The 121,896-nt window shown below is 39.3% G+C and overlaps 1 protein-coding gene across 4 annotated transcripts; it reads left to right on the top strand.

Moving 5' to 3' along the window:
- The first annotated feature begins 6,035 nt into the window (after window positions 1–6,035).
- Window positions 6,036–90,990, top strand: SLC39A8 (solute carrier family 39 member 8). 4 transcript variants are annotated; one of them, XM_063705449.1, is made up of 9 exons: window positions 6,036–6,222; window positions 6,726–7,123; window positions 36,497–36,659; window positions 44,719–44,888; window positions 47,208–47,330; window positions 48,157–48,321; window positions 84,585–84,792; window positions 84,991–85,175; window positions 89,463–90,990. In XM_063705449.1, exons 2-9 carry the CDS (start codon window positions 6,905–6,907, stop codon window positions 89,610–89,612), a joined length of 1,383 nt encoding a protein of 460 aa, XP_063561519.1. In that variant the 5' UTR covers window positions 6,036–6,222; window positions 6,726–6,904; the 3' UTR covers window positions 89,613–90,990. The 4 variants fall into 4 exon arrangements, with proteins under 4 accessions (XP_063561519.1, XP_004040250.1, XP_055241390.1 ...); XM_004040202.3 differs by having other exon boundaries at window positions 6,652–7,123; XM_031010432.3 differs by having other exon boundaries at window positions 6,073–6,424; window positions 6,652–7,123.
- The last annotated feature ends 30,906 nt before the right edge of the window (window positions 90,991–121,896 follow it).

Below are 121,896 nucleotides of genomic sequence, written 5' to 3'. Positions count from 1 at the left end.
TTAAGGTATAAAGTAGTCTTTGTCCTGAGATATTCTTGGTTGTTCTTGTCCATTTCCCATTGGCCCTTTGCTAGGCCTATTACACGGGTCATGTTACCCTACCATTCCAGCATATATTAACACCTGCATTCTGCTTTACAGTTGATAAAGAGATTTCACATACTTTATCACATCTGATTTTCACAATTATTCAGTGAGGTAAATTGAGCAGGTATTATTTTAATCCCCATTTTAGAGATTAGGAATTAAGTTAAGAGGGGCGTTGCAGAAATCTGATTCCTACCTCTACTGTCTCTGGTATGGATGGCTGAATAGACATAGATGGTCCGGATAGAATCATTATCTTGGTCTTATTTGAGCATTTTAGGTATGGCTTATTTGTAATAATGAGGACTAAATATTGATACTGATAATACAGGATAAAGAGGTTTAAATTCACTAAAGAGATTTTGTTGTTGTTGCCTCACATGATCATAAGGAATCTTTGGGGACATCATTAGACAAAGACTTGGAACTTTGAGACTTTTCCTGATTCTGCCAGATGCTGCCTTTCTATTCCCGATTCTCCAATTCCAAGAAACCCCTTGCAGTTCTCTTTATTCTCTCAGGCCTCTCAGGGCATTTTATTTTGCATTTTCTTGTCTTGGAATGTTCTTCTATTTTTTTTTTTTGTCTTTCTGTCAAACTTCTACTTATCCTTAAAGCTCAGGGTTTACCTACTCTGTAAACTATTTGCTGACTATCATCTGCAGACATTAGTGCTCCTATCTATCTCCACCGCAACATTTAAAAGTCTTCATTACAGCAACCATCTTTCACTTTCCTCCAACCTGTAACTACAAGCTACTTAAGAGTAAAATAAGGAGTATCTTTTCATTCTTGTATTCCAGACACAATGGACTGTGATGCAAACACTAAAAATATGTATTAGTGAGTAAATTAATTTCACTGAAAATTATACTTTTTGTAAAATTTTAGATTTAATTTTAATGTAATTTGTTGCAGGAACTTTCTCCTTTCCTCATTAGTATTCAATGTTTAAATTTTAAAATTATGAGGTACTTACAGAAAAGTGGCCAGCACAGTAAAAACACTTTTATTCCTTCTGATCCATTTTAGAGTAAGTTGCTAACCTCATGTTATCCTGGAATAATGTAACATGCATTTCTGCATTTTTGGATCATTCCCTTGCTTTCAAGCACAAGGTGATATTACAGGTTCATCCTGTTCTTTGTCTGTCTGCTTCTGGAATCAGCCCTTTTTCTAAGGGGCTCTGGTTCTGTTTAGTAGAGGATAGTAATATTTAGAAGCCAAGCTCAGTGCCCTAGTTATGCTCTTTGCTATTAGTGTCATTGTTCTCAGACCCTGTCAGTGGACAGAGCTGGTAATTATTCATAACTCTCTCTCTCTCTCTCTCTCTCTCTCTCTCTCTCTCTCTCTATATATATATATATATATATATGTTTCTACACTGCAAACCATGAATTGATACTGATCTCTCCAATTCCAACCTAAGACCAGAGGGTTCGGTCATTCTAGTTTTCTCCCTCTCCATATTTGCAACTCCCTTCTGTGATAATGAGAAAACTGGCTATTATAATCTAATATATTTACTTATTTAATGAATCCCCTTATGTATAACTAATGTATTTCTGCTGCCATCCTCTTCCCCACTGGTTCCTTCCTTATCCTCTTTGGGTTCTGACACACCGTCCCAGGCTGCCATCCTCACTGCACAGACTCCGATACCTCATGCTACTGCTCTTCAGGGTCACCTTCCTCCCCCTTGCCCATCTCTGACATTCTGTTATGACCACCTCAGGCCTGACTGCCTTCATCACCTTCTCAGGCTCTGACTCTCCACACTGGCTGACTCTTTCTCTCTCCCCTAGATCCATGGATGCTTCCTAGCTGTGCTCAGTCTCTGGCACCCAACACCTGGCCACTACTTTTGTGGGCACCCTACTCTTCCAGCTTGGGCTCTGACAGATCATGCTGGGAAGGATGCTCTGCTGATCATACTTGGGTCTGATAGTCAGTGCTTGTGCACACACATACACCCTTATCCCATTAATGATGCAGCTCTGATTTCCCATGTCTCTTCCCAAATCTGGACACCTCCAGGACCCTACTTGGGCTCTTACTGTCCACGCTATGTTCTCTCCTACTTAGATATCCTTTTTTTCTTGTTCAAGCTCCAACACCCCTCTTTGGGCCACTATGGCTCCCCTCCACACAGACACTGCTATACTCCACCTAAGGACTTCCAGGCTGGATGGTAAGGAAGAGAAGGGAAGAAGAAGAGAAGGGGGTGTGTCATCTTTTAGATTTCCTTATTAGTCCTTCCACAGAGAAAATGCATGCATGAAAATGTTTAGAAGAGGCCAGTTTGCTTTATATTTGCGATAGTCACAAAAGATCTGAACTGAGAAAAAACTGAAATCATTAGAGAAAGTAAGATTTGAAGTTAACTGTCCTTTCACTTGGGGAAGTGAAGTCTTATTTCTTTTTTAGGTGTTTCATGTTTTGTTCTGATAAGTGACTTCCAAATTAGACACTTAGAAATAAAAAGGCTGGAATGGAGACTTGATATTCTTCTGTCCCAATTATCTTGTTTTACAGATGAGGGAATTCATCCTGGTGAGGTCAAATGAGTTTCCCAGGTTTCCCAAGTGCCTGAGTCAGAAACGTGACATTTTTCAACATCCTGGCCAGTGTACTTAGCATGCTACCCTCATTATCATTTAAAAGTATTCGACCTTTAAGGCAAATTTCTAAGAAAAATATATTTTATACATTATACATTATATTTTAAATTGGAAGTGTTTTTCTTTTGTAATAATATTACTTATAGAATTTGGACCCTAAAATTTATCTGGCTGGGTGCAGTGGCACAGGCCTGTAATCCCAGCTGTTGAGGAGGCTGAGGTGGGAGGATCACTCGAGCCCAGGAGTTCTGGGATGTAGTGGGCTGTACCAATCACTAAGTTTGGCATCAATATGATGACCTTCAGGTGTGGGGTGGTGATGACTGGGGACCACCAGGTTGTCTGAGGAGGTGTGAACTGGCTCAGGTCTGAATGGAGTAGGTCAAAACTCCGTGGTGGTCAATAGTTGGATTGTGCCTGTGAATAGCCACTGCATCCTAGCTTGAGCAACATAGTGAGATCCTGCCTCTTAAAAAATAAATAAATAAGTAAATGAAACATTATTTGGTTATGAGTTGATTTGAAATGCTTGGGACCAGAAGTGTTTCAAATTTGGATTATTAAAGATTTCTGAATATTTACATATATATAAAATGAGATATTTTGGGGATGTGACCCAAGTCTAAACACAAAATTCATTTATGTTTCATATACACCCTATAAACATAGGCTGAAAGTAATTCTATATAGTATTTCCAATAATTTTGTGCACCTGTCAAATGAGGTCAGGTGTAGAATTTTCCATTGGTGTCATTTCAGCACTCAAAAAGTTTCATATTTTGCAGTATTTTGGATTTGGAATTTTTGAATTAGAGATGCCTAACCTGCAGTTCTTTGGTGATTATAGTTTATTAGACTGGATGATCTAGAAATTAGCCTCACCTATTTGGTAGTTAGTAACCTGAAATTTTCTGAACACTTTCTCTTAATTGCATTATGTTAACTGGGCTTAGTAAAGTTGGCATGCAGGTTGGTCATTTATTTTACTGTTTCTTATTTTGTGGAGTTGATGGGCTGGCAAAATGTATGTGCATAGACATGAATGACTGATAAATAGATAAATTATATATTCTAAAAATCCCACAATGTAAGATTTGTATTTGTATTTTTATTATTTCCTTTTTTGAGGCAGAGTCTCACTCTGTCACCCAGGTTGGAGTGCAGTGTCCTGATCTTGGCTCACTGCAACGTCTGTCTCCTAGGTTCAAGCGATTTTCTTGCCTCAGCCTCCCGAGTAGCAAGGATCACAAGCGCGTGCCACCATGCCTGGCTAATTTTTGTACTTTTAGTAGACACAGGCTTTTTTACATGTTGGCCAGGTTGGTCTGAACTCCTGATCTCAAGCTATCTGCCCACCTTATTCTCCCAAAGTGCTGAGATTACAGGCGTGAGCTACAGTGCCCAGCCAAGATTTGTATTTTTAAAAACCTTTTATATTTGTTAAAATCTAACACTTTATGGACAAATTTAGTTTTAGAAAAGCTGGAAATAAACAACTTGCTGGGTATAGATTAGCCATTTAGAGCATTCATTAATTTCCAAAAATCATTTTGCATCACGGGGGTCCAAAGGAAAAATAGGCAACAAACTATATTTTAAAATCCAATGAAAGGCTTGAAGAGTCCCATGAGCTGAGTGATTTAAGAGCACAACTGTGATATTAACTTACTTCTGGCCCTTAGGTGAAATATTTGCCCTTTTAGCATCAACATAATTCTGTAAATTATTATTAACAAATATGTAGATTTTATAATTGGAAAGAGCACAGTATTAAGATTATTTAGTTCATCTCCCTTCAGGCATGAATCCTCCTACCACCTACTAAAGGCGGTCACCCAGGATCTGTTGATTTGAATCACTTTTGATCATGGAGAAATCACTATCTTCCAAGGCAGCCATGCCTTACAATTCCACAGAAACCTTCCTCTGGGTGACTTTGCCCCATGACTGCTGCCTTCTGTCCTCTGAAGTTAGATATAATATAGTTAAACCTTCTTCCATATGACAATCCTTCAGCGTCGTCTGCCTAGATCCTTAGCCTCTGGGAATGTTCTCTACCTGTCTCTTTCTTCTGCAGTTATGTCTTTAGGTTCCTCTTCTAAGATTTTTTCCCTTTCCCCATCTTTTCCCCTTTGTCTAGACTTAATGTCTCTTTAAAATGTGCTATTTTAGGAGGCTGTGCATTCTCCTGATGAAAGGCAAGAACGGCATCTTGAATTCTTTTTATTGTCCTTAGTCACGTGAATGCAAAATGTCTGAGACAGGTCTCAGTCAATTTAGAAAGTTTATTTTGGCAAGGTTAAGGATGTGCCCCTGACACAGCCTCAGGAAGTCCTGAGACATGTGCCCAAGGTGGTCGGGGGTACAGTTTGCTTTTATATATTTTAGAGAGACATGAGACATCAATCAATATGAGTAAGATGTACATTGGTTCAGTCCAGTAAGGTGAGACAGCTGGAAGTGGGGGCTTCCAGGTTAGAAGTATAATAGACAAGAGACAAAAGGTTGCATTCTTTTGAGGCCATTATCAGCCTTCCACTCAATAAACAGTTTAGTCTGGCCCAGTGAATCTGCATTTTTTGCATAAACGATGGAGAAGAGAAAGCAATCAGATATGCATTTGTCTCAGGTGAGCCTCAGAGGGATGAATTTGAATAGAAGGGCAGGCAGGTTTGCCCTAAGCTGGTCCCTTCTTGATGTTTCCCTTTAGCTTGGTGATTTTGAAGTCTCAAGATTTATTTTCCTTTCACAGCCATCTAACAGTGAAGCATGGTTTCACTTTACACTTGAACCACTATATCCACCAGATACAAACTTTGCCTCAAACACCACACTCACTTTACACAAACCTGTTGACATCACACCTAAGTCAGCTTTTCTTGAGCCCCCATATGAACAAATAAACATTCCTCTGATCTGCGGATATCCCGCCAGGAAGGGCCGGCTTGGGCAGTGCTGGCTCAGCTAGCCCGCCACCGCTACCATTGGATTTCCTCTTTCTCCTCTGATTTTAAGAAGTGAGAAAAAAAAGCAATTCCTGTTAATTATGTAGACAATGCAAGGGTCTCCAGGCTCCATTTCAGGAAGTTGGTTTCATCAAGGTCACGAAAAGGTGCATGCGTCCCCGAGACCAGAGAGGAGTTAGGGACCCCGACACGGAGGTGGCATCAGGTAACCCTCAGGGGTGAGGGTGGGGAAGAGGGCATGGCTGATGCTGGGAATGAGCAGCGCCCGCGGAGGGAAGGCCGGCGGTCCTGCGCCCCGGCGTGGACGCGCGCGGGAGTTCAGGCTGGGGAAATGGGTCACCACGTGCTACGGAGGCGGGGACAGGGCCCTCCTCCCCTTATTTGTAAAGAGCGCCGGAGCGGATCGCGGAGTTTCACCGCGGACCTGTCAGAGATACAGAGGTTGTGGGGGCGGGAGACAGAAAGAGAGAGAGATCCAGAGACCGAGTCTTACGTTGACACGCAGAGAGAAAGACGCAGAGACAGACAGAAACAAACAGATAGGAGAGGTGAGAGGCCAGCGAGTGCTTCCGATTAACTTGCCAAGCTCAGAGAAGATACGGGGAGAGGGAGGGTCCCCTTTAAACGCGCAATCCCCAGGACTCCGGAAGAGCCCTTTTCTGCAGCTCCTTGGGGACTGCACGTCTCACTTCTAAGTTTGCGGCGGAGAGAATGAAGCAGAAAGACAGGAAGAGGAGGTGGAGTTCTACAGTTAGTGTGGTTTTAGTTTTTCCTAAGAAGTGGCGTGGTTTGGGGCTTTATATCCGGGAGGAGCATATGTACGCAAATCCTGGGGCGTTTGCAAACCCGGATCCGGGGCGTCTGGCCCCATGCCCGGCCGGGCGTTTGAGGGCTACTGCCACGCAGCGTTTCTGGAGCCGGCCGGCTGGTGCCCTGGTGGCCTTTATCTCTGTCCCCCTTTGTCCTCTTTATCTCAGGCTCTCCAGGAGGCCGGGGGGCCCACTCCGCCTATCGCTCCCCTCAGCTACGCTGCCACTTCAATGCCCCGCAGGTCGCGAGCTGCTGTTCTTTCGAAGGCGTCGGAGAACCAGGGGCGTCCCGCGCCACCTCTGACTCGGAGCAGCACCGAGCACTGACGCTCCCGCCCTTGGGCACGGACGCCAGTGCGCCCGCGCGCGTCCCTCTGCGCGGCAGCCAGTCGCGGGCCCTCAAGGGGAAGCCCAGGCCAGGATGGCCCCGGGTCGGGCGGTGGCCGGGCTCCTGTTGCTGGCGGCCGCCGGCCTCGGAGGAGTGGCGGAGGGGCCAGGGCTCGCCTTCAGCGAGGATGTGCTGAGCGTGTTCGGCGCGAATCTGAGCCTGTCGGCGGCGCAGCTCCAGCACTTGCTGGAGCAGATGGGAGCCGCCTCCCGCGTGGGCGTCCCGGAGCCTGGCCAGCTGCACTTCAACCAGGTAAGGCCGCCAGGTCCGGGCAGCCCTCCGTACTGTGGGTGTCCCTAGACTTCACTTTGTATATGAGCCGTTTTTATTTGGGAAAAGTGCAGGAGAAAGAATCTTGTTATATTTCTCAAGTAGAAGGCGGTATCTGGTGACACTTGCTTTTCACTAGACGAGGCTGAAGGATTAAAAGGCTAACGTTGTTAAGGGATTTGGCAGCCAGAAACTGCAGTTTTACGCCTGATGAACTGAGAGGTCCGACTCTGGTGATTGTAACATTTTATAGAAAACTTTATGAAGTAGTTGAGGGTGTGACGCCACTTTAACAGATGCTTTTTAGATAGGAATGAGTTACTTAAATCTTGCCAGAAAGATAACGGCTCGCACACTTCCTACAAGGTTAGCAAGGAAGATTATCGCATGCCACCCTGGTTAACAGTTGCCCGGTGCGTAACCAGTGCTATTTGAAAACGAGATATAATGTAGTTCTGGCTCCTGTGTACATTACATGAGGCATTCGGGCTGAAACAGGGGCGGCCTTGAGACTAAGATTCTAATTTGGTCATCCAGATGGTGGTAGACTAGGCTTATATTGTTAGTTCCTTGTCATATGTCAGGTCAAATATTTGATTCTAGTATTTATCCAAAATGATTAAAAAACATTTTTCAGTAATAAACAGGGTACTACTAGGCATTTGGCAATACCTTAGGTTTAAGAACAAGCTTCAAACTACGTAGGAGCAGTTAAACATCATACCTCTTTGTAAACATAAAATCAAATTATTCCTAATTATTTCTATAATAAATACTCTGTGATTGGGTAGTTCTTAAAATTGTTAAGTAGACAAAGTGTAGTTTCTGCATCCTTCCAAAACTGCTCTCCGTCTTTTAAAACTCAGTTAACTCAGTGCTTTGACTTGTTTTCCTTTACTCCTGTCCCACTGACAACTGATATTGGAGGGTAGAATACGGTATTTTCCATATTGTTTGTCATTTTTGGACGATGTTAGTTTGTTACAAGAAGTTTTTGGGGTCCAAGATGTTTGGGAAATGCTGCATATTATACTCTGCTCTTGGAAATTTGGCGTTTCCTAATGAATATGACTTTAGATTACAGTTAGGGAAACTGTAATCAAATAAATTCCATGTTAATAACATTATACGTAGATTGATCTTCTTTTTGTTAGAAATATCTTGCCACAATTAAAGTATATGGCTCTTAAGAAAAGTAGAACTTTCTGATGCCATGGCATGTTAGAGGTGGTCTCTCTTTGACCTAGAAGGGTTTTGTGGTCCCCTTATGCATGTTTTTAGTAAATTGTCTATAGTTCCAGTTCTGGGCATGGTATTTTATCTGGGGTAATATCTGAGAAATGATGTGTTGGAAAAATGGAAATGCCCACAAATTATGCTAATATTTAAGAAAATAAAGTGTTTGCTGGGCCAGTTGCATTCTTTTCTTATCAAATAGGGGAAACAGCTGAGCTGACTCCAGTATTTCCAGGTAGGTATGGTCACGTGCTTGGAAAGAAGTTTAGAGGATTGACTTGAAGCTGCATATCTGTAGCCCACACATTGTTTTGACTTGCATGACCTCCTTATCTTGCAGTGTCTGGAGGTGTTGATGAATTTTAAAGGGGCAAAAGACCTCCCCACATCACCTTTGCAAAGACATTGGAAAACATGCCTAAATTATTTAGGAAAATTGGTTAAGTGTACCAGTAATACGATTCTCTGTTTATTAGCAGGTAGGATGTCTCAATAGGTAAAATTATATGTATCTTGACACCTGTTTTCTCATTCTCATGTTTGCATATTTAACTGCCCTCATTATGGCCTCTGTGGGCATCAAAAAGAGACAGGAAGAAGCCCATAATTACCTTGGAAAGAAAAGGAAGCCAAGGAAAATTTACCACTTAATAAGCCTAACAAACATCTCTTTGATGTTCTTGCTTTTTTTTTGAGACTGAGTTTTACTCTTGTTGCTCAGGCTGGAGTGCAATGGCACGATCTCAGTTCACCACAACCTCCCCCTCCGGGTTCAAGCAATTCTCCTGCCTCAGCCTTCCAGGTAGCTGGGATTACAGGCGTGTGCCACCACACCAGGCTAATTTGTATTTTTAGTAGAGATGAGGTTTCTCCCTGTTGGTCAGTCTGGTCTCAAACTCCCGACCTCAGGTGATCCGCCGGCCTCGGTCTCCCAAAGTGCTGGGATTACAGGCATGAGCCACGGTACCCTGCCTGATGTTCTAAAAAGTCCTAATGATGATAATAATCATTGGTTAAACGATGACAAATGAAATACCAATCCAAAAGAATCCATTGATTTGCTGGTAAGTGATGGACTTGAGCCCACAACATTCATGTATGCTCCAGTGTGAAACCACCCAATTCTGGAGTAAAATTTTAGGGTCATTAACGCTTACATACCCTAAGGAATACAACTTCAGTTTCCTCACAGGGTGGAATAAACAATGCACATGTCCATTGTGAGACACTGGTTTTTGGCTTTGAAAAAGGCTAAGAAGATAAAATTTGTTTCAAGGTCCAGGAATTTATTGAATCTTCTACAAGACTTAGTTTTCAAATAACATTGTTCTTTTGGTTGAGGGCTGTGATATTTATTAGGTCAGCTTTTCTCAGGTAATAGACTAATGAACTCTGGAGATTTGTTAGACAATTTTGGAAGGTTTTCTAAATATTTTTCTTCGTATCCTTAAGTAAGGACTACTAAATTAGCTTGTTGCTTTGGGATATCAAAGAGGTCAGAGTTCAAACTGTAGACAGTAGAACAATTGAGCCAATAGTTTTGCTTCTTATAGCTACTGACAGTGCAAAGAGTTAGGTAGAAGCAGTGACCAAAACAACAAAGAAGAGGGAGCCCTTTTAGCCAAATAGGTCTCTGGGGCCCTCATTTCTGGATAAAGGTCTGATCTATTGATGGGAGTTCCTAGAATACACAGGGAAGCCCCAAATATCTGGATACCGCTGGGTTATTAATCTAGGACATTTAAGAATGGCCTCAGTGCTGCCTTTTGTTTGTTCAGCTGTTCGTTTCTCATTCTTCAAATGTTCCTTTTCCTCATTTCCTCTTTCAAACACTGTATTTTCAAGTTCTTATGTGTAGATAGTGGTTAAACAGCCTGATAAAAGGAAGATCCTATTTTCTAAATTATCACACTGAGCTGCTGGAAATGCCTCCATTCAGTTTCTTCTTCTGATATATATTTTTTGATATATATCTTGCAGCCCATCTCCTGTATTGCACATAGTTTTTTTCTTCTCACATTTCTACTGGTAGCCAAGTTCTGTTTTTAACCTTTTTCAGTTCGTATTCAGTCTTCTCAAAGCAACACTCTTTCAAAAAGCCTCCATGAACTGTCTCTCAGCTGGCAAACTCTAAATCTTGAGCCTAGCATTTAAGGCCTGATCCTCCTGTGTCAACCTACCTCTCCAGACCTAGCACCCACTATACTAAACTACTCACTGCTCTATGGATTCCCATAAGCTTTTGCTCAACCACTTCTTAACTCATTATCTTCCTTGGACCTTTCCTGCCTTTGACTGAAATGTTCTTCTTTTCCTTGAATTGCCCTGTGAAAATCTACTCTCTTAAGCCCAGTTAAACTTCACCATAAAACCTTTCTGGGGTATCACAGCCAGCACTGATTTACTGATTTCTCTATTTTCTGAATTCCTGAAATATTTTTTACCATGCTGATGTCACTTCTATTCATGTGTTCAACAGACATTTTAAATGACTGCTGCAGTCTAATTTGAATGGTTATTTAAAAATACAAATCTGATCGTATCATTCATCCTGTTAAACAATTCAGTGACTTTTAGATAAACTACGAACACTTAGAGTGGCTTCAAAGTCCTTTTCTGATTTGGTCCCTGTATGTTTCTTAAACCGTATCCTTTGTCACAGTTCCAATCTTAATGGACCATTTACACTGCCTGGTTCTCTAGAAATACCTGATTATGCTCTGGTATCAGTTTAGAAATTACTTCTTCTGAGAAGCCTTTCTTGATCTTCTCAAGAGTGTAGTCGAAGTCCCTTCAATGCAATCCTGTATTTCTTGGTGCTTGTGCAATTATAACATATTATATATTGCAATTATAACATGTAAATTATTTTATATGTATTACAGTTTTCTGCTTATGTGGCTATAACCCCTGCTGCCTCCCTCTACGCTCCAAAAGATTTTTAACAAGTTGAAGGGCATGGTCTGACTCCTCCCTCTAGAGACTAGTGTAGTGCCTGGTTTATAACATGTATTCATTGTAATTTTTTTGAATAGATGGGTGAAGATGGTTTAAGATGAGTTCGATAATTTGAGTCCTCACATGACTTTACAGTCTATTGGAGGAGATATGACATATGCACATATAATTATAATGCACGATACAGTGATATGCCTGATTAAGGAACTAACCCATTTATGCCTGAGGTTGCAATTTTTTGAATTTTTGCAATCAGACCTTGGCAATGACCTTGAGCAGTGGGATATAAATAACTCCCACATGCTTAGTGTTTCAATAATGGAACACTAGGAATAAATGTGTTTAAAAACCAAAGTGAGATAAGACCTGTGTTTTCAGAACATTAATCTGACATGAGAGTGTGGAATGTATTGGAGTGGGTCAAGGTGGGAACTAAGGAGCCATCTGCAGTGGATTTCATGAGATGTAAGGACCACTTGAATTTGGAGAAACTCAGAAGGTAATATAAAGGCTCTGCCTTCAGAGACTTCAAGAAGAACAGGCATGGCTGAAGAGTATGCAAAAGGCCCCAAAGATAAGCCTTTTCTATTTCAATATTTTCCCTGTAATCGTTATTTATTTAAGTATTGCTAGATCTCTTCCTTCATTATCTTCTGGCCCTGTGATGCCAGAAGGAGAAAGAATAACTCTGGGCTCATATTAATGGATGGCCAGGCTAGTGGTATGTAGCAAAAAGGAGTGTATGCATGTGTGTGGATACTGCAAACATGTTTTTTGCATTGCCTGTTGTCATCTACTGCACTTTTTCCTGGGGTGGGGGTAATGATGGGTTAGATGAGGGTGTTTCTGGGAAGCACTGACTATGGACAGAAGAGATAAAGAACATTTGTTCTTTTTTTTTTCCCCCCCTTTATGTGCTGAGAAATGGTGGGGGTAAACCTTCTAGGAATGCCTTCTAACCTGCTTGTTCAGGTGAGAAACTGGAAGGGCAGGACAGAGGGTGAGGTTACCTGGGTCTCTTGTTAAGAATCCTCCAAGACAATGGCCCCATTCTGATCTATTAGATCACTCTCACATAAGTTGATTGTGTACAGTGTGTTGATTGTATTTCAAGGCTTTGGGAAAATGAGGGACATTCGTAATTCATTTGACTGTGATGTCAAGAGCTTAGTTTGCCTTGATGCCAGGTGTGATTGGGATCCATTAGGAAAATGCTTTTCATTCCTTTCATATCTAACTCCCAAAATCACATCTTTACCCACTATTCTAGGAGTCATATGAACTCTTTTATATGTAATATAATAATTATAGCTAGGATTTATTAATCTTTTACTGTGTGGCATTACTCCCTTAACCAATTTATTTGTATTATCACATTTCATACTCATACCAACTCTATGATAAAGGTCCCATTATTATCTTCATTTTATGTGTAAGAAAAATGTGGCACAGAGAGGTTAAGTAACTGGACCAACGTCACGAAGTAAGTGGTAGAACCTCAGGCAGTCTTACACACTATGCTATAGTGCATTTTTTGAATTACAATCTAGAAAACCATACTTTCTCTAGCTAGAGCAACCATGACCTTAGATTTTGAACTACAGGGAGAAGTTACTAGTCATCGACTACCTATCTGGTTACATTGCTTAGTCACATTAAGGAAATGGTACTAGGGCTGTGGAGGCTATGATGATGATGACTTGTCTTTGTCCTCAGAGACCTTATAATTAAGAAATAAGATGGAGGCTGGGCGCGGTGGCTAACGCCTGTAATCCCAGCACTTTGGGAGGCTGAGGGGGGCAGATCACAAGGTCAGGAGATCGAGACCATCCTGGTTAACATGGTGAAACCCCATCTCTACTAAAAATACAAAAAATTAGCCGGGAGTGGTGGTGGGTGCCTGTAGTCCCAGCTACTCAGGAGGCTGAGGCAGGAGAATGGCGTGAACCCGGGAGGCAGAGCTTGCAGTGAGCCGAGATGGCGCCACTGCACTCCAGCCTGGGTGACAAAGTAAGACTCCGTCTCAAAAAAAAAAAAAAAAAAGAAATAAGATGGAAACTGTGAAAAGTGACTATGGAAGGCAAAGCTGTAGTAATCACGAAAGCAGACATTGTAAAACATATCACAAGGCCATATATGATTGTCACATGGATACTAGAAAACATCTGCTACTAGTTTAGAAAGGTGAGGGATTTTTTGGGGTTGGAAATGCCTCATGGAAAAGTTATAACTCAGTCAATTTGGCTTATCTGGTTTGGTTTTTAAAAAATTTATTGATTGAACTCTTGCTTATACCAAATGTGATGAATTTTCATGTGAATTACATGAATTCTTTTTTAGAGGATGAAATTTTCTTTTATTGTTTCATATGTAATGAATTTTTTTAAGGGACTATATTTTGAGCAACAATAGTACTTTCTTCTATGGATAGACTTCAGGCATGTCTAGTATGAAACATTTCAGTTCATTTCTCACTTTTATGCTAGAAGTTTTCGGCCAATGAATCCACTGTCTCTTCTGGCAGTTTAGAATGGAAATCTTCCCTTATGATGCCTCTGAAGCAATTGCATTCTTAACTGCACAACACTGGAGAAAGTGGTTTGTGCATAGGTGTTGGGGAGTGAGTTGAAGCAAGGAGGGAAGAGTAGGTGAGCCGAGCCAAGTACTTCAACAGAATCACTGACTCTTAACTATAGGTAAGACAGTGCTGCTAGGAGGCAGTTTGAGCTTTCTCACACAGTTATCAGGTGAACTTTCCATAATTGGGATAGATCTTTCTCTCTAGGGATGTTCCCTAGGGATGTTCTCTCATCTGGGTGGGAGATTTGCAGCTGTTATTCTTTCCATGATTTATTCTTATCTTGGGATATATTGAGGGGCAGGGACTTAGTTTTCTGCTTTCTAGTCATAAAAACCCATTACTTTTCAACCATAATAATTGTTTAAAGGTGTTTTCTTTAAATTTAATATACTTTTGATTCTTTTTTTTTTTTTGAGAAAAGTGAATTCCTTTTGGTGGTAGTAGGGATTGGGGGAGAAAAATAGGAATATAAATAGAAATGGAAAATAAGGCCTGAAGTTGAGAAGGATCAGTGATCCTCAGGAAAAGAAAAGCAACATCTAATGAAGGCAATTTAATGTGGCTGGTAATGGGTTTGCAAGTTACTTGTATTCCAAGTGGTGTTTCCTCAAGGGATGTACACATTACTAAGTGCAAACAGCTAGTATTAGGGTCATTTACAATGCAATTTATTTTAAAAAAAGAATGTTACTAAACTCTAGGCTATCTAAAAAACTATGTAATTTTCAGAATTTTCCCATTTCCGACTTTATATAACAGTAGATTCCTGTTTGTAATCAAAACTAATTAATTTATTCTCAAATTATTCTCAATTGTCTGTTTCAGTAGCCTTGAGATTTATTTTATAAAGAAATGAACCTTTCATCGAATTACCTTTGTGTTGATAGGATTTGGGAGCATAGAAAACATTCAGAATGGAGCCTTGTTTAACTTGGCTTCCGTCTCTTTCTAAAGATACTCTGTTGTTTTTCCTGGCCTGAAGTTTAAGGAGAATAAAAACAAAAATCTGTTGAGTCTAGATTAAAGGTGAACCTGAAATGTAGCATTATGCCCTCCAAGGCCAAATATTTAACACCTTGACTTTTTTTCTTTAAATAACTAATTGAATAGCTAGAGAAAAAAATCAAGTGAGCATTGATAATGCCTCTAAGTCTTTAGTTCTTTGAACCTAATTAAAAAATAATCCATAATTGTAACCAATTTATTTGGTGAGCTTCTTAGACCTCTAACTATCTTAGAGAATACAGCATAATGGTTTACAATCTGGCTTCTGGAGTCAGGCAAGCTTGCGCTGAAATTCTAATTCTCTTGTTTACCACCTGGGAAATCACAGCCAAGTGACTTACCCTCTTTTTGTGATCCTTAGTTTTCACATCCGTAAATTGAGAAAAAAAGAGCCTTACTCATAGGACAGTTTTTTGGACTAGAAAATAAGAACAATATTAACATTTATTGAGCATTTAACATATTTCAGGCACTTATATATTCAGTATGTTATACGTGCCAACTCAATAAAGATATAAGACTTTTTTCCATTACCTATATTGCTTCCAATAATACGTAATACAAAAGACAATTTATGTAAAATACTTAGCATTGGGCCTGGCTCAAATTATGTGCTCAATACATAGTTATTATCATCATAATACTATGTTACTCGATATAGCTACATTATCCTTAACAAAATTGTCTTCCATTGATGATCTGAACACCCAAGCGTCTGTCAACTAAAAGAAGAAAGCACAGCCATGAAAAGACAGCAAGAATTAATGAAAAAAAAGATCAGTGAGAAATAAGTCAGTCCAGTGCCTTTGATTTCAGTCTTGGTTTCCATGGTGACTCACCTTCAGAAAGGCTTTTACAGTTTACCTCCACTTCCCTTTCACCAAACACTGGTAGTAAATTCTTGAAAATGTAAACCTTAGGAGTAGAGACTAATAAAATAATTTGAGTACTTCAATGTGCATTGAAATTATTACCTCCCTTCCAGAGGACTTCTGATGCTACATTTAGAAGTTGGCTTTATTTTATTATTTTTGCCCCAGATTGGCATCACCACTGAAATGTGAATGTTTGGGGAACCATATAATACTTCCAGAAATGGATAGAATTGCGGTTTTAAATTGAGATCTACTTCTAAATCTGTATGGACCTCTATATGGGTTTTGCAAGCTGAAGAATCCAGGACCCTCTGCATTTAGCTGAACCCTGTTGGATAGAAAACAGATAAGAGAATGAGCATTATTTTAGTCTAACTGGAAGAAGTGAGAGATGTATCTCTTCAGCGACAGGGAAACAGAAAGTTAGCCCGAACTTCAGCGAACAGTAAAATCAGTACACCGATTCTGAGCTTGGCAAAAGTTCCTGCTTTATATAAATATTCATCATATGTTCTATAAAACATGCAGTCCCTTATGTTAAGAGATGCATGCTATGATGGTACCAGGTAATAGAGTTTGAATGTTAAATCATAATGCTCTACAGTTTTCTTCAGGAGCAGAGTTCCCCAGAACGTAAGTATATTATTCGCTTACTTCACCTACACATTAGCATGAACAGCTAGACACTGGCTCTGTCTGTAGTCTTGGGATGAACACCGTTTAAGTAAATGTTGTGGGTAGGGCCTTTACTGTGGCAGAGGAAACAGGTCCTGTCCTAGTAAGAATATTTACTAACAATTATGGAGCACTTCTGGTGTTCCAGGCATCCTGCTCAGTTCTTCTTTATACACCATTCTGTTAAACCTCCTGATCCCATGGAGTAAACACTCTTGTTATTCCCTTGAGGAAACTCAACCTTAGGTAGGTTAAGTAACTCACTTTAAATCAGATGACTCATATTGGCAGAGCACATATTCCATTCCAGGGTGACTGGATTCTATAACCGATGCACTTTCCACTGTTGCCTCTCGTGCTGAAGAGTATCATCCCACAGAAGGACTTATTTTCCAAAAAGCCAAGTGCCTCTTGTGTCATCCAAGTGCCTGAATGTCAAGGTAGAACTAATGCCATTTTCTTGAAGCCACTGGGAACTGTACAATCATTTATTTGAAGCTGGAATATGTTCTCTGCTGATGTTCCCCTCTTGTTTGAGTGAAAAGAGGGAAAAAATGTCTTTTCTTCCCCTTGTTAAAGTTGTACTTGCAATAATCAGGGCCGGCCCTAAAACTCATTATTACTTCCTCTACAAACTAGTTTTTAACCTTGCAAAGTCATTTCCTGACAATTAACATTTGATACTCGAAACAATATTGTGAGAAAATTGGGACATATCAGTTCCCCCAGAAACTGAGATATGAATAAGTCATTTGGTAAGAGTTAGACAAAGTCCCCAGATTTTTCTGGGAGACCAGACATTCCAATTTTGAATCCTCAGTTCTTTTTCCTTGGGCTAACTTTAATCAGATGCTGTATTAGCAAGGCCACTGTGCTCTGACTAACCTGAATATTCCATGATCTTTGTGTTTCATTTACTGTGTATAACTGGACCATAGGAAGGTGCGAATGCCTGTTCTGTTTTCTCACCTCTCAGTCACTTTTCAAACAATTGGTTCTGGCTTTTTTCTGTCCCCACCACTTCCCTGAAATTTATACCAAGTCACATGGAACCACCTTATTGTTAGGTTCAGTGGGTGCTTCTCAGGCCTCACCACTCTGATAATTTTGTTGGTGTTGATTACATCCTACCTGAAACACATTCTTTCCTTGCTTGCAGCTGTTTGTACCATGTTTTTCTTACTTCTCTGGCTGCTTCTTTTCAATTTTGATTTCCTTTGCTCATTCTTTAAATATTAGTGCTCCTCAGGTTTCCATCTCGAGCCTGTTTTATTTTGATGTCACACACTCTTTCTGTATATCTTCAAGGACTCATATGGCTGTGATTATCTATCTGTAGATGCTTTCTACATGAGTTGGCTTACTTCAGATTTCTCTCTTGAGATTCAGCCTTGCGCACCCAGCTGACAATTGATGTCTAACTCTTTTCTTTTCCCCAACTCAACAGGTCTAAACCTGTCTCAAACAAAACTCATCAACTCCATCTCTTTCTCCATCAAAACCTTTTGGTATTCCTGTTTTGCCCATCTTAGTGATAGGTATTACTATCTGCTCACTGAACTAAGCTGTGAAACTGGATGTTAATATTGACTCCTCACTTTTTCTTTCTCCTTCCCATATCAAATGCACATAAGTCTTGTCATAATAACTTATAAATATCTCTCAGTTAATCTCTTGAAGCTCCAACATCCTCTTTGTGTAATGGGGAAAATTGTACCTACCTTATGGGATTGTAGTAGAGATGAAATCAGATAATATGTCTAGCCACTCTGTCTTTTGCCTGGCATGCTGTAAGTATTCAATACACATACACTCTGTTACTGCTGCCGCCCTCTGCATCCAGTCTTGCCTCACATATCTCTTTCCTCTACATTTCTTCCAGTCTTGAATACATATATATATATATATACACATTTTATTATTTTATTAGACTTCAAGTTCTGGGATACATGTGCAGAACATGCAGGTTTGTTACATAGGTATACGCGTGACATGGTGGTTTACTGCACCCATCAGCCATCATCTACATTAGGTATTTCTCCTAATGCTATCCCTCCCCTAGTCCCCCAGCCCCTGACAGACCCCAGTGTGTGATGTTCCCCTCCCTGTGCCCATGTGTTCTCATTGTTCAATTCCCACTTATGAGTGAGAACATGCGGTGTTTGGTTTTCTGTTGCTGTGTTAGTTTGCTGAGGATGATGGTTTCCAGCTTAATCCATGTCTCTAAAAAGGACATGAACTCATCCTTTTTTTATGGCTGCATGGTATTCCATGGTGTATATGTGCCACATTTTCTTTATCCAGTCCATCATTGATGGGCATTTGGGTTGGTTCCAAGTCTTTGCTACTGTGAAAGTGCTGCAATAAACATATGTGTTCATGTATCTTTAAAGTAGAGTGATTTATAATCCTTTGGGTATATACCCAGTAATGGGACTGCAAACCATCAATTGGTGTTTCTGGTTCTAGATCCTTGAGGAATTGCCACACTGTCTTTCCCAATGGTTGAACTAATTTATACTCCCACCAACAGTGTAAAAGCTTTCCCATTTCTCCACATCCTCTCCAGCATCTGTTGTTCCCTGACCTTTTACTGATCTCCATTCTAACTGGCATGAGATGGTATATCAGTGTGGTTTTGATTTGCATTTCTCTAACAATCAGTGGATGATGAGCTTTTTTTCATATGTTTCTTGGCCAAATAAATGTCTTCTTTTGAAAAGCGTTCGTATCCTTTGCCCAGTTTTTGGTGGGGTTGTTTGTTTTTGTTCTTGTAAATTTGTTTAAATTCCTTATAGATTCTGGATATTAGCCCTTTGTCAGATGGATAGATTACGAAATTTTCACCCATTCTGTAGGTTGCCTATTCACTTTGATGACAGCTTCTTTTGCTGTGCAGAAGCTCTTTAGTTTAATTAGATCCCATTTGTCAATTTTGGCTTTTGTTACCATTGCTTTTGGTGTTTTAGTCATGAAGTCTTTGCCCATGTCTATGTCCTGAATGGTATTGCCTAGGTTTTCTTCTAGGGTTTTTATGGTGTTAGGTCTTATGTTCAAATCTTCAATTTATTTTCAGTTAATTTTTGTATAAGGTGTAAGGAAGGGATCCAGTTTCAGTTTTCTACATGGGGCTAGTCAGTTTTCCCAACACCATTTATTAAATAGGAAATTCTTTCCCCATTGCTTGTTTTTGTGAGGTTTGTCAAAGATCAGATGGTTGTAGATGTCTGGCATTATTTCTGAGGCCTCTGTTCTGTTCCATTGGTCTATATATCTGTTGTGGTACCAGTACTATGCTGTTTTTGTTACTGTAGCCTTGTACTATAGTTTGAAGTCAGGTAGTGTGATGCCTCCAGCTTTGTTCTTTTTCCTTAGTTTTGTCTTGGCTTTACGGGCTCTTGTTTGGTTCCATATGAAATTTAAAGTAGTTTTTTCCAATTCTGTGAAGAAAGTAAATGGCAGCTTGATGGGGATAGCATTGAATCTATAAATTACATTGGGCAGTATGGCCGTTTTCATGATATTGATTCTTCCTATCCATGAGCATGGAATGTTTTTCATTTGTTTGTGTCCTCTCTTATTTTGTTGAGCAGTGGTTTGCAGTTCTCCTAGAAGAGGTCCTTCACATCCCTTTTAAGCTGTATTCCTAGGTATTTTATTCTCTTTGTAGCAATTGTGAATGGGAGTTCACTCACGATTTGGCTCTCATCTGTTATTGGTGTATAGGAATGCTTGTGATTTTAGCACATCAATTCTGTATCCTGAGACTGCTGAGTTGCTTATCAGCTTAAGGAGATTTTGGGCTGAGACGATGGGGTTTTCTAAATACACAATCATGTCATCTGCAAACGAGACAATTTGACTGCTTCTTTTCCTGTTTGAATACCCTTCATTTCTTTCTCTTGCCTGATTGCCCTGGCCAGAACTTCCAGTACTATGTTGAATAGGAGTGGTAATAGAGGGCATCCTTGTCTTGTGCTGGTTTTCAAAGGGACTGCTTCCAGCTTTTGCCCATTCAGTATGATATTGGCTGTGGGCTTGTCATAAAAAGCTCTTATTATTTTGAGATACATCCCATCAATATGTAGTTTATGGAGCGTTTTTAGCATGAAGTGGTGTTGAATCTTATCAAAAGCCTTTTCTGCATCTATTGAGATAATTTTGTGGTTTTTGTCATTGGTTCTGTTTATGTGATGGATTACGTTTATTGATTTGCGTATGTTGAACCAGCATTGCATTCCAGGGATGAAACTGACTTGATCATGATGGATAAGCTTTTTGATGTGCTGCTGGAATTGGTTTGCCAGTATTTTATTGAGGAATTTTGCATCCATGTTCATCAGGGATATTGACCTGAAATTTTCTTTTTCTGTTATGTCTTTGCCAGGTTTTGGTATCAGGATGATGCTGACCTCGTAAAATGAGTTAGGGAAGAGTCTCTCTTTTTCTACTATTTGGGATAGTATCAGAAGGAATGGTACCAGCTCCTCTGTATCCGTGAATACCGATACAGAGCTGTGAATCCATCTAGTCCTGGACTTTTTTTGATTGGTAGGCTATTAATTACTGCCTCCATTTCAGAACTTGTTATTGGTCTATTCAGGGATTAAACTTCTTCCTGGTTTAGTCCTGGGAGGGTGTATGTGTCCAGGAATTTACCTATTTCTTCTTTATTTTCAAGTTTATTTGCGTTGAGGTGTTTATAGTATTCTGTGATGGTAGTTTGAATTTCTGTGGGATAAGTGGTAATTTCCCCTTTATCATTTTTAATGTGTCCTTTTGATTCTTCTCTCTTTTCTTCTTTATTTGTCTAGCTAACAATCTATCTATTTTGTTAATCTTTTCAAAAAAACCAGCTCCTGGATTCAAAGATTTTTTGAAGGGTTTTTTGTGCCTCTGTCTCCTTCAGTTCTGCTCTGATCTTAGTTATTTCTTGTCTTCTGCTAGCTTTTGAATTTGTTTGCTCTTGCTTCTCTAGTTCTTTTAATTGTGATGTTATGGTGTTGATTTTAGATCTTTTTCGCTTTCTCCTGTGGATACTTAATGCTATAAATTTCCTTCTAAACACTGCTTTAGCTGTGTCCCAGAGATTCTGGTATGTTGTGTCTTTGTTCTTAAAGAAATTACTTATTTCTGCGTTAATTTCGTTATTACCCAGTAATCAGTCAGGAGCAGGTTGTTCAGTTTCCATGCAGTTGTGTGGTTTTGAGTGAGTATCTTAATCCTGAGTTCTAATTTGATTGCACTGAGCTGGGAGAGACAGTTTGTTATGATTACCATTCTTTTGCATTTACTGAGAGTGTTTTACTTCCAATTATGTGGTCAATTTTAGAATAAGTGCGATGTGGTGCTGAGAAGAATGTATATTCTGTTGATTTGGGGTGGAGAGTTCTGTAAATGTCTATTAACTCAGCTTGGTCCAGAGCTGAGTTCACAGACTTGAATCTTTTTTTTTTTTTTTTTTGAGACAGATTCTCGCTCTCTCCCCCAGGCTGGATTGCAGTGGCACTATCTCAGCTCACTGCAACCTCCATCTTCCAGGTTCAAGCAATTCTCCTGTCTCAGCTTCCCAAATAGCTGGGACTACAGGCGCCCACCACCATGCCCAGCTAATTTTTGTATTTTTAGTAGAGACAGGGTTTCACCATATTGGTCAGGCTGGTCTTGAACTCTTGACATCAGGTGATCCGCCTGCCGTGGCCTCCCAAAGTGCTGAGAATACAGGCATGAGCCACTGTGCCCAGCCAACTTGAATCTTTAATATGCAAATCTGAGCATGTCATTATCCTCACATGACTTCCCATTATTGTGAAAATAAACTCTAAATTATTTGCCTGGTATTTACGGCAGAAGCATCTGCCCCCACTCCCATATTTCTCCAGCCTTATTTCTACTTTTTCCTTCACATTTCACCTTCAGTGCTGCTTTCTCCAGGAAGGCTTTGACAGTCCCGTTACTTCAGAGTTGGCTAATACCTCTGTCTTCTCCAAATTCATGGAGCCTACCTCCACACTTACCAGACTATGCTACAGTTATATATGTCTTTTTTTTTTTTTTGATATTCAGTCTCTCTCTGTCACCCAAGCTGGAGTGCAGTGATGCAGTCTTGGCTCACTGCAAGCTCCGCCTCCCGGGTTCACACCATTCTCCTGCCTCAGCCTCCCAAGTAGCTGGGACTACAGGCGCCCACCACCACGCCCAGCTAATTTTTTTGTATTTTTTTAGTAGAGACGGGGTTTCACCGTGTTAACCAGGATGGTCTCGATCTCCTGACCTCGTGATCCTCCCACCTTGGTCTCCCAAAGTGCTGGGATTACAGGCGTGAGCCACCGTGCCTGGCCCCTGCAGTTATATATGTCTTAATATGGACTCTGCAATAATCTGTATGGTCCATGAGGCAAAGGACTGGGTTTACCTGGAAAGCCTCCGCTATGCCCATAACTAGCATAATGTCTGACATTTAGGCGATATTCAAGAAATATTTGTTGAATGAATGAAATACTTGATAAATAACTTCAACCTTTTTAACTGATAAATTTTTAAATGATTAATTTTAAACCAACATAACCTTCTAAATTAATATTCCTTTCCCTCCTCATCATCCTCTAAAAGGACACATGAACTCTCTATTCTGCTGGTTTAAGCAGATGATCTAGACATCAACCTAGATGCATCATTTAATTTAATTTAAGGTAAACCAGCAATTCCATTTTTTGTTGCCGACAATGAATTAAAAAAAAAAAGTAACAGAGAGATAAGGCCTGAGAAGCACCCATTGTATTTAGCAATAGGGAGGTTCCAGTGACCTTGTATAGAATAATTTCAAGGAAGTGGTGGGAATAGAAGCCAGACCACAATGGGTTGAGGAATGACTGAGAGGTGAGGAAATGGAATAGGTATTCATGCATTTCCATGGGTCCAATTACACACATAAAAAACCTAAAAGTAATAGTACATTAAAATTTAACCCATGGGTCATCTAAATAGAAGGAAATAAAGTTTTTATTACTTTTAGTTTATGAACTTTCCAGGAATTTTTTTCTTCTCATTTAGCCTGGGATTTTCTCTGTAGCCCGTTACTATATTCTTTACGGCAACTTAGAAACACTGATATCAGGATTAGTTTATTTGTAGCATCAGGGCCACATTAAACTGATTCTAGGAAAGTTTCATAGAATGAGAAGAAAAACTTATGGCTGGAATATTTGCCTCCTCAGAGGTCTTGGTAGATGATTCCCAGGTTATTGATTTATATTTCTCAGAATTATATTCAAACACAGTGTGCTAGTTTGAAATCTCCTTTCATTCACCTTCTTTCCTTAATCTACAAAATTAGCAATTGTTTATAAATTGAGTGTCTTATGTGTCCAAGGACTTATTAGGGGTTGAAGAAGATATAAAAAGGAAGAAGTCCATTCTCTGTAGATTTTTATGATCTTATTGAAGGAATATCCATTTCATGAGAAGATAATAATACATGGAAGCACACATTAAGTGCTAAACAAATAGATAACAGGGATGTCTGGAGTCTGGAGAAGGGATGGGTATAGCAATATTAGGCAGTGAAGATGGATTCCAAATGGCCCTTGCAGGACAGACAGGAGTTGGGTAATTTGAGAGGAGATGTATCATATTCTAGGCAGGGGTCATGGGAGATGCAAAGTCACAGTGAAGTTACAATATAAGGCTGATTATAACTGGTTAGGATAGAGTATTCATCTATCCTTTTACAGCATGCTGAAGGGGGAAAGGAATATTAGAGACAGGGAAGTGAGGTTCTTAAGTGTTAGGACTTTAGACTCTCGGCATAAATGTGTACAATTTTTTTGAGACAGGGTCTCGCTGTGTCACCCAGGCTGGATTGCAGTGGCACGATCATGACTCACTGCAGCCTTGACCTCCTGGGCTCAAGCGATCCTCCTGCTCATCCTTCTGAGTAGCTGGGACTACTGGTGTGCACCATCATGCTTAGCTAATTTTTAATTATTTTTGTCATTCAAGCTGGTTTTGAACTCCTGGGCTTAAGTGATCCTCCTGCCTTGGTGTCTCAAAGTGCTAGGATTACAAGTGTGAGCCACCATGCCAGGCCAGAAATGTGTAATTTTGAAGGTTTTTGTTTTTGTTTTTTTGGTATGTGTGTGTGCAAGGGGTGCAGTTTGGGCAGAAGAAGGACATGCTGATGGGTGATGCATCAGTAGAAACAACCTTGTGGAGTTGTAGGATAACCAGGATGAGAAGGGTATTGGATACGATTAGGTTAGAAGCTCCTAGCTCCTCAGTGAAGTGGTACATAAGGGCTCTCTCTGCTGGTGTGTCATTTTTATCTGCTAGATTCTCAAACATTTTGGTCTCAGGACCCCCTTGTACTTTTAAAAATTATTGAGAATACCAAAGAGCCTTAATATATGTGATTTATATCTATTAATACTTACCATTATAGAAATTAATGTTAAGAAAACTTGAAAATATTTAATTTATTAAACATAACAATAAACCCATTCCATGCTAATTTTATTTTTTATTTTTTTGAGACGGAGTCTTGCTCTGTCGCCCAGGCTGGAATGCAGTGGCGTGATCTCGGCTCACTGCAAGCTCCGCCTCCTGGGTGCACCCCATTCTCATACCTCAGCCTCCCGAGTAGCTGGGACTACAGGTGCCCGCCACGAGGCCTGGCTATTTTTTTGTAGTTTTAGTAGAGACGGGGTTTCACCACGTTAGCCAGGATGGTCTCGATCTCCTGACCTTGTGATCTGCCCGCCTCGGCCTCCCAAAGTGCTGGGATTACAGGCGTGAGCCACCTCTCCCGGCCAAGGTGCACTCATTTCTTGTGGCAACTCCCCAGCCCTGAGTTGAAGAAGCAGCATGCCCTCCACACTTTATCCTCAGAAGGACTGAGTGGGAAACCCTTGGTGTACAGCAAGGAAACAAAGGCTTTTGATCTTGGCAAAATGGGATAATGCCCATGGGATTCCCTAGCAGATGATGGGAAGTAGGGTGGCCTCTGCCCCCTGAAGACATGTCAGGGGTGGGAAGCGAAGGATCTAGATTGGGTGTCTGTGCTCTGACACCACACCACACTTTTAGGGGTCTAAAAGAACACCTTCTCTTTTCAAGACAAGACCTCGAAAAGCTGAATATGGAATGGGGTAGGGCTGGGAAACTTGTCCATCACTATGACAAAGACAGAAAATGTTGTAAACCTCTTTTAAAAAGATTGTTGTAGCTTTCAACATTCTTTCTTTTTCTTTAGTAAAATCTCTAAGAATTCCAGCCTGCCTTTTGTTTAGGGGAACCTGGAAAAAGAGATTTTAAACAAACAAAACATGACTTAATTTTATTTTTCTTAAAAGAAACTGAAATACAAGTACATTGTTAAAAACTTTGAAAGATATAAAGAAGCAGAAAGGAAAAAAAATAAAACCACACATAATTTTACCACTCAGAGATAAACACTGTTAACATTTGGAGCACAGATTTATCCTTATTTATAGCAGCATTCTCTATATATTGTTTCATAATAATCTTTTTATCCCTAGCAGTGTATCATAAAACAAGGCATCTTTATCCTTTAAATTGTATATTCAGGAAAAGCGTTCTTCATCTTCCCTTCAAAAAGAGTTTTGAGAGTGAACGTAAGTGTGTGTGTATGTATGTGTATGCATGTGAGTGTGTGTGTATATGAGTGTGAGTGTGTATGTATGTGAGAGTGCATGTGTGTTGGTGGCATCAGTGCCAGAGTGACTTCAGTAAGAAGTGTAAGAAAACCTGAGGAAAAATGGAAAAATTAATCTTGGGGAAACAGAGTTGGGGTCACTTGACTGGCCACCTCTTAAACCTAGAGATTATTTTTATAGAGTGTTCTTGGCTTAAACCTTAGAAAACTGTCTTTTATCTTGATAGAATAATAATGAGTAAACTTTGAAGAGGACTTTAAAGAGGGGAAAACTTCAAGAGAAGGTGGAGAGAGAGATTCAGCGTGTGTATATATGTATACATATATATGTATATATATGTATACATATATATGTATATATATGTATACATATATATGTATATATATGTATGTATGTATATATCAGGGAGATTTGGAAGTGAAACTTGAGTGCCTTGTAATTGAGGCAGTTTCATTATTGCAGGAAGAACAAATCTGGAAGCAATTTCCTCAGTCACTCTTGCTTTGAATGTTCCTGCTGTGAGTGTGGAACATGTAAGTCACCAATTCCATTGTTCAGTGAGCCCTAAAAGGATAAATTAATGGGACGGTTCACTTGTTTCAAGGGTCAGAAGTGGTCTCCCAATTGTTAAATTCAAACTACCATTTTAAATGTATGTATTTCAATTGCTCTCTTGGGATCTTTGGCCAGTTGCCATATTCAAAACACTTTTAGGTATCCCAATGATTATTTAATGGGAAAGAAACCTTTGGAATCCTGGAATTCATATCTACTTTAGTATTTATTAAGATGATTACTAATATTACTATGTACCTGGCATGCAGTAGTGCTCGGTAAATATGTGTTGAATGTATGAATGAGTAAATAAATGAATGAACCTCTCACTTGTCTTCACAGCATTTTTGGAGCCAACTGCAAAAATGGTTTAAGTTCATAGCTGCAAACTAAACAAAATTATGAAAAAGCAAAAGAAATGAAGTGCAGAAAGCGAAGTATACCTAAAATTCTCACTCTGGTGAGAAAAGTTGGCTGATGTTTGAACTGTAGGATTTTTTTTTTTTCTTGAGACGGAGTCTTGGTTTGTCACCAGGCTGGAGTGTAGTGGCACTATCTCGGCTCACTGCAGCCTCCGCCTTCTGGGTTCAAGCGATTCTCCTGCCTCAGCCTTCCGAGTAGCTGGGATTACAGGCATGCACCAACACGGTCAGGTAATTTTTATATTTTTAGTATAGACGGGGTTTCACCATGTTGGCCAGGATGGTCTTGATCTCTTGACCTCGTGATCTGCCCGCCTCGGCCTCCCAAAGTGCTGGGATTACAGGTGTGAGCCACTGCGCCTGGCCGGATTTTTTTATTTGTATAAATGTAAGTACAAGGGCAGTTTTGTTACATGAATATATTGGGTAGTGGTGAAATCTGGGCTTTTAGTGTAGCCATCATCACCTGAATAATACGTATTGTGTCCATTAAGTAATTTCTTATTGTAGGGTTATTTTTGAAGTCTGTCTCTGAGTGGGATCCTAAATATGATTTAATAGTTAATTTAATTGTGTGTTTCAACTCACTCTTAGGGGCAACAAAGTGCATTCTCTGCAAGGGTCTCAATGATTCTTTCATTGAATCCTTCTCAGTGTTGGACCAAGACATAGCAGCCAGAATATTGGCTTACAAGTCAAAAGGCATGAGAAGACATATATCTGAATTCTGTCTTTAACACTTTTACATTGTTTAATCTTGTACCGTTAGAAATTTACCTTTCTAGACAGGATTTCTTCATCCAAATTTAACCTAAAATCTATTTAAGTGGTTGATTAAAGAGGTTATACGTGTTAAGCATATATTATGGTTTGCTATTACTGTAGTCCTTATATGCTTCCCAGAACTCTTATGATAACTATTGCTTATAAAATTTATTCACCAACTAATTGCATACTCATTTGCGTTACTGATCTCTCCATTAATTTTTTTGTGTATCATGTCTTATTTCCCCAAGAATCAGATGCATCAAAATAACAAACTTAGCACATGTATCTCCTCCTCTAGGAAGCCTTCCCTGACCTCATTCCTTTAATCACATGATATGTTGTGCATATTTTTATTTGCTTATCTGTTTTATATGTATCTCCTTTCTATGCTGAATTATGAGATTGTTGAAGATGGAAACCATGTCTTATTCTCAACACCTACTGGAATACCTGACTCAGAGAAGGTGTGAGCAACCTGTTCAGTTAATGAATAAATGAATGAGAATGAAGGAGAAGCGGAATGGGCTTCTATAAGAGCAGAACAGATGAAGATTATAGGTGGATTCTTATTAAACCTCTTACTTGTTGCATCTCTTTAAAGAACAGGAGATAGCCACTTACTTGGGGTGGGGGAAGGATGGGTTTCATGGCTTTCATCACAGCTGCATACATGGCAAATTTCAGAAAGTAGCTGTAGTTCTTACTGAATAACAACAGCTGTAGCAATCACTGGCAGGGCAGCGCAGGGTAGAGGTGACTAAAATAAAAGAAGCTAGACAGAGCTCTTTCAGACTTGGATTCTAACCCCAGTTCTGCTGCTAGCTCCCTCTGGGGCTTTGCAATGGTATTTAAAGTTGATTGTCATTGAGTCTAAATGCATTACAAAAATCTGTGTCTCCCTGCCTTTACCTCCACAGAGAGAATACAACCACACCTAGCACTTTCCTTATTGGGAATGTGAGCTACTCAGCCTCCCACAGAATCTCAATCTATTGCAAAACAAAATCTGAAACCATTTCTGGGGTGGCTTTTGAATGGGATGATATTTCATTTCTGGTGTGGTGTGAAGGCCTTGGTATAATGGTACAGGATCAGATGGTCTTACTGTATTGTATTATTTAATGGGTGCCACTTGATAAGACAACCAAGCAGACAAAAACAGCCTGTGTGTGGAGAACAGGAAGAAGTGTGGAAGCTTTAAAGAGTGGAAAGGCTTATCTTTTTGTTTTCCTATAGGTTATGATGTAGCATTCATTCACTAGCTTTTAAAAGTGACTTTTAAATAATTACTTTATGTATCCATCAGTACTCTTTTATTTGTAAGAGTGAAAAAAAATCAACTTTAATTAGCTTAAACCGAAAGGGAATTCATTGGCCCACATAACTTAAGAGTCAGGGTGCACATCAGCTTTAGGTACAGCTTATCCAGGGTATTGTGATGGTATTGAAAATCTGTCTTTCTCCACTTCTTAGTTAGCCTTCTTTCACATGGCGGCAGAAATGGTTTAAGATGTCCCCAGACTCACAGCAGGACTAGTGGAGAAAGAGTTTTTCAGTAGCACAGGTGAGTATAGGATCCAGACTGCTCCTATGCTTACCAAAATCACATGGAAGGGAGTTCCTATGGCAGTAAGGAGGTCTGTTACTAGATGATGGGACAAAAACCCAAGGGTTACATGTCTTTCATCATTCCAGGAAGGCAAAAATCACAGACATCTACCAAATTTGACTGGTCTGGATTGTTTCTTATGTTTTGAGCTTAATTCACTTGGGCTTATATACTGGCTCTTTTTCGTGCTTTTGCACAAATCGTGTATGCATTCCCAAGCCTTTGTTCTTCTTTCTATATGTTGATTCTCCTGATCAGCTCCACTACTCCCACTCAGCTATGACCTCATTGCAGAAGAAGCCACATCCTTGTCTCTGGTCTCTACCTTTCTCAGGGAAAGCTCACCAATCATTTGCATTTGGGGTCCCAGGAGCATTGCAACTTGAAATGTCTAAAACCAAAGTTGCCACCATCCTGCCAAATGGGCTTCTCTTCCTAGGTTCCCTAATCACAGTGTTGCAGAACTTTGTTCCTTAGTTCAGCTTATACTGGGTTCTTGTCACACGACCAGAAAAAATTAGGCACATAGACACATTGAAGGGTGAGGAGAATGGAATTTATTGGGCGAAAAGGAAAAAAGAAAAAAACAACCTCTCAGCAAAGCTAGTGGAGTTCCTGCTAAGAGGCCCCCATCTCACAGATTGGTTCCAGGTCACAAACACAGGAACTGAAGAGGGCAGGCTCCTCCCCCTTGCACGCACGGGAAATTCCCATGGCTCCATCCTATTCTCCCACTGCTCAGGCAGGTAGAGATTCTCCGAGGACCCTCCCTTTTATCTGCCTCCTGCATCTATCAACAGCAGTAGCAGCATCCTCTTTCTACTCTCCCAGCATTCTATCGTCAATGTTGTTTTTGACTATTTCCTCTGCATATGATTTCTCCCTCATGTGAACTCTCATAGTTCTTTATTATTATGTTTTTTTGTGAATTTATAATTTCCTCTCTGGTTTTATAGACCTTCATGTATCTAATTTATTTCTGCCACAGTTATTTAAGTTTGCTGATGGAAGGCAGTTTTACTGATTTATCTTTGTACTATTTCCTTCCTGGTTGTCATCCTCCAGCTTTCCCCACTTTCTACTTCTCCCATCAATATTATACCTAGACTTTTATGGTTTGATAAATATTTGTAGAATAAAGGAAGGAGTTAATGCAATCTGTAGTATAACTACATGGCTATTATACTTGATATTTTTAAAAAACCAGTGCCTAACAGCAGTTGAAGTGGTAAAAACAGATTTCATTCAGGAAATATTGCAATAGGGGTATGTTAGAGTTCTCCAGAGAAACAAAACCAGCAGGAGATATATATATATATATATATATATTCTCACATATATATTCTCATATATACATTCTCATATATATATTCTCATATATATATTCTCATATATATATTCTCATATATATATATTCTCATATATATATTCTCATATATATATTCTCATATATATATATTCTCATATATATATTCTCATATATATATTCTCATATATATTCTCATATATATATTCTCATATATATATATTCTCATATATATATTCTCATATATATATATTCTCATATATATATTCTCATATATATATATTCTCATATATATATTCTCATATATATATATTCTCATATATATATTCTCATATATATATATTCTCATATATATATTCTCATATATATATATTCTCATATATACTCATATATATATATTCTCATATATATATTCTCATATATATATATTCTCATATATATATTCTCATATATATATATTCTCATATATATATTCTCATATATATATATTCTCATATATATATTCTCATATATATATATTCTCATATATATATTCTCATATATATATATTCTCATATATATATTCTCATATATATATATTCTCATATATATATTCTCATATATATATATTCTCATATATATATTCTCATATATATATATTCTCATATATATATTCTCATATATATATATTCTCATATATATATTCTCATATATATATATTCTCATATATATATTCTCATATATATATATTCTCATATATATATTCTCATATATATATATTCTCATATATATATTCTCATATATATATTCTCATATATATATTCTCATATATATATTCTCATATATATATATTCTCATATATATATTCTCATATATATATATTCTCATATATATATTCTCATAGATATATATTCTCATATATATATTCTCATAGATATATATTCTCATATATATATTCTCATAGATATATATTCTCATAGATATATATTCTCATAGATATATATTCTCATATATATATTCTCATAGATATATATTCTCATATATATATTCTCATAGATATATATTCTCATATATATATTCTCATAGATATATATTCTCATATATATATTCTCATAGATATATATTCTCATATATATATTCTCATATATATATTCTCATATATATTCTCATATATATTCTCATATATATATATTCTCATATATATTCTCATATATATTCTCATATATATATTCTCATATATATATTCTCATATATATATACTCATATATATATTCTCATATATATATACTCATATATATATTCTCATATATATATACTCATATATATATTCTCATATATATATACATATATATATATGTATATATATATGAGAGATTATGAGGAATTGGCTCATGTGATTGTGGAGGCTGAGAAGTCCCAGGATCTGCTGTCTGCAGGCTACAGATTGGGAAAGCCAATGCTTTAATTTAGCCTGTGTCTGAAAGCCCGAGAACCAGAGGAGCTAGTGGTGTAAACTCTAGAGGGAGGGTTGGAGAAAATGAAATCAAATGACCCAGTTCAAGCAGTGAGGAAGGAAAAAAGGGACAAATTCCTTCCTCTGCCTTTTGTTCTGTTCAGACCTTCAGTGGGTTGGACTCACACTGGGGAGGGCAATCTACTTCACGGAGTCCACCGATTCAAATGCTAATCTCATCTGGAACCACCCTGCAGACACCTCAGAAGTAATGTTTAACGCCCTAGAAATAATGTTTAATTTGGGAAGCCAGTGGCCAGTCAAATTGACACAAAATTAATGATCACAAGGGGAAAAGAGACCTCAGTATGGAGCTTGGCTCAACTCCAAATACAACATGGACAGGTAGGGATTTACAGCCAAGGAGGAGCAGGGGTAGGAGTGGGGAGGGGGTCAGTGAATGGAAAATTACTAAGAGGAAACATTAAGGGTAGGGGGGATTTTGGTTAAACAGACCTAACAGGATTCTTGCTGAAGGCACGACCAGGGTGGTCAGACATGGAGGGTGAGGGAACTCTCTTTAAACTGAGTTAGAGGGTTTCTTGCTAACACCGGGTGATGCAGGTCCTGTAAGGATGGATGCTAGGGTCAAGGCCTGGGCTCAGAGGAGCCTGACTGCAGTTTAGTCAAGGAGAGAATCTTTGTCAGTATTGAAGCTTTCAGATCTTGCCACTCTTCAGCATTTATTATAACCAGATCTCAATTGTGTAAAATGCTAAGGAAGGAACTTGCCCTAATTCCTTGAGCTTCCTTCATCCTCTCCCTGAACCAGCCCCCCACTTTCCCATAAGGACATGTTTAGGAAAGAGGCAGAAAAACTTCTGACTCATAAAAACTGGTGAGGAAGAAGGAAGAGCAGAAGCGGAAGCCAAAATGCACATAACTATTTGCTGAAACGGTTTTGAGCATACTTTGCGGTCTCTTTTGTAATATATACCTAGCCCCTACCTATAATGCTACCTTACTTTGGTGTTTCACACATATAAGGCCCATTTGAGGTCACCCTAACGTGGCAAGAGACCAGTGAATAGGAGCTTAACTTCAAACTTAGAAAGAGTCTTTATGAAAAATGTCAACGCACTGAACACGAGGACATCTGAAACCTTAAAAGGCCACAGCAAACATCAGGGCAGCATGCTTGAGAACAGCAGTGTCATAGATACAAACATGAAAAGAAGTAAAGCTGTCATAAATGTGAAGGAGCTGGCGAAAGCACATGGAGTTTTATTAAGGCAGATAGCATTCCGTACAATCATCCTGAATAGTTTTCTGAGTAGCACTTGATGATCCTACCCTTTCCGTAATTTGTTTGTTCATTGTTTTGGAGGTGAAAGGGTGTGCTTGTGAGGGTGTTTGAGCCTCCTTGTCCATGGTATAACCGGTTGGTTTTGTTGCCCTCACTCTTCAGGCGCTGGACTCTCATCCTGTTTGTTCCCGCTCTGGGAGGCACCACCCTTTCTAAGACAACTGCTTTCTTTTGTTTCTGGTTCAACTTTGTTAAGTCAAAGTATAATAAATATCGAGATTGTTTGAAGCCAGAAATAGGCCACTGTCCAAAATTGTGTTCATTACACTTGCTGGTAGATAGCTATTTTAAATAAGTCAGGCTTGCCATTAATTCAGTTCTGCTGCACTGTTCGTATTCTGTTCTCATTCTCTTATCACGAGGTGAGCTTTGAGTTTTATCATCTCTACATCTCTGTGTTCTTCGTGGTGATTGGACAGTTGCCACTCTCCATGACTACCGTGACTATCCCTGACCACCTGTCCAGCTAAAATTTCAACACAAATGCTGCACAGCTAAGCTATCTGATGGTATTAATTATATATTTATTTGACTGCACTGTTTCTTTTTTTTCTAATTGTATGTAGGAGGGTGTCTTTAATGATGTACAGTGGGCAATTCTGACATCCTTAAGGGTGGTGGCATTCAAGCTCGTGACTGCCATTCACAGCAAGAAATACATTTTACATCATGATCCAGTATACATGTTCATGTTATATATGATGTGTAACTAAAGTTTGGTTAAGCAACACTTACCCTATTATGTGTGATATAGTCTATAGTTTCTATTATTTTGTATTTTACTTCATTAAAAAATGCAGACTGTGCCTTAGCAAGTGGATGTCCTGATTCAGGAATGGGTTACAATTTGAGTCTGAAAAAGAACTGCTTAACAGTCATCAGGTGTTAGGGAGTCTTAGCATGCTAACTCTGAAAAGTCTTTGGAGATTATCTATAGGCATCTTCCCGTTTTCCTCCTATTTTACAGTTGGAGGAATTTAAAGTCCAAGTAGGGTAAGTCTTCCTTGCAGGGAAACAGTGGTGCTCTCTGTGTGTGCTATCATGTGCTATCACACCTGTTTATTCCTGGAAGCACACAGTGTCCAGTTGAACCACAAGGGCTGTCTACTTTTTGAGTCTAGCAATTATGCTTCTGGATGCCTTCCTGGTGACGAATAAACTGTTCACACTTTCCCTTCCCCAATTAAATCTTGAGGTATTTTCTCCCTCCATTAGTTTATTATACATCATTCTGAGCTAAAGGGAAGACTGTTAACAGGGCATTGAGTGTGGTGTATCCTCTTCTATGGATGGCATGCAGCTATCATTAATCATAAACTCAAAACAGTGGGTTGAATAAGGAACAATTTTAGGTACATACTTAGACATTAAAAAAATCTAAATGTGCATTTTCTGTAAGGTAGTTGTAATCTTAGCTTTGGACAACTGCATAGATCTTGGTGTATTTGATTATTTGATGTTTTTTCATTTTTCCTTTATAAACAGTAGTGATCTCCTTGTATCAAAATATGACATTTTAAATTTCATTGTTTCTGTCATAAAGGGAATTACAGCATCTTATGGTCAAACAATTAACATCAACTTTGACTTATTGATACCATTCATAGTGTATTAGTCAGCTCAGGCTGCCATAACAAAATACCAAAGCCTAGGTGGCTTAAGCAACAGAAATTTATTTTCTCATAGTTGGAGACTTGAAGTTCAGACCAAGGTGCCAGAATGGTTGCTGTCTGTGAGGGCTCTCTCCTTGGGTCACAGAGAGCATTTTCTCGCTTCCTCATATAGCAGAGAAAGAGCAAGTGAGCAGGCTCTTTGATGTCTCTTTTTATAAGTGCACTAATCCCACTGGACCAGGGCCCCAACTTCATGAACTCATCTAAACTTAGTTACCTCTCAAAGGCCCCATCTCCAAATACCATCACACTGGGGATTAGGGCTTCAACATGTGAATCTGGGGAGACATAATTCAGATCATAGTACATAGCTAAGGTCTTATTGGGGTTTAAGCATTGGCTGAAGCATGCAAATAACTTGCCTAAATTACATTTATTAAAGACAGACTCTTCCATTTGAGTGAATGGATATTTTTCACACTATAATTCTTATGACATTCATTAGCATTTATTTTATATTTTTCTTAATAATGCAAGTACTGTATGTGGAAGAGAGCTTACAGTTAAAATGTAAGAACAACATTATACCTTTAAAAAATTATTTTTGCAGTTTTTTTCCTAATGTAGATTCTAGTCCTCATTAATAGTTAATGAATTTCTAAACAGCCCAGCACTATTTTCAAAACTTAATATAGAAAAGTTACCCAACGTCATTGAGAATAATGCATATTTTAATGAAAAACAGTTTGTGCAAAAGACATATTTTAAAACAACTTTTTATATTTATATTTATTGCAGTGTAGAGAAGAGAGGAATTTCTTAGCATGAAACTGTAGGGAGCCAGGTATTTGTCTACAAGAAATGCTATAGAGAGCCATGCCAGTGACACACACAAAATATCCATTCAAACTGGAGAAAAGTAAACTAAGAGGGGGTACTGACAATAAAAATTTGTTTTAAAACCCTTTTTTTGAATGGTGTTGGTGCACCCCTATTTTAAATAAAGTCCTTGGATATGCCCAAACCAATTCTTATCTATTTTCTGCTCTAGGAAAGCTGTTGATTAAGAAGGGATTTTTTTTTTTCTATTTTTCTTGTTTCTAGGTTTAAACTGGTGTGGGCTGTTTTGCAACTTTAGGAGCCTTTCAATTTCTGTGGTGGGCTTTTGTATAAAGAGTGCTGTGCATCTAGATGAAATAGTCTGTGTCTCTTTATAGCATCTTTGCTTATGTGCTTTTACACATTATTATCACATTTTTTTTTTGTTTATTCTATTTCAGTGTTTAACCGCTGAAGAGATCTTTTCCCTTCATGGCTTTTCAAATGCTACCCAAATAACCAGCTCCAAATTCTCTGTCATCTGTCCAGCAGTCTTACAGCAATTGAACTTTCACCCATGTGAGGATCGGCCCAAGCACAAAACAAGACCAAGTCATTCAGAAGGTATATTGGAAGCATTTTTTCTCTTTTATTTGAAAAGTCTATGAACCATTGTGAAATGAAGTTAATATGCCTCTTTTTCTGCTTTATTGCTTTTAATTAATCTACATAGAACTTCTTCGAATAATACTTATATTTTGAAAGTATTTAGAATAAGAAGAATTATAACTCATTTAAACTTCATAAGTTATGCTCTTCTCTTTGTTGAATCAAAATTACATTTAGTACACTTAAAAACTTTATAAAATCCAGTTCTTGATTTTAAACAATATATATCTTATGCTGTGCATATTGGATTGCATTTTATTTGGCTTATAATTGATCATTTCATTTCCATTATCTTTTGCTTACCATATTATTTTAAAGCTTGTCAGTTTATCTGCAGTTACCAATGAAGAGATAAGAGAATTAGCATGCTTCTAGATTAAATTTTCAGGGACCAAATTATTAGTTTTAATTTTCATTAGTGAAAGAAAATACCAGAGACTATTTTAAGTGACTATAATGGTATTTCCATGAATATGTACTTTAAAGATATGATCTGATGCAAAGAAATTTTAAACCATAATAAAATATATGTATGCTTAATATACAGCTCACATGCTTAAATGTGTAGAAGGGTCACTTTCACCAATGAGATAAACCAATTATTCAGGGAGTCTGTTTGAAAATTATGTTGGAATTTTAAATTTTCGTTCATTTGTTCATTAAGCAAATATTTATTGAACGACATACCAAGTATTGTTCTGTGCACTAAGGAGTCAATGGTAAACAAGAAGAATAATTATCTGTCTTATTAGGGCTTACAGTGTAGTGGAGAAGATTTAAACAAGCAAATTTAAACAAGCAAATAAACAACATAGTTTCAGAGTGAAAGGTGCTATGAAGAAAATAAAATAATAGTAGGTGAGGGATAGAAGGTGATAGTGGGTGAGTGTCATCTTAGATAGATCACGGAAGCCCTCTCTGATGAGGTATCATCTGAGCAGAAGGAGAGGGCCACAGCAAGGTCGTCTCTAGTGAAGAGCATTCTTGATTGAGGGCACAGCCAACATAGCTTGGCAATGAGCTTGGCATGAGTGAGAGGCAGCAAGAGGCTCCTATGTGTCTGGTGCCTAGTGAGTTGGTGGGGAAGGTAGAAGGATATATGTCCTGGCGGGAGATGGAGGCCAGGTGAGGAAGCCTTGCGGGAGGTGGTAAATTGATTGGGTTTTATTCTGAATGTAGTGTGAAGTCACTGTACCATTCTAAACAGGGGAATGCTGTGATCTCATTCAAATCTGTTAGAAGGGCATTCCACCTGCCTACAATCTGAAGAACAGATTGTAATGGGGCAAGAGTAGAAGCAGGGTGATTGGTCAGGAAGCGACTGCCAGGAGCTGATGCTCAGGATGATGGGGACTTGGACTAAGGTGGGGGAAGTAGAAGTGGGGAGAAGCAGTAGATTCGGGATGAGTCCTGGAGATCATGCTAAATGGTTTGCCCTGGATTGATTGTGGGAGAGGGAACAATGAGTCAAGGCTTGAGCCAGAGAAACCGGAGAGATCGTTATACCATTTCCTGGGATGGAGAAGACTGGGAAGAGTCCTTTATTGTAGAGGAAGGGAGTGGTGAGGATAAAGAATATAATTTTTGGCGTGGTTGCTTTGAGACATTGACATACACAGGTAGTCAGGGAGGTCCAGTAGGCAAAGGCACACAGACATTTGGAGAGGAGATTGCTTTCAGAGGAGAGGTCAAGACTGGGGATTTGCCAGTCTAGAGATGATATTTAAAGACACTGGTGCTAGGCACGGTGACTCATCCCTGTAATTCCAGCACTTTGGGAGGCCAAGGCAGAGGATTGCTTGAGGCCAGGAGTTCAACACCAGCCTGGGAAACATAGTGAGACCCCATCACAACAAAAATTAAAAGAATTAGCTGACATGGTGGCATGCACCTGTAGGCCTAGCTCCTTGGGAGGCTGAGGCAGGAGGATCACTTGAACATAGGAGGTCAAGGCTGCAGTGACCTATGATTACCCCACTGTACTCCAGCCTGGGTGGCAGAGGGAGACCTCATCTCAAAAAAATAAAAATAAAGATGCTGTTCTGAGTGAGCTCATCTGACAGGAGTATAGATAGATAAAGAGAGTAAAGATAGAGAAGAAAAGGGAAGACTTAACAAAGAAAGTGCCTGTTTTCATTTCCGGATTCCTTTGTGTATGTACACTTCAGTCTCCCTCTATATGAATAAAAGAAATAACAACAACAATGACAAAAATAACAATGATGATAGCCAATTCTTTTGTAGTACTTACTATATGACAGGCACTCTTTGAAGTACTTTACATATTCATATATTAATTTCATGCAACTATATGATGTAGACACTACTATTCCCATTTTACAGCCAAGAAAACAAAGGTACAGGGAGTTTAAAGTCATTTGCTCAAAGTTACACAACTTGCATGTGGTAGAGCCAGATTCAGCCCAGGTTGTCTTGGCTTCAGAACCCATGTTCTCATTGATATTCTGTATTTATATATACAAAGCATAGAAATAACCAAGTATCATTTATCAATATAATTTGCAATTTTGTGAATAACAGTAATTTCAATTTTGAAATATTAGTAATTTTGAATTGCTAATTGTTCAAGCAAATATTTTTGCTAGAGTATATTTATATTTTTACAAGCCTGTTTAATACAGTTTGCACTTTACATTAAAAAGTAAATTCAGCAAACGCTTTAGGATACTACCCTTGACTAATAGTATTGCACAGTAAAAGCACAGACTCTGAAGCCAGTTTACCTGGGCTCAAATCCCAGCTCTGTAATTTTCCAGCTATGTTGAGAACATGACTTTAACCTTTTCCTGCCTCAGCTTCCTCATCTAAAATAGTACCTTTCTCATGGGCTTGCTGTAAAGATTAAATGACTTAATATTTGTAAAGTACTTCGAACATTATTCAGTACCTAGGTGCTGTAGTAGGCCTGTTAGTTAGGTCTGTTAAATAACTACATCTAACATGTGCATAACTCTAGGTACAGGAAGTGAGGTTTCAGAAAAAGCAAATACTCTACTCTGTGCAGGTTACTTACTTATATTCAAAAGTAATTTTTTAACCCCAGTTGCTCTGTGCAAGTTAATTACTCATATTCAAAAGTAATTTTTAAACCCCAGTTGACTAGGTTACTCTGTTTCAGGAACCAGGAGTTGAGAACTGGGAAGTCAGAAGCAGGGTGTGAGAGGTAGAATTCTAGGGACAACACTACAAAGTCATAAAATGGAAAAGTCAGCAATTCTAAGTTATGGGATCACCAAATATTCAGACAGATAACCCAATAAAAAGAGAAATGCCTCTTAGGGTGCATATTGTCTTAGGAATTGAAATGAGGCTGGAGTGAAGTGGGATCGGGGGGAGAAGATATGGAAATGTTTCCGGGGGAATTTAGGGAAACTAGTAGAGTGCTTGTTACTACTCATCTAAGATGTTTAACTTGGCACTCTATTGCCTTTTTGATGTGATATCTTGATTGTTTTATTTTAGTGCAGCTGTATGATTATTTAATATCTCTATGGGTCAGTTACTTTAATGGTACCTTTATAGAATTGTTGGGAGTATCAAATGAGTTAATATACGTAAGTGCCTAGAACAATGCCTGGCACAGAGGAAGAAGAATGTCTTTGTTCTTATACATGTGTTCATAGGTTCACCACATTCCCTGGCCCCTGTGTTATCCTATTGTTTTTCTCACTAAGAAACACATTTTAAAATAATTAAATGCACTGGATTTTTCATATAACTTTTCACTTAATGAAGAGTCAAGTCTTTATCTCATCCAAAGCAATAAAAAATCAACATAAAAACAATCCAAATGATACAAGAATTTGAATACATTTATGTTGACATTTCAGTGGGTAGATAGTATAATTTCTCAGAGGCCTCACATTTTATTTTTGAAAGTATTTCATGTGCTTTATAAAATGATATTGATGAGTACAGTAAACTGATGATAAGTTAAATTCTCTAGGAGAGAAATTAATTGCATTTTAGTAATAATTTAATGGTCTGAAATTGCCTCACTTTTTGATGAAGTTGCAGAATCGTATTTAATTCATATAGTAGATAAAATAAAGAATATTAATTGAAGCATCCTTGGAGATCATATTGTCCAACTCTGTAATACAACTAGTGATGTAAGTCTAAGTTCCAGAGAGGTTAAGTGGCTTCTTGTAGGTGTCGTACCTAAGGTGAAATGAGAGCTCCTGATTCTTAGTTTGTTCTTCTTTTCACTGAATAACAGTGAATTAAATGAACTAACATTTATATCATGGTCTACTTACTAATTTTTTAAACATAATAGTAATCAACATTTATTAAAGGCTTGCTATATTCCAGGGACAGCGTTAACTGGTTTTATTTTATTCTTGTAAAAACTCTATGAAATAGGAGCTATTTTAATCTGCATTTTAAATATGAGAAAACTGAAACTTAGGGAAGTCAAGGAACCAACCTATGATGCCAGTGAGGGGATGAGCTGGGATTTGAACACAAATCCTCTGGCTCCAGAGTTCACACTGTTAAACACCATTCTATACAGTTTCGCAGTTAAATGGGGCCAGGCAAAAATTGAAGCCTGGGCTGTATGCAGATCTGCAAAATGGGTATCATAATAGAACCATATTTCCTCACTATTAAAATGGGAAAAATAGCAGCACCTATCAGAATTAAATGAGTTAAAATAGGTAAAGTTCTTAGAAGAATCTTACACAGTGGACAGTCAATAAATGTAAACTATCCTGACTGTATTTCTTTGAAATCTATTAAAATCTTTCAGGGTTCACTTATAAGGAGACTGGTCCCTCTCTGAAACAGATCGTTTGAGAAAGTCCCACGTATATATGGAGATGTCCAAGGAATAGATTCATACTAATGTATTCTTTTGGTGCTTCAGTTAAGTGGAAAGTGCTTCAGTTGAATGGAAACTCCAGACATTTTTTTCTGAATGATGTTCTAACAACACAAGAAGGGGAAGCTACGCAGTGTGCTTAGAATGTGATGAATTACACTCCCACCATCCCCCAAGTTGTGCTGATAAATGTGCAAGGGCAAAGAAAGTTAGAAAGTTGGATAAGCAGATCGATTGGTATTTCTTTTTGACAGAGTTCTGCTGCACCTTGAAATGGGGAATTTATCAATTCATTCAGCAAGGAATGTGTGCTTTTTCGTGGACAATTTTCTAGGCACTGAGGATGAATAAAACATAGCCCTTCTCATTGAGAATCACACAGTTTATATGATGTAGGCAAATATATCAGTGATAAAATTACTGTAGCACACAAGAAGTGGTAAGCGAACCAATTAATTTCAAACAAAGAGTGATGGGAATCCTGACCAGCCAGGGAGTACTGCCTGGAGAGCAGGGAAGCTTCATAGAGGAGATCTTTGTGTTGGCTTGGAAGGCCACGTATGACTTTCTTAGGCAAGGAAGATAGGAAAGTGTTTTCAGACAGAGAACCACAGTGTAAAGGTAAAGCTCGGTTGGGAAAACATAGTGTTTGGGTAAAGGCCATGTTGAGAAGGGGGTAAATAACACTGGAGAGGCTGTGCGAGGGTCAGTTTATGGGGGGCGATTTCAAATGGGGGCATGAGATGATCACTTTTGTGATTTAGTATAAGTCTGTAGGCCATGTCAGCTAGTAGGAGGGGCACCAGATCGATAACTGTCATGTTATATAAGATGAGGGAGTGAGAGGTGATGAGAGTCTGACTTCAAGACCACTGGCAATGAGGATGGAGAGGCTAGAGGTGAGAGATACCTGAAGCAGAACTGGTAGGGTTTGATCACCAGTAGTTGTCTATGGAATTAATTGGTGGAAAGTGAAAAACTGAAATTGATCCTACTGTTCCTGTTATTTATGTAGGTAGTGAACAAGGGTAATGGAACAGATGTTTGCAGGGAAGCTGATGAGTTTAACATGTGCATGTGGCTTTGCTTCTATTGGCACTTAACAATTTCTTTGCCTTTTAATTTTAGTTTTCAACATGTATATATCTTGTCTACCCAATGAGATTATAAATATTTGTTGAATGAATGAAGGCATGTAGGCTAGTGATGGATAGAAGTATGTTTGTGTTAAGAGAAATTCCATGTAGATCTACCACGATAAAAGGTGTGGAGTTGAGAACTCTCTCCAAGTGGAATGTCTGTGGGGACTAGTAGTATTGTTTAAGGTGATAAGGTAATAAATGGGAATGAAGTGGGCTGTTAGGTGAAGTTGTAGGGCATGGCCAGGACCTGCAACTGATAGGAAAGTGTCTGGAGAAGATGCAGTCATCATGGTCAGTGCTGTGATGATTCTCGGGGTTACATAGTACCATTTATAATCTGACCTTTTCATTTGGTACTTAGCACAGGTGACTTTCTATCACTCTGTGTGTGTGTTTGCACGTGTGTGTGTTTGTGTGTGTGTGGTGGCAGGAGCCATGGTTTGGTCCACATCATCTAGGCTGAATGAACATTTACTAAGTTTGTTTATTTGTACATAGAAATTCTAGACTAACAATAATTATAGTGAACAATCTTGTGTTAATAAAGTATGTATAATTCAGGAAAACATTTTTACAGTTTTATTGAGTCCTTTGGGCTTTTGAAAAATGAGATTATCTCTAAAGGAATAATAAAGCATATGCTAAAAAATGTGGGCCTGGGAGCCAGACTGTCCAGGTTCAAAATCCAGCTTTCTATCTGCGTGATTCTGGCAGCTTACTTGAATTCCATCTGCTTTGGTTTCCCCAACTGTATGAAGGAGGTAGTAGTATTTCTCTTACAGGGTTTTGTGAGGTTCAAATAAGTTGACATATGTTGATCACTCAGCACAGGCCCTGGCACATGGCAAATGCTCCCTGAGCTGTAGGTGTTACTAGTGTACTCCACTGACAGTGCCATGGAGAAAAGTGGCCCACCATTTAGACATGCTTTCTGGATATTTTAAAGAAGTGGCTATGCAGAGGCAGCTTTCTCCTCTGTCACACTGTACTTTGTGTACAGTGTGTGGGGCCAGAGACAAAGTCACATGTTGCACAGCCCTGAGGCCAGGTTGTATCTCAGCCTGCACCCACACATAGGTGACTGTCCTGGGTATGTTTCACTTGTGTTCCCATTTTGTCCTTACACCAGCCCCTTTAGGATAGAGAGAGGGAAATTGAGGCCCAAAGGCAATAGGTCACACATGCCATTAGCTATAGAGCTTAGGATAGTATTCATTCATTTTATTCTAAGCAATACTTATTGTGTGCCTACTGGGTGCCAGGCCCTGGGTCTCGAGAGATGAAAGATGCACCACCTTTTTCTGTCACTAGCATCTCTTCTGTATGGAATATTTTTGCCTAATTTGTGTCTCACAGGGTGGGTTATGTAATGCAGCTGCTCCCTCCTGCCCCATGTGCTCACTTCCTGAGTGCTTATTGCATCAGACTGACTTTCGTTCCCAGGAGGCTCCAGCTGGGGACCTGAGGTGCTGCTGGTGCCACCTTCTCTGAGAAGATGCTGTCCTCAGGAGTCTGAAGACAAATGATTGTGACAAACTCAGTGTTAGCAGCTATGGTCACCTTGAAGCTAGCTCACTGTGACCCATCTCCATCCCTGCCCTCCACCCGTCATCCCATACCTTTGTCCTGAGGCTCACACTGCCCCTGTTTTTTCTTTTTTTTCAAAATGCTGTTTTAATCTATTCCTTGAGCCATAGATGAAACTAGGTGGCTTGAAGCCTGTGGACCTCAGACTGTTTGTCACTGTTCTAGATGTTCTCCAATTTCCCTGCAAGCTGTAAAACTCATTAATCCCATAATGATGATTTAGGGCTGATTAAAACATAAACTGTATTACTATTAATGCTTGCTATGCCATATTTGTATTCTCAGTTTTCTATATACTTTTCATTGAGTAGATTTTGTTCTTTTAAAGAAGATATGTGTCTTAAGCTTTTAAAGACACTTTTAAGCTTAATGTACAGGAAAACATCATTTGGTTCCTTGCTCTGATTAATTTCTACTCTCTTTTCCCTCTGACCCACAGTTTGGGGATATGGATTCCTGTCAGTGACGATTATTAATCTGGCATCTCTCCTCGGATTGATTTTGACTCCACTGATAAAGAAATCTTATTTCCCAAAGATTTTGACCTTTTTTGTGGGGCTGGCTATTGGGACTCTTTTTTCAAATGCAATTTTCCAACTTATTCCAGAGGTAAGGATGTTGGCTATTTGTTTCTGTGAATAATTGTTTCTTTTGAACGTTCTAGCACTTTATATGTTTTTAGCCTCCATAATTCTTACAGCGTTTTGTGGTCTGGTTTATAGTGTCTTGGATAAGAGAAAGCTGAATCACAGCAATTGTAAAGACTTGTCCCAAGCTGCAGTGGATATCACTATCAGAGACAAAATTAATATTCTAGGAGGCCAGCCACTAGGACGTGCTCAGACAGCTCTGGGACACCTCAGAAGGCCTTAAAACTTTATTCTGCCTTGCACTTGGCAAATTTAATTTTTCCACACACTGTTTCATTATTTATTTATTTATTTATTTTTCTAAAGAGCATGCAATGTCAACTGTACTGCAAATGTCAAATGTAAATTTATAATGTATTTAACATATACCACTAAATTCCCTCATATATTTACTACAGTTATAAGTGACTAGAGAGTAAATGAGAGCATGGTTGACAAACCTTTTCATTTTTTCCAACTGTGGAAAAAATATCAATTGAGGACTAATAAATAAATAGCAACTTATTTTTTTTCTTTGATAAAATGTGTTATTGATCTGATCTTGACTATAGTGCACACTATTCAATTTATTTCAAATCTGTGTTATGCCCATATAAGGAAGAGAAATGGAGGAAGGAAAATAAATGAAAGGAAAAGAGAGGCAATGTTGAAGAGGAAGGAAAGGAGAAAGAGACTTTCATAGAAGGGATCCACAAGGGGGAACTAGAGAAATATATGTATACATGGACTGTATCTGCCACCCACAATGCACGCACACAGGGAGAGACAAACCCCATACAGAGAGAAAATATTAATAGTATTTCAGGGAGTACCACCCTTATCTCCTAATTTTTAGAAAATTATAACTAAAGCTTCCTTTAATTTTTCAAGCTATACATGAAAGTGGGTATATAACTTTTTAGAGTTATAGATTTGTTATCATTATTTGATCTAGGACCTAAGATAATATCTATTTCACAGCCTCAATTGTAGAGATAAAAAATATTAAAATTTAGGGTGGTTAAATAATTTGATTATAGCCTTACAATCAGCTAGTGACAAAGCTAGGATGACAATACAGATTTTCTGATTTAAAAGAGTATTATATACATAATATATTTAATATGATATATGTATTTATTATCTCATCTGCTTTATGGGTCAAAGTAAATTAAACAAACTAATACTGTATGTGGACTAAAGACTCTACATTGATGATGTTAAGGTTTTCTATTTTCTTGAAGTTTAACAATATAAAGAATCTGTCTTTGTAATAATATCTCGAATTTTCATAGAGTTTTTTGTAGCAAAATGATTTTCCTTTTCTTATTTCACTTTATTTTCATAACCTCAATGTTAGGTAAATGGAACATTTATATTTATATAGCCGTTTTGCATTGTATAAACAGGCACAAAGAAGTTATTCAAATGAGGATGCGGCCATGATGTCTCCCCAGAGGCAAACATAGGACAAGAACCCAGACATCTTCTATTCTGCTTCAGAGGGGAGATTTACAATGTGTGGAATGGTGTAAAGTTGTGGCTTTTCACCCATTAGTCTCTCCTCTGATTCTATTTATTTGAAGTTTATGTGTCTTGTCTGTTAGCAACATCTTGACTCTTTATAACTTCAAACTCTAACTCCAGTTCTTTGTCCTTTAAAGAAAGAATTATTCCATTCTTATTGCTGTGTGTGTGTGAAAGAGAGAGAGAGAGTGGTGGCCATTTTAAATCTTCTTTTTGCTTTTATTCTTGGGCCTTGGCCTTGATTTATTTACCTTTTTAGGATTTATCACAGTTCTGTAGGTATAAGAGGATTTCTCTTGGGAAAACAGTAATCCAAGTGGCCTGCCATATTTGTTTTAAAAGTTTGATTCTGGATATCATGGACTAATATATTACTTTTAGAGACAGTAGGTCATCAATATCTCATTTATCTTCATTATCTAGACCTAGTATCATATTCTAAAGATGAGAATCAGAGCTGCTGCTTTACTGCTAAAAGTTTACTCTTTCAAGGCAAATATTGCTGTAGGTGTTATAGGTGGGAAACTGTAAGATTCTCTGGTGGCTTTATTTAATGAGACTTCTAGTTGTAAGGTTTTTGTGCCATCTCATACAGTTTTGTCATTCAAATTTCAAAGTTTTTGTTTTGTGATTTTTGGCAGCTAAGTTTCCAATATTACTTGGATGTGAAGAGAGACTTAGAACATTGGTGAGAATCGTATACTGGTATTATTTTCCAGAAATCAAGTTAAATTTCTTGGTTTTACTTGAATTGCCCTTTTTTCTCCCTTAGGCATTTGGATTTGATCCCAAAGTCGACAGTTATGTTGAGAAGGCAGTTGCTGTGTTTGGTGGATTTTACCTACTTTTCTTTTTTGAAAGAATGCTAAAGATGTTATTAAAGACATATGGTCAGGTAAATGGACTTTATTTAAAACATCTGATATTTTACCCCCTAAAGCTACTTTATATAGGCAAATAAAGACAGGAATTTTATTTTTAGAATTATGAGAATGGTCCAGTTATTAGGCTTGTGAGTTTAAGGAGAACAAAGAGTCAATATATTGACAAGTATAAGATAAATACTTGATTCATGTTGTAAAATTTGGAGTTTTTTTTTGTTTTTTTTTCAAGTACCAGCAATTTAATATTGAATAACAGATGTGCATAATTCATATTCTATTCATATTCATCAAAATAAGAGTGTATACGTGTTCTAACACGAACAAACAGTAACAGCAGAATCTAATAAATGAAAATACATGTAAAAAAGAGAAATTTTGGCCGGGCACGGTGGCTCACGCCTGTAATCCCAGCACTTTGGGAGGCCGAGGCGGGCGGATCACGAGGTCAGGAGATCGAGACCATCCTGGCTAACATGGTGAAACCCCGTCTCTACTAAAAATACAAAAAATTAGCCGGGCGTGGTGGCGGGCGCCTGTAGTCCCAGCTACTCGGGAGGCTGAGGCAGGAGAATGGCATGAATCCGGGAGGCGGAGCTTGCAGTGAGCTGAGATTGCGCCACTGCACTCCAGCCTGGGCGACAGAGCCAGACTCCGTCTCAAAAAAAAAAAAAAAAAAAAAAAAAAAGAGAAATTTTATATATCTAAAAAGACTTCTTTACATATAGAATAGACATACAATTTTCCTCTTATAAATAAAAAGCAGTAAACTCTATTTCCTTGTCTGTATGAATCATCTTTTTTCTTCTTATAATCTCTTTGGTTTTTGTTCCCATATAGAATGGTCATACCCACTTTGGAAATGATAACTTTGGTCCTCAAGAAAAAACTCATCAACCTAAAGCATTACCTGCCATCAATGGTGTGACATGCTATGCAAATCCTGCTGTCACAGAAGCTAATGGACATATCCATTTTGATAATGTCAGTGTGGTATCTCTACAGGTATATGTTAATTCCATTTTTCCTTCATTATACTGCATTCTTTATACTGTGTAAACATGACTGTTTATGCAGCTAAGTCAGTTTTTGTACATTTATGTATGTCAGACTTATTCCTATATATGTGGGGTAACTGGAATGTAAGTCTGCATTGTTTTTCCACCTTCCCTGTATACGTTTACTCTAAACAAGTGAGTTAAGAAAGAAATTGTGGATCACTGGTCTGGACTTCATTATTCTCTAAGATTATTTACTATATGAGAGTCTCTCAATTGCATTTATACAATATTATATAGCAAAATTAATTCAGAGCATTTATTTTACAATTCTTTGAAGATCCAGAATCAAATAATCCTTTGATTGATTTTGAAATTGCAAGAAGAAAGAAGATTTGCAAATTATTAAAATTGTTTTTATTAACTGTCTGACTTTATATTTATATCCACATCTTCTAAATAATATTAATAGACACAATTTCTTGAGCAAGTATCATATACCAGGTAATATGCTTAGCACTTAATTATTTGATCTCATTTACTTTTTATAACAACTACTCAGTGTAGGGATTATTTCTTATGTATTAGAACTATATTGGTTTCAAGTGATAGAAATCAAACAAAATTATATATGCACAAAGGAGAACTTACTGGAAAGATACTAGATGACTAATGGAACAGCCAAGCTACAGGAAAAACAAGAACCTAGGAAACATTAGAACCACTAGGACTCTCCCTCCTTCTCTTTCCTGTCTCTTAGTATCATTCTTTTCTTTCACTGTAGGCCATCTTTTCCATAAGTGGGATACATAGCCACTAGCAATTCCTGAGATTTGTCTTATAATTTCAGCTACTAGAAGGAAATTGACCCGACTCTTTCAGTCCTAAATCCAAAATCTCTGGCAAGTGTCTTCCTGGTTCAGCTTGAATTAGATGATCACTTCTAGACTAATCTAAGTGCTTAGAGGGCTGGGCCCCTTTGATGGTATCAAGGGAATGTGGATGGAGTAGAGGAGTGGTTATCAAAAAGGGATGCTGAAAAGATAGTATCACTGGTGTCTACAACAATTCTCATTTGACAGATGAAGAAAGTGGAACTTTAGATGTTAAATAACCCCTCCAGGTTTACTCAGCTAGTGAATGGCAGATCCACAAGCTATATAGTTAAACATGATATAAAAGTGAACAGCTAAAAACAAAATAAAAAGGAAAGCCAGTTAAGGGGAAAAAAAGCAAAAAAAAAAAATAGAGCAATCTGGAAGAGATTATTATGGCAAATACCTGAGTTTCCTTCTGGAAAGAAAACATGATTGGTCATCTGCTTCTCTCCACCTGATTAAGGAAAATCTCAAGTGTATTTGAAGAGCCAGTTCTGTGTTAGCACTCAGCTAAGAGGAAATTATTTTTTGCAGTGTAATGAACGATGCTTTCAGCCAAGAGTTTGCAAAGAATCTGGAAATGTTCAAGTATATAATTTCTTACAATAATAATTACAGTTAACATTCATTAAATGCTCAAGGACTACGCCTAGAAAGTTAGATGAATTACTTCATTTGATCTTCCTAATAACCTAGGGGGCAAGTGCTGTTGTAATTAGGAGAGTATGACTTAGAGAGGTTAAATAGCAAACCCAGAGATGCTCAGTTCCTAATGGCAAAGCTTGGATTAGTACCAAGGCTGCCTTATACCGAAGCCTGTGTTCTTATACACTTTGCTGGACTGCCTTCCTTATGTTGCTGCTCTACTGTAAGCAAGATGACAACATCAACTCTTAAATATTTATTTTTTGTAGTGGGGAAAAATAATTTGACCCAAGGATATTGCTTTCTGAGGATATATTATTTAGTGCGAGGCACAGCAGAGAAAGCCTAAAGAATAGTAGTTAAAACCCTTCCTTATACCATGTGTCTAAATTCTAGTTGCCTTACACAAGCTTTTGGCAAATACTGGATTATAGTGAGATTGTGGTTGAACTCTGACAAGTCATTCAAGAGGTGCCAGTCAGCTATATTGCTAATTTAAACATTGATTAATAATTCTTTAGATACCAGATGGCAGAGGGATAATCTGCCATGAAATTTGGAGCCTAACTTGAATTCTTGCTCTGATGGAAGATTTTCCTGTATCTTTCCAGCGTTAACAAGATAACTTTAGGCAGGGCTACACTTCTACAGAGAAGGAGCTTTGAACCTGGTCCAACCTTGAACAAGTTCTCCCCTGGGATCCTCAAGTCCTGTAACACAAAGCACGGAAGAGATACAGTTTGAGATTTAAAATATTTAAAGGGCTGATCACCTCCTTGATCATACTAGAAACTCAGTGTGACCTCTCCTGATTTCAGGAAAGTTCCTTCTGATGAACCTGCTAGGATAAACTAGCTGCTAAATGTGCCTTGAGTGTCAGAATGAGCTCATAGGCGTATTTATATTTAGAAAGGAGGATGGCTGTCAAAGCCTTCAGCTTTTGTGAGAGGCTAAATTATTTTTTTTAAATCATAATTAACAAATAAGTTTAACTTCTCCAAAGTTATATTTTAGTTAAAGATTTAAGGCTCCTGATTTAGGATTAGCTATGGGCAGAAGACATGTTTGCAGTAAATCTAAGCACCATGACAAAGATGAGGCCCTCGACATGATCCTGTTTTACATAATTTTGAAATACAATCAGAAGGCTGTTTTTATTCCACTTATGACAGTAATGCTTTCATTTACTTATTCGATAAACATTTATTCAGTTCCTGTTCATTGTCCTAGGCACTGGAAATTCAGAAGCAAATTCTTGAGGAGCTTACAGTTTATTCAATGGAAACATAAAATATAGAAATGAGCAAAACAAGAAAATATCATATAGTGATAACCTACCTTGATGAAACTAAAGCATGGTGATGTGAGAGTGATGTGTGGGAGCTTCTTTTGATTGACTGTTCAGAAAAGGTCTCTCAAGATGTCAGTAGGGAATTGTATAATGAGAAAGAACCAGTCATGCAAATATCGGGGAAGAAAATATGCTAAAGACTTTGAGAATAATCAAACAGGTCACACACAAGGGACCTGGAAGCTGAATGGTAGTGGACTTCCCCACATCAACGCTGGAGAGCAGTGGCGCAATTCCTTCAATATTCTGAATGAAAACAACTGTGGAATTATAAACCTAGGTAAACTACCTATCTAGTGAGAGGGAATAATGGAACTAAGATTCTGGAAATACACTTCCAGGAATAAGAAGGCAGCTGAAGAAAGAAGAGAAGGTGCGTGCCAGGGTGACAGCCCTGCACCAGGCCTTGAGATAATAGTTTTGACGTTCATTTCTTATGGGGACTATTTTCTTGCTATTTCGGTTGAAGGTATAGTCTCAAATAAATAGACATTTAAACAAATTGAGCAACAGACTGCAATTTTCAGTTTTGTTTACATTGCACAAAAAATCAAAAGAAATGAAATTTAAGAAATAAGTAGGTCTGGATATTGCTTTAAGAGAGTAAGTATTACAATATAAGTGATAGTGATTTTAATAATAAAATTAAAATACTTTCTAATATTTTATATTATAAAAATAATCTAACCTAGGTGACCCCATTAAAAGGATTGAACATGATAATATAACTCAGGGTTCAATTTGAGTTACAAGTATGGATTTAAGAATTTTGTTGACAATCCCGGCTGTCACTGCTTCAACAAAGTTTTTCCAAATTGAAAATAATAAGGAACTCTCTAAAAATTACAGTGAGTTAAGAAAGGTGGTCTAATTGGCATTACTGTCAATAGAATGTAAATTATGTGAAAATCTAGATTATAAAAGCATAATTTTTGATCTTGCTGAAATGTAGAAAGAACAAAGACATGTTATAGAATACTTAAACTGTATGACTTAGGAATGTCTTTATTATTCATCCAAGTAATTCTGGCTCATTACAGAATACTCAGCTAAGCAATAATATTTAAATTTAGAAGTTTCTGGTGTTTTATCTGTGTTTAGTCATATAAAAATCATAGTTTTACACATATGTTTTTATTTTGTTTTCATGGAAGCATATTTATTATCACAGTGAAATAATGGAAGATATTAACATTTAACAGTTAGCTTGATTATAACTTTTAAATATTTAGACGAAATGATTTGAGAGTTCCTTAATACCTTTGCTCCAGGCCTACTAAGTGTGAGGCACAACAGTCTGTGTGGCATGCGTGTGGGCACGTGCATGCTTTTTGGGGAAAAGTGGGGGTCATAGAGGGGTAAAAAGGAAGATGTAGGAAAAAGAGGGGTGCACAAGATGCTATTTCCCCAGTTGTTCAGTTATTGTTACTAGGTAATGTGTCACATGTCACCTTGTGACATGCTTTGTGTTTTTCTCTTCGACATTCCTGTGTAGCCAAGTGTGGAGTCATTTCACTATCTATGCAGCCGAGTGGGGCTCCCCAGCCCAGACACAGCCTTGGTGTTTGTTGGAGGTTGATTGCTGAGGAATGTTTGGTACTTTGGGGAGGGTGTCAGCTCTTCAAGGCCACTAGAGGGCCCCTGGAGCTCGTTCCTCCAGCAATCTGTCATCAGTCTCTCTTTTTATGAAATTTCCTGTGCTTTCATTTAAGAATAGATACTATTAAATATAAAGTGATTTTTAGAAGTTGATTATTGTGAATTTTATGTGTAAAGTTGAGGTGCAATAAAATAGAATTTAGCTGCAAAGTGTGGAGATGTTAGGGAGATTTTCTTTGTTGATGACTGATATGAAGTGACACTCTATGAATAGAATGCTAACATTTTTGAGGTGGTTGGGCCTCCATGAGAGTTTAAATACACATAATTCATTCAACAAGTATTTTTCCAGTACTTAACATATACTTGGCATTATTCTAAGTGCTGGCACATAGGGGACAGTGGAGAGGAGATGAGGACCCAGAGCAGTTTTCAAGAAGTAACAGATGAGGTGAGACAGCAGAGTTCACAGATTCCAAACTTTCCACCCTTCCATAACATAACTGAAATATTACACATTTTGCACAGAAAAATGGAAAGCACTCTTTTTTTTTTTTAAAGTATGAAATACAAAAAAAAACTGACTGGAAGTTCTGTGTGTACATATATGCGTGGGGCTTGTCTACCAGTCTTTTGGGTGGTGTGTTTTTCTCCATTCTTGCCTGGCGGTGGGAAGAAGGGTAAAATATTACTGGCTATCACTTGGGAAGTGGAGTGGGAGGAGAAGGGGACTGGGGCACTAAGAATATTTGACATAACACCCCTTTCTTTAGTACTGTACTTCCCAACTGTCTTCAGTTTGCTTTGTGTCCTTGAATTGAGGGTCTCTCTGGTTCACTTTCCCCAGGGGTAGATCTCCAGTCATCATTTGGGGTGGCTGCCTTGCCACATTGGCTTGGGAGGAAGGACTTGAGGTTCTACTTGTTCCCTAAATAGACTCGCAGCCACTTCTTTTATGTTTAGTTCCGGTCTTTGCCCTCTGCCTTCAGAAGTACTTGGTGCCTCTAATCCCTGAACTTTTTTGAGGTTCTGGGTCCTGCATCACTTTGCTTCTTGTTGACTTTCTTCCTCTGTGAAGTCAGTCAGAACTTGCCTTCCTCTTTCCATCTTCCAAAATACAAATCTCAATGCTGTCATGTTGTCTCTCTTTCCTCCTGTCCTTGCAGTTTTATGTCTTTATTCCTTTATAAGGACATAGCTTCAGGAGGGCATTTCAGGACGGACTAGAGATAAATATGTATATCTGGTCTGCACTATTTCACTAAAAGACCATTTACTATTTTAAATCATATAGTTCTTGAACATCACAAGATTTAAAAACAGAAATTAGTTAATTTCCCCTATAATAACAATTAATTAAAATAGAAAACTATACAAATAATAAAATGACATAAGAAATGATTTCCACTGATCTTGATTGACTGGTACTTACAAAAAAACAGTAACTAGAGGCAGATGATATGGCCAATCATGAGGAGAAATTCTGGGTTGTCTTTGCTGTTAGTGGAATTTCTCTCTCACTGGGTCTATCTCAGAGCATCCCTGCCCTGGACAGGTCATTTTATCTGGCTTTACTCTATGTGTTGCTAAGGTCATGAAAATTGGTACCTGAATCCACTGAATTTAGCCTACTTTCACTGATATGAAGTATACTTTTATTCATGAAAAACTGTTCTAAAGTTTTTTTTTATTACTCCACAAAATTCTTATTTCTTATTTTCTTACTTTAACAAGGAGACTGAGATGATGATTTGGAATGTGTGAACTCTGCCATCTCACCTCATTACTTCTGTTACTTCTTAAAAAAACTACTCTGGGTCCTCATCTCCTCTCCACTGTCCCCTTTGTGCCAGAACTGGTGTCCTTTCTCCTTTTTAAGGCCAGTTCCTCTAAATATTCTCATCTTTCCTGTGGCCTCTTCCAGTTTTGTTTTGTTTTGTTGTTTTAGGACAGGGTCTCACTCCATAACCCAGGCTGGAGTGCAGGGCTTAATCAGAGCTCACTGAAATCTCAAACTCCTTAGCCTCAAGGGATCCTCCCACCTCAGCCTCCCAAGTAGCTGAGACTGCAGGCACATGCCACCATGCCTGGCTAACTAAATTTTTTTGTGTAGAAATGGGGTCTTGCTATGTTGCCCAGGCTGATCTTGAACTCCTGGTCTCAAGTGATCTTCCTGCCTTAGCCTCCCAAAGTATTGGGATTACAGGTGTGAGCCACCACATCTGGCCTGTTTTCATTTATCTTTCCTGAATCTCTCCTTTTCCCGTGTCTACAAACATGTTCCATCTTTTCTAACTCAAGGTGTTATTTTTTTCCTCAATCTGCTACTCCCAAGTTTTCTCAAACCTTCTTTCCCACAACTGTCCAACTTTTCTAAAGATTGGCTAATTCTGAAATAAGACTATATATGTTAGACATATTCTTAAATGCTTCACATATATTAACTCGTTTAATCCTCACAGTAACAACCCTGTGAGGCAAGTACAATTATTATTTCCATCTTGCAGATTTGGAAACCGATGTACAGAGAAGGTAAGGAACTTACCCAAGGTCACACAGGTACCACATTAGGAATGAAGTGCAGGAATCCTGTTTCCTGGTCTGTTTGGTTAACTGTTACCTTACACTACGCTGCCTATTGTTTCCATTTGTTAACCAGCCTTCCTCATCATCTCCTTACATGCTTAATCATGTACAGTTTCTAAACTCGCTACCTATTCTCTGAAAATTTTTAGAATAATGTAAGTGGTTGTTCTAGGCACTATGTGATATTCCTCTTTTTAAAATTAAATTAAATTATTCATTTTTTTTGAGACAGGGTCATTGTAACCTCAAACTCCTGGGCTCAAGCAATGCTCCCACTCAGTCTTCAGAGTAATTAGGACTACAGGCGTGGGCCACAAGCTATGTTCCTAATCCTCATTCACTCTTTCTTCCTGAGCCATTCCTATAGTTTAACACATAAGTGAGTACCTATTATGGGCTAAACGCTAGAAATATAAAGGCAGGTTTTTCGCTGGAGCCCCTCCCCTCCCTGTTGAATTACTTATGAGGTGGTCTTGGTAACATGATACCATCCTTGCTCTGTCACCATTTTAGCTGCTGTAATACTTTCCTGGTGCTTCTTCTGAGTCTCCTTTTCTTGCAAGGCAGTTGGATGTGGAAGGGAAGCATAGGCTTTGGAATTACACAGGCCATTGTTTGCATCTTAGGATTAAAATATGTTGTGTGATTTGGGAAAAAATAATTAACACCTTTGAGCCTTTGCTCATCTGTTAAATGAGGAGCAAAGATTCTTAATTTACTGATTTTTGTGAAAGTGAAATAATTTCCTATGGGTCAACTATGCAACATTGTGTCTAATACATTGTACACTTGTGATAAATATACATCTCCCTCCCTCTTCCATTTACCATTTTTGTCTTTTCTTAGTTTTTATCATAGTCATCTTATCAAGTCACATCACTTCATCTTTTGCACCTTTGGGAATAGCTTCTAAATCTATATGATTAACTATGTAAAGATCATCACTTAAAAGATGACTTCTTGTAATAAACCATATAGGTGTTTGAATCTATTTGTATATGTTCCTTCTAGGTTAGGGTAACAAAATGAGAAGATAAAATATACAGAATTCCATGCTTTCTCATTTTTCTTATCTACCTTAAAATTTGAGTAGATTTTCTAGAAAGTAAAGCTGGACTTTAAAAGCTCATAGGTAATTTAGTAATAAAGACAACCTTCTGAATATAAATGCCCACAAGCCTGCCTTTGACCTGTCAGATAAATTAAGAGAATTTGGAACATTTGTTCTCTCTTAATGGAAGAGAATCTTAAAGTCCAATATAATTTGCTATTCAAATGACGATTTATCAGGCTTTGCACCACCGATTCTCTGTTAGAGCCGAAATACCAGCTAGAGCCACTTGCCAAGGAAGGAAAACACTACATTAAGAACTACTTGCTTTTCCCCAGATAAAAGCATGTCCAAGTTATGTAAATTTGACAAAAGCATTTTATTTGATAGCTAATGTCAGGAGGGATCTAGGGTTATCTGTTCTGGTTCCTTATGTTAGCTAATCATTTGGCCAGCTAGTATATTCCATTCTTGTGGAGGCTGGTGGCATCAACATTTACACAGAAAGTTCATTAAAAAATAAAACAAACATTGGGCCAGGCACTGTTGGTTCATGCCTGTAATTCCAGCACTTTGAGAGGCCAAGGCAGGTGGATCACTTGAGTCCAGGAGCTGAAGACCAGAGTCCAGGAGTGGAAGACCAGCCTGGGCAACAGTGAGACCCTATCTTAAACAAACAAACAAAATGTTGATATTGCCAACTCTTAGGTCAGCTAGTATAATCAAATAAGATTAGGTATGAATGTGCTTTTAAAGGTACAAAAATCTGTACTATTTACTCTATTTGGAGAACAGTCAGTTTCTTATGGGTGTCAGTCATGGACTACTTTGATATCCATATGAAAAGATAACATTCTCATTAATTGTGTGATAAACATTTAAATAGTCAGCATTTTTGTGGAGTTTATAATTTTAATCCTTTGGAATGTGCTTTCAGGTCCATGCAAACACAATTCCAATGTTATGAAGTTTTGAGTTCTGGAGATAATCTGTAGACTTTTAGGTTTTTCTTTTCCCTCTGTGTTTAGTTTTTTATATACATATATAATATATATTTACATATATACACATATAAACACATATATAAAGTTTTATATTATATATTAATATGTATCATATACATATATATTATTATCTAATAAATAGATGTGTAAAAATGGGTCATGGAGTATGCACACATTTAATTTTGCTGAATAACAACAAAATGCTTTCCAGCCTCTTATGTTTGTTTACCTTCTCATGAACAGCAAAAAATAATTCCTGTTTTCTCTTTGTCTTTAGCAATACTTGGAAATTTCAGACTTAAAAAGATTATTGCCAATTTAATAAGTTTGAAGTGGTATCTTTTTCTGATTTGTCTTTCTGATTATAGTGCAGTTGAGCATCTTTTCATATGCGTTTTGGTCATAAGTTTACTTTTGTGTTTCCTATTCATCTGTTTTGCACATTTTTAGTTGAGTTTTTTTTTCTTGATGATTTGTTTTAAAGAAAAAACTATTCTGACACTTGTTAAAACAGTAAGGAAGAGTGTATTCAAGACTTGCAATAAGGGTTGCTTCTATGGCAACAGCGGAGAGAGATTGGGTTCAACTCTAAATAAAGTAAAGACAGGTTGGCATTTATAGCCAATTAGCAGAGAGAGGGGAAGAATGCATGGAATATTCTTAAGAGAAAACATCAAGGGTAGGGGGATTCCTACTAAACCAATTTAATGGAATTCTTGCTGAAGGCAGGCCAGGGTGATTATATATCACTTTGGGGATGGTGGGGAATGAAGAATTTTTAAAAAATAATTATTTGATTTTTCCCTGAGTCAGAGGGAATGAGGAATTTGATCAGATATTAAGAGTGATCATATATAAAGGATGAGGGGATTCTTGCTAAACTGACTTGGCAGGATTCTTGCTATGACTGAATTCTGCAAAAATGGACACAGAAGTCGAAGGTCTGGTTGAGAAGAGGCCTCAGAGGAGCCTAACTGAAATTTGGTCTAAGAAGGAGTCTGTCATTTGTAGGAGTTTTACATATATTCTAGATGTTAATTTTCCTTGATTAAATGATTTATAAATGTATTCTCCAAATCTGTGGTTTCTCTTTTCACTAAGATTTCCTTCCATATTTTCTTTCAAAAATTTTAAGTTTAATTTATTTTTGTATATGAGGATCTAGTTTTTTCCTGTATAAATAAGCAGTTATCCTTGCTTCTTTTGCTGAACAGATCATTTTATTCCTGCCATGTATCAAGTTTTGCCATGTGTCTGTATTTTGGCTTTCTAGTCTCTTTCACTTGTTTATTTGGAAAAAAAAAACAAAACTCTGACCTACTACCACACTGCCATAATTATTATAGTTTTTAGTCAGCTATAAAGACAAGGTCTGCTCCTCACCTTGTTTTTTCACTAAAAGTTGTCTTTGTTTTTCCATATCAATATCATTGTGGAGATTTTCATTGACATTGCATTGAATTTAGAGATTAACTAGGCTGCAGCTTACATTTTTATGATATTTAAGATTTTTTGGTTTGGTAATTTACTATATTAGAAATATTTTTAAAATATTCTGTTAGATTTCTTCTTAATTACTTTGTAGCTCCACAGGTATCACAAATGATATCTTTTTTCCTACTGTTTTCTAGTTGATCATTACTGCTATGTAAGAGTACACTGATTTTAGTACACTGGTTTTGCGTCCTGCAGTAGTGCTGAATTCTCCCAGTACTGTTTTGTTTGTTTATTCTTTTGGACTTTCTGCATCCATATTGAAGAGCAAAGAAGCCCTTTTTAATTTGTTTTCTAATTGTTTTAACTCTTATTTTTCTTGTTTTATTGGCAAGGGCTCGTAGGACAATGTTGAGTAGAAGTGGTGATAGTTGGTAATTTGTCTTGTTTCCAACTTTAATAGGAATGCTTCTAAGCTCAGTAGGTTGCTTTCTTTAGTTTTCTTTTTCTTTTAAATAGCCTTAATTAGATTAAGAAACATTTTTCTCAGTGTTGAATTTCATTGCAACTTTTTTCTTTTTCTATATTACAGCTAAATATAGGTAATTTGTACTTGGCTGATTTTTCTACTTTTAGAATTAGGGAGGCTTAAAGCAGAGTGAAAAATTAAATGAGTGAATAATTATATTTTCTCACAAAATTTGTGTCATTTTTGAATTACACATTGTTCATTAGGTGTTAATTAGTAACGTGAACATTAGAGCAACTTATCTTTGTCAAAAGTACTTGAGTCAGGTAGATTTGAGTTTAAATCTGACTCTGATAACTAATCGGGTTACTTCAACTTCTAAAACTCACTTTCTTCATCTGTAAACTGGCAATAATATCTACAAGGCAGGATTATTATGAGGATTAAATGAAATATTTTTAAAGTTATGACTAAGAGTAGGTATGCATTAAATACTAAATCTTATTATTTCCGTGTCTACCATACAACCATACATCACCATCATGCTCCTGAGAAGTGAGGGTGTTGGGGATTAAGTAAGAAAAACAGCATCTAACATTATGTATAGATGCAAAGCCACAAAGTCCTCTATTTCAATGACGGAATATTGAGCAACTGTTGAAAGACTAGGAGACTTGGTTCAAAGTCATCGAATCACATGCCAGGTTTATAAGCACTTATCAACTGGAAGGAGGAAAGCATTTTATGCAGTGGGGTTTCTTGAAGACATAATGGGGATCATTTTGAAGATTCAAAAATAGATGGATTAGTTCATGTAAGAGCAATTTATAGCCAAGAGTGATATATATGAGGGCTTCCAGAGTAGACTAAGAGAACAGGGCCTCCATGGCAGTTTGCAGAGAACAAAATCAAATAGCAAGTTTGAGCAAAGGCTATAAAGGCAGTTGGATTGAATTTTTAGAAGTTAATTAATTAAATTGACAAATAATAATTGCATATATTTATAGGGTATAATGTTATGTTTTAATATATGTACACATTGTAGAAAGATTAAATTAAACTTATTAACATATTCATCACTTCACCTATTTTTCATTTGTTTTGTGGTGAAAGCATGTAAAGTCTACTTTTTTAAAAGCAGTTTTGAACTATACATTATGCTATCATTAACTATGGTCACTATGCTGTGTAATAGAGCTCTAAATCTTATTTTTCCTTTCTAAGTGTAACTCTGTCCCTTTTGACCAACATCTCTCCTCCTCCCAGTCCCCAAGCCTCTGGTATCAAACATTCTACTTTGTTTTTATGAGCTCAACTTTTTTAGATTCCATGTGAAAATGAAATCATGCAGTATTTATTTCTGTGCCTGGCTTAGTATCCTCCCAGGTTTTAAAATATGCAGCCTTTAAAAAGAAGGAAATGACAGGATTTCCTTCTTTTTAAAGGCTGCATAGTATTCTCTTGTGTGTTGATACCACATTTTCTTTGTCCATTTGTCTGTTGATGGATTGAATTTTGATGGTTTGCTTCTTCCTGAGAACACATTTCCTAGTGTCAGGTTCATTAGAAGAGAGCTTGATGGACAAAGTCCCATGTGCTAGGCAATCCCATCCTTAGGGGCATAACAAAGAAAAAACAGAAGAAACAGAAGAAAATGACCACGGGCCAGAGTGGAATGGAGTGGTGGTATATTTTTAGCTGTGAATACAGGAACCCCTGTGGACCCTAGTATATTGGACCTTCTTTGAGAAGGTGTGTCTTTGTTTGCATTGCCCTGGCTCAGACGAATGAGAATAATAGATCATCTTCCATAGTATGTTTATCTGAAGATAGAGAACTGGTGTGGGGTAGGGAGAGAACATTTTGGAATAATTTTCAAGAAAGAGGAGATTGGGAAGATCTGCCATGGACAGCAGAAACTCTGTGGGTAAGGTGAGAGGTCCAAAGTGTATTTAGGACGTGTTGCTGTGTGGTGTGTGTGTGTGCTGAATAACTCATTCCTTGGTTTAAAAAAGGCTTTGGCAAAGAATGCATAAATTTTCAATGCTTCTAAAGTTACATGTAGCTACTCTGGGGAACATTATTTTGCTGCAAGTAGCTGAAAGAAGAGGAAAGGCTGGATCTGGTAAAGAGATATAGGAAAAGACTAGAAAAGTAAACTATTTTAAAGAGTTTGTCATTGAAGTGAAAAAAAAATGAGGGAGAAGAGCAGTTCAGTGGAGTATCAGGATTTGGGATTGTGTTAGATTTAAGACAGAGAGGAAAGGCCAGGCAGACAGGGAGAGGTTGAACGTTCAAAAGAGAATGGAAGTCATGGTAGGGATATCTTATGGAGCGCATTTCTAGAGAAAAAATGAAAATAGAGTACAAGTGGAGCTGTTCACAATGAAAAGGAAAAGGGTTCTTATTCTAAGATGGGATGGAAGGTGGAGAAAGTGTTTGTGGGTGGATTGTGAGTTAGATGTTCTCAATTTCAGGCAGGTGGGAAGTAGTAATGAAGGACTGTGGGGTTGGGGAAAAGTGGGAAAGGCTTTTAATAGGCTCTCTCTTAGTGTGGTTCACGTTGACTAGCGATGATAATACGTTGCTGAGTAGAAAGTCAGAATCCTCAGCCCTGAGCCAGTGTCCTCATTTTCAGGGGCCAAATTGTTGACGTTTACCTTCTTCACACCTACAAACTCAACCATGTACTACACAGCTGTGAGATACAGAGTGGTGGCCCATTTAGTTAGAATCACACACTGTTGTAGACAAGGAGAACAGTATGCCTTGAAACTCTGGAGTGCACTGGGAGCCAGGTGATCACATGAAAGTAGTCTGCTTCTTTGTATGAAGTTCCAGAAACATCATTATGTTCTTTACCTCCTGGAAGGCTGTCCCTGCTCAGATATTCTCTGAACCATAGTCGGTGTCAAAATCAGATGAATTTGGTTCCAGACCACTGCAATAAAGTAAATATCACAATAAAGCAGGTCACATGATTTCTGGTTTCCCAGTGAATATAAAAGATATGTTTTCACTACACTATAGTCTATTAAGTGTGCACTGTCATTATGTCTAAAAAATGACATTGATATCTTAATTTAAAAATACCTTATTGCTAAAAAGTGCTACTGATCATCCAAGCTTTCAGCAAGTTCTAATGTTTTTGTAAGTGGAGGGCCGTGCCTCTGATGTTGACGGCTGCTGACCAGGGTGGTGGTTGCTGAAGGTTGGAGTGACTGTGGAAGTATTTTAAAACAATGAAGTTTGCAACATCGATTGCTTCTTTCATGAAAGATTTCTCTGTACATGCGAGAACATGCTGTTTGACAGCATTTTACCCACAGTAGAACTTCTTTCCACATTGGATGCCATCCTCTGAACCTCTACCACTGCTTTGTCAACTACATTTATGAAGTATTCTAAATCCTTTGTTGTCATTTCAACGTTGTTCACAGCCTCTATACCAGCAGTAGATTCTGTTTCAAGAAACCACTTTGTTTGCTCATTCATGAGAAGCAACTGCTCATTTATTCAAGTTTGATCATGAGATTGCAGCAATTCACTTCCATCTTCAAGCTTAACTTCTCATTGTAATTCTCTTGCTATTTCCCGTACACCTACCGTGACTTCCTTTACTGGATTCTTGAACACCTCAAAGTTATCCATGAAGGTTGGAATCAACTTCTTCCCAACTCCTGTAAATGTGGATATTTTGACCTCCTCCCATGAATCATAAATGTTCTTAATGGCATCTAGATTGATGAATCCTTTCTAGAAGGTTTTCAACTTCCTTTGCTGAGATTCATTATAGGAATCACTACTATGGCAGCTACAGTCTTACACAATGTATTTCTTAAATAATATGACTTGTAAGTCAAAACTACTCCTTGACCCATGGACTTCAGGATGGATGTTATGTTGGCAGGCATGAAAACGACATTCATCTCCTTGTACATCCCCGTAAGAGCTCTTAGGTGACTAGATGCACTGTCAATGAGCAGTAATATTTTGAAAGGAATTCCTTTTATTTTTCTGAGCTGTAGGTCCCAACAGTGGACTGAAAATATTCAGTAAACCATGCTGTAAACAGATGTGTTACCATCCAGGCTGTGTTGTTTCATTTCTAGAGCACAGACAGAGTAAATTTAGCACAATTATTAAGGGCCCTAGGAGTTTTGGAATGGTAAATGATCATTAAGGGCCCTAGGAGTTTTGGAATGGTAAATGATCATTGGTCTCAACTTAAAGTTACTAGCTGCATTAACCCCAAACAAGAGAGTCAGCCTGTCCTTTGAAGCTTTGAAACCAGGCACTGACTTCTTCTCTTTAGCTATGAAAGCCCTGGATGGCATCTTCTTCCAACAGAAGGCTGTTTTACCAACACTGAAAATTTGGTGTTTAGTGTGCCACCTTCATCAATGATTTTAGTTAGATCTCCTGGATAACTTCTCCATCAGAACTTGCTACTTCACTTGGCACTTTTATGTCATAGAGATGGCCTCTTTTCTTAAACCCAATGAACCAATTCTGCTACCTTCCAACCTTTCTTCTTCAGCTTTGTCACCTCTCTCAGCCTTCATAGAATTGAAAAGAGGGGCTTGCTCCTACTTTAGGGTATGTTGTGGGTGGTTTGATCTTCTATCCAAACCAGTCAAATTTTACTCATGTCAGCAATAATGCTGCTTTGCTTTCTTATCATTTGTGTGTTCATTGGAGTAGCACTTTAAATTTCCTTCAAGAAGTTCTCCTTTGCATTCACAGCTTGGCTGTTTGGCACACAAAACCTAGATTTGGTCTATCTTGGCTTTTGACATGTTTTCCTCACTAAGTTTAATCATTTCTGTCTTTTGATTTTAAGTGAGAGACATGCAATTCTCCTTTTACCTGATCACATAGAGGCCATTTTAGGATTATTAGTTAGCATAATTTCAATTCTCTTGTGTCTCAGGGAATAGAGAGGCCCTACAGAAGGGAGGAAGATGGGGGAATGGCTGGTCACCGGAGCAGTCAGAACACATACAACATTAATTGGTTAAGTCTGCCATCTTATGGGGGCACAGTCATGGCGTCCCAAAACAATGACAATAGTAACATCAAAATCACTGATTACAGATCACCATAATAGATATAATAATAATGAAAAAGTTTGAAATATTGTGAGAATTGCCAAAATGTGGCACAGAGGCATGAAATGAGCACATGCTGATAGAAAACTTGTGCTGATAGACTTGCTCAATGCAGGGTTGCAACAAACCTTCAATTTGTAAAAATCACAATATCTGAGAAGCACAATAAAGTGAAGTGCAGGAAAAAGAGGTATGCCTGTACCTGTCACTCCTGAATAACTAATAGAAATAATAATGGTGGTAGTTGGTGGTGTGATGCTGGTGGTACCTGTCACGTGCAAGAAATATACCCATACTTTGTAAATATTATTCATATACAACATTCATTTAGGTGTAATTATCTTGATTTTACAGATAGGAAAGCTGAATTTCAGGGAGGTTTAACACCAGAGTAACGATTTGAACTTAGATTTGTTACACTCAGAGTTCTTTTAAAAAAGCAAAATTACTTCCTGATTTGTATGCTTCTCATCAATTAAAATGGCTACTTTAAATAAAATCTAAGTATACATTTATTTTTGTGAAAAAATTCATATTTATTTGACTAGAAATTTTTGAGCATATAAAACTAGAACTTACTGACATAAAAAATAGTTATTGTGTAGTGTGATGAGTACTAGAGTAGAGGCATATGCAAGTTACTGTGTTGAGAGAGACGTGGTGTGTTTTGGGGTGGGACGTGATGCAAGTGGAGTGGCGCATATTGGGATGGAACATGATGAAAGCGAAATGGTCAAAGATGCTCTTCTGAGAAAATCCTGCTTGTATCCATCTTGACAGATATGTAAGACTTTACTGGGATAATACGGTTGGGCAGAACAGCAACTTAAGTGCAGAGAGTGCTTCCAGTCATTGTTTTTAAACATTTGTCATTTTCTAATTTTGAAACATTCAAGAAAGTGGCTATAGAACAATGGTTTTTAATCATTTCCTTAGACAGCCGCTTGATGAAGCGCATTACCTGTTGCAACAGACCTACCAAATTTTGCATACAATTTAAAGGGGTTCATGAACTCACTGATGCCCCTCTATGACCTGCCAGCCAATACTCTCTGATATAGAGAAGTACTTGAAAAAGGAACATAAATGGCTATGGGTAAGAGTAGAGGGCACTGGGGTAGCTTTTTAGCTATTATTATATTAAATTCCTACAATAGCACTATGAAATTGGTATTAAGTCAACTTACAGCTGCATAAATTAAGATCCAGTTAAGTACCGTGACTCCCTCAAGTTCACACAGATAATAAACAGCAAAACTATGCTGAGGTCCCCTTCTGGGGTCTTGCATCCCAAGCTCATGTTTGCTCCATATACATGATACTAATTTCCTAATGAGAATATTGCTGTAATAAGTTATGATTTCTAACAATTAGCTTACAAATGAACTTTTGTAAAACAACTTGTAGTGAGTTGAGGATTGCCCGCATAGTGAAACCTTGTTAGTTTTGATTACCAGTCTGTCATAGCTGATAATTTATGATTTGTTTTATTTTGCTATGGGCTTGGCTATAGAGTATTTTGGCAGCATCTGTAAAAATTTCTTTTGAAACAATTTTTTTTGGCAAGATTGCACCTAAAGCTTCTAAATTATCTAGAGAAATTCCAAGTTGTTATTATGTGTTTGATACGTTGTGTTAGTCTTATCCATACACTGTGGCAGGTTTTCTGAAGAACCTCAACCGTATCTCGCCTTTGATGCTGGAGAGCCCAGTTTGTTAGTGTTAAGTTCTGGAAAGCAATAAAAGTGCATCTATCTAAACATGTTCTATACTAAATTGCTTTCACTAATCAAGCAGGACTTATCCCTATTTAGAAGAATTAGTGAGGTTTTAGTCAATTAGGCTTGATGTCAAGTTAATTTTTCCTCCATTAGTGTAATGAAGAATTGCTGTGTTGTTCTGTCATGCATGCTGATTGATAAAAAAAGTTAATAATGAATGCCAATACATTTTTCTCTTGAAAAATGAACCAATAATATATGAGGTTCAAGTAAATTATTCTGCTCATCAGAAAGAATTGCTTATTCTACTGTGTGGAAAGCCCAGTGGCAAACCAGGGGAAGCAATGGAATATTTAAATACTTATTCTATTGCTGGTCAGTCTTTAACATCAGCTTTTTAAAAGATTGCCTTATAAAGGATGTCCATTTCATAATTGTTGGATGACTAAAATAGACCACTTTGTTTTCTTTGGCTTCTGCTATTTGCTTATTTAAAAATATTTATATTGTGCTCTATTCTTTGCATGCTGCATTCTGCAGTTTGGGAATACTGAATCAAGACCTGGTGAGTAACTTTTACTCAGTGGATTGCATGATGAAAGATTTGCCAAACCATAAGGTGTTTTATTGTAATAAATGAAATCCATCTCCCTTGAAGAAGCACTTGCAGAGGCAGAATTTACTCTACATTTTATTATTACATTTTATTTATTCTATATATTCAAAATAAGGATTCAAAATCAAAAAGATACCAAAGCTAATGCATCCTGTAAATGAAGTGTGGTCTTGCCAAACTGCTTTTTGAGGTTGACATTACTATATTATATAGTAATTAGCAGACTGGCTCATGCACACATACACACATGCACACACACACACACACACACACCCTCATCTATAATATTTATTTGTCTCTACAATCATATCTATTCAGTTTTATGTCTGAGGTAAATTTCCAGATAACAAATTTCACTTTTATAACTATTAATACTTCACTAATAATCTTAGTGAATAAAAAAAGAATTGAAGATATTTGACAATTTAAGTGCTCACTCTTAATAAAAGTATTAAGGGTTAGAGTTAGGGCATTGATTAGGTGGTGAAATTTGATTCTACTATATGTCTGCTTCTTAGAGAATGTCAGTCCCGTTCTAAGGCTGTCAATTCAATTAATAACTCTTCATTTATTTAAATTAGGTGGTGACATTCTCCTGCCTTTAACTTTGCTCTCCATGCTAATTATTGGCTCAATTTATTTAGAAGTACTATTATAGAAGTTTTGAATCCTAATAAGTAGAAAGAGAGACCAATGTGTGAGCCTAATTCTTTTTCGAAGTGATTAAGGTATTATTACTTTTTATTTGTTATCAGGTATCAGAACATTAAAAGTAAAAAAAAAGAACAGACTTTATTTTACTGAATCTCTTTCTACTTAGGAATATCAAAGTGCTTAATGAACATGATTTTATCGAACCTTTATACCAACTTAGTGAAAGTGGATAAAAGTCAGAAACATTTAGCAGCAGAGGAAACACCAATAGAGATTACATTTGAGGGTTCCATAAGACATTCCGGCCTCTGGTCTTATGCTTTCTAGTGTATCCTCCTCTATTACTAGGTTACAAAATATATATTGGAAAAAATAAGTGAGGGATCAGCCATCATTAATAGTTTCCTGGGTTGCAAACAAACACCCAAATCTAGAGATTGTTTCCATTTAGAAAGTAGAATCTCAAAAATTCTTTTTTGGACAAACATCACTTTTGCAAAAATAGTCTGTATTTTTTTTGTAATTTTTATAGTGTTTGTGACTTTGATCAAAATCCCAGAATCATGTAACTTTTATATTAAAACAATAATGGCAATCTTAAACTGGGCCTCTGTGATATATCAGGCTACTTTTGTGACAACATTTTATATTCTGAATGATATCCTGGTCCATACATTAAATCAGTGATGCTATATTAAAGCGTAGGAAGATGGTATTCAGTCATTCATTCCATCATTTATTTTCTTGTCATGTATTCAGTGATCACCTGCCAAGTGCCAAGCTCTGCTCTACACCGTAGAAATTCCATGACAAACTAGACAGAAAATGTTCATGCTCTCTGCCATTCTGGTTCATTCTAGTGGGACACACAGCCCAACATCATAGAGTTACAAATGCCATGCAGGCACTTATAAGTAGGAGCTAACTAATGTGTACATGTGGACATAGAATATGGAATGATAGACAATGGAGATTCAGAAGGGTGAGCAGGAGGGAAGAGGGTGCATGATAAGATATTACTTAATGGGTACAATATACTTTATTTGGGTGATGGATACCCTGACATCACCACTACTCAATCTATACATGTAACAAAATTATACTTGTACCCCATACATTTATACACATAAAATACAAAAATAAATTTTAAAATGTCCTGCAGGGAATTAAAATGTGATATGATGATGTCTGGGTCACTATGTTAGTGTGGGTGGTCAGGGATGACTTCCTCAAGGAGAACACATTTAAGTTAAAATCAGAATTGTAAGAAGGAACCATCCATGTGAATATCAGAGAGAATATTATTATGGCTGAGGAAACAGCCAGTGAGAAATCTCTAGGGTAGGAAACAGTTCAGTGGGTTTTAGGAACAGAAAGATGAACAGAGTAGGTAGGCACAGTGGATGCTTGTATAAAATGACATTGGAAAACATTCTAGATAGAAATTCTTCTTCAAAGGAAGCATTCCTGTGTTCTAACACTTAAACAGTGTTAATAATACAAGACATTGGCTCCAAAATTACATTTTATTTAATGTTATAAACTAAGAACGGGTCAGTCAGGAAAACAACTGTCTTTTGCAATCAGTTTTTGCAATCTGTAAACAATAGATTATATGTAGTGGATTTGAAAGCTCTAGGATGGTGTTTTTTTTCTCCTCAACGATTGGAAGTATTATTTTAAGTGTGTGTGAAGTGTTAGCAATCCTCAGAACACCTCAGCACATTAGTTCAGTGTCTTCTACTCAAAACCAGAGGTACTTGAATCCTGGAGGTACTCCACCTTCCAGGATGGAGACTGGCAAACAGCAATAAAATAATAATTTCTTACCTTATAGCAACAAGCTACTTAATTCAGAAATTCCTCATCTGAAAAACTAAATTCTCTTGAGCAGTCTCTTGACCTCTTATTGCATAGGCTTAGGAGTCAAATAGTCTGGGCACAAATCCTGACTTTCCCATTTTCTAGCTGTGTCGTTTTGGGCAAGTCCCTTCTTCCAGTGTCCTCATTTATTTCCTCTGTAATCAGGATGATGTACTCATCACAGGCATTTAGAAAAGCATCTCACAAACAATAAATCTTTAGCAGGTTATCTGCTTTCATTGCTAATATTCTTACTTTTATGCCCTCCCTTTCCAAACGATCTTCTGAAAAAATGTGTAAGTCCACAAAGTTAGATGCAAGATGGTTGCCAATAAAAGTCTTCTGCCTTGAGGGCTGTGTGTGGTGGCTCACGCCTGTAATCCCAGGACTTTGGGAGGCTGAGGCAGGCAGATCATGAGGTCAGGAGATCGAGACCATCCTGGCTAACACGGTGAAATCTTGTCTCTACTAAAAATACAAAAAATTAGCCAGGCATGGTGGCACGCACCTATAGTCCCAGCTACTTGGGAGGCTGAGGCAAGAGAATCGCTTGAACCGGGGAGGCAGAAATTGCAGTGAGCCAAGATTGCATCACTGCATTCCAGCCTGGACGACAGAGCGGGACTCCGTCTCAAAACAAAACAAAACAAAACAAAACAAAACACAAAAAAAACTGCCTTGATCACTAGAATAGAGGGGGAAGCCTCTGCGATCCATTGACTGAAATGTATTTTGATATTTCATTTCTCTACTTAATTCAGCACAACCCCACCATTTAATTAAAAATAATATTTATTGAACACCCATTAAACGCTAAATTCTCGGCTAAAAAGAAAAAAAAATCTTGTTCTGCCAGGAGATTTTAATCCAGTTCTTCAACTCACAGTAGCTAAGAATTGGCAAACAAACAACAAAAGCATCTCTGCACTGAATTTTATGTTATATTGATGAACCAATTTGGAATTGATTAATGAACTTTTTTTATGCACACCCTTTCCATGTTGTGCATAAACGTCCATGTGTTTGCTCTTTGGAAAGACTGGAATACATGCTTCATGGGACAATGATTTGTGAACATGTCATGAGAGAAGATGTACTTTTACTATTACTACACATTTATTTAGTCAACAAACACTCACTGAGTGCCTACAGTGCTACATTCTGGGTGAACAGGAACCACCAACACAGAAAATAAAATCCTGTATCTCCTAGGGATCACAGGCTTAGCTTCTTTGGCATGGAGGCTCAAATCCTGTTTCTGCACATTTCTAGAGGTATGACTTTGGTTAATTTACCTAACCTTTCTATACCTCGGTTGCCTCATTTGTAAAATGGGGATAATATCTATATAGGGCTGTTGTGAAGATTAAATGATGGTATATGTAAAATGCGTAGGACAGTACCAGGAGCATAGTGAGAATGCGGCAGGAGGCTCTGTTATTACTGTAAATATTATTATCACTACTGCTCTGTGCTCCAGTAGTGTATTCTGTATATTTCATGCCCAATTCTTCTTTTCTTAAACGGGTCAGCACATCTTTAGAGTGGCACAGTGACAGCTTTCAGAGGGAATGTGGTCCTGGTACCCTTATCCTGTGTGGCTTCTACTTCTAACGCTCCATGTACAGAGTAGAGACAGCCGCTGTTTTTCTGAACTATTGAAATATAAACCAGGGTGCCAGTTGCCCCTTGCAGAGAATAGCTTTATATTTGTCTCTCTGTTGGCACCTTGCCTATTCCTTATCACCCCCACTTGGTCCTAAGTGCCTGTTCTGTCATGGTGGTTGCAGTTACCACTGGCTCTAATCTCTCTTCTCATCTATTTCTTTGCCTCTTACCACTTTCCCTAAGCTCCTTGACCGTGTGTTTCTAGATCTTCTCTGCCACAGAAAGCAGTCTCTCTTTTTTTGCAGGTGAGTCACATGGAGTATATTGAGTGGGATCTTGAATATTTCAGTTCTTGACGTAATTCATGTCAAATGTTAAGACATGACAGGCAGCTGCTGCACGGGGTTGGTTTCTCCACGGCATCCCATCCTACCCCTGTTTTCTCATATGAATTATTCTGAAAGCCTTGAGGCTGATCAGTGTAGATATTCCTATATTTTGGAAACACTACTTTTAAGGATCCTAGCAACTGATTTCTCCAACTCACATTGAAACTTAAACAATTTCCTGGTGCCTCCTGAATCCCTTTAAGATGTTGCAGTAAGAATGAGAGTTGTGTAGGCGGGGAGGTACATTTTATGGGCTTTTTATAAGAAATGATATCCTGTGTCCTGAATGTACCAGTGCATTAATGCCATCCTCATCTGTAGCAACAGTAAGCAGCCTTTTAGAGTGGTATAAATAGTCCATTAGGATAACCATAAATATTTAACTATTATTTACTTTAGATTCCATTGGCAAAGTAGCAGATTTCTTGAAAACCTCTCAGGTTTCTCCTAAATTGTTCTTTTCAAGGCAGTAAAAATGCTATGGTCCCAAACTGAAAATAACTGATTATTAATTAAACTACTAAAGACCAAAACAACTTTACTCACATTCCACAGAAGGATTGGAGAGACAGGAAACAACTTGCGAGGTTTCTCGAAATTGTTATTTTCTTGTTAATGGTTATTTTAATTAGCAAAGAGAGTTTTGGAAATAGTTTTGAGCTTTACCTGAAACTGAATGACTGGAAGTTAAGTGCATTTGAATTATATTTGGTTACATGCATTAAAGGATAAATAATTTCTCTTTTCTCATGTGAAGCTTCATTTTGGTTGTAGTTAGCTGACTTTTCAGGGTAAGGAGAAGGACCAAGTAATCACCAGCTATAAAATACAAACATTTATCACTGGAAAACCTAGTAATGAAAGCAAAGCCTATCAAAACTTTATGTTTATAGAATGCATTTAACTCTTTTTAATATATTCATGTCTATGTAATCCTTTTGTTACTTTTTTCATGAAAACTTATTTAACAGTATATATAGTTCATAGTATTGTGTTGTGGAATGAGCATTAGACTTTGGATATGTCAAATCCTTTCCAGAGAGAGATGGCCCACTCAAATAAGGATAAATAATAAATAGGGGAGAGACAGTTTGTAAAACTCTGAGCACGGTGTAGGTGAACCACAGGGCAGTAACCTGAGGCTAGTAACAGTGGAGCTGTCAACAACCTATGTCCAAAGGGAAAAGGGAAGAAAAAAGCTTCTCTAGAACCTGAAAGGAGCTAGTTTTGTGTAGAAAGCTACTGTACGTGGAACAGTGATCTTTAGTTGTGGACATAGCCAGCCTAAGTTAACCTTCAAGGAGGGAGCCAAGGGAATAAATATCCCGATCCCCACTCCTCCTTCCCTCCAATTTTGTTAGAGCTCACTGTCTTGAACCTGCTGAGCACCTGGACATGAGGGCCTTTGATAGAGTGCCTACAGGTCTTATGGGGAAAGAAGAGTGGAAAGCGGATCTGGAGGGAGAAATGAAAGATACCTTGAATACTCTACCACTTTTCTCTCTATCAACCTCCAATCTTGTCCTCCATGTGGTTGACAAATGCATGTTCCTAACACAGGGTATGCACAAAATCCCATCAACTACCATATCATTCCCATGATGGCTTTTACTAATACTGCAACCTGACTAAAATATTAGTCCCCAGCAACACTCTTCATATGAAATATTGGGAGAAGAGGATGCAATTAAGGAACATTAATTATAGCTGCAGCTCACTTCTGGAGCTGGTCATGAGGCCTAAACTGCTCATTATAGGGCCCCCCATCGACAATACCTTCTGTATTTACCTTACTGTCTGACATCACCTTGACTGGATGAGTCATTTTCCAGTTAGGGCAATTGAAATCTTCATTTCTTTAAGATCTGAGTGCTTGGTAGTCTTGTTTTTATTGGGGGATCATTGCTATTTTCCCTTGACCAGGACTATCGGGAAGGGAGTACTAAGAGGCATCCCACTGAATTCCCTGAGTTCTAAGCACTGTCCTTGTCTTCATTCTGTAGCAGAAAATCAATTCCTCCTGATCATTAGGTGTGATTACCCTAGCTAGTTATAGTGACTTTCTCATCTCTGTTGGTTCAGGGCCATAAATAAATTTAAATTGCCAGGAGTTAGTCTATACTTCCAGTGAATCAGAAAATGACCATGTTTCCTGGTATAAGAATTACTGCCTTGGACAGTAGGGCCATCAAATTCATCAAGTCCAAGGTTTCGGGGACAGGAGGCAAGAATTCTTTTTTTTTTAATTATTATACTTAAAGTTTTGGGATACATGTGCAGAACGTGTAGGTTTGTTATATAGGTATACATGTGCCATGGTGATTTGCTGCATCCATCAACCCGTCATCTACATTAGTTATTTCTCCTAATGCTATCCCTCCCCTTGCCCCCCACCCCACTAACAGGCCCCAGTGTGTGATGTTTCCCTCCCTGTGCCCGTAAGTTCTCGTTGTTCAACTCCCACTTATGAGTGAGAACATGCGGTGTTTGGTTTTCTGTTCCTGTGTTAATTTGCTGAGAATGAGAATGATGGTTTCCAGCTTGATCCATGTCCCTGCAAAGGACATGAACTCATCCTTTTTTATGGCTGCATAGTATTCCGTGGTGTATACATGCCACATTTTCTTTATCCATTCTATTATTGATGGGCATTTGGGTTGGTTCCAAGTCTTTGCTATTGTAAATAGTGCAGCAGTAAACATACATGTGCATGTGTCTTTATAGTAGAATAATTTATAATCCTTTGGGTATATACCCAGTAATAGGATTGCTGGGTCAAATGGCATTTCTGGTTCTAGATCCTTGAGGAATTGCCACACTGTCTTCCACAATGGTTGAACTAATTTATACTCCCACCAACAGTGTAAAAGTGTTCCTATTTCTCCACAGCCTTGCCAGCATCTGTTGTTTCCTGACATTTTAGTGATCGACATTCTAACTGGCATGAGATGGTATCTTATTGTGGTTTTGATTTGCATTTCGCTAATGATCAGTGGATGATGAGCCTTTCTTCATATGTTTGTTGGCCACATAAATGTCTTCTTTTGAAAAGTGTCTGTTCATATCCTTCACCCACTTTTTGATGGGGCTGTTTGTTTTTTTCTTCTAAATTTGTTTAAGTTCCTTGTAGATTCTGGATATTAGCCCTTTGTCAGATGGATAGATTGCAAAAAATTTCTCCCATTCTGTAGGTTGCCTGTTCACTCTGATGATAGTTTCTTTTGCTGTGCAGAAGCTCTTTAGTTTAATTAGATCCCATTTGTCAATTTTGGCTTTTGTTGCCATTGCTCTTTGTGTTTTAGTCATGAAGTCTTTGCCCATACCTATGTCTTGAATGGTATTGCCTAGGTTTTCTTCTAGGGTTTCTAGGGTTTTAGGTCTTACATTTAAATCTTCAATCCATCTTGAGTTAATTTTTGTATAAAGTGTAAGGAAGGGGTCCAGTTTCAGTTTTCTGCGTATGGCTAGCCAGTTTTCCCAAAACCATTTATTAAATAGGGAATTCTTTCCCCATTGCTTGTTTTTGTCAGGTTTGTTGAAGATCAGATGGCTGTAGATGTGTGGTGTTATTTCTGAGGCCTCTGTTCTATTCTATTGGTCTATATATCTGTTTTGGTACCAGTACTATGCGGTCTTGTTTACTGTAGCCTTGTAGGATAGTTTGAAGTCAGGTAGCGTGATGCCTCCAACTTTGTTCTTTTTGCTTAGGCTTGTCTTGGCTATACAGGCTCTTTTTTGATTCTATAAGAAATTTAAAGTAGTTTTTTTCTAATTCTTTGAAGAAAGTCAATGGTAGCTTGTTGGAAATAGCATTGGATCTATAAATTTGGACTGTATGGCCATTTTCATGATATTGATTCTTTTTATCCATGAGCATGGAATGTTTTTCATTTGTTTGTGTCCTCTCTTATTTTGTTGAGCAGTGGTTTGTAGTTCTCCTTGAAGAGGTCCTTCACATCCCTGGTAAGTTGGATTCCTAGGTATTTTATTCTATTTGAAGCAATTGTGAATGGGAGTTCACTCATGATTTGGCTCTCTGTTTGTCTGTTGTTGGTGTATAAGAATGCTTGTGATTTTTGTACATTGATTTTGTATCCTGAGACTTTGCTGAAGTTGCTTATCAGCTTAAGGAGATTTTGGGCTGAGACAATGGGGTTTTCTAGATATACAATCATGTCATCTGCAAACAGGGACAATTTGACTTCCTCCTTTCCTGATTGAATACCCCTTATTTCTTTCTCTTGCGTGATTGCCCTGGCCAGAACTTCCAATACTATGTTGAATAGGAGTGGTGAGAGAGGGCATCCTTGTCTTGTGCTGGTTTTCAAAGGGACTGCTTCCAGCTTTTGCCCATTGACTATGAAGTGGGCTGTGGGTTTGTCATAAATAGTTCTTATTATTGTGAGATATATTCCATCAATACCTAGTTTATTGAGTGTTTTTAGCTTGAAAGGGTGTTGAATTTTATTGAAGGCCTTTTTTGCATCTATCAAGATAATCATGTGTTTTTTGTCATTGCTTCTGTTTATGTGATGGATTGTGTTTATTGGTTTGCATATGTTGAACCAGCCTCGCATCCCAGGGATGAAGCCTGCTTGATCATATTGGATAAGCTTTTTAATGTGCTACTGGATTTGGTATACCAGTATTTTATTGAGGATTTTTGCATCGATGTTCATCAGGGATATTTGGCTGAAATTTTCTTTTTTTGTTTTGTCTCTACCAGGTTTTGGTATCAGGATGATGCTGGCCTCATAAAATGAGCTAGGGAAGAGTCCCTCTTTTTCTATTGTTTGGAATAGTTTCAGAAGGAATGGTACCAGCTTCTCTTTGTACATCTGGTAGAATTCGACTGTGAATCTGTCTAGTCCTGGGCTTTTTTTGGTTGTTAGACTATTAATTACTGCCTCAATTTCAAGACTTGTTATTGGCCTTTTCAGGGTTTCGACTTCTTCCTGGTTTAGTCTTGGGATGGTGTATGTGTCCAGGAATTTATCCATTTCTTGTAGATTTTCTAGTTTATTTGCATAGAAGTGTTTACAGTATTATCTGATGGTAGTTTGTATTCCTGTGGGATCAGTGGTGATCTCCCCTTTACCATTTTTTTTTTATTGTGTCTATTTGATTCTTCTCTCTCTTATTCTTTATTAGTCTGGCTAGCAGTCTATCTATTTTGCTAATCTTTTCAAAAAACCAGCTCCTGGATTCATTGATTTTTTGAAGGGTTTTTCATGTCTCAATCTCCTTCAGTTCTGCTCTGATCTTAGTTATTTCTTGTCTTCAGCTAGCTTTTGAATTTGTTTGCTCTTGCTTCTCTAGTTCTTTTAATTGTGATATTAGGGTGTCAATTTTAGATCTTTTCCACTTTCTCCTGTGGATATTTAATGCTATAAATTTCCCTCTAAACACTGCTTTAGCTGTGTCCCGGAGATTCTGGTACGTTGTGTCTTTGTTCTCATTGGTTTCAAAGAACTTATTTCTTTCTGCCTTAATTTCATTATTTACCCAGTAGTCATTCAGGAGCAGGTTGTTCTGTTTCCATGTAGTTGTGTGGTTTTGAGTGAGTTTCTTAATCCTGAGTTCTAATTTGATTGCACTATGGTCTGAGAGACTGTTTGTTATGATTTCCGTTCTTCAGCATTTGCTGAGGAGTGTTTTACTTCCAATTATGTGGTCTATTTTAGAATAAGTGCTATGTGGTGCTGAAAAGAATGTATATTCTGTTGATTTGGGGTGGAGAGTTCTGTAGATGTCTATTAGGTCAGCTTGGTCCAGAGCTGAGTTCAAGTCCTGAATATCCTTGTTAATTTTCTGTCTCATTGATTTCTCTAATATTGAAAGTGGGGTGGTAAATTCTCCCACTATTATTGTGTGGGAGTCTAAGTCTCTTTATAGGTCTCTAAGAACTTGCTTTATGAATCTGGGTGCTTCTGTATTGGGTGCATATATATATTTAGTATAGTTAGCTCTTCTTGTTGCATTGATCCCTTTACCATTATGTAATGCCCTTTTTTGTCTTTTTTGATCTTTGTTGGTTTAAAGTCTGTTTTATCAGAGACTAGGATTGCAACCCCTGCTTTTTTGGGTTTTTTTTTTTTTTTTTTGCTTTCCATTTGCTTGGTAAATATTCCTCCATCCCTTTATTTTGAGCCTATGTGTGTCTTCTTACATGAGATGGGTCTCCTGAATACAGCACACTGATCGGTCTTGACTCTTCATCCAATTTGCCAGTCTGTGCCTTTTAATTGGGCCATTTAACCCATTTACATATAAGCTTAATATTGTTATGTGTGAATTTGATCGTGTCATTATGATGCTAGCTGTTTATTTTGCCCATTAGTTGATGCAGTTTCTTCATAGTGTCAATGGTCTTTACATTTTGCTTTGTTTTTGCCATGGCTGGTACTGGTTGTTCCTTTCCATATTTACTGCTTCCTTCAGAGCTCTGGTAAGGCAGGCCTGGTGGTGAAAAAATCCCTCAGCATTTGATTGTCTGTAAAGGATTTTGTTTCTCCTTCACTTATCAAGCTTAGTTTGGCTGAATATGAAATTCTGGGTTGAAAATTCTTTTATTTAAGAATGTTTAATATTGGCCCCTACTCTCTTCGGGCTTGTAGAGTTTCTGTAAAGAGATCCGCTGTTAGTCTGATGGGCTTCCCTTTTTAGGTAACATAACCTTTCCCTCTGGCTGCACTTAACATTTTTTCCTGCATTCCAACCTTGGTGAATCTGATGATTATGTGTCTTGGAGTTGCTCTTCTCAAGGAGTATCTTAGTGGTGTTCTCTGTATTTCCTGAATTTGGATTTTGGCCTGTCTTGCTAGGTTGAGGAAGTTCTCCTGGATAATATCCTGAAGTGTGTTTTCCAACTTGGTTCCATTCTCCCCATCACTTTCAGGTACACCAATCAAACGTAGGTTTGGTCTTTTCACATAGTCCCATATTTCTTGGATTCTTTGCTTGTTCCTCTTCATTGTTTTTTCTCTAATCTTGTCTTCATGCTTTATTTTATTAAGTTGATCTTCAATTTCTGATATACTTTCTTCTGCTTCATAGATTTGGCTATTGATACTTGTGTATGCTTCACGAAGTTCTTGTGCTGTGTTTTTCGACTTTATCAGATCATTTATGTTCTTCTCTAAACTGACTATTCTAGTTAGCAATTCCTCTAACTTTTTTTTCAAGGTTCTTAGGTTCCTTACATTGGGTTAGAACATGCTCTTTTAGCTCAGAGGAGTTTGTTTTTACCCACCTTCTGAAGCCTACTTCTGTCAGTTCGTCAAACTTATTCTCCGTCCGGTTTTGTTCCCTTGCTGGTGAGGAGTTGTGATCCTTTGGAGGAGAAGAAGCATTCTTGTTTTTGGAATTTTTAGCCTTTTTGTGCTGGTTTTCCCTCATCTTGGTGACTTTATCTACCTTTGGTCTTTGCTGTTGGTGACCTTCGGATGGAGTTTTTGAGTGGCCGTCCTTTTTGTTGATGTTGATGCTATTGCTTTCTGTTTGTTGGTTTTCCTTCTAACAGTCAGACCCCTCTTCTGCAGGTCTTCTGGAGTTTGCTGGGGGTCCACTCTATCCCCTGTTTGCCTGGGTATCACCAGCATTGGCTGTAGAACAGCAAAGATTGCTGTCTGCTCCTTCCCCTGGAAGCTTCGTCCCAGATGGGCACCCATCAGATGCCAGTCGGAGCCCTTCTGTATGAGGTGTCTGTTGAGCCCTGCTGGGAGGTGTCTCCCAGTCAGGAGGCACAGGGGTCAGGGACCCACTTGAGGAGGCAGTCTGTCCCTTAGCAGAGCTCGAGCACTATGCTGGGAGATCTGCTGCTCTTTTCAGAGCTGGCAGGCAGTAATGTTTAAGTTGGCGGAAGCTGCGCCCAGAGCTACCCCTTCCCCTGGGTGCACTGACCCAAGGAGATGGGAGTTTTATCTATAAGCTGCTCACTGGGGCGGCTGCCTTTCTGTCAGAGATGCCTTGCCCAGAGAGGAGGAATCTAGAGAGGCAGTCTGGCTACAGTGGCTTTGCCGAGCTGTGGTGGGCTCCGCTCAGTTTGAACTTCCTGGAGGCTTTGTTTACATTATGAGGGGAAAACTGCCTACTCAATCCTCAGTAATGGCAGATGCCCCTCCCCACACCAAGCTCGAGTGTCCCAGGTTGTCTTCAGACTCCTGTGCTGGCAGCGAGAATTTCAAGCCAGTGGGTCTTAGCTTTCCGGGCTCCATGGAGGTGGGACCCGCTGAGCAAGACCACTTGGCTCCCTGGCTTCAGCCCCCTTGCCAGTGGAGTGAATGATTCTGTCTTGCTGGTGTTCCAGGCACCACTGGGGTATGGAAAAAAACTCCTGTAGCTCGCTTGGTGTCTGCCCGAACAACCACCCAGTTTTGTGGTTGAAACCCAGGGCCCTTGAGGTGTAGGCACCCTAGGGAATCTCCTGGTCTGTAGGTTGCAAAGGCCTTGGGAAAAGCATAGTATCTGGGCTGGAGAGCACTGTCCCTCATGGCATGGCTCCTCATGGCCTCTTTTGGCTCCAGGAGGGAGATCCCCGGCTCCTTGCACTTCCTGGGTCCTCACCCTGCTTCTGCTCGTCCTCAGAGGGCTGCACCCACTGTCTGACCGTCCTGAATAGATGAACTGGGTACCTCAGTTAGAAATACAGAAATCACCTACCTTCTGCGTTGGTCTGGCTAGGAGCTACAGACCAGAGCTGTTCCTACTTGGCCATCTGGCCTGTCAGTAAGAATTCTTTAAGTGGTGTATTAGGCATAAAAATAAGATAGATTACTTTATTTATCTGTTTATTTATTTAGAGACAAGGTCTAACTCTGTCGCCCAGCTGGAGTGCAGTGGCGCAATCATAGCTCACTGTAACTCTCCCTCAGCCTTTCGAGTAGCTGGGAACATAAGCTCATGACACCATACCTGGGTAATTTTTTCTCTTTCTTTCTTTTTTTGAGATGGAGTCTCGCTCTGTCATCCAGGCTGGAGTGCAATAGTGCGATCTCGGCTCACTGCAAGCTCTGTCTCCCGGGTTCACGCCATCCTCCTGCCTCAGCCTCCTGAGTAGCTGGGACTACAGGCGCCCGCCACCACTCCCGGCTAATTTTTTTCATTAGTATTTTTAGTAGAGACGGGGTTTCACCATGTTAGCCAGGATGGTCTCGATCTCCTGACCTCGTGATCTGCTTGCCTCGGCCTCCCAAAGTAATATATTTTTTGTGTAGACGAGGTCTAGCTATGTTGCTCAGGTTGGTCTTGAACACCTGGCCTCAAGCAGTCCTCCCCCTTGGCATCCCATAGTGCTGGGATAGCCACTGAGCCTGACCTATACCCCTTTTACTCTCACCTCTTGGTTCCTGGATTTGTGCATTCTCTACAGCAGAGATGACACCATATACTTGGCTGCCCAACCTATGAACAGAACTCCAACCTCTCAGGGTGTTATCTCTTGGCTTGCACCCTGGCTGAGGCTTCATCAGGACATTTCATCATTCTGCCAAACTGGTTGCTACTAGAGGGTGCAGGTGATGTGATCCATGAATTATATGTATTGAGCCCACTGTCTCACTTCCTTTGCTAAAAAATGGTTAGGAGATAGTTTTCACAGGAAACCTTGGCTATATATCAGTTGCACTATAAGTCCGTGAATGATGGTGCTTGCAGAGGCACTGAAGGCAGGGAAGACATATATTGTATATGTCTATCTTTGTGAGTCCAAGAGCATCCCCTTATAATGGGAGGAATCCAGTGGAATCATTCTGCTACCACATACAGCCACCTGGTCCTCTTGCCCTGTTGGACAGTGATAGCTTTTTGGGGGCTCAGCATCAGCCTTGGCTTTTGAAGTTTGGGACTTCTTTAGTGCTGGAAAGCCAGATCCCCCCTGGTAGGAGAAGAGAATGCTGAACCTATATATAGCCTCCCTCTGCACCACTCTGTGCTTTATATGTGGGTCCATTAAGCAAACATTTGGATGGTTGATGAAGGATACTGAGTGACAATCAGATTTTCTTGTTCACTTTATTACTGAAGCTATCCTCTGTGATAGCCTTTTATGAGATTTAGTGGAATAGAATTAGATTCACATTCTGTACTTATTAAAAGAGACTCTTCCATATATTCTTCACCTCCTCCTTTGTGTCCTTCTTGTCTATGTCCTTATCTTTCTCCTCCTTCATGCGCCTCTTACTCATGCTTGCTCATTTCCTTCTCCTTGTTCTCCCTGTTTTCCTTTTCCTCCTTCTCCACATGCTCCACCTTGTCCTCCTCCTAATCATCCTTCTCTTCTTCCTCTTCCTCATCCTCCTTCTCATCCTCCTTATACTTTTCTTCCTCCTCCTCCTCCTCATGCTACTTCTCCCTTTCCTTGTGCTCCCTATTCCCCCAGGCCTCCTCATCCTCTACAACTTTCTCCTCCCTTAAACTGTTCTGCAGTAAGCCCATTTGTTTTCTCCATTTTAATTTCTAAGTACTTTTTTTGAAAAAAATTTTGTTTTTTGCCCTCCAATTTATGTTGGGATTCAACATAGTCTCCCTCTATTTTTTTAACTTTGGTGCATGATATTCTTTCTCCCCCATTCTGATAACACTACACATTGCTTTGACTTCCATCCCCATTAATAACTAAGTGAAAGGTGTTACAAGTCTTGCTGAAGATTACACGGTAATTCTTCTCACAGCCAAGCTTGAACTCAGTTTTAGATTCCAGACTTAGTGTCTTTTCACTAGGCTGAATTGCCTCATCATGGCTGAGGATAGAAATAGCCTCATATTTAGAGTAAAACTCAGACAAGAAAGCAAGCAAGTGAACAACAATAACAATAGAAAACAAAAATTTAAAAAGGAAAGAGAGAGATAGGCATATTCACTAATTTAACTACAGGAACTTGAATTTAGTGTTCTCTCTGCTCAGTGATTTAATTCTAGGTGAATTAAAAAAGAAGTTTCTGTGAAGGTTTGCTGACTTTGGTTTGTTCCAAAACTATTAAAAATGTATAACTCTTACCTGCTCAACAGTATCATTTGGGACCAAAGCTCATAGAGCTAATATGAGGCATAATAAATAGAGCCAATAATATCTGTACTTAGAGGTAAGAGAATCACTCCTGATATATTAATTTAATTTCTTCTGTAAAATTAAGGGTGTTTGTATACAGACTCTGTATGTGATATCAGGTAGTCAAGACTTGGTTTTGTAGTCTTCTTCTGAAATCATCACAATAAGGAAATTTTAAACATGTAATTAGACAAATTAGATTGGAAGATGAAAACAACTGCTTTAATTCAAAATAATCTCATTAAGTATATCATGGCATTAAGTTTTACAAAGCCCAGGTCACTTCCTCTGTGGCTTTCCCTATGACCACCTTTGCTTCTCCTTCAGCTGTAATTGCTTCCCGCTCTGGGGCATTTTTTATGCAAACTACCCGATCCACCTGTGTTAAATTATGATTGTTTATTGTGTTGTGCGTTTAAGATACAGCTATAAAGTAAAAAGCCCACATTTTAAGAAAAGATAGAATTTTTTATGCGGATAAACTTTGTTTCTTAAAATAAAAAAGATTTGATACTTACTCAATGTTGCGTCAAGCGTTCAGAAGAGTTTTCTGAGAGGTGGGGAAGTCTCCTTGCGAATTACCTTCAGATCCTATTACAGAGAAGAATCCCCATCCCCGATATGTTTGTAGTAGTAAAGCACTGTTGCCAAAAATGCCCATTCACTCTTTTTTTGTATCTCTGGGTAAGTTTACCAACCTTTTTGTGCTTTAATTTCCTCAACTATAAAATGATGGTAAGTTGTACTTTCCTCATAGAATTGTTCCAAATGAATTCGGTATTTGAAGTGCTTAGAACAGTGCCTAGCACATTATAAATGCTATGTGCCTTTGCTGTTACTATTTCTACTACGACCACATTGTTGATGACCGTGATGATGAATCCTATTACTAACAGTTTCCCATTCATTTCATACTAATTAAAAAAATATTTGCTCCAAATGCTTTTATCTGTGCCTACAAACAAACAAAAATCCAAAGGTGCAGATTTGCCACTAATGAAATAGTAAAGAAATGTATTGCAGGATTTAAGGCTGATTCTGAAAGTGTTGGTCCCCAAAGTGTTTGGAGTAGTGAAGTGATATTGGAGTAACTGTAAAACCTCTTAGATGGTTGCTCTGAAGTAAGCCCCTCTCTGTTGGATATATATTGCATGTTTTTTTAAATGTATCCATATATATTATGACTTGTTTCTCCAATGTAAATACACTTCTTGAAGACAGAAGCTGTGTTTTCCATTTCTGTGTATTTCCCATAGCATTCAACAGAGTGTTTTACAAATTTCAGAAGTTCAATAAATATAATGATTAGCTGCTTAGGTAGAGGTGAGAGGAGGAGAATTAGGAATAAAATGTTCTCCAGTTAATTGCAAACTGCTTTTGTACTTAAAAATGAATTTGCATTTTATCTTTTTCTACAACTTCTGGAAACTGTTTTAGTTGGCATTTGTCATTTGATTTTGTACAATTTTGTAAATTTTCTGGAAATCTTAAATTCCTACAAAGAGTCCATCACAGGATTTTCTATTTTTTTATTGTTTCTACATGAAAGGAAGTGTTAGTGTAAAGGCTAGCCTGTTCCATTTACACTTCATGCAATTTGTTAAGAAAATAATTAAGCTTTGGAGCTGGTAGGGACCATATTGTTACAGCCTAAACCCTCCACAGGGTACCTGGAACAGAATGGAAACTCAATAAGTTGTTGATAAATAAATGAATCATTTAGTACAATGTCTTCATTTCACAGTCGAAGGAACTCTGTGATAACTTGCTCCCTGTCACATGGTGGCATAGGAGGTATTAGAACAAATGTTGCTGATGTCATCATGCTATAGTTGTGGATTTCATATTTAAATTGTAACATGAAAAAGACTTTTAAGTTTAGTCTTTGAATAACTTCCTTCATTTTAAATCTTGTGTATAAATAAATTTCTTAGGTTAATATCTGCTACATTTTAGAAAGGCACTTGGAAGAAGTTTATACAAGTCAAAAGAATTGTTTTAAAGGGAAAGTAAAGGAAAATATCCGTTAGTGGCTTATTCGAGGTGTGTCAGTTGATTAATTTCCTTTCTCTCGACCATAAGTTTTCTTCGCTCTGTTATATATTATTAGGGTTTCCTAGTTACTCTGAAAGACTTTCTGTTGGAACAATTTGTTTTTCTCAAGACATAACCCATCTCCAACTTGCCTGTATTTCTGAGACTTTCAAGAAATGTTGGTTATCATTTTAATTGATTTTCTGCTAGGATGGAAAAAAAGAGCCAAGTTCATGTACCTGTTTGAAGGGGCCCAAACTGTCAGAAATAGGGACGATTGCCTGGATGATAACGCTCTGCGATGCCCTCCACAATTTCATTGATGGCCTGGCGATTGGGGCTTCCTGCACCTTGTCTCTCCTTCAGGGACTCAGTACTTCCATAGCAATCCTATGTGAGGAGTTTCCCCACGAGTTAGGTAAGGAGCTTTGCTTATATTGTAAAAGTCTGCTTACTTCTTGATTTCAGTGGAATGAGACTTTTCAGGTGACATGCTCTTAAAATCCTTCTGATGCACTAAAATGAAGACCTTGTTGGACATTGATGATTATCTTTGATCTCATCCAGAAAAAAAAAAAAAAAAAACTATTCACTTGATATTTTCTTCTTCTTCTAGGAGACTTTGTGATCCTACTCAATGCAGGGATGAGCACTCGACAAGCCTTGCTATTCAACTTCCTTTCTGCATGTTCCTGCTATGTTGGGCTAGCTTTTGGCATTTTGGTGGGCAACAATTTCGCTCCAAATATTATATTTGCACTTGCTGGAGGCATGTTCCTCTATATTTCTCTGGCAGATATGGTAAGAAGCTTAAAATTTGTATTTTGTTTTAATTTAAAATTTGGAAATGAGTATCTGGATTATAAGTTAACTAAGGGTGGCCTTCTGCTTTCCGCAGTGTGGAAGGCCTTTCTGTTGTAATTCAGAACAATCCCATTTCAACAGATCATTCTACTTGAGTAGTTTACACTAATAGTAATTTGAAACTGATCCTCACTGGTTCTTTAAAACATAATCATATTATTTGAAGGTGAAATGATTTGTTTTTGCTGAAATAGAGATATTTTCGTCTATCTCTATTCCCCTTGTGGTTGGTACATCTTGTCTTATGTTGTAGTATGTCCCTATAGGACTTTTTCTCCTTTTTCTCCCTCTTTTGTGTCTATGTCACATTTGGAAGAGGAATAACTTATTAGAGTAAATAGCATTTTGTTATTTCAAAGTTCTAAACAGTGACAGCTTTTTGGGTTAAACTAAAACTGGTACACTAAAATTGGTAAAATTTTGACAATAGTTATTTGACATAGTATATATTTATATCTGTTCAATGTCTGTGTCTTTGTATCTGTGTGTATGTGTGCGTATGTGCTCAAAAGAGCGTGCATGGCTGGGTGCGGTGGCTCATGCCTGTAATCCCAGCACTTTGGGAGGCCGAGGCAGGCGGATCACAAGGTCAAGAGATCTAGACCATCCTGGCCAACATGGTGAAACCCTGTCTCTACTGAAACTACAAAAATTAGCCGGGCGTGGTGGCTGGTGCCTGTAGTCCCAGCTACTCGGGAGTCTGAGGCAGGAGAATTGCTTGAACCCGGGAGGCAGAGGTTGCCGTGAGCCGAGATTGTGCCACTGTACTCCAGCCTGACGACAGAATGAGACTCCATCTAAAAAAAAAAAGAGTGTGCGTGTGTGTGTAAGAGAGAGAATATCCTGTGCATTTTCAAATAAATCATGGAAATCTTTCTATAAAATGATAATATGGTAGTGTATGAAAATCAAGGAATATTTCTTTTGCATTTGGAACTGGATGTATTACATACATAATTTAAGAATTTGATTTTTTTATTTGCATTCTTACCTCCAAATTATATTTATCTAGCTCTGTTCATGGTTCTCTGCAGACCCTCAGAAGAGCAAGGATTTCATCTCTTAGAACCAATGCTACATTTATAAGTTTTTTCACAAAATTAATGTCTCATACTATCTTATAGTCATTTTACTTTCTGATATAAGAATGGAATCTTATTAGAGTTGTTCAGTTTAAAGAAATAATAAGAAATAATACTCATCCTGGAGTGAGCAAAATAGGCACAGTTCAAGGGGCTTTTCCATTCATGGGGTTTTTCCTCTAGAAAGAGGGGATCCTTAAATTCAACAACAAAAAATCACACAGATGACTAAATAATTACAAATAATGAAAAATGCTATGAAATAAGAGAGAAAGTAGAGTATATGATGAGAGATGATAATAAAGGAATCTAGAATAAACTAGGATTAGCTAGCAAAAGTGTTTTAGCAAGATATAAGGTGAAATGTGAAGGATTTAGTCCACTGAAAAATTAGAGAAATACAAGTTCTGGTATAGGTGATGGTAGGTGTGAAGATTTTGCTGGGTAACTTGAGGTCATGAGAGAATGGGATGGGTGAAGCATAGAGAGCAGGTAATGGAAAAGGAGAAAGAGAACATAAAATGAGGTAAATTCCATCCCACTGATTGATTCAGTTGGAGAAAAATACTACTTCAGTACTTTTACTCTTGTTGATGCCTGAAAGAACTAGATATTCCTATTAAGCTATCAGTACTAAAACCTTTAAACATCCAAAGTAAATGATCATACCACCCCTCCCAGCATTCTGTTACAGGAGCACCTTGTTTTATTGCACATTGCTTTAATGCACTTTGTAAATGCTAGGTTTTTTGCACATTGAAAGTTTTTGGCAACCCTGCCTCAAGCAAGTCTGTCAGTGCCATTTTTCGAATAGCATGTGCTTATTTCCTGTCTCTGTCACATTTTGTTAATTTTTAAACTATTTCAAACCTTTTCATTATTATTATATCTGTTATAGTGATTTGTGATCAGTGATCTATGATGTTACTATTATGTTTTGGGATGCCATGAACCACATTTGTATAAAATGGTGAACTTAATTGACAAATGTTGTGTGCGTTCTGCCTGCTCCCCTGATCAGCCATCCTTCCATCTCCCTCTCCTTGGGCCTCCCTATTCCTTGACACCCAACAATGTTGAAATTATACCAATTAATAATCCTACAGTGGCCTCTAAGTGTTCAAGTGAAAGGAAGAGCTGCACATCTATCATATTAAATCAAAGGCCTGAAATGATTAAGCTTAGTGAGGAGGGCATGTTGAAACCCAAGGCAGGCCAAAAACTAGACTTTGTTTGCCAGATAGCCCAGTTGTGACTGCAAAGAAAGGATTGATGAAGGAAATTAAAAGTGCTACTCCAATGAACACACAAATACTAAGAAAGCAAAACAGCCTTATTGCTGACATGAATAAAATTTACGTGGTATGGATAGAAAGATCAAACCAGCTACAATATTCCATTAAGCAACAGCCTATTTCAGAGCAAGGAATAACTCTCTTCAATTCTATGATGGCTTACAGAAGTAAAGAAGCTGCAGAAGAAAAACCGGACATTAGCAGAGGTGTATTCATTAGGTTTAAGGAAAGAAGCCATCTCTATGACATAAAAGTGTCAGGTGAAGCAGCAAGTGCTGATGGGAAGCTGCAGAAAGTTATCCAGAAGATCTAACTAAGATCACTGATGAAGGTGACTACACTAAACTAATAGATTTTAAGTGTAGCTGAAACAGCCTTCTGTTAGAAGAACATGCCATCCAGGGCTTTCCATACTAGAGAGAAGAAGTCAATGCCTGGTTTCAAATCTTCAAAGGACAGGCTGACTGTCTTACTAGGGACTAATGCAGCTGGTGACTTTAAGTTGAGGTCAGTGATCATTTACCATTCCCCAAATCCTAGGGCCCTTAGGAATTATGTTGAATTCACTCTGTGCTCTAGAAATAGAACAACACAGCCTGGATGATAACACATCTGTTTACAGCATGGTTTAGTGAGTATTTTAAACCCACTGTTAGGACCCACTGCTCAGAAAAATAAAAGAAATTCCTTTCAAACATTACTGCTTATTGACAGTGCATCAAATCGTCTAAGAGCTCTTATGGAGATGTACAAGGAGATGAAAGTTTTTATGCTTGCTAACACAACATATATTCCGCAGTGCATGGATCAGTCCATGGAGCAGTTTTGACTTACAAATCATATCATTTAAGAATAATTTGTAAGTCTATAGTTGCTGTAGATAGTGATTCCTCTGATGAATCTGGGCAAAGTAAGTTGAAAACTTTCTAGAAAGGACTCATCCTTCTAGATGATATGAAGAACATTTGTGATTTATGGAAGGAGTCAAAATATCCACATTAATGGAAGTTGGAAAGAAGCTGATTTCAACCCTCATGGATGACTTTGAGGTGTTCAAGACTTCAGGGAAGGAAGTAACTGCAGAGGTAGTGGAAATGGCAAGATAACTAGAATGAGAAGTGGAGACTGAAGATGGGACTGAATTGCTGCAATCTCGTGATTAAACTAGAATGAATGAGGGGTTGCTTCTTACGGAGGAACAAACAGTGATTTCTTGAGACAGAATCTATTCCTGGTGAACATTGCTGAAATGACAACAAAGGATTTAGAATATTCTACAAACATAGTTCATAAAGCAGGGACAGAGTTTGAGAGGATTGCCTCCAATTTGGAAATAATTTCTACTGTGGGTAAAATGCTGTCGAACAGCATTGCACACTACAGAGAAATCTTTCACGAAGGAAAGAAATTGATGTTGCAAATGTCATTGTTGTCTTATTTTAAGAAATTTCCACAGCCACTCCCATCTTTAGCAACCACTACTCTAATCAGTCAGCAGCCATCAAGATGGAGTCAAGACTCCACCAGCAAAAAGATTACAACTCACCGAAAGCTCGAATGGTAGCATTTTTTTTAGCAATAAAGTATTTTTTAAAATTATGGTATATACATTGCCTTTTTAGATATTATGCTATTGCATACTTAATAGTCTACAGTATAATGCAAATATATCTGTTATATGCACTGGGAAACCTGAGAATTCATGTAACTTGCTTTATTGAGATGTTTGCTTTATCACACTGGTCTGGAACCAAACCCACACTGTCTCCAAGGTATGCCTCTAAGTGACTGTTTTGTGGTTTGCCACAAGATGGCAACAGTTATCTAACAATATATCTGTCTTCTAGTTTCCAGAGATGAATGATATGCTGAGAGAAAAGGTAACTGGAAGAAAAACCGATTTCACCTTCTTCATGATTCAGAATGCTGGAATGTTAACTGGATTCACAGCCATTCTACTCATTACCTTGTATGCAGGAGAAATCGAATTGGAGTAATAGAAAATGGAAGATGGTGTTGTTAATAAAGGCATTTAACAGATAAAAACATCTCCAAAAAGGATTTTGAAGCTGATCCTATTTAGTTAAAAAGATAATTTTGCTTTCAACTGTAGGTCAAGAAAACTAATTATTGGCATCAGTCTGTGAAATAGTCCATTATTTGTTGTTAAAAATGCTTCAAAAGGTTTTCAGTGTCAGTCTGAGATGCCTGGTATATAGGAGCCTTTGGGAAACACCTATTTTTCAGTATTCCATGCATATTGGATATCACCATGAAGCAAGAGACATGCATTCTATAATCATGTAGACACTCAGACTCAGGGGAAAATACAAGTTATATCCTGAAAGCCTTTAAAACTCTATGGTAGGATCAAAGATTCAAATGGTTTCAGAGAGGTTTTATTTCAATTAATTTGTTCCAGTGCTTTCAAGAGCAAGTACATCAAAACGTAGAAGGTAAAATGTATGCAACACTAATATAAATGATTCCAAGTCTTTAAGGAGCCAAAGGAAAAAAAGATTTCTCACAGCTTTTTGTTCTGTTTTGTATTTCAATTAGGAACTTGCAGTATTATTTTGAAAACCATTCTAAAATAATAGGAGTTAGGAAATTAATAAAGTTTTGCTAGCCCTGCTAAGTTCAGGCTTAGAGGCTTATCACTAAGTGTAAACTTCACCAGATTCCACGAAAAGCTGGATAGCTTTTTTTCTGACTTATGTTGTGGTTGCACCCCTCACAAATGGCAGAACAGTATGTAAAGCTGGTAACACCTCGGTTTCAGTGCACCATGTGTTTGCTTTGTGAAGGTGAAGAATATGTTGGTTTAGAGAAAGAAATTGGATGTAATTTTATGCAATTTACTTTTAAAGACAAACATAATTATTTAGCAGAGAATATTTTAATAAATGCAAAACAACAGCTGGACTGCTGTACATCAAGGACAGATTAACTGGAAAACATATGTTCCTTATGTGTGATCGAGAGCCATTCAGAAAAGACTTCCTTTGTGTTCAGCCTACACTTTTCCATATGGTATACCTTGAAAAAAATTAGCACACCATGGTTATTTTTCTACCTTTTATAAAAGACAGAGCCTGTTTACTCATGTAGAAGATAGAGAAAATTGGTCTAAAATTGAACATCCTAGATTCACACTCCCAAGTCACTTAAGGTGATTTGATGGTGAGGAAAATGATTGACAAAGCCCAACAATGATCTCAGGAATTACATTTTCCAACAAACCAAAAAATGTTTTCATGTAGCAGCAATGCAGATTTGGTGAATATTTAATATATATTTTAGTATGTATTTCACTTTATGACTGACAATTAAAAAATATTGTTTGGCCAAATAGTAAACACCCTTTTGAAACCATGTATTGTGTCATTTGTTATTTAATATCTGTCCTGTTGAGTGACTACCATGTATCTGGTATTATGGGGGAGAGATATAAATAGGAAATCAGTGATGTGCTCAAACTGTAAATCTAACCCCGCCATGGCTTATTTCTATACCAGTTGCTTAGCATGGCCAACCCGAGAGTCGACGATTTTAATAGTCCCTGAATAGTATTATGATGATCTCTCGTTACTTAGTAGGGCCCTACCTAGTAGACTGTTTCGCTTTACCACATCTAAAAGGGTTTCTTTAATGAGGTGCTTAAATTTTTAAAAAGTGAACTAGTTGAGAAGAGCCAAAACAGCACCACGAGTTTACCAGACAATTAACATAGGCATATCAACAGCTGATTACTGATGGCCTGTGCCAGGGGAAAACTTCCAGTCTGTCCTCCATGCTCTGGTTGGCATCATCTTCCTTTAGGTCTCACTTTGGAGACCAGACTTCTGTGCTCATTTAAGGTCCATTACGGTACAAGAGGTTAACCCTATAATAAATAGATTCTCCAACACTGATGTTACTACAGCTTCTTTCTCACTGATACTTTGCCTTCCATACAACTGTGGGTGGCAATGTCTGTGTTGGATTGCTTTTCCTTAGCTTCCTTTCTGTGCCAGGTATGCACAAGGCATTCTCTCATGGCCATTTCTCTTCCACATTGGGAATTTCCAACTTCTGGATGGTCCCAGAATCAGTGAGTTTACTAGTAAGATTTCAGGCAAGCTAAGGCAGCTGGATAAACTGAAGACTCTAAATACCTGTTTCATTAATTCTAAGACATGCATTTCCCCAAATGGTATGCTGTAATCACTGACAGCTGGGTAGCATTGTGGAGGTAGTTATACTTGCCTGAAAATGAAAATCATCTGTTGCAATCTGGTAAGGCTAAGAAAATGCCAGTAGCACTGTGTTTAGGATTTGATGGTGTATGGTAACGGGATTATCTATGTTGGGTTTACTTTCCTTCTTATAAAACAAGTGTGGAAGGAGCAGTGCAGGGTTGGCATGGCAGTCCCGTGGTGGCTGGGAACCCAGACTCCTTTAATCTGTTAGCTCTGCCATCTTTAACTTGTGACTCCCACCTTCAAGATTGCTTCATGCTCTAAGATGGTTGCTACAGATTCAGCCTTAAGGTCTAAATTATACATAGACAGAAGGAGGAATGGGTAGAAAGGCAAAAAGTTCAGACCCAGCTCTTCCTCCCTCTTTAAGGAGCCTTTTCAGAAGTAATAGCCAATAATCTCCACTTGTATTCAATGACCAGAATTAGTCACATGGCCATACCAATCTTCAGGAGAAGCTGAGAAACATTGCTTTTAGCTGGATACATTACCAGCAATAAAATCAGAATTCTCTTACTGAAAAGAAGCCCAGACTGGATATCGGCTGTCTCAGGTACAGACAGGCTTGTATCAGTTTAATTCGGAAGCTTATTACTCCAGATGGTTCTTATGCAGCCAGTTTAGGGAACTGCTTTTTGTAGGGATTCTCATGACTTGTTTCAGATCAATCCCTTGTCACTTTAACTATTTTAATTATACTGGCCCATCTGAACCGTCTTTCCTAATAACCAGTATTTTTCTTTACACACTTGAACTACTTGTCATTATAGTTTCTCTGCCTTAGCCTCCTGTAAGTACTATTTATTTACCTTGAAGAAATCCTATGTTTTTCACAGGATGATCTAAATTCTAAGGAAACGGAAACAAAACTCTTTTCTATGGACTTTGATCTTTCTGTTTAAAGCTCTTCTGATTACTGGAGCCACATCCAGAACTATGAAACTAAGTACTATTAACACATACTGGCAAAAGTAAATTTAAGAAACCACTTATTTCTCCCCCTGCCCCATATGGGTTATTATAGCTAGTCAGTGCAAGAAAAGTTGGATCTGACATCCAAATGTGGTAAAGCAGAAACAGTCTACTAGGTAGGGCCCTACTAAGTAACGAGAGATCATCATAATACTATTCAGGGACTATTAAAATCGTCGACTCTCGGGTTGGCCATGCTAAGCAACTGGTATAGAAATAAGCCATGGCGGGGTTAGATTTACAGTTTGAGCACATCACTGATTTCCTATTTATATCTCTCCCCCATAATACCAGTTTGTTATCTGATTCTTGTAGATAATCAAATGGGCTACTGGTGACATCAAATCTCAACTTCATTTACTTTGGATATATACGGTAAGAATAACAAGGAACAATTTTAATGGGTGGGCTTGCATGTTTTAAAGTTTATACAATGGCTTAATTCCTTCTGCAGTGACTGTGCATGTTATTCCCACAACAGTATAGACCAACTGGTAGTAAAACCCCAGTGAGGCAACACGTGGATAATTTATTGCCAAGCTTATGGTCACCAACAGGATGTTTGCTTAGGGGTCATAGGAAAGAAAAATAAAGATGAAAAGTTATGAGTACAGGGGGAAATCTCCTTGGAAGAATTCAAATGGGAAATTCTTCCGTCTCTCAAAAAGCTGAGGAAGTTTATAAAACTTGTTTCAGTCTGTATTTTGCGGCAAGCTCCATTAGCAGACCTCACAGACACTGCGGATGGTGTCTGTAGAGAGGCTCAGAGGAGGTCTGGCAAGTGCCTTTGCAGGTGAAGTGAGGAGAGTTGTTGCTACCTCAGCTTGACCTTCAGTCATAGAGTTTGTTGGGATAAAAGGTAGACGAATATTCCCATGGTCTAGTGTGAGCCGATTGGTGTGTAAGTTCTGGTTTGGAACAATTTAAAATCTTGTGTAAGAGGGGTACTATCTTGAAAATAGAAGAAGGTCAGTACTGAGTGAACTTCTGGAAAACCAAGGACTAAGTCATGTGGAGCAATTGGAGAACTAGAATACATCACTTATCACTTGGCAGGAACCCCTCTGAAGAATCCCAAAAGTGTCTATAAAAGAAAGGTTAGTCTTAAGCATCTGTCAGACAGACAGCATTAAGCAACATTTTGACAGTATCTGTCAAGTATGAACTTTTTTATCCCCTTTTCTTTCCTTCATCTGAGCACTTAAACTGGAAGGGCCAAAAGCCAATTAGTGAACAGTGGGGAGTAAGGAAATAAAAGAGAAGGATTCCTTCCCAGAAGTCTTACCTTTGAATACAAATTGAATTACTGATTGATGCATTGGATTGGACACTTTCAATAACTGACTTGAGACTATGTTTGTGTCTTGAAGTAATTGTAGGATTTTATATTCCCTCCAAAGTCCTGTGTGAGAACAGCCATTGTGTCACCCCAAGTTTCATCCAGGGGTAGGAGAAGGGCTAGCCAGTCCTTCACTCCCAAGCAGACAGTGAGGAATAAAATTAAAAGTTGTTTTTAGTTACCCCTGTGAGAACTGCATGTTAATATACTGATTATATCTGCCCTTTAAAAATTAGTACTTACACACGCCTGTAGTCCCAGCTACTCAGGAGGCTGAGGCAGGAGAATGGTGTTAATCAGGGAGGTGAAGTTTGCAGTGAGCCGAGATCGCGCCACTGCACTCCAGCCTGGGTGACAAAGCAAGACTCCGTCTCAAAAAAAAAAAAAAAAAAAAAAAACACGTACTTACAACAAACCTGTGTAATGGGTTCTATTTTTAATGCTAGGCCAGGCTGCAGCTGAGAAGTTGCAAAGGAACCACATGCTCAGAGATGCAGCCAGGGAAGAGCATGACAAAAGCCCTCCCACCCACACTGCTGACCTCTTGCAGCAGCTGCAAACAGCAGGAGAGCCCTTTCCTGTTGCAGTATCCCTCCAGCGCCTTCTACTGAGACAGCTCAATATCATGCCCACTGTAAAGGATGGGTGCTAAAGGAATTCTGTTCATTATGACAGAGCATGTATTTAGAGTGAATTTGGAGTTCAGTGTTAGTAAGTTGGTAAGTGGCACAGGGAGACATTACTCTGTGGCTAAATGACATCACTCTGTGGTGATGGGACTTCGTGCATTTGCAATGTTGGGGACAGACTTTTCAACTGTACAGGATGGGGATCCACTCTCCACCCTTCTGTATCCTGCTTTTTGCCTCCAGAGACTGACCCACATGGACCTCAGTGGGTATAGCCAAATGGAGAACTTCGACAAGAGACTGGAGGAAGTGAAGAGAGGAAGGATAGAGTATCAATTTCCTTGACTATCCTCCTACTGGGTATCCTTGGGCTGCCTGTTTTGCCCAAGAAGGGCTTCTCTAGAGAAAAGCTTCTTACAATATCTGTGGCTAAGGCCCAGTTTGTTTTCCTTATTTCCAATTTATCAATAGCTGGCACTTCTGTAAATAGATAGAATTCAAAGAAATTACTAGAAAAATGAAATACAATTAAAAATAAATAAATAAATTAGCCGGGGGTGGTGGCGGACACCTGTAATCCCAGCTATTCAGGAGGCTGAGGCAGGAGAATTAAACCCGGGAGGCAGAGGTTGCAGTGAGCCGAGATAATGCCACTGCACTCTAGCATGGGTAACAGAGCAAGACTCCATCTTGGAAAAAAAAAAAAGACATAGAAAATCCAACCCCATTTTTATGATTAGATAAACCTCATTTTTTTATTATACTTTAAGTTTTAGGGTACATGTGCACATTGTGCAGGTTAGTTACATATGTATACATGTGCCATGCTGGTGCGCTGCACCCACTAACTTGTCATCTAGCATTAGGTATATCTCCCAATGCTATCCCTCCCCCCTCCCCCCACCCCACCACAGTCCCCAGAGTGTGATATTCCCCTTCCTGTGTCCATGTGATCTCATTGTTCAATTCCCACCTATGAGTGAGAATATGCGGTGTTTGGTTTTTTGTTCTTGCGATAGTTTACTGAGAATGATGATTTCCAATTTCATCCATGTCCCTACAAAGGACATGAACTCATCATTTTTACGGCTGCATAGTATTCCATGGTGTATATGTGCCACATTTTCTTAATCCAGTCTATCATTGTTGGACATTTGGGTTGGTTCCAAGTCTTTGCTATTGTGAATAATGCCCCAATAAACATATGTGTGCATGTGTCTCTATAGCAGCAAGATTTATAGTCCTTTGGGTATATACCCAGTAATGGATGGCTGGGTCAAATGGTATTTCTAGTTCTAGATCCCTGAGGAATAGCCACACTGTCTTCCACAATGGTTGAACTAGTTTACAGTCCCACCAACAGTGTAAAAGTGTTCCTATTTCTCCACATCCTCTCCAGCACCTGTTGTTTCCTGACTTTTTAATGATTGCCATTCTAACTGGTGTGAGATGGTATCTCATTGTGGTTTTGATTTGCATTTCTCTGATGGCCAGTGATGATCAGAATTTTTTCATGTGTTTTTTGGCTGCATAAATGTCTTCTTTTGAGAAGTGTCTGTTCATGTCCTTCGCCCACTTTTTGATGGGGTTGTTTGTTTTTTTCTTGTAAATTTGTTTGAGTTCCTTGTAGATTCTGGATATTAGCCCTTTGTCAGATGAGTAGGTTGTGAAAATTTTCTCCCATTTTGTAGGTTGCCTGTGCACTCTGATGGTAGTTTCTTTTGCTGTGCAGAAGCTCTTTAGTTTAATTAGATCCCATTTGTCAATTTTGGCTTTTGTTGCCATTGCTTTTGGTGTTTTAGACAGGAAGTCCTTGCCCATGCCTATGTCCTGAATGGTACTGCCTGGGTTTTCTTCTAGGGTTTTTATGGTTTTAGGTCTAACATGTAAGTCTTTAATCCATCTTGAATTGATTTTTGTATAAGGTGTAAGGAAGGGATCCAGTTTCAGCTTTCTACATATGGCTAGCCAGTTTTCCCAGCACCCTTTATTAAATAGGGAATCCTTTCCCCATTGCTTGTTTTTCTCAGGTTTGTCAAAGATCAGATAGTTGTAGATATGCGGCATTATTTCTGAGGGCTCTGTTCTGTTCCATTGATCTATATCTCTGTTTTGGTACCAGTACCATGCTGTTTTGGTTACTGTAGCCTTGTAGCATAGTTTGAAGTCAGGTAGTGTGATGCCTCCAGCTTTGTTCTTTTGGCTTAGGATTGACTTGGTGATGCGGGCTCTTTTTTGGTTCCATATGAACTTTAAAGTAGTTTTTTCCAATTCTGTGAAGAAAGGCATTGGTAGCTTGATGGGGATGGCATTGAATCTGTAAATGACCTTGGGCAGTATGGCCATTTTCACGATATTGATTTTTCCTACCCATGAGCATGGAATGTTCTTCCATTTGTTTGTATCCTCTTTTATTTCCTTGAGCAGTGGTTTGTAGTTCTCCTTGAAGAGGTCCTTCACATCCCTGGTAAGTTGGATTCCTAGGTATTTTATTCTCTTTGAAGCAATTGTGAATGGGAGTTCACTCATGATTTGGCTCTCTGTTTGTCTGTTGTTGGTGTATAAGAATGCTTGTGATTTTTGTACATTGATTTTGTATCCTGAGACTTTGCTGAAGTTGCTTATCAGCTTAAGGAGATTTTGGGCTGAGACAATGGGGTTTTCTAGATATACAATCATGTCATCTGCAAACAGGGACAATTTGACTTCCTCCTTTCCTGATTGAATACCCTTTATTTCCTTCTCCTGCCTAATTGCCCTGGCCAGAACTTCCAACACTATGTTGAATAGGAGTGGTGAGAGAGGGCATCCCTGTCTTCTGCCAGTTTTGAAAGGGAATGCTTCCAGTTTTTGCCCATTCAGTATGATATTGGCTGTGGGTTTGTCATAGATAGCTCTTATTATTTTGAGATACATCCCATCAATACCTAATTTATTGAGAGTTTTTAGCATGAAGGGCTGTTGAATTTTGTCAAAGGCTTTTTCTGCATCTATTGAGATAATCATGTGGTTTTTGTCTTTGGCTCTGTTTATATGCTGGATTACATTTATTGATTTGCGTATATTGAACCAGCCTTGCATCCCAGGGATGAAGCCCACTTGATCATGGTGGATAAGCTTTTTGAGGTGCTGCTGGATTCTGTTTGCCAGTATTTTATTGAGGATTTTCGCATCAATGTTCATCAAGGATATTGGTCTAAAATTCTCTTTTTTTGTTGTGTCTCTGCCTGGCTTTGGTATCGGAATGATGCTGGCCTCATAAAATGAGTTAGGGAGGATTCCCTCTTTTTCTATTGATTGAAATAGTTTCAGAAGGAATGGTACCAGTTCCTCCTTGTACCTCTGGTAGAATTCAGCTGTGAATCCATCTGGTCCTCGACTCTTTTTGGTTGGTAAGCTATTGATTATTGCCACAATTTCAGATCCTGTTATTGGTCTATTCAGAGATTCAACTTCTTCCTGGTTTAGTCTTGGGAGAGTGTATGTGTCGAGGAATTTATCCATTTCTTCTAGATTTTCTAGTTTATTTGCGTAGAGGTGTTTGTAGTATTCTCTGATGGTAGTTTGTATTTCTGTGGGATCAGTAGTGATATCCCCTTTATCATTTTTTATTGCGTCTATTAGATTCTTCTCTCTTTTTTTCTTTATTAGTCTTGCTAGCGGTCTATCAATTTTGTTGATCCTTTCAAAAAACCAGCTCCTGGATTCATTCATGTTTTGAAGGGTTTTTTATGTCTCTATTTCCTTGAGTTCTGCTCTGATCTTAGTTATTTCTCGCCTTCTGCTAGCTTTTGAATGTGTTTGCTCTTGCTTTTCTAGTTCTTTTAATTGTGATGTTAGGGTGTCAATTTTGGATCTTTCCTGCTTTCTCTTGTGGGCATTTAGTGCTATAAATTTCCCTCTACACACTGCTTTGAATGCGTCCCAGAGATTCTGGTATGTTGTGTCTTTGTTCTCATTGGTTTCAAAGAACATCTTTATTTCTGCCTTCATTTCATTACGTACCCAGTAGTCATTCAGGAGCAGGTTGTTCTGTTTCCATGCAGCTGAGCGGTTTTGAGTGAGATTCTTAATCCTGAGTTCTAGTTTGATTGCACTGTGTTCTGAGAGATAGTTTGTTATAATTTCTGTTCTTTTACATTTGCTGAGGAGAGCTTTACTTCCAATTATGTGGTCAATTTTGGAATAGGTGTGGTGTGGTGCTGAAAAAAATGTATATTCTGTTGATTTGGGGTGGAGAGTTCTGTAGATGTCTATTAGGTCCGCTTGGTGCAGAGCTGAGTTCAATTCCTGGGTATCCTTGTTGACTTTCTGTCTCATTGATCTGTCTAATGTTGACAGTGGGGTGTTAAAGTCTCCCATTATTAATGTGTGGGAGTCTAAGTCTCTTTGTAGGTCGCTCAGGACTTGCTTTATGAATCTGGGTGCTCCTGTATTGGGTGCATATATATTTAGGATAGTTAACTCTTCTTGTTGAATTGATCCCTTTACCATTATGTAGTGGCCTTCTTTGTCTCTTTTGATCTTTGTTGGTTTAAAGTCTGTTTTATCAGAGACTAGGATTGCAACCCCTGCCTTTTTTTGTTTTCCATTTGTTTGGTAGATCTTCCTCCATCCTTTTATTTTGAGCCTATGTGTGTCTCTGCACGTGAGATGGGTTTCCTGAATACAGCACACTGATGGGTCTTGACTCTTTATCCAATTTGCCAGTCTGTGTCTTTTAATTGGAGCATTTAGCCCATTTACATTTAAAGTTAATATTGTTATGTGTGAATTTGATCCTGTCATGATGATGTTAGCTGATTATTTTGCTCATTAGTTGATGCAGTTTCTTCCTAGTCTCGATGGTCTTTACATTTTGGCATGATTTTGCAGCGGCTGGTACTGGTTGTTCCTTTCCATGTTTAGCGCTTCCTTCAGGAGCTCTTTTAGGGCAGGCCTGGTGGTGACAAAATCTCTCAGCATTTGCTTGTCTGTAAAGTATTTTATTTCTCCTTCACTTATGAAGCTTAGTTTGGCTGGATATGAAATTCTGGGTTGAAAATTCTTTTCTTTAAGAATGTTGAATATTGGCCCCCACTCTCTTCTGGCTTGTATGGTTTCTGCCGAGAGATCCGCTGTTAGTCTGATGGGCTTTCCTTTGAGGGTAACCCGACCTTTCTCTCTGGCTGCCCTTAACATTTTTTCCTTCATTTCAACTTTGGTGAATCTGACAATTATGTGTCTTGGAGTTGCTCTTCTCAAGGAGTATCTTTGTGGCGTTCTCTGTATTTCCTGAATCTGAACGTTGGCCTGCCTTGCTAGATTGGGGAAGTTCTCCTGGATAATATCCTGCAGAGTGTTTTCCAACTTGGTTCCATTCTCCCCATCACTTTCAGGTACACCAATCAGACGTAGATTTGGTCTTTTCGCATAGTCCCATATTTCTTGGAGGCTTTGCTCATTTCTTTTTATTCTTTTTTCTCTAAACTTCCCTTCTCGCTTCATTTCATTCATTTCATCTTCCATCGCTGATACCCTTTCTTCCAGTTAATCACATCGGCTCCTGAGGCTTCTGCATTCTTCACGTAGTTCTCGAGCCTTGGTTTTCAGCTCCTTCAGCTCCTTTAAGCACTTCTCTGTATTGGTTATTCTAGTTATACATTCTTCTAAATTTTTTTCAAAGTTTTCAACTTCTTTGCCTTTGGTTTGAATGTCCTCCCGTAGCTCAGAGTAATTTGATCGTCTGAAGCCTTCTTCTCTCAGCTCGTCAAAGTCATTCTCCATCCAGCTTTGTTCCGCTGCTGGTGAGGAACTGCGTTCCTTTGGAGGAGGAGAGGCGCTCTGCATTTTAGAGTTTCCAGTTTTTCTGTTCTGTTTTTTCCCCATCTTTGTGGTTTTATCTACTTTTGGTCTTTGATGATGGTGATGTACAGATGGGTTTTTGGTGTGGATGTCCTTTCTGTTTGTTAGTTTTCCTTCTAACAGACAGGACCTTCAGCTGCAGGTCTGTTGGAATACCCTGCCCTGTGAGGTGTCAGTGTGCCCCTGCTGGGGGGTGCCTCCCAGTTAGGCTGCTCGGGGGTCGGGGATCAGGGGTCAGGGACCCACTTGAGGAGGCAGTCTACCCGTTCTCAGATCTCCAGCTGCGTGCTGGGAGAACCACTGCTCTCTTCAAAGCTGTCAGACAGGGACATTTAAGTCTGCAGAGGTTACTGCTGTCTTTTTGTTTGTCTGTGCCCTGCCCCCAGAGGTGGAGCCTACAGAGGCAGGCAGGCCTCCTTGAGCTGTGGTGGGCTCTGCCCAGTTCAAGCTTCCCGGCTGCTTTGTTTACCTAATCAAGCCTGGGCAATGGCAGGCGCCCCTCCCCCAGCCTCGCTGCCGCCTTGCAGTTTGATCTCAGACTGCTGTGCTAGCAATCAGCGAGACTCCGTGGGCGTAGGACCCTCCAAGCCAGGTGCGGGATATAATCTTGTGGTGCACCGTTTTTTAAGCCCGTCGGAAAAGCGCAGTATTCGGGTGGGAGTGACCTGATTTTCTAGGTGCCATCCGTCACCCCTTTCTTTGACTCGGATAGGGAACTCCCTGACCCCTTGCGCTTCCCAAGTAAGGCAATGCCTCGCCCTGCTTCGGCTTGCGCACGGTGCGTGCACCCACTGACCTGCGCCCACTGTCTGGCACTCCCTAGTGAGATGAACCCAGTACCTCAGATGGAAATGCAGAAATCACCGTCTTCTGCATCGCTCACGCTGGGAGCTGTAGACTGGAGCTGTTCCTATTCGGCCACCTTGGCTCCTCCTCATCGATAAACCTCATTTTTTATTAGACACAATTATTCTTTGGAATTACTGTTGAAGTTTATAAATGCTTATTCTCAATTTCCTTACCTAGTTCATCTAAAAAACTGTTGCTGGGCCAGCACCTGCCTGTGGATTCCCCTCCTTTGGTTTTGGTGCCCACTATCTCTCTGTCCCTTTGGCCTAGGGGTAGTAACAGCTCTACTCTCTTCAGCCCTGCGTTCATGTAGCATCACTTGTAGTTTCCCTGCACCCCATTTGCATGTTTGTAATTAGTCCCTTTGTAAATTAATGGACCTGCCTCACCTTATCCTCATTTGAGCATGGCAGTTGTTTGTTTCCCTTGTGGCTGTGATTATCAGCAGTAAACGTCTTATCCTGGAAGAGGAGGTGACTGTGTGAATTTGGCAGGAGAAGGAATACACAACAAGTGTGTATATGGGAGTGAAGTTGCTACTCACTGAAAGCAAGGAGAAAATTTATGGGGATGAAAGATGATAAGCCATTATCATTAAACGTTTTAGGGTAACAAGATGGAATTAGGTTAGATTAATTTGTATGATTAACTATGCATACAGAGAAAAATATCTAGGATGTTTTGAGAGACTAGTTATAAGTGGACTTATCACATTTCTGGCAGATAAGAATCTTTTGACTAGATAAAAGACTGTAACCAACTGTCCAACAACACGTCCTTAAGCATGAATCATCATGTATTTTTAAATAAAGGCATAGATTTCTAGATAGGGAAGAATGAATATATTTTTATGGTTGTTTATTGAACAGTTTATGCCTTATGGGAATCCTTCTCATGTAGATGTATCTATAGGCCACATTCCCTCACTTAAAGCATACTGTGAAGTGCTACGTGGAATATCTGAGTGAGAACACCGGGACTGCTGCTTGTGACTGTATTGCTGAGACCTTCCACCCATTCACAGCGACGCTTATAAATAGACAATGTTTTTTCTTTGGGAGTCATTGTATGTGCTAACCTTAATGGTGTTACTCTAATAATTATGTACGAGCTTGTTAATGAACTGGGAAATATTGATTTTAGAAGCTTAGAAACTGTGGAGGAAGGTGCTTCATATGGATATTTCTACTTTTTGTATGTTTTGTGTTTCCATGAAAAAATCTTTTAATTTGTGAAAAGTAAGCCTCAGAATTCATGTCTAAGCATTTCGTAGAAGGATGCATGTGAGAAAAAGCACCCGCACTGTCATAGCGATCCTTTGGTGTTTTAAGATGAAAAAGTTCAAAGCATTTTAGAATAGTCATAAAGATGACATTGTATAAGTTAGGAGCTGGGTTGTCCTGTCACTTTGTGGTGACAAAACTGGTGAAAGTGGTATTAAAATCATTGCTGGATATGTTTAGAGTAATGCACTTCTGTTGATTGTTTCTGCATACCTTGACTTCTGCACTTGTCCATGTAAAAGCTTCACTCTTCCTTTTAGAAACTGGTTTCTCCCAACCCCTACTGGAGATTGTGAACCAATGCACTTAACCTCACCCGTTTGCCACAAGCTGGGCAAGTCACCCAGTCTGGGTCAATTGTAATCTTTACACAGAAACTTCTAAGGATGTGGAGAGCCAAAGCTCTTGCCTCTTGTATTTGACCCCAGAGCTTCTGGTGGTCATGTTCCTGGCACAAGGAGAAACCCGGGAAAATGAGATGGATGCTGAGAAAACAGTAGAAGCTATGGGGACTGATTGGAGAGAGTTGTGTTGTCCTTGGTTCTAGTTCCTGACATCCTTAGTACTTTTCAGTTATTTTTCTTTAGTTCCTTCAATTTTGTAAGTTACCCAAGTTATTCTAGTATCTCAGTATGTCCTTTTTGGCTTTAGCTAATTTGATTTGGGTTTCTGTTTCTTGCAATACAATTTTTCTAACTAATACAGCGGTTAAATATTGAGATATTTATTTCAAACAAAATTCCCAGCTCTTGAATTTAGCAAAGTTCCTCAGCACTTTCTGGAACTTCACTATCAATGTCAGGAGTCAACTTCCTAGGCAGAGTGTAGTAAAATCTCTATTATGTTCCAGTAGTGGTGAGCAAAAATCTTTCAAAACTCATGGATAATTTCTATTTATTTTTATTTCACTTTGGAATACATAGAAACATTGTACATATTTTACTTTATTTCACTTAGCACAATTAATACATCAAAAGTGAAGGTTGTTCCTCAGTGACAACTATGAGAGGGTAACTAACATTTGATGCCACTGAAAAGTTTTGGAGCCAAAAGGGGCCTTAATCTATAACCTAAACAACCTTGAGTCCAGAACAAATAATGGTGTTGAAATAATATTCTATGTATAGAACCATATGATTTTTAAGAGCAGGATCAGGATAACTGAGGGAATAACTTATATACCTTGACAAGCCATGCAAAATCAGACTTCATAGATAACTCCAAGGAAGATGTTTAATGTAGGATATGAATCTAGGCTACACTTCATACATCATATTTTCACAGAAAAATGCAGTTTCTTAGCAACCATCACCTGGTTGTCAAGTTATTATTTGATTTTTATAGACATCTGGCTTTTTAAGGCACATGCCTCACTGATATGTAAGCATAATATCTAGGTTAGTGTTGAAATAATTATATTTCACTTTCTTCCAAATAATACTCAAAAATTAATTGTTCAAACTTTGCCTCTTTTTGAAATTATGATAAACCATTGTAGGGAACTATGGTAGAGAATAAGGAAAAAAATTCTGAGCTTGTTCTTCTGTGAATGAATGAATGAATTCATTTGTTCAATAAAACACATATTCAATGTCTACTGATGCTAGGCCTGGAGATATAAAGATAGATCAGAGCTCATCTCTGCTCTCAAGGGTATCATGGCATGTGGAAAACCAATGATATCACAAATCAGAGTGTTATGTTAGAGAACATGGACAGTCAGCTCAATAGTAATTGTGCACAAATGGGGGAATTCTCCTTAGACTGGAGGAGGAGTCAGTGAAAAATACTTCACAGAGGAGGAAACATTTGACTATTTGACTTGGGTTTAATGAATAACGTCGAATTCATTTCTGATCAGACCTCTTCTCTCCTCCCATGACTGGAACCAAGAGCCTTTTCCTGTGGTTTAACTTGAGCTGGAACTGTTTTGCAATTAATGATACCAAAAGAGAACTGTAGAGTGTAAATATGTGTTGGGGGTAAGGTGTTCCAAATAGTTGTGATTAATAACATTACCACAAGCAGAAAGGAAATGCAAACAATCAAATTAATACTAACTGAAGAAAGGCAGGCTACTCAGCAGTATGCACACTATAGCCACACTTTTTGTTATATATGTATGTATGTATATATAACATATACATATGGGAAAATATTTTCTAGTACATTAGTAGGGGATATCTCGATGGGATTATGAATCATTTTAAATTGGTTCTTTGTAAAATCTTAATATTGTCTCAATTTTTTTCAATAAACACGTACTTACCGGTAAATTAGAAGAGAAATTAGAAGAAGTCTTGGTGGGATTTTTGAATTATTCAAAATATATTATTTTTAATGCTTTCCAATTTTCTTCAATGAACATGTATTCTAAAAAAGCTAATAGATGTGATTAGGGAAAAGGAGAAAAGCTAACAACTTAGAGGACTGAAAGATTACGGAAACATGGTAACTCACATGCTTAAAACTTTACTATGTTCCTTCTCCCTGTCTGTCAGGCAAGGTAGTAATTGCATTATCTGGAGTATTTCATCTCCACATCTCTGCAATACCAGCACCTTCAACAGTGATTGGCTAGAGGTTGGCATATGACATAGTTATGACCATTGAGACATGATGCTGTGTGTGCTGTGAAGTTTCTCAAAAGGAGTAAGGAAGATACAGCCTCTTCTTTTTAGGGACTTTGTTTGTAGGTGTGACACCTGGAGCAGCCATTTTGCTAGTGTTTTGTTTCTAATTGTGTTCCCCGCCACCCTCCCCGCTCGCCCCCGAAAAACAATATGTTTGAGTTCTAATCCCCAGTATCTCAGAATGTGACCTTATTTGGAAATAGAGTCATTGCAAATGTAATTTGTTAAGATGAGCTCATACTGGAGTAGAGTGGGTTCCTAATCTAGTATGACTGGTATTCTTATTAAAAAGAGAAATTTGAATACTAGCCACACCATGTAAAGTTGAAGGCAGAGATCGTGGTGATGCATCTACAATGTCAACAATTGCCAGCAAATCATCAGAATCTGGGAGAGAGGTATGGAATGAATTCTCTCTCGCAGCCCTAAGAAGGAACCAATTCTGTGCACACCTGAATCTTGGACTTCCAGCCTCCACAACTGTGAGACAATACATTTTTGTTATTTAAGCTACCCAGTTGTGGCACTTTATTACCGCAGTTCTAGCCGACTAATACAGCTACCTTGAGAGGAAATAGCACGGGGATGAAGGTGATGTGCTGAAGAAGCACAGCAGAAAGTGGAAAGATGGTCCATGAGGACATCCTTAGCCACTGAATTGATAAGCCTCTTCCCTGGAGTCCCTCTTTCTTGGGATTTTTTTTTTGGTATGTGTAATAATCACTTTTCCTAATGGTGCAAACCATTTTGAGTTGCTCTTTGACTGCTAGTAATTAAAGCAAACTAACCAAGTCAGCCCTCCCCAGTGTTCCTTTTTGCAATCTAAATTCTGATGTCCAACTCCTCCCTGGGCCACTCCCTGTCCCCAGATGTCTCTCTGTAGATCTAAAGAAGAAAAAGAAGGATAAATCCTTTTTCTCCCAAGAGATCTCCCTGCTTTTGTGAAAAGCACAAAGAAGGGCATTATCTAACTTTTCTCATCATTAGAAGTCAAGCCCGGCCGTGACTCCCGTTATGACGTTTTGATGGCCACATTTTATGAGAAAAGCCCAAACAGACAGACCTGTCTGTAAATTCTTTCATCCTTTGCATTCTTTCTTTGACTGTACCTTAGAGAGTGTTTGATTATTGCAGGGTAGATGGAAAAGAAGCAGGTTCTGGCCTATGCTCTAGTTCCTCACTTTCTGGAGTTATCTTTTGGGCCTGGAGTCTCTTGGAGTGAGGAAAGGAAGCCATTTTTATACTCTACTTATGGTAGAGTTAAACTTCGTACTCTTAGGAGGCTGCATGCAATCTCCAAGAGGAAGAGAGTGAAGAGGTTAAGAATTATACCATCAAAATGTGCTGCTCTGGCATATTGACTATTTGAATTACAGATATTTTGAAAACATCAGATATGAGGAGGTCACTCTGATCTTAATTCTGTGTCTTAACAGCAGGAGATGAAATTCCCACATGGGAGATGGCCTCCCTGTCACAGAAGGAATACCATTGTCCCTATCAATGATGAGAAATTGGAACTGAGAGAATTCTGTATAGACCTTGTTCAAGTAATTCTTATATTTTAAGCCTCCCCACATAATTTAGCTGCCTTTTCAAAACTACTGTCCTTTGTGCAACCAGTATAGAAGCGATTGACTCTCACTGCATCCTTGGGTCTTCTTTTCCCTATATGGGCTCTTTTCCCATATGGGCTCTTATGTCCTGTAAAACATGTATTAAATAAATTTGTATGCTTTTCTCCTGTTAACCTGTCTTACATCAATTTAATTCTTGGGCCCAGGTAGGACCCTAAGAGGACAGAGGTCGAGTTTTGCCACCTCTGCAAGAGAAAAGAGAGATGCCCAGACCACCAGGCCTGGGAAATCTTTGATTTCCCAGGCTTTGAAGTGGGCACTGTGTCTGAAACTGGCCCTCTGAAGCTTCCTGTTCCTGGACATCCCAGCTGCTAATGTGAGTTGCCCTTGCACTGGCTCAGGGCTTGGACATTAAAGGAATTTCCCTTTTGTTGACATAACAGTAGGATGGCTATAGCTAACAACAATGTATTATTTAGTTTCAAGTAGCTAGAAGGAGCATATGAATGTTCCCAACACAAAGAAATGACAACTATTTGAGATGATGGATATGCTAATAACCTTAATCTGATTCCTATACATTATATGCATCACATATACATACATTATATGTATAACATCACTATGTACCCCGTAAATATGTGCAATTATTGTCAATTAAACAAATAAGTTTAAACAAAGATTCCTATGCTTTTCTCATTTTCATGTGGCTTCCCTGTGTCTTTTAAGCGGCTAAAGTAACTCACACTTCCACAGAGGAAATGGATTTGTGGGGAGAGAATAATTATTTGTACTCACATGAACTCTCCAGCCCCTGATCACCAGGCAGAACTCCTAACTGGTATTCTCCTTCCATTTGTGTTGCAGGTCATGGTGAGAGGTGACAGTGTGCTGGCAGCCCTGGCAGCCCTGGCTCGCTCTGGGTGCCTCCTCGGCCTCGGCGCCCACTCTGGCCGTGCTTGAGGCACCCGTCAGCCTGCTGCTGCACTGTGGGAGCCCCTTTCTGGGCTGGCCGAGGCCGGAGCCAGCTTCCTCAGCTTGCGGGGAGGTGTGGAGGCAGAGGCGCGGGTGGGAACCGGGTCTGCGTGGTGCTTGCGGGCCAGTCGAGTTCCCGGTGGGCGTGGGCTTGGTGGGCCCCTCACTCAGAGTGGCCTGCCAGCCGCACTGGCCCTGGGCAGTGAGGAGCTTAGCACCTGGGACAGCAGCTGCAGAGGGTGCGCCGGGTACCCCAGCAGTGCCGGCCCACCCGTGCGGGGCTCAATTTCTTGCCAGGCCTTAGCTGCCTCCCTGCCGGGCAGGAGGACCTGCAGCCCGCCAGACTTCAGCCTCCCCCCAGCCGCGGGCTCCTGCGCTGCCCGAGCCTCCCCAATGAGTGCCACCCCCTGCTCCATGGCACCGGTCCCATCACTGCCCAAGGGCTGAGGAGTGTGGACACAAGGCTCAGGACTGGCAGGCAGCTCCACCTGCGCCCCGGTGCAGGATCCACTGGGTGAAGCCAGCTGGGCTCCTGAGTCTAGTGGGGACTTGGAGAACCTTTATGTCTAGCTAAGGGATTGTGAATACACCAGTACACCAATCAGCACTCTGTGTCTAGCTCAAGGTTTGTAAATGCACTGATCAGCACTCTGTGTCTAGCTCAGGGTTTGTAAATACACCAATCAGCACTCTATATCTAGCTAATCTAGCGGGGACCCGCACAACTTTTGTGTCTAGCTCAGGGATTGTAAATGCACCAATCAGCACCCTGTCAAAACGGACCAATCAGCTCTCTGTAAAATGGACCAATCTGCTCTCTGTAAAATGGACCAATCTGCTCTCTGTAAAATGGACCAATCAGCAGGATGTGGGTGGGGCCAGATAAGGGAATAAAAGCAGGCTGCCCAAGGCAGCAGTGGCAATCTGCTGTTGCCTCCTTCTGTGCTGTGGAAGGTTTGTTCTTCACTCTTTGCAATACAGCTTGCTGCTGCTCACTCTTTGGGTCTGCGCTGCCTTTATGAGCTGTAACACTCACTGCGAAGGTATGCAGCTTCACTCCTGAAGCCAGCGAGACCAGGAACCCACCAGAAGGAAGAAACTCCAAACACATCCGAACATCAGAAGGAACAAACTCTGGGCATGCCACCTTTAAAAACTGCAACACTCCCTGTGAGGGTCTGCGGTTTCATTCTTGAAGTCAGTGAGACCAAGAACCCACCAATTCCAGACATAATGGGTTTGAGGGATCTCCTGAAAAAACTGTGGAGCTTTTACCCAGGAATGCTGGTCTGGGTTCTCAACTTATTTACTCATTCATTTAAGAAATGGTGATGAATGGCCGGGCGTGGTGGCTTGCACCTGTAATCCCAGCACTTTGGGAGGCCAAGGCTGGTGGATCACGAGGTCAGGAGATCGAGACCATGGTGAAACCCCATCCCTATTAAAAAATACAAAAAAAAATTAGCCGGGCGCGGTGGCGGGTGCCTGTAGTCCCAGCTACTTGGGAGGCTGAGGCCAGAGGATGGAGTGAACCTGGGAGGCAGAGCTTGTAGTGAGCCGAGATCGCACCACTGCACTCCAGCCTGGGCTACAGAGCAAGACTCCCTCTCAAAAAAAAAAAAAAAAAAAAGGGTGATGGATTGGCCAGGTGCGGTGGCTCACCCCTGTAATCCCAGCACTTTGGGAGGCCAAGGCTGGTGGATCACAAGGTCAGGAGATCGAGACCATCCTGGCTAACATGGTGAAACCCCATCTCTACTAATAATACAAAAAAAAATTAGTCGGGCGTGGTGGCGGGCTCTTGTAGTCCCAGTTACTTGGGAGGCTGAGACAGGAGAATGACGTGAACCCAGGAGGCGGAGCTTGCAGTGAGCCACGATAGCGCTACTGCACTCCAGCTGGGGCGACAGAGCGAGACTCTTGTCTCAAAAAAAAAAAAGAAAGAAATGGTGATGGATTGATATTCAGAGAAAGGTATTTTTGAAGCTGGTGTTTCTCTGCTGATGAATAAAGAATGGGAAATATCTTCCTTGAATGCTGTGGTTATCAAAGTTGAAATTAATGATTGTGAAGTATCCTTACAAAACTTGTGAGAGTAAAAATGTTTCTTAAAAGTATGCAAAGAAACTAGGTCATTCCTCAGCCCAGTTATAACATACAGAACTTGCTATTTCCAGATGAGTATAAAAATAGGTAATATTATCAGAGAACATTTTATTAAATATAGCACATGCTTTTTAGTGCTGACTTATTGCCAATCAATAAGTATTAGCCACTAAGTGCTTCTTCCATTTAAATTATATTATTTATTTCATTTACCACTTATACTGTCACTTACTAAGTAAGTATTACTTCTGTTAAAAGTAATTTTCCAGGCTGGGTGTGATGACTCATGCCTGTAATCCCAGCACTTTGGGAGGCAGAGGTGGGAGGATCACTTGAGGCCAGGAGTTCAAAGAAGCCTGGGCAACATAGCAAGGGTCTGTGTGTACGAAAAATTTTTTAAAAAATTGGCCGAGTGTGGTGGTGCTCACCTGTAGTCTCAGCTACTCAGGAGGCTGAGATGAGAGGATCACCTGAGTCCAGGTTCTAGGCTGCAGTGAGCTATGATAGCACCACTGCACTCGGCCTGGGAGACAGAGGGAGACTCTGTCTCTAAAGAAAAAAACCTAATTTTCTTTTTGAAATTTCTTCTATGTATGTAATTATAAAAATACATTTCTGGGATGATCATAGAAATATTTTCCTATTTAAAATTATTTTCAGTTATTAAATGTAAATTTATTTTCAGTTATTTAAACTTTTAGATTGGATCTTACATCACTGAAAACAGTTCTTTACAGTTTGTTTATTTATTTATTTGAAATTGGAGTAACAGCAGATGTGTTGAAAAGTGTTTTGGAATCAGAGAGACCAGACATTAAATTCTACCTCTGATGACTACTTGCTGTGTGAAGTGGATCACATCTCTCTGGACCTCAGTTTCCTCATGTGTAACATAAGGATAATAATTTCTGTCTCACTGAATTAAATGTGACCATGGATGAGACACCTGGTATGTAGTAAACACTCAACTTTTAAAACCCCTATATTCTCGAATATAGGCACTTAGGAAGTGTGAATGGTTGATATTTCATGGTTATAAGGCCATAGAGCTATTAACAATTATAAACAATATTAATTGATGCTATTTTTACAGTGCCACCACTACCCTAGATTTGTTTCCTTTTAACGTATGTGTGTGTGTATAGTAGGAATATTACTAATACACTGAAATGCCATTTTCACTGAAAATGTTGGTGTCCACAAGTATGTAAGATCAGTAGGATTCCTGCCTGGAGTCAGATGGATTCATTACATGACTTGTCATCTTGAGCTTGTCCAACAGAGAGATTTGTTTTGATTTTAGTTCTCCTTCTTTGATGACTTCCAATTTCTTTGTAGTTTGTGGTTTTAAAGCACACATTACTAATCTCCAAATGCCACAGATGTTTTTCCTTTCCTATATTGCATCTGTTGGAGAAAATATGATTTAATGTTACTGTAGCAATAATAATTCTAATATTTGCATAGCACTTGGAGCTAAGCATCTCTTTATCTCATGTAATTTCATATTCATATTAACTCTGCATGGTACATAAGACAAAGAATATTGTCTTCATAATTTAGATGAGGGAACCAAGCTCCAGAGAAGCCGAGATTTGTCTGAAATTAAAAGCAGGTTCTGGAATTCAGTGTTAATATTACCTTTGCAAGATTATTTTTTACTGTGTAAGGAACAGTTGGTTCTTAAGCTTGTTTGGACCCTGAAATTCTTTCAATCTCTGATGAATGTGATGGTGTCTTCCTCCATGTAACAGCAGAAATAAAAATATCTACACACATTTGTCTACTGTTCATCCTACCTTCCCAACTCAGCTAGTAAAGTGAACTTCAGTTTAGTAGCCCTGCTATGGATGACATTGCAATTCGCCTAACGAGACAACCTGGTTTTGCTGGTTTGTGACACTGTTCTAGCTGTAAGTGTGAACACCCAAGGCAAACCCTTCTGTCAGCAATGCACTCTGATAATTTTCACCGCAGATTGAGTAGTTCATTCAACCTGTGTTACATGAAAAACGAATAATCTACAAATGTTACCATCTTTAAGATAAAAGAATATTGTGTTCAAACAAGATTAGGGAATGCTGCATATCATAGTCTCCTCATAGAGGTTCACTTTAGCATATGAAAGACTCTAGAAGTCCTGCACTGACAAAAATTGTGTAACTCTTTTTGACCCAGCTTCTCCCCATATCATCAAACCACATAGCCATATACCCCCTCCTATTTGGGGTATTCTTATTAGCATCACCTAGAATACAATTTTGGAAATGATGACCACTTTCATTCAATCTTGTGATCCTTAACATCTGCCATTCTTCTTGCAACCTGCTGACAATGTTGTGGTTGCGTCACTGTGTCTGGAATTGGTGGGTTCTTGGTCTTGCTGATTTCAAGAATGAAGCCGCGGACCCTCGCCGTGAGTGTTACAATTCTTAGAGATGGTGTGTCTGGAGTTTGTTCCTTCAGATGTTCAGATGTGTCCAGAGTTTCTTCCTTCTGGTGGGTTCATGGTCTCTCTGACTTCAGGAGTGAAGCTGCAGACCTTAGTGGTGAGTGTTACAGCTCTTAAAGGCGGTGCATCTGGAGTTGTTCATTCCTTCCAGTGGGTTCATTGTCTCGCTGGCCTCAGGAGTGAAGCTGCAGACCTTTGTAGTGAGTGTTACAGCTCATAAAGGCAGTGCAGACCCAAAGAGTGAGCAGCAGCAAGATTTATTGTAAACAGCGAAAGAACAAAGTTTCCACAGTGTGGAAGGGGACCCGAGCGGGTTGCCACTGCTGGCTCGGGTGGCCTGCTTTTATTCCCTTATCTGACCCCACCCACATCCTGCTGATTGGCCCATTTTACAGAGAGCTAATTGGTCCATTTTACAGAGAGCTGATTGGTCCATTTTGACAGGGTGCTGATTGGTGCATATACAATCCTCCAGCTAGACATAAAAGTTCTGCAAGTCCCCACTCAACTCAGGAGCCCAGTTGGCTTCACCTAGCAGATCCCGTGCCAGGGTCGTGGGCAGAGCTTCCCACCAGTCTCGTGCTGTGTGCCTGCTCTCCTCAGCCCTTGGGCGGTTGATGGGACCTGGTGCCACAGAGCAGGGGGCAGCACCTGTTGGGGAGGCCTGGGCTGTGTGGGAGCCCACTGGGGGTGGGTCTCGGGCATGGTGGGCTGCAGGTCCCAAGCCCTTCCTCACAGGGAGGCAGCTGAAGCCTGGTGAGAATTTGAGTGTGGTGTGGGTGGGCCAGCAGTGCTGGGGGACCTGGTGCATGCTCTGCAACTGCTCGCCTGGGTGCTAAGCCCCTCACTGCCCGGGGCCAGGGGTGCTAGCTGGCCGCTCTGAGTACAGGGCCCACTGAGCCCGTGCCCACCCGGAACTCACGCTGGCCTGTGAGCAACGCGTGCAGCCCCGGTTCCCACCCATGCCTCTCCCTCCACACCTCCCCACAAGCAAAGGGAACTGGCTCTGGCCTCAGCCAACCCAGAGAGGGGCTCCCATAGTGCAGTGGTGGGCTGAAGGTCTCCTCAAGTGTGGCTAGTGCAGACGCCGAGGCTGAAGAGGTGCTGAGAGCAAGCAAGGGCTGCTAGCACATTGTCACCTCTCAATCCCCCCTCTAAACAGGACACCCCAACTGCTGTTGGGAGTTTGGCCGATGACCACTCTAGCTACTTCCTAGGGGTGATGAAGGGGCCCTGCAGTTGTAGTGTTCTCCAGAGGGGAGCTCTCTAGGCCAGTGAAAGTGCCAGCAGCTTGGTCCAGGGGTGGTCAGTAGAAGTTGTTAGTTGAACTCATTTGGGGTTCCATTTGTAAGACCATCTGTAGCTTGATGGCCTCGATTCTAGAGGAAACAAAATTTGACTAGGAGTTTAAAAATACAGGGCCTAAAGGTGAGTAACAGCAAGATGGCTGCCACGAGACCTAGAAAGGGGAGAAGCCAAGTTGCCCAACTCCAGAGGTTGGTATAAGAGTTTGAAAGGCGTTGTCTGATTTCAGAAGCCTTTTCCTGTAAATGCTGGGTGGCATCTCGTACTGTCCCCGACTGGTTAGTGTAAAAACAACACTCTGCCTCTAAGAAGGTGTAGAGTCCTCCTTTCTCAGCAGTGAGGACGTCTAGGCCTCGGCGATTTTGGAGAGTCACTGCTGCCAAAGAGTCTATTCGGGATTGTAAAGTAAGGATAGATTTCATTATTTCTTGCAAACTGTCTGAGAAATCCTTTGAGAGTGTGTGGTAGTAGGATAATGAAGTAGATAAACCGGCTATTCCCGTTCCTGTAGCAGTAGCCATTCCTGACCCTATAAGTAGGGGTATTAGTTGTATGGCTCTGCGCTGATGGACTTGAGCTTTGAGGGGTACTGATAAGGTCTGATTTCCTGGGGCAATGTTAATGTTGGGACTTAGAAAGACTAAGGTGCAGGTGCCTGTCCAGTTAGTGGGGAGGCAGATATAGGTCGATGTTCCACATAAGAAGAATATACCTTGGCTGGGTAGACAGAATTGGTTATGCATGTTAAAAAGGTGTGTGAGTTTGTTGTTTTCATTTTCCCATACTCCTAGAGTACTTGCCAAGATAGCTCCAGTGGGTGGCTGGAAAGGGTTGTTGGGAGCAAACTGAGTGGCTCCCTGTGTTCTATTTTCCCACTGGAGAAAAAAACATTTTGTATCCACTAGGAACCATTCGAGAGAGTGATTGAAAGAGGGGATGAGGAGGCATTCACTAGTGGTGGGGGCGCTGCTGCAGGGGGTCTGGCGTGAATGGTCATGCAGGGAGTATGTTTGCCATTACAAAACCTGGACTTTTTGTTAAGCAGAGAGGAGGTGATGATTTTGGGGGGCCCTGAGAAGTGGACAAGCCATCTGAATGGAGCTGTTTGGGTGACTTGGAAGTTACTATGATCAGTTGGGGCTTGAAGTTGTAGGGTGTAATTACACTGATGTGGTAGTAGGTGCCCCAGGGGCAAGCCTGATAACAGGTTGCGCTGGATGCATAAAGGGGCTTGGAAAGTTAAGATAGTATTCGTGGTTACAGGGCCTTGTATGGGCTTTTCATTGCTTGTGTCATAGGTGAGGTCGGAAATGTAAGAATGTAAAAGTTAGATTGCACGTCCTGGGGGCATTCTTGGTCCTATCAGATATGGGGAAGTCGGCTAATGATTGCATATTTGGAAATCGGAAAGGGTCTTTTCCTTCATAATGAGGGTGGTAGGTTAAGTTGGTAAAGTCCCAGTTTTTTTGCGGGAATGGGAGTGGCAACGTAGGCAGAGGTTGGTAGAAAGATACAAAGCCAACAGTCATTTGCCAGGGAAGGACTGGACTGGTTTAACAGAGAGTGAGTTAAGTTGAGAGTCTTGTAGAGGTAATTAGGACCTAGTGGAAGGGGAGGGGTGGTTGTATGAGGTATCCAAGGAAGCAGGAGGGATACATAGGCAAAGAGCAAATAGGAAGGTAAAGAGGGTGCTCTGGAAAACGAGATCATTTTATCTAGTCTGAATTAAAGGTAGGAGTAAATTGCTGTCAAAAGGAAGGAAGATAGAAAGAAAGTTGATGTGATTAGGATTTTCGTCCTGGCAGGAGCTAGAGTATATAGTCCTATCACAAAGAGTATGGTTAGTACGTTGTTTTCACTTATCTTTTTTAAGGAGGAAGGGATCTTTCCTCAGGATCAGTGGTAGGGGCCTTTTTAGTCTGGGATGTTTCCTTCCAAAATAGGAGGTGCAAGTCCTCCAATGGTTCGCAGGTGTATCGAGGCTGGTCTGGCTGATCTTGGGACTCCTGAGCTGATGGTCCTGCAGGTTCCTCAGGGGATGTCCAAAGTTTAAGTCGGGTGTGGTGAATCTGAGATTCTACTCCTGCCACCTTAACTGCAGTGGGAGCAGAGAGGATTACAGAGTATGTTCCTTCCTACAAAGAGTCCATAGATGGGGAGGTAGAGGGGAGAGAATTGACCAACACTAGATCTCCTGGTTGAAACAACTCTGTTCCCTTTTCTCTGTGACATCATTCCAGTAGGTTTTTAAGCTTTTTTGATATTTTGCCAAAGAAGTTGTATCTTTGACCAATTTGGCCGTTTCCTGATCAAGTAGGAGGTGATTTGTGAGAAAATGTTGTCCATACAGCATTTCATATGGACTGAGCCCTATTTTGTGAGGAGAATTTTGGATTCTCAACAGGGCCATGGGCAAAAGAGTAGGCCATGGGAGATGAGTTTCTTGTGTTAGTTTCCTTAAGTGCCTCTTGAGTGTTTCATTTGCCTTCTCAACCTTCCCTGAGGATTGTGGCCTCCAGGAGCAGTGAAGGTGATATTGTATCCCTAGCGCCCTGGAAATTCCCTGAGTTATCGTGGCTTTAAAAGCCAGACGATTGTCGCTCTGTAAGCTTTGGGGAAGCCCAAATCTAGGAATTATTTCATGAATTAGGACTTTAATCACTTCCTGAGTCTTCTCTGTCCTGCAGGGGAAAGCTTCCATCCAATTTGTAAAGGATACAGACCAACAAGTATTGAAATCCCTTTGACTTAGGCATATGGGTGAAGTCTAACTGCCAGTCCTCTCCAGGATGGTGACCTATTCTTTGTTTCTCCAAAGGGGACTTAAGATGAACCAAGGGATTACTCTTTTGGCACACCTCACAGGCTTTGACTACCTGTCGGATGGTACGGAGGAGATTTGGCCCTGTAAATAGGGATTTGGCCATTTGATTAGTGTTTTCAATACCCATATGAAAAGTTTGGTGGAGGGTTTTTAGTATTTTCCACTGGCTGGCTTCGGGTATAAGTACCTTTCCTTCTGTCACCAACCACCCCAAGGGGAGAAAACTATGCCCCCGTGAAAGTCCCCACTCTGCTTCGGTTGGGGAATACTGGGGCTTAATCTCTTGGAGGGGGTTGTTCCATACCAAGGGCCCTTCTGTAGGTATTTCTAATGGGGGGTTCTGCCTCACAGCAATTTTGGCCTCAGCATCTGCCCAGCAGTTTCCTTCTGCCTTTTCTCCTTCACCTTTCTGATGGCCTTGGCAGTGTAAGACTGCCACCTCCTTGGGTTTTTGCACTGTGTGCAATAACTGTATAATTTCCTTGTGGTATTTAATGGGGGTTCCCCCAGAGGTTAGGAACTCCCTTTCTTTCCATATTGCAGCATGGGCATGTAGGATTAGATAAGCATATGTGCTATCTGCATACCAGTTTATTCTTTTTCCCTTTCCCAGTTCTAAGGCTCAGGTATGTGCCACTAGTTCTGCTAACTGGGCACTGGTCCCTGGGGGAAGAGGCTTACTTTCAAGTATGGTTACATCACTAACTGTGGCATAACCTGCCCTTCGTATCCCATTCTCTACAAATGAACTCCCGTCGGTATATAGGTTAAGGTCAGGTTTAGCTAAGGGGACTTCTAAGAAATCATCTCGGGCGGCATAAGTCTGGACTGTAATTTGTTGGCAGTCATGCTCGATTGGTTCCCCCTCCTCTGGGAGAAAAGTGGCAGGGTTGAGGGCCATGCACATGCATATGTGAAGTACTGGTCCCTCAAGGAGTAGTGCCTGTTTTTTAAGTAGGCGGTTGTCTGATAGCCATAAACTTCCTTTGGCACCTAGTATGCCATTTACATCATGAGTAGTCCAGACAGTGAGATCCTTTCCTTGTATTATCTTGATAGCCTCTGACACTAAGATGGCCACCACCACAAATGCCCTTAAACAGTGAGGCCAGCCTTTTGCTACTACATCAATTTCCTTACTTAGGTATGCCACTGGTTGTGGGGTTGTCCCATGAGTCTGAGTAAGGACTCCAAGAGCTATCCCTGCTCTCTCTGTGATGTATAAAGAGAAGTTTTATCCTGTCAGAAGGCTTAAAGCTGGAGCTTGCATCATCACTGGCCATCAGAGAAATGCAAATCAAAGCCACAATGAGATACCATCTCACACCAGTTAGAATGGCAATCATTAAAAAGTCAGGAAACAACAGGTGCTGGAGAGGATGTGGAGAAATAGGAACACTTTTACACTGTTGGTGGGACTGTAAACTAGTTCAACCATTGTGGAAGACAGTGTGGTGATTCCTCAGGGATCTAGAACTAGAAATACCATTTGACCCAGCCATCCCATTACTGGGTATATACCCAAAGGATTATAAATCATGCTGCTCTAAAGACACATGCACACATATGTTTATTGCAGCACTTTCACAATAGCAAAGACTTGGAACCAACCCAAATGTCCATCAATGATAGACTGGATTAAGAAAATGTGGCACATAAACACCATGGAATACTATGCAGCCATAAAAAAGGATGAGTTCATGTCCTTTGTAGGGACATGGATGAAGCTGGAAACCATCATTCTTAGCAAACTATTGCAAGGATGAAAAGCCAAACACCGCATGTTCTCACTCATAGGTGGGAATTCATCAATGAGAACACTTGGACACAGGAAGGGGAACATCACACCCTGGGGCCTGTTGTGGGGTGGGGGGAGGGGGGAGGGATAGCATTAGGAGATATACCTAATGTAAATGATGAGTTAATGGGTGCAGCACACCAACATGCCACATGTATACATAGGTAACAAACCTGCACATTGTGCACATGTACCCTAGAACGTAAAGTATAATTTAAAAAAAACAAAAAGAAAAATAATAAGCTCGAGCTTGTACTAGGGCCTGCTTTAAGGTTTTGAAGGCTGTTTCTGCCTCAGATTCCCATTCTACTGGATGAGTATTTGCACTCTAAGTTTCCTTGATTAGAGTACAGAGGGGCCTGGCTATCTCACTGTATCTGGGGATCCAGTCGGCAAAAGCTGGTAATTCCAAGAAATCCCCACAACTGTTTTAATGTCTTATGGTGAGGATAAGCCAGTATAGATTGTGTTCATTCCTTGCTGAGGGTCCTGGTCCCTCTGGCTAAGATTAGGTCTAGATATTTGACCTGCTGTAGGCAAAGCTGGGCCTTAGACCTAGACACTTTGTACCCTTGATTAGCTAGAAAGTTCAAGAGATCTAGAGTAGCCTCCTTGAATGAGGCTTCTGAACTGGTAGCCAAAAGCAAATCATCCACATGCTGAAGAACCAGAGTGCCTGGACTTGAGAAGTGGCCTAGATCTTGGGCCAGTGCCTGACCAAACAGGTGAGGGCTATCCCTAAACCCTTGGGGCAAGACCATCCCCGTAAGTTAGGATGTGTGGTCTGTGGGATCCTCAAATGCAAAGAGAGACTGGGAGTCAGAGTGCAGGGGAATACAGAAGAAGGCATCCTTGAGGTCCAGAACTGTGAACCATTCTGCTTCCTCTTGTATTTGAGAGAGCAGGGTATAGGGGTTGGGTACAACTGGATATAGAGGAATATCTGCCTCATTGATGAGTCTAAGATCTTGCAGTAGTCTCCACTGACCATTAGGTTTTTGTACTCCTAGAATTGGGGTGTTGCAGGGACTGCTGGAATTCCTTACTAAGGCTTGAGCTTTTAAATGTTTAACAATATCCTGTAATCCTTTATGAGCTTCAGGCCTTAAGAGATATTGCCTTTGATAAAGTAAAGTGGTGGGATCTTTTAACCTGATTTGGACTGGGTGGGCTTCTTTTGCCCTTCCAAATTGTCCTTCCAATGCCCAGACTTCAGGGTTGATTCCTTCCTCAAGCAGGGGACAATAAATGGGTAACTTGTTCCACATATTCATGTGGATAATAGCTCCAGCCTTGGCTAATATATCCCTCCCTAATAAGGGTGTGGGACTCTCAGGCATAACAAGAAGGGCATGTGAAAAGAGCAGTCTCCCAATTACAACTGAGGAGGTGGGAGAAATACCTGGTTACAGGCTGTCCCAGGATTCCTTGAATGGTAACGGACCTTTAGGACAGTCGTCCAGGACAGGAGATTAACACTGAGAAGGCCACGCTAGTGTCCAGGAGGGAGTCAATTTCCTAGCCCTCAATGGTTAAACTTACACAGGGCTCAGTGAGGGTGATGACATGAGCTAGCACTTGCCCCAGGAACCCTCAGTCCTGTTGTTGGATCATCTGGTTGGGGGCTTCTGACCCAGAGAACCTTCATCCTCTGGGGCAGTGCACCTTCCAGTGATTTCCTTGGCACAGTGGACATGGACGAGGGGGCAGCTTCTTTCTTATTGTAGAATCGTTTTTAAAGTGTCCTAGTAGACCACACTGATAACAAGCCCTACCGCGTGATTGGCCTGCTTCATTTTCTGTCCTTTCTGAACCACCAAGGTTTGTTTGTCTGAGGGCCATGACTAAGGCTGTGGCCTTTCTCTGATCTCGCTTTTCCTTTTGGGCCTGTTCCTTTGGTCCCTATTATAAAACATTGAGGTTGCCAAGTTTAATAATGCCTCCAGATTTTGTTCAGGGCCCAAGGCTTGCTTTTGGAGCTTTCTCCTGATATCTGCAGCTGATTGGGTAATAAACTTATCTTTTAGAATCAATTGACCCTCGAGTGATTCGGATGATGGGGAGTATATTTTCTTAAGGCCTCTCGTAGCCACTCACGGAAGGCAGAAGGATTTTCTTCATTTCTCTGAGTTGTGGTGGACATCATTGAATAATTTATGAGCTTTTTCCTAATTCTCCTTAGTCCTTCTAGAACACAGATAAACAGATGTTTACGACTCCAGTCCCCCTGATGTGAGTCAAGGTTACAGTGGGGATCCATACTGGGGATGGCTTGCTGACTGGTAGAGAATTTGTCCCTTCCTTCGGCTGTCATTCTATCATTTACTTGATGAAGATACCATGTATCTCCAAACTCTCGGGCTGCAGCTAAAGCTGCATTCTTTTCATTAAAGGCCAGGGTTTGATCTAACAGTAGCATGACATCTCTCCAAGCGAGGTCAAAGGTTTGCCCTCGACCCTGTAGGACATCTATGTATCTATCAGGATCATCTGAAAACTTCCCCAGGTCTGCCTTGATCTACTTTAAATCAGAGAGGGAGAAGGGGACATGTACCTGGGTTGGGCCAAATTCCCCTCCCCCTACAGCTTGAAGGGGACATAGCCTGCGGGGTTTTGGTGCTTTGGAGATTTCTTTGCTTATTTCCTCTGGGCAGGGGAGATTAGAGGAGGATTATCATTAATAGGAAAGGGAGCTATAGGGAGGCTAGGATATGGGGGTAAGCTGAGAGGTCCTCCTGTGGGATGTAAATTGCAAGCTTTTCATAGTTGTGTGTTCTCCTTCAATAAAAAGAAAGCTTGGACATAAGGTATTTCACTCCATTTGCCTTCCCTCTTACAGAAAAGGTCAAGCTGCCGGATAGTATTATAATTTGTACTTTCCTCAGGTGGCCATTTTTCCCCATCAGAGAGAGAATACTGGGGCCAAGCTGCAGTGCAGAAAAAAATGAGCCACTTCTTTTTCAGAGTTTGTGGGTCAAATTGGTCCCAATGGCTTAGGATGCATTTCAAGGGTGAGCCTGTTGATGCCTGAGTGTTTCCCATCTGAAAGACAAAACCTTCCATGGTTTTGGTTTGTTTTGTTTCTCCCCCTGCGCAAGAACCCGTGACAGTCCCTGGACCCTGCTGATTGGAACAGTTGTGCTCACTGATGTAGCCGCAGAAACAACCCCTGCCAGGAACCCACAATGGTACCTGGACCCTGCTGATTGGAATAGTTGCGCTCACCGATGCAGCAGCGGAAACACTAGTTTTCCTCCCAGACCACAAGGAGAACAAAGGAAGGTCAGATTTAGTGACCCTTACCAATGCATTCTCAAAAACATGCACCCTTGCCTGCCCTCCTGGACCACAAAGAGGACTGAGAAAAATCCGAGTTAGTGGCCCTTACCAACGCATTCTTGAAAACCTGTTAGAGTCCTAAGCATTCTCCTGTTAGTATTGGGACCTTACCCAT

Source organism: Gorilla gorilla, chromosome 3, assembly GCF_029281585.2.
Source record: "Gorilla gorilla gorilla isolate KB3781 chromosome 3, NHGRI_mGorGor1-v2.1_pri, whole genome shotgun sequence".
Taxonomy (NCBI): domain Eukaryota; kingdom Metazoa; phylum Chordata; class Mammalia; order Primates; family Hominidae; genus Gorilla; species Gorilla gorilla.
The sequence above is the reverse complement of the archived record's forward strand: the minus strand, read 5'-3'. Positions and strand labels throughout refer to the sequence as shown.

Excerpts from the sequence above, each read along its gene's own strand:
- SLC39A8 (XM_063705449.1), top strand. The coding sequence starts at position 6,905 with ATGGCCCCGGGTCGGGCGGTGGCCGGGCTCCTGTTGCTGGCGGCCGCC. Across the intron at positions 36,660-44,718 it reads AAGACCAAGTCATTCAGAAG|TTTGGGGATATGGATTCCTG; the intron begins GTATATTGGAAG and ends TCTGACCCACAG. Across the intron at positions 44,889-47,207 it reads TTTTCCAACTTATTCCAGAG|GCATTTGGATTTGATCCCAA; the intron begins GTAAGGATGTTG and ends TTTCTCCCTTAG.